The 104233-nt window shown below is 43.1% G+C and overlaps 4 protein-coding genes across 7 annotated transcripts; 2 read left to right on the top strand and 2 right to left on the bottom strand.

The window, feature by feature from the left end:
- The first annotated feature begins 232 nt into the window (after nt 1-232).
- Nucleotides 233-6491, top strand: ppp2r2ca (protein phosphatase 2, regulatory subunit B, gamma a). Of its 2 annotated transcripts, none has more exons than XM_030094076.1 (10): nt 233-275; nt 958-1151; nt 1560-1657; nt 1806-1989; nt 3128-3240; nt 3461-3638; nt 5004-5168; nt 5293-5462; nt 5865-5956; nt 6179-6491. In XM_030094076.1, the coding sequence occupies exons 2-10, from the start codon at nt 1088-1090 to the stop codon at nt 6474-6476; spliced, it is 1362 nt and encodes a 453-aa protein (XP_029949936.1). In that variant the 5' UTR covers nt 233-275; nt 958-1087; the 3' UTR covers nt 6477-6491. The 2 variants fall into 2 exon arrangements, with proteins under 2 accessions (XP_029949936.1, XP_029949937.1); XM_030094077.1 differs by having other exon boundaries at nt 261-279.
- A 3751-nt stretch (nt 6492-10242) lies between these two features.
- Nucleotides 10243-16728, bottom strand: wfs1a (Wolfram syndrome 1a (wolframin)). The gene is made up of 11 exons (XM_030092983.1): nt 16173-16728; nt 14826-14905; nt 13634-13778; nt 13374-13547; nt 13039-13116; nt 12809-12942; nt 12583-12720; nt 12184-12429; nt 11759-12037; nt 11511-11674; nt 10243-11416 (listed from the first exon to the last, which is right to left on the bottom strand). Exons 1-11 carry the CDS (start codon nt 16726-16728, stop codon nt 10243-10245), a joined length of 3168 nt encoding a protein of 1055 aa, XP_029948843.1.
- Nucleotides 16729-18583: 1855 nt separating this feature from the next.
- Nucleotides 18584-46284, top strand: crmp1 (collapsin response mediator protein 1). 3 transcript variants are annotated; one of them, XM_030094074.1, is made up of 16 exons: nt 18584-19108; nt 20811-20899; nt 21124-21308; nt 21441-21605; nt 21987-22048; nt 22167-22247; nt 22914-22982; nt 23066-23186; nt 23268-23424; nt 24818-24959; nt 25049-25219; nt 26234-26413; nt 27052-27217; nt 27306-27401; nt 29599-29608; nt 46269-46284. In XM_030094074.1, the coding sequence occupies exons 1-14, from the start codon at nt 18758-18760 to the stop codon at nt 27395-27397; spliced, it is 2031 nt and encodes a 676-aa protein (XP_029949934.1). In that variant the 5' UTR covers nt 18584-18757; the 3' UTR covers nt 27398-27401; nt 29599-29608; nt 46269-46284. The 3 variants fall into 3 exon arrangements, with proteins under 3 accessions (XP_029949934.1, XP_029949933.1, XP_029949935.1); XM_030094073.1 differs by lacking the exons at nt 29599-29608; nt 46269-46284 and having other exon boundaries at nt 27306-27591; XM_030094075.1 differs by lacking the exons at nt 18584-19108; nt 29599-29608; nt 46269-46284 and adding an exon at nt 19863-19911 and having other exon boundaries at nt 27306-27591.
- Nucleotides 41940-82416, bottom strand: pcdh7a (protocadherin 7a). Its single transcript, XM_030094071.1, is given in 6 exon segments — nt 41940-45322; nt 45324-45472; nt 47318-47519; nt 71863-72645; nt 78115-79285; nt 80794-82416. Coding segments are annotated over 6 exon segments (4119 nt in total). The 5' UTR covers nt 82215-82416; the 3' UTR covers nt 41940-44929.
- Nucleotides 82417-104233: the final 21817 nt, after the last annotated feature.

Raw genomic sequence — 104233 nt, 5'->3', positions numbered from 1 at the left:
CTGCCATGACACAGTGGATGCTGCACAGAAGCAGATCCACAGCATCAGCAGGCAGCAGACCTCCATCCTCCTCGTTACCCCTCTCTCTTTCTCTTTTTTCTCCTCCTTTGCCTCTCCTCCTCCTCTCACCGCTTACCCTCGCTCTCTCTTGTCTGTCCTCTCTCCTCTCCCTCCGACAGAACCACGGGGCCTGCGTGAGAACGGCGCAGCAGAAGACCGAGCAAACACCAGCAGCAGGGACAGCAGCACCAGCGGCAGCATCGGCAGGCGGACTGGTAGGTGAGCTGAGGCCTGCCTCCCTCCCTCCTGCAGCACAGGCAAGACACTGCGTTCTCTGATCTCTGTCAAGGACTATCTGTTTAAGAAGTGTGCCTGTGTGTGCGTGTGCGTGTGTGAGGAAGAGAAATAAAGACAGATAGAGCAAAGATCTGGAAAGTGGGCAGAGAGGACTACCACACCCTGGGATCATTTACTACCACTGCCAGACCTCCACGAGGGGGATGTTGCAGTGAATATTTTCACACACGAAGCATCTTCATGCTGTATTTAATTTTGTATGTGAACACGAGGGGTGTGTGTTCTCTCCCTCTGCTCGTGTTGTTAGCTGTTTTCTTCCACTCTACAGCACTGAGACATGTCTCAACAATGACTGGGCCTTGTGCGTCCGCACACGTGCGTCTCTGCTAATTGAGTGTGTTGAATGTCTCACTAAGGTCACGGCGTTTCAGATGCCATGTGGACGTGTTGGCAGCCCAGTTGGTGACCGAAATCTTGTTTCCTTCCCACAGCTGCCTTCACCACCAGCCTCTCCACTCACATCGCCCTCCTCTGTCGTTCATCTCATTTTCTGTCCGTCCCCTTTCCTCCTTCCTGAAACCCTCCTCTCCTCCCACCACACTCCCGTCTCCAACCCCATCTCCTCGCGTCTACTCTCCTTCCGGCCGGCTGGTTTCCCAGGATGCCTTGTTCCCGGCCGCTCCGCTAGGCCCGAGCAGCATGGGCGGAGCCTGGGTGGGGAGAGACATTACGGATTGGACCCTTCCCCTCAGGACGGGCGCGCTGGCGGGTCACCCTCCCTCAACTTCAGATGGGCGAGGACGCTGAGAGCCCCAAAATCAACCACACCTTCCTGCGAGACTACGTCACCGAAGGTACAGCGGACGGTGGTTCAGGGCTCTGCCAGTGGTGTCGAATAACATGCCTGTACACATGAGTGGATTCATTTCATCTTCAGGCTTGAATTGTTGTTTCTGCAGTGCTGGAGAGAAAGAATGATGGCATTGATCACTCCACGTCCATCTAAATAGTGTTTTAGAGTTTAAAGATATACCGCCTTCAAGAGATAAATATTTACTTTATGCATGGGAGCAGAGACTGTGAGTGGTTTATAGAGATCCAGTTGTTTTTTCTTACATATCAGTTCCAATTCCTGTTTGCATTTGATATGCTTCCCAATTTTCTGCCCTTCATTAACCTGGCTCCACCATCATGTTTTTTTCTTTTGGGTCTCCATCTATCATCCTCTTTAATTGCTTTCGATTTCACGGTTTTTCCCGTAGCTGATGTCATCTCTACCGTGGAGTTCAACCAGACTGGGGACCTGCTCGCCACGGGGGATAAAGGTGGCCGAGTGGTCATCTTTCAGAGAGAAATTGAGGTCAGCTGACCCAATCATCAGCTTTCTTTACCCATATTTTATCTAATTGAGTCACTCTATTTCCCCCCTTATAAATGTTTTTCTGATATATCGTTATGTAAAATGTGTCATTGAAAACTGTGTTTTCTCCCTCGTGTGCCCTGGGCAGTCTAAAGGGGAGTCAGAGGAGGTGGGGGAGACGGGGGACTCTGGCGAGTACAATGTCTACAGCACGTTCCAGAGCCACGAGCCAGACTTCGACTACCTGAAGAGTCTGGAGATTGAAGAAAAAATCAACAAGATCCGATGGCTGCCACAGCAGAACGCTGCACATTTTCTCCTTTCCACCAATGGTGAGGCATCGGTGAACTTTTAACCTTTAAAAATCAAACAGAAATGTACAATTTCTTGCATAGAGCATCTGAACTCAATTCCTCCAAGGTATCAATGACAAACTATTGGGAAAGATCCAACTTCCAAAATATTCTGTTTAGAATTTTTGCAGGATAGCATAACCACTATACCACTGATAGATTATTAGTTTTGGGTAAAAAAAATTACAAAGTTTGATCTGTGCTTTAGTAATGAATAATTGTCAGTGTGAGACATGGTCATGTTTTGTAGACACATAGCCCTACTGATCCATCCATCTTCTGTACTGCTTTATACAACTGAGGTGAATCCAGATTTACATGTGGAAAGGTTGGGTGTACCGAATACAATAATAATAATAATAATAATAATAATAATAATAACAATAATAATACATTTTATTTGTATCGCGCTTTTCAGGACACTCAAAGTCGCTTCACAATACAACAAAATAAATAAAACACAGCAGCATAAAATCAACAGCAGAAAAAAAACATCAAACATCAAAAGCAAAACACATGGGTTTTGAGTTCTGTCTTGAAGGTGGGGAGGTTGGAGCAGTCACGGAGAGGTTGGGTCAGTGAGTTCCAGAGGGTGGGGGCAGCAATGGAGAAGGCTCTGTCTCCCCAGGTTCGGAGCCTGGTCCTACACGGCAGGGACAGCAGGTTGGAGTTGGAGGAGCGGAGGGAGCGAATACAGTTCACCAGTCCATCATGAGGCAAAAACAGAAGCAGATGACCAACACTTAAAACTATGCTCAAAATAGAGAGAAAAAATGCACTAAAACAAGTATCTGCAATTTGGGAGGAAACCATGGCACTCAGAGAAAATATACTGTAGGTACAGAGTGTCTCAGAGAGTATGCAGTTAAAGACCTCCTGAGCCTGTGATTGAAACAACAACCGTCTCCCAGTGAATCGGGAGTGCTAAACACTCCACCACCTACATTTCTCTCAGTTTACTAAAAACAGACTACATTTCGAACGATGCTAAATCGTCTCATGATTATCTCTACACATTGTAGAAATCTTCCCAATCATCCTTTTCCCCAAACTGTAGGCAACTCTGGTCAGATTTACTTCCTCTCTTCTGATGTGAAAATCCTGTTGACTGTCACAGATAAGACCATTAAACTGTGGAAGGTGAGTGAGAGGGACAAGAGACCAGAGGGCTACAACCTGAAAGATGAGGAGGGACGAATCAAGGACATCTCGACCATCACCTCCCTGCAGGTACACTGAAGCGTGCACATGCACATGCACATTGGTATTTGTTTCAATCCAGTATTTATTTAATGCACAAACCAAGTGTCACCTTTTCTGACTTTGATTCTGAGTTCAGATCCCTGACTCTCATGTCTTCTCATCTGTCCTTCAGTATTTCTGTCACTGTTTTTGTTACGTCACTTCTTTTCCTTTGTTTTTTTAAATCTCTCGCCTCTCTTCCCTGCAGGTGCCTGTATTGAAACCGACAGATCTGATGGTAGAAGTTCGCCCCAGGCGAGTGTTTGCTAATGGACATACCTACCATGTCAACTCCATCTCGGTCAACAGCGACGGGGAGACCTACCTGTCTGCCGATGACCTCCGCATCAATATGTGGCACCTGGGCATCACAGACCGAAGTTTCAGTATCCTTCCTTCGTGTTTTTCAACTGCCCTAACGGTCATTATTCTCCTCTTTGGGCGGCCTTACAGCAGCTGCTCTTATTTTTGAGTTTGACTTCATCTCAGACTGGATGCTCAGCTTTCACAGGGTCAAAAATTCACATAACATTAACACAAGGAAGAACACCAGGGACATATTTTTTAAGGTATCAGCCAAATTTGCAACCATATTGACAAGATTGGATTTGTATAAGGAAAGCCAATCCTGCAAAACAACAAAGGAACGTGTGACACCCCAATGCATCTTCATTTTATCCAATGCGACGGTGCAGGTAACAAGAGCCAATCCCAGCTGACTGCAAGGGAAGGCAGAGTCCAAGACAGTCTCCAAGTCCATCACCGGGCAGACACAGAGGGACAGATCATCACTCACTCACAGTCCCTCTCCCTGGCAATGTTACAGTAGCTAACAAACCTTGAGCACATGTTTTTGGACTGTGGAAGGAAACTGGAGTTCCTGGAGAAAACTCACATAGAGGCAGGCAGACTTGAACTGGTGATTAAGCACTTCATGCAGCTGCAGCATTGTCAGTAAACCTTAATGCACTGAATGAAAAATGCCCTTTTTATTTAAACAAACATGTTTAACAGACCAAAAGTGTCAAGACTGACAAAAATTTCTGCTTATTTTTGTTCATAGCTGTAGCATAATGTGCATTTCACACATTCGATCTTCTGGCATCGTCTTCAGCTGATACCAAAACTATACATACAGATTCATGTCTGAAGCATCTTAAACATATTTGCACCTCACATCTCGTCCTTTACATTCCTGTTCATGTGAATCCATCCATTATCAATATTTAATTGAAGCAGGTAGGAGGCTATGTTTGGATCTATGTTGAAAGCAGAGCGCTGTGTACCGCCCCAGTGTGCGTTCCCGGTGCAGACTGTAGTATGTTGCATGTATCGGTGTGAGCTGGGTGCATTTGGTGATCTCCCATTCAAACTGAAGCTGACCTAGAAAATCATAGAGGCATCTATGGAAGACGAGTTTAAATAATTCACTCGGCAGTACACTTTCTACTAAACCACGCAGGACTGCCACAAATAGAACAGCGAGGGGGACAGTCTGCATGCATGATGGGGATTGTTGGGGAGCATTTTTTGGGTTGTGACGATGAATTGACAGCATTTACAACATATTGATAACTAAAACAGAATTAATTCACTTCTAACAAGATTCCGAGAAGAGGTTATTATTGCAAATAAATTATTTGTGCTTTGTGTCTCACCCAGTCCTCTTATATATAAAAGCAGGAATATCCCACTCTCTTGGTTTATGGGTTGCTGTTGTGCCGTTTGCTCCTTGACGGTGCTTTTCACAGATATTGTGGACATCAAACCAGCCAACATGGAGGACCTGACAGAGGTGATAACAGCAGCAGAGTTCCACCCAGAGCACTGCCACTTGTTTGTGTACAGCAGCAGCAAGGGAACACTGCGCCTCTGTGACATGAGAGCCTCTGCACTCTGCGACAAACACACCAAACGTGAGCATCTTGTGGAGAATTTAGGAAATGTAGCCACAAGGATCTGAGCGTTATTCATGCTCAGATCCTTGCCTGACCTTACTGAAAGCTCTCACATGCACCATACTTTTCTGTGTCTAACTAGTTTTTGAGGAACCTGAGGATCCAGGGAGCCGGTCTTTCTTCTCAGAAATAATTTCCTCTGTATCGGATGTTAAGTTCAGCCACAGCGGTCGATACCTGCTGACCAGAGACTACCTCACCGCCAAGGTGTGGGACCTGAACATGGACAAAGGCCCAGTAGAGACGTACCAGGTGGGATAAGAACATTTCGTGATCTGGGTCTGCATTTTAGCCTGACTTTTTGAAAAATAATACAAGCTGTAGCTGTCTTGTTCTTAAGTGATTTCTGTGGAATTTATATCCACAATATTTCTGAAGAGTGAGTGAAGGAGTGTGAAAAAATGAGATTATTGCTTCCGAATCTTACAATTTACACATCACTGTTACTTCCCGAAAGACACAGACTGGAAAAGTAGTCATAGCTCATAGTAGTAGTAGTAATTGAATAATGTGAACGATTCCTTGGCAGACATCGAATCCAGATGTTATCATTATTCTAATAATGATTTTTCTTCTGTTTTCAGTCACTCATTGTGCATCATGCCTCTTTTATTCATCCCAAATATTAAGGTTGACTATTTTCATCCTTTCCAGGTCCATGAATACCTGAGGAGTAAATTGTGCTCGCTCTATGAAAACGACTGCATCTTTGACAAGTTCGAGTGTGTTTGGAACAGCTCTGACAGGTAAGTAGAAATAGGAAACAGACAGGGCAGGGAATTTAAGTGCGTTTGAAAGCAGAGTAAGTGGTTTTATTTTCTGCTGACAGTGATTCTCTGAATGTTCTGCCTCTGGCATCAACTGACAATAAATCAATCCCGGTGACGAGCTTTTCCGATCGCAAATCAGTCCCGTGGTTCTCAGCCATATCTTCACCATGTCTGATGTGTCTCCTCTCCTCTCCTCAGTGTGATCATGACCGGGGCGTACAACAGCTTTTTCCGGATGTTCGACAGAGAGACGGGTCGAGGCGTGACCCTGGAGGCGTGGCGGGAAAGCAGCAAGCCCCGGGCTGTGCTGCGGACCCGGCGCGTGTACACCGGCGGCAAGCGTCGCCGCGGCGACGTGGGCGTCGACAGCCTGGACTTCACCAAGAAAATCCTGCACATGGCTTGGCATCCGTCTGAGAATATAATTGCCATCGCGGCCACCAACAACCTGTACATCTTCCAGGACCGCGTCAACCCCGAGACGCAGGCACAGTGACAGGAAGGGGGGGTAGCAGCGCTTTTATCAAGAAACACAAACAATGACCCAAATATATTTGGAGGATTCGGAGGAGCGCACAGGAAGCGGAACGCATTGATGAAGAGATTAAGACTAAGTCAGCTGTTTCACAAAATACTGAGACGCAACATCTGTACAAGACTGGATTACTGAAATAGTGACAAAACTATCTTTTCTGTTCAGTTCATGTGGTTACCCAAGGAAGTGGTATGTTCTTTTTTTTTTTTCCAACACTGAGATGAATGAATGTCTCTGGTGCCCATCAGGACTTTTTTTTTTTTTTTTTGCTGCACTTTTTGAAGATGTTTGTGTAAAGTGCCCCTCAGTAGGGGGCAGTGAAAGAGGTGCAGGGACACCTCTCTATCCACAGTGACTCAGAGCTGTTGATCACACAATGTTGCACTCCTCTCACTAATGTGCTCTGGTAACTTTTCACACACCATGCAAGACGCTAAGTTGCTCGGTCTCAAAAACAAGAAACATCTAACACAGCAAAACATGCAGTTCTGGTGACGACAGTTTGAAGTTAGCAATGTGAACCATTAGGAATGGTGTTAATGTATAACTCTTCACAGCAACATCTTGAAACCTTTTTTTTTTATCTTTTATCAAGTGACATTAGCAACTGAACCTGTCCCACAGAGCAGCGCTCTTGGAGATTGCACGCATTAACCAACCCATAGTCTTTGTCTCTACTCACTTTGCAATAATCGCACTAACAGAAACAGCAGCTTCAGAGCTCTTCTTCTACAGATTACGTAAACATGTACACTCTTTTTACTGTTAGCTGTAAATATTCAGTGTTCTTTTTTTAAAGGTGGTACCAGTTTGGGTCCCTGAAAGCTAAAAGATGCATTTTGTCAAGTACGCTGTAAATGAACATGGATACACACTCATCAAAGGATTGTGGAATCACAATACTTCAGATATTTTCTTGTAGCAGTACATGCATAGTTATTGCTGACTGTAGAGCGAGGGGTAAAATGTGCAAAAAAAAAAAAAAAAACATTTTTAACATTTCTTGTGTATATAAAGCCTGCTTTTGAGTTTTGCTGGCTGATTCAAAGTCATTCACTTCATCCTTAAAATCAACGCAGTTGAGCGATTCAGTGTATTCTCATCCTCCCACACATGCATAAAATGAGGCTAATTGTTGATGAAATAGTCGACCTAAGACTAATTTCTGTCGACTGTGCTAATAGGAAATGAGCAGCATTCATTTTTAACACGCACAAGCACATTTTGTTGAGGGTTGTTGCAATCAAGTTCGATTCTAAGCACACTGTTCTTCGATGAAACCCCCAATTCAGCCAATCAAAGTTTTGTTGACTAAGCCTGTGAGTGGTGTGTTTGAAAGCCAGAGGGTATCAGCAGTGCAATAGCTCATTGTGTACATTGCTAAACTGTCTTGAAACAACAATGTCATGTAAATGTATTGTATCACAGGTCGTCGTACCGTATACCTCACAGTGCCACACGCTTCTCTGGGGGCGACACTGAAAGTCTGGGATGTACAGCGGTGAGGTGATGTCTGTATTGAACTTGAATTGTGTGACTTGGTCAAGATTTGATTGTTTACAGTGAAGTACTTTTGTTTTCAAGTGACCTTGGCCCTGATGGGATTATTGGATTAAGTGGTCTGGTTGTGTTCTGTAGCAGGTGGAGTCAAATAATCAGTGCAGAGGTGAAAATAATCAAGTTCTTCTGAACTTTTTTCCAAATCCGAAATGTGATTTTTGCATCAATAATTCACTGTGTAAACCATTAACCACAAAGAAAAGAAGAAATTGTTGTATCTGTCCCACACATCTGCTTTATCACTTCTCACACATTTTGGTTGCCAGATTATTATTCAATGATATTTATGTTAACAGCTTGTAGCCAAGGAGGATTTCTTATTGCCATATATGTTTTGGTCTTCACTGTTTGCTGGTGTTACTAGATGCAAACGCAACCTGGCACTAATTGATTTAATTGATCACAGCAAAACAACACAAACAGGTTTAGATCATGTCAGGCCAGCTAAAGTATTATACAAGCTCCTGGACAGAGGAAGTCAGTTGTAATTCTATCACAAACCACAAACAGCCGGTGTGAGGACGTGTGTTCAGGAGCACAGCAGCAGCAGCAGCATGTTGCCATTACTCAGTGCTTCTAGCGTGTATATTTATCATACTTTTAAAAAGACAAACCTAACAGTACAAGAACATAACTCAAATGAGGTGAATGAAAGGAATGTGCATTAATAAATGATATGAAATTGGTCAATTCTCTTCTGGATTTTTTTTTTTAAATACCATTTGTTTGATATTTATTTAGACACCTTATCCAACACCACACAACACAGTCTGAGTTTCACACTGAATGCAGTTTTTCACATGGGATCTCTTGTTTTCTCCAAAAGTGGAGCACTTTTTAACAATATTAGTTAAAGGTGCTGTAGGCAGGATTTTGCTAGTCAATGCTAATTTTTCTGTGTTTTCTTTGGATTAGATGTTAGAGTACCCATTGACAATCCTTTAGTGGTGTAGCATAATTGCACTACCGCGAAGGCGCAGCGTTTCCATCTGTCTCTGTTCTGAGCTGAAAAGGAATCTCGACAGCTCCAGGTATCTTTGACCAATCAGAAGAGCCCTGAGGCTCTAACCGTGATTGGTCGAGAGGTGTTTGTCGCACGTTCTTGTGGGAGGGGCTTAATTTGCGTAAGGGCGTGATGTCAGAGAAAACAGGACAGGATTGGCTGTGCTGAGTTTCAAAACACCATCTTACTTAGGTACCCCTAAGCAAGATGGCGGAGATGCCGAATCCTGCCTACTGCACCTTTAATCCTTAGTGAGTCCACGACTTCATAAAAGGGCACTCACATTCACAGTATAAAGGCTCAACATCAGCAAACAACATTCACAAATATATCAGTTTACAGCTGAAGTGTTCACATGTAAAGACCTGTGAAAATGTTGCTGTCCATAACTTTCAGTTATGGACAGCAAAAAAGGCATAAAATGAAATTGTATTACTTGCAAATAATTTGTCGACACAGGAAACGCTGCGATCTTAGTTCACGTGTTCATTACTGATGGGCAGTGCTACGGAATGGCAACAGTCTCATATGGGAGAGGAAGTACTTCTAATGTCTCTTCATGATCACACTCATTAAAAAGTCATCCTGTAGTTAAGTTAGAATTATAATTTAAGGCCACAAGTCTTAAGAGTATTAGGATGAAACATACATATGCAAATGAGAGCAAGATGATTAGCACCTAGAAATAAATAAATACATTTAAAAATGCAAGAACAAGGAACTGCAAACATCAATCACTGATACAAAGGTAGTAGCAATAATGCTATCCTGTAAACATAAACGTATAAATACTGTTTATCTCCTATTTGTTGTAGAGGTTTAAAAGTGGCCACAACTGACATTAGTTTAAATATATTGGAAACTAAAAAAAAATAACAATAATCCAGAGAAAACCCAATAGAAATCTTAAAAAAAAAAAAATCTTCCTGTGCAACTTAGTAAGACTTGCAACTCATGCAACAGTAAGTATTGTGTAAAATATTTAAAAAAATGATTAAAGATGTTAGCCACGTTAAAGTGTCAGTAACGAAACAGGGTCTGTCACTTTATATCGGAGGAGTTGTAAACAAAACTGCAAGTCACATTAGAAATGTGATCATTTCAAAAGTTCTGAAAGGATTCCAGTGAGTGCATCACTTAGACTTTGCTTCCCTCTTTTACCTGTCAGGGGGCGATTTTTGCTGACAGGAACGGCGAGAAGAAGAAATCAAATGCAAACTTAAGGGCTCTCATGGTCGTGCGTCTCCAGTCTCTCTCTATCTTCACCTGTCTGCCTCCAGTTAGAAGCGAGGAGACGCAGTCCAGACAGTGGATGGCCTTCAGCTCGAAGGCTGGAGTTCTGGCTCCGAGACGGCCTTCCAGCTTGGTGCTGAACTCCACCAGGTGACCGGGGCTCAGATTGAGCAGCACCTGTCTGAACTCATGGCTGGCCATCAGGATTACATCCCTGGCTGCATCCTCCGCACTTCCCTCCTGGATCATTCCCACCGTCACCTCAAATCGGAAGCTGTCAAAGCGCTTGACGTGGCAGGTGTTTTTGGCCAGAGCCTTGATCTGACACAACTCTTCCTCTTCTTGCATTCGAAGCAGCACAGGAAGTGGAACAGAAGTGGAGGTGATGTCTGCCGCTGTGAGGTTTGTGACCGTGGTGTTCCTTGGCTCACATTTGGGGTATTTCTCTCCGTACAAGCAGCGCAGCCAGTCCCCCATGAACACCGGCAGCATGTTGATGACAGACTGAGCCCCGTTCTCGGTCTCGGCCACACGGACGTGCTTGAAGCGCCCGGCCCAGGTGACTCTGTGTCCTTGCAAATGGCTGCAGAAGATCTGAGTCTGGGCCATGCCTTTGGTTTCCCAGGCAGGGGGACCACAGACCTGGCTGTACTGGCTCCACGTCAGGGTGGAGTTGTACACTTTCTGCCCCTCTGAGTGGTACACATAAAATGAAAATAACAGGATGACCATGGAGATACACAGTAATATGAGCTTGACCGGGCCCCGCTGTGTCAGTGAGCGGAAGACATCCAGGATGGACATGCTGAAACGTGTCCAGAGCCGCAGGGTGACGGGAATGGCACACACCACCAGCGTCACGATCACCTTTGTCAGTTCCAGCTCAAGGAACCACTTGAAGATCTGGATGAAGAGCATGGTGGCGAGTCCGAAAGCCAAAACGGGCAGCGCAAACAAGAAGAGAAAGTAGGCGACACAGGTGCGCATGAGACCCACAGCGGAGGAATTCTGCAGGAGAACCACCGAGAACTCACACCACATGAAGCACACAAGGTACGGCACCAGGAAACAGTACGTCCCACGGAAACCACGCATCCTTGCCATGCTACAGGAAGAGTCAGAAAAATAGGAGAGTATATTCAAATCTGGGATTCCTTCAGATTCCATTGGATCACTGCATTACTGGTAAACAGACTCACCTGAAGAAGAGGTAAAAGAGGTAAAGGTACAACAGGCAGGGGAGGCTGAGTTTAAGCACCACTGACTCTCCGAGTGGCAGCGTGGTGAAGGTGCGTCCCAGAAATCGAACGACAGTCATGTTTTCTGGGAGGAACTGGGTCAGGCAGCAGAGAGATGAAGCTACCTGGAATGAAACAGCATAAACATTCAGTCATCTGACAACATGAAAGATCAGAATTTAGAACCTCTAATCTCTCGTGTTTCTGACCTCGATGGCCATTGCCCGGCGAGTATACGTCGAGGCAGTCGGGCTGAGGCTGTGGTAGCTGACAGCCGTAAAGAACACAGCCACAGTGGAAAGCTCCGAACACGGGATCCAATGCTTGTCGGCGACAGGGAAGGAAAAAATGACAAAGAAAACAGAAAGGATGAAGTACAGGTATGGTTCCAGATTGTTCCAGCCGAAGTTTGTTTCGGCTTGCTCCACATCGAGACCCGGCTCAAAACGTATCAAGAGAGACGTGAGGGCCCGGAAGTTCTCCCATGTCTGAAAGAAGAAAACAAAAACAAATAAAAGTTTGTTAAATCAGCAAGTATATCATCCCTGCTGTTAATGTTACTGTTTCGCAATAATTCAATCCTGTGTTTGTCGTGGTTAATAAGTAAGGGCGACTAGAGGTAGGAAGAACCCACCTTGCTGCTCTGAAGAACACGCAGAGTACAGATGATCATGGATATGAAGGACAGGTAAAAAACCAGCAGCGGGATGACAAAAGCAAACAGGTCAACGGTCAGGTTGCTGATGATGAAGAAGAAGATGAGTGCATTGACATGCTGCGTGGGGATGACGGTGCTCAGCCACTGGACGCCGGCTCGAGACGCCCAGTCGACCAGGTGCTCCTTCATCTCAATCGCTGCATGCAGAGGATACTGCAGCATCTGCAATGAAGAGGGACAGAAAAAGATGACCTCAAACTATTGAAAAATGAAACAGAAGACAGAGAATGCACTGACTAAATATTACAACACACTCAGTAAAAGAAAGAGAAGAAAATGTGAACAGTAATCTCAGACATGATCAGAGAAACGTACCATTAGCCGTGATTTCATGTCCATGGCTCTTTGAATGGCGCCAGTCTGCTTGGAGTGGAGCATCAATCTGCTTCGGCCAAAGGTCCAAGAACCTCTGTTGGACTTTTTACATCCTGATGGAACGAGTGCAGTCTTACGCTGTGACACAGAGCTGAGGTTACACATCAGAACCGTCACTTCAACAGCTGTGATATTCTCCTAGTTTTTGTTGGCTCTGTATTTTCACCTCCTTCACAGCGGGTGCAGGGCTCTCTTTTTTGTCCGAAACTTGAGTGTTATTCTGGGCTCCTGAGGGGACGATACCCTGAGCATATTTTTTCGTCATCTCCACAAAATCATCGAGATCCACCATCTGCTGGGCTGAGAGGACACAAATAGTCTATTATGCACAAATACACAACAAATCTCTCTCTTTTTATTTTATTTTTTTTTTCCCCACTCCTTCTGGACACCTACAATCATTCCTGACCATGCTCCTCAGCACTTTATGCGTTTGGCCTGATGAGGGAGCAGGAATCCTGTTAGCAGCACCATCTGTTGGTGAGAAATGAACACAGCAGCAGTGAGGCACAAGCTTCTCCTGAATGCCTGTGTGAAATGTGACACTGGCTGCGGTGACAGCTGACTCCATTGAAATTGCAAAAGGAATTACGTAATATTTTCAAATTACAGCATCCTAAAACATTCAGGGAAGCCTGTGCTCCACCAGACAGGATTTTTATCACTATGCATAAAACTCCTTGTAGTATTTATGGCACGTTTGCTCTAACATTGGTGTGTGTGCCTCCTACCTGCCACTGCATTGACCTGGCTGACATTCTCTAGCATCTCAGACATAGCCACCTTCTTCTTCCTGTCCGGATTGAGTTTCCAGTACATCATCATAGCCGCTTTGCGCACTGCCAACTCAAACTTGCTCTCTGTCGATAACTTGCGTACATCAGCTTCATTCTCTGCCGTGATTCCTGAGGTTGGATGAGAATCTGTTACTGGACTACAAACACAGAAGCAGGGATACTGTCATGCATAAAATAAATTCTGATGCATTAACCTTTTCTCTGGATCCAGCAGCGTTGCAGCGCTCTGGCTGCACTCTTCCTCCCCTGTTTAGCTGCTTTAATGAACCAATCAACAGCCAGGCAGTTATTTACATCACTGTCCTTTTCTTCAGCAAGAATCAAGTAGTGCTGACCCAGCTGAAACACACGCAGCAGAAATGAAAGCGAATACCAAAAATAAGCCTCTGTGACCTGGATCCAACCACATCAAAACTTTTCTCCTGCAAAACATTCCTTTTACAGCACAAAGAGTTAATGTGATGTTACCTGGAATTATGGAGAAGTCCATTGGTCCAAAATGTATTGATTAATCTTAAATAAGTACAGGACGTACTAACAACTTGTAATCTTCACTTTGTTTCAATAATTCTCACCACAGTTCACAGTAGCTGATGCACAGCAGAGGACTACAGTACTCATGATTCCTTGTTTCTCGGGCACTTGGTGTGTCTGCCATTGCTAACTAATGGGAGCAGCAGGGGCCTCAGTAGCATATCAAGTGACTGTTTTCTAATATTAACTGTCTTTCATAACTATGCTCTCATGCTGTTTTATCACGTATCTGTTTCTAGTTGATGAGTTTTAATTTAAACTGAGTCTGCATTATTCATGTCTGTATAGCCATATAAACCTGCTTTTTTGGCAATAACTAAACTATATGAACATATAATAATATAGTTTATTAGAAATAGACAACAAAAATTACAATTGTATTGTTTATATGAAATGTATAGACATGCAAATATGTGACAAGGTGCAGCCTATCCTTCAGGGATCCGACCCATTAAGCTCAATATTCATATTGCATTCAAGGCTTAACTGACGCTCTCACATGTTTGGACCTTTCCTAAAATACACACACGTTCTACATGATGGGTAAATGCAATCTCCAAGGAATTTACCCTTCCAGGGCTTCTGGGCCTGAAATATGCTGTCTTAAGTTCCATCCTTAGTGAAATTTGCATGTGAGGATAATCCTGAATGTTTCTTTCTTATTTGCAAATTCAGCATGTGCTGCAGCATACTGTAACAGTTCTTCTTAATGATTTATAGGCATGGTGAATATTTCTGCATTCCACTAAAAATTCTGGAATCGTCTTCCAAGGAGCCAAAAATAGACACACTCACACCCAGACTAAGAGAGAACCAGCAGGACAGAAAACAATGTCATGTGCTTTCCCTCACCCGGGTCTGAGCCCTGGCATCACCAGCGTTGGCCTTCTCCTCCAACTGCTCCAAAGACAAATCCTCCTCTGGTTCTTCATCTGAAGGAAACGAGGCCACAGGAAATTAATTTAACATGTATATAAATCAGTCTGTAACAGTGGTAATGATTTTATTTCATAGGACCAAAGAGACCAAAGGCTGAAACCTCACACGTACGGTGTTCACAGCCAGCAATGATTAAATCTTATCTGACATACATCTTGTAACTTGAACATAACAAGAAGTCAAAGGTGGTGTAGATGTGATAGTGTGTGCATTTAAAACGTGTCTGCTTCAGTCAGCCTTTCAAGATATCCAGTGACGAGGCCCCGGGGCCCCAGAAACACCATGCCAGGCTGCCATGTTGCGCCCAGACGTGTAGCTTACATGACGTTTCGCAACTGTCAGTGTCTCCCTGGTGTCCTTTAAGCATCGGGGTTCACCCTTTTCACGTGTCACCCCTTGCTTAAATGTCACACTTTCTCAAGCGCAGCATGTCTTACTGGTGAAGCTCTGAAACAAACTGTTGAGGAATTGTCTCAATCTTTAAATGAGTCATTAGACAATTCGATTGATCTACAAAGGTTAAAAAGAAATAAAAGCGAACAGTGAAACAGAACTTGAGTGTGTTCACATTCATCTGGACTATGTGCCTGTACCATGTGTGTCAACGTGTTGACATGCTGAGTGCCTGATACACAGCTGCTAGCATGCATTTCATACATGTCAAAATGTTCAAGTGAAAATGGTTCCACCAATATTTGACCAATTCCTTCTGGACCACCAGCACTGACCACCTGCTACTTAGATATAAACCCATATATCTTTAAAAAAAAAAAAAAAGAAGCTATTGATCTATGACAATAATTCTTGTTTTTATTTCTCATAACAGATTATTTGTTTCAATGTGGACCAAAGAGACTGACTTGCAAAAAAGGTATGCGTTATAGTAAACAAACAGAGGTCAAGTAGGTGAGAAGCTGTTTGATTGCAGGTCGACTTCTCTTCACGTGCCAGTCAGCTTGGATCATAATGTGAATCTGAATCATGTGAACATGAAACAGGATTCAAGCAATTTATTTAGTAAATTCCAGTACTATTAACATTGTTTGGTGACACTGATTGATTTAAGTGTAGCACCAACTAAGTTTATAACACAAGCTTTAAAGTTTACACAAATCTATGTTTACGTACAGGTGGGTTTACACTCGAAAGATGCTCCAAAACCTAGCATAAGAATTATCACCTAAGCACAGGGTGTGTGGTCTGTGACTTTCTGACTTACAATAAGAGATTTAAACAAAATAATGTGAAAGACATCATTACCGTCATCTTCTTTGGCATCCTCTTCCTCTGCTTTTCGAAGCCTCTCCTGCATTATTACACGCTTGGCAATGGAAGCAAAGGTGTGTTTTGTGGGGGAGGCAGATGCAGCAGTGGATGAAGGAGGTGAATCCATTGGAGCACTACAGGCTGAGGTCCTTGATGCAGGCGATGCAGAAATGAGTTTGGAAGGGGAAGAAATTGTGGAAGTTTGTGGAGGAGCTGGGCTTTTGGAATCAGGCAAAGGGGGTTTATTGTGAAGAGTTTTGTATGTAGGTTTCGAGGGCACAGTGGGGGATGAGGGCTTTGATTCGTCTACAGGAGGAGAAGATTGCATCTGTTTGGAGGCGTTAGGCATGGTCGGTGGAGGAGAATTTGATAATATTCTGGTTTCTGAACTGGGTGGAGATTTGTTGTGGGGAGGAGTAGCTGCAGAGAGGTCTTTAGAGACAGGTGATGAAGGAATCTGTGCAGGGAGGGGACATGAGGGTTCATCCAGGACAGGGCATGAACCCTGGCCGTTGACAGCCGTGGGTGTTGATGAGAAATTCTTCTCCATTTTTCCTGAAGAAGGAAAAAAATGTATGAGAGTAATTTATCATGTTGACAGTTTCCTACAGTGAGTCATGGGCTATGTGAGGACAATATTCTGTGAGGTAACCCTGGAGGATCCTCCAGATATTTTCTCTTTTGAAACATGAATTTTTGACATTTTAGAAAACAGTCAGCACAAAGCCATAGCCAATAGTTCAAACAAAAAGACAGAAATTAGATGAATAAGAATGGGATTAGTTACAGAACTAAACTGGGATTTAGACTTAGAGAATACATGGAATACCGTCTGTTTCAACACTGTCACGTTTGATTAAAACAGTTTTATATATATCTTCTCGTGCCCACGCGGACTCGCAACCTGCACGCGTATTCTGAATTTCATGAAGTTTCTCCACAACAGTACAAGTAAACGGCACAAAGAAAGAAAATACAATACTTACTAATGAGACATACACGTTTCTTGAGGACAATATCCTGATCCTAAAAGTTGGATGTGTTTGTCATGACGAAGTTTTCTCTACCACAGATCAACGAAACCAGAGACGCACACTTGCTGCCGTCAAATACAGCTCTATAAACAACACCACAACTTCAAGTCCCGCCCCCTTAGAATGAACTCTCCCTCATAGAGAGGAGAACATGTCCGTCAAAGCATCACCGCACATGATTGGTTAACACTGGGTGTGTGTATCTGTGTGCCTTTCCCCCCCAAAATGTTTTATTTATTAAAACCTCATTATGATCCATGTTTTTTCTGACATTTTGAATCGAGAAAAGTAGAGAAAATAAAATGATTGTTCACTGGTATCAAGTAAAGGCAACCAAAGAATAGCCACTCTAAGTAGATTATGAGGTTCCAGGTCAAACAGCATGCAGGCCTGCGCTTAACGTGGCTCTCTTCCATATGGCACCAGCAGACAGCCAGCCTGACCACTGAGGCTGCTGGGTGTGAATAAGACATCACTCCAGAAGAAAGATGCAAATCAGCACAAGCATATTGTGAGAAGCGGTTTTGGGTGATTTGCACATCTACCATGCGTTGCTCAAATAATGGATCCGTTATTTTCTCAAAGATCTGCCGATACAGATAATCATGCAATGGATGCAATCCGTCGATCCCGTCAGGTTTATAATTGTGTAATTTTCGATTTTGAGCATTTGGCTACTTTCACATAGATTATATAAATGTCAACTTTTCTATACCTAATTATCACATTTTTAGTGACAATTTACCCCTAACCATAACCAAGGGTCCATTATTTGTGCAGCACAATCGAGAGTTAGCGCCAATCACCCAAAAGTGCACTGAACAGCTGCACTGAGTGACGCTGGGAGCTGTCCACCTGCCTGAGTGCTGAAAACAGCAGCTCTTTCTCTTTCTCTTTCATTGTCTCACTGAATCCTCAAAGGACACAGCTAGTGAGACAATTTCTCCAAGCCTGACACAGGATAAATCAGGATCTGTCCTCAGCGCGGGTGAACATAAAATGTCCTTGTTCACTGTTTTCAGCCCAGTGGCAATAAAAGCACTCTGGAGGTCTGGAGCTTCACCTGAGAGCTTATTCAAGCCCAGCTGCTCGTAACAGGAACAGTTTAGCACCAAGGCACCATGGGCGATTTGTATGTCTCCCCAGATGTGGGTTAAAAGATGACACATGCTGCTTTAATCCTCTGCTGATGTGACCTCCTCACGCACAGCCCCCACATCAGGAGACAAGGGATGGAGAGAGACAAAGGGACGCACAAAGAAATCCCTTAATGTCACTGCATTTAGTATATAGAGAAAAAAATTATGCTTCTCTTCAAAAGTAGTTCACAGTGACACACCCACGAACGCCAAATCGCCGCATCTTCTGAATGTTTGAAGGTTGGATATTCTGGCTGCTTCTCACAGCCCAAAGCATCGAGTGAGTGCGCTTGCCTGGAGAGGCGGGACCGTGACCCGGTTACACGTTAAACAGGCAAAGCTGTCTTCATCATTTCCAGACCAGAGGGCTATAGGACTGCTTCGTTTTTTTTCTGTGAGAACCACCATGTCTGACTGCAGGAGACAGTGGAACCGAGAGGATGAGCTGCCGGTCTACCTGGCTGGACCGATCACCACCGGGCCGAACCAGCGCAAAAGCTTCGGCATGTTCAGCTCCGTGGAGGGGGCGTTTGACAGCAAGACCATAGACTTCGACAGCTACGCAGTGGGGAGGAAAGGGAGCCGCACCCCGAGAAGCGGGAGCCGGGAGAGGCTCCTGGACACCGGTGACACTTTCGGTAAGACACCCGGTGAGGCTCGGGAGGGCTCGCGGACCGCCTCCCCCGGAGACAGAGGCGATGCTCGCACCGGAGCCGAAGTCAGATTTTCACCAGGAAACGAAAGCGCAAACGGAGAGGTACGACTGATAATCTCTGAGATTATTATTCACTTTCTTATCAAATACAGCCTGTTTCCAACTGAAAGGCAACACTAAGCCTTGGTTAAATTAGTGCCTCCATAATTTATCATTGATTCGGAAAGATAGTCTTTGCTTTAGAGCGCAGGGTTTGGAAACCCATTCATACCCAGAGCTATTCTAGATATATACAGCCTCAGTCTACATAAATTATGAACTTTAGTGCTGCATTGCAGTTTATATATTCTGGCTGGCATTTGCATAGCTCTATAAAGCATATAACAGGTTTTAGGTGTGTGGTGCTGAAGTGGACAGCGCCACTCAGCGCCGCCTCTCGCTGTATTGTGTTTGTGTTCCTCACGTGAGTGACTTGTATACATGTTGGTGGCGTGAGGGCGCTCTCGTCTCTCGCCACATGCGTAGCTAGTAGCTACACCATTTTTTTTTTTCCGGGAACGCCACTGGGTGGAAGCTCGGCTCGCTTTGGCACCGGGCGCGCACGCAATAGGACCGTCACCTGTCTGTGACTGAGCGCGCTGCACGCAACCCGACGCGGCCGTGCGGCGGCGGATTCATCGCTCCGGCTGGGACTGACACAGAAACAGTAACCGACTTGTATATCGGAGCAGACAAAAGGGGTGCAGAGAGCGGCGGAGGGCGTAAATTAAACTCTTCCAAAGAGAGAGAGAGAGAGAGAGAGAGAGAGAGAGAGAGAGAGAGAGAGAGAGAGAGAGAGAGGGAGAGAGAGAGAGAGCATGTCTGGGACCGGGTACCAGGGGAACAACAGCATCCCCCACCTGACGGTAAGAGACCCGGTCTGGACCGGCGGCGGACAGTCGCCGGAGGAGCTCCGTTGAATGCAAATCCGTGCAGCAAACGCCAAGAGAAAGGGGATTAAATTCTTAGTGATCCACAGAGAGCACAGGGCCCTCTCATGTTGCCTCTGTGTGAAACTGCAACCCCGAGATAGGTGACTTTCCTCGGGTTTGAGTGTCAGATCGAGCATGGGCTCCTCCTCCGGTCTGGATTGTGTAATCTCAACGCATGTCAGAGGGATTAAGTAATCTGAGGTGACTGTGGAATCAGGAGTCGTACTGGAGACATACAAACACTGATGTGTGGGAATGGATCCTTCGCAGTGCTTTTATAGTTTACGCAGTAGCTCTGATTTGAATGAATAAATAAACTCTGGTTAAAAGAACTACAGTTTAATCTAAAGGGTGACAACAGAAGTGATGCTGCATAAAACGGTGTGAACGTTTCCCCTTTTTGTGAGCATCCCCATTGGCTAGAGATGCTGATGGTTCAGCAGGCTGTCAGCTGTTGTCATGTGGTACCATGCATGATCAGTAGTTGCTATGGAGACGTAGCATCTTCCTGATGGTGTTGCCAGGCACCCTGGGTGTTGGAAAGAGGGTGTGGACACATAGTAGTAAGACAAAAAAAATGTGCTTGTTGTTGCACCGTGCTGCTAGATTTTCCATGTTGAACAGATTCTACAAGTGAAATGAGGAGCCGTATTCACTTTTGGTAAACTCCAGCCATACAAAGCGCTTGCGTGACTCCGAATTTTTGTCCGTCCGTCCACTGTGTCAATTTTGTTAAAAGGTCACAGATTATATAACTGATTGTGCAATCCGAGTGTATATCAAAACAGTAACTCATCCTCTCCCTCTCTCTGTCCCTCCCTCCTCCCCTACAGAGTGACAGACTGCTGATCAAAGGAGGGCGAGTGGTCAATGATGACCAGTCTTTCTATGCAGATGTCTACATTGAGGATGGGCTTATCAAGTACGTGTTTCAGGGCATTTAATAAATGTATTGTTGCATGAATTGCAGTCTCATAGTTGCAGTTTTAGTAAGCAATCCACTGTTGTTCATAATTTCACCTTCTATTCTCCACCTTCACAAACGTTTTTCACCCATACCCGTGTTTTTTCCTGTATTTGCCCTTGTGCATGTTTTTTTCTCTTTCGCCCTTCCTTATGTTTCATCATCTGTCTGCTATCTGGCAGGCAAGTGGGGGAGAATCTGGTTGTCCCAGGGGGCGTGAAGGTGATCGAGGCCAATGGTCGTATGATAATCCCGGGGGGAATAGATGTCAACACTTGTCTGATGAAGCCCTTCCTGGGCACGCAGCCCGTTGATGATTTCCTGCAGGGCACCAAGGCTGCACTGGCCGGAGGCACCACCATGATCAGTGAGTGGGAATACCTCGAAAAAAGACTGTCCATTTCTATCCCAGTGCAGAACATAGCATGATCGTGTCAGTGTGTATCAGCGTTGTGAAATAATGTACGTACTGCTAACCTTTCATACTTTCTACCTTCAGTTGACCATGTAACTCCTCAGCCTGACGACAGTCTCCTGGAGGCGTTTGAACGCTGGCAGGAGGCCGCAGATAAAAAGGCATGCTGTGATTACTCTCTGCACGTGGACATCCCCCAGTGGAATGAAACTGTCAAAGATGAGCTGGAGCTGTTGGTGCAGGAGAAAGGTGTGTTTAACTATGTTCCAGACATGTGGTCGTCACTGTAATTCTTTTCTCAATCCCTGCCTTGAACACATTTCACAACAATAGGGGCAGATTTAGACACAATTTAGCGAAGTGCTGAATCCTCTTACATTGAAAGCACAGGGGAGATTCATTGTTCTTGATATGATGCTGTCATGGTGGTAATATGTAATTTTTTTGTAATCTATTTTTAGTTTTAAAAAAACTTATTTTGGGAAAACTACACAAGAACACACCATGTGAACCAAAACAGCAGCTTGGGTGTCGTGTTTTATCACAGATTGCTTGGCTCACATGTTAAAGATACGGTCCATTTGATCTCAGATGATTCTCTATGATCTTCTTTGTTGTTACTGTCATCAGGTATCAACTCTTTTCAAGTGTACATGGCTTATAAAGATGTTTACCAGATGACAGACTCTCAGGTATGCTAGACATTTTCTCCATGTACACTGTTTTAATGCTAATTTATTGATTTTATCACTTCAGTTTTGTAAATTTCCATTTCTAATCTGCCCTTTTTTTTGTTTTTTACTCCTGTAGCTGTATGAAGCTTTTTCCTTCCTGAAGCAGTTGGGTGCCGTGGTATTAGTTCATGCTGAAAATGGGGACCTGATAGCTCAGGTAAGTGCTACAGTCTTTCACTCTTATAGTCCCATATAACTTTCACTGGAACTGAGAGATGTTCTTGTTACATAACTCTTTGGCTCTCAGAGAGATAGAGAGAGAGAGAGAATTAATACTGCTGCCGCTGCCGCTGCCGCTGCAGAGGATGACAGGTTTATCTTAGGCCACCATTACTGTAGACTGTTATTATACTAATGATGGTGATGTAATGGTGATTAAGATGGTCGAGGTGAAGGTGCTGATAATGCCGGTAGCAGGGATGACAACTATTAGTTGTGGTCATGAAGACGATGGTCCCCCATTAATAGCACAATTATGGCAGAAGCTATGAAGTACGTTCAGATAAATCACGGTAATGAATGATAATTGAGGAGCTGATGAATGATAATGATATCCTTGTTAATGTAACTGTAATGGAAATGGGGAACCGGGTGATGAAAAACTACTGCAATCCATGGTAAAAGAAAAGGTTTGTTTCTTGTTATAACATTTCTGTGATGCTCATATTGTTGTGGTGCTCATGAACAGGTATTCTAGGAAAGTAGGTCCTGATTCATTAAACCCTAGTTCCGAAGTTTCTACTACTTTCTGCTACCTAGGAATTTTCCAACAGTTGATTGTGACACAAAACTTCTCATGAAGGTTATTTCAAATGTGTTTCAGGAACAAAGAAAAATTCTGGGAATGGGAATCACCGGTCCTGAAGGTCATCCTTTGAGTCGACCCGAGGAGGTTATTTTCATACATCCTCAGTGTTTCCTTGTTCATCTAACTTTGTACTGATTTGATTATATATTTACTTCATTTCCATGCAGCTGGAGGCTGAGGCGGTTTTCCGAGCCATCACTCTTGGTAACCGTGTAAACTGCCCCGTCTACATCACAAAGGTGATGAGCAAGAGTGCTGCAGACACCATCACTCAGGCCCGGAGGAAAGGTCAGCGCTCTCTCTTTTATGAGTCTTTCTTTTACTTTTATAATCATTTGGGTTAAACTGTTTGGCTGCCGTTACATCCAGGATCTGTGGTGTTCGGTGAGCCCATCACAGCCAGCCTAGCCACAGACGGTTCTCACTACTGGAGTAAAAACTGGGCCAAAGCAGCCGCATATGTGACCTCTCCACCTCTGAGCCCTGATCCCACAACTCCAGACCATCTCCACACCCTGCTGGCCTGGTAAGATGCAGCCATTTCAACTATTTAAGATTGCTTTTGAATCCAAAGTTCCAACTGTTTGAGGACAAAAAGTTGGAATACTTGAAAAAGGATGTAAAGTTGCAGAAAGTTCCACTGGCCCCAACACCCGAACAAACTTTTCTAATTAATGCATGCTAAGAGCCAAGGCAAACCTGGAGCTTCATTTAGCTGTGACCTCTGCACAATGTGAAATGCTAATCAGCTTTTTGACATGAAAGGAGGCATCAACACGGACCTTCATTTCCTGTGCAACAAACAACTGTTCCTGTGATCCGTAATTTCAGTGCATCTTCCGGTAAACTAGCATCCCAGATGGGGAAAGGTAAAGATGTCTGAGAATTAAGGAAGGATGGACTTGATTATAGATAAAAAAAAGGATGGGTAATTGTTTTGAAAGCTTTTCATTTTGATGTAAGTAGAGCAGACGCTCCATGTAAATCATCGAGAGAAATGAACCAAACCCACCTCCCTTCTCAGTTCAAGTACTCAAACACTCATACACATATACAATGCATAGAACCTGCAGATGCACACTTTTGACTGTCCCCGATTCCATAAATAGCACACGAACTAGAATCCTTCATCATCTGTTGCCTTGGCTACCAAGTTCGTCCCTCCTCCTCCTCCTCCTCCTCCTCCTCCTCCTCCTCCTCCTCCTCCTACTCCACCTTTTCCCCACCCTCCCTTCTCTCCTGCCCTTCGACCGCAACTTTAGCTCCTCAAGGCGGATCGGCGCTGTCACGCTTGTGCTGTGACATTGCTGTGGTGTTCGAGCCTCTCCTGAAAAGACAGGGTGTATTTTTAGGCTCTTGTTCAGAGACGTGAACAAATGGAGAGAATGAAAAAAAAAAACCCTCTGCCTTCCAGTCTTCAGCAAGACCTGTTATTACCATAATAAGCACTCTGTTGGCATCGGGGTGATGATCCCAAAGCAGACCATCACAGAGTAATCATTGTAATTAACAAATAAATAAAAGGCCATACATCAGAAATTATGATAATCATAGCATTTCATTAGTCAGTCTGAGCCTCTTGCCAGTGCATGTGCTGTGGGATTGCAGTGTATCTTTCAGGGTGTCTTTCTATCATGTGATTTGAGCTTTGGAGATGGGTTCTGCAGCTCAGTTGCATCATTCTGGCTTGTTCAGCAGGCAGGTTTCTACATTACTCCTGGTTTATCTCATATACTCAAAGAGGACACCTGGTGGCTGCATGCAGGAGTGTCTGTCTTTGTGTAGTGCCTTTTTTGTTTTTATTTTTAAATTGCAGCCTGACCTGGAGAATTTCAGTAGTTTGACAGCACTTCAGCATTTTAAACATTATTTACAGCATCTCTGATGATTTGATCTTTGACCCTGTTGCCCTGATGCAGCGGTGACCTCCAGGTGGTGGGCAGCTCCCACTGCGCTTACAGCACTTCTCAGAAAGCAATCGGTAAAGACGATTTCACCTTGATCCCAGAGGGAACCAATGGCGTGGAGGAGAGAATGGGCTTCGTCTGGGACAAGGCTGTGGTGAGCATCCGGAGCATCTGTGCGCTTTTGTCTTTTGTTTGAACTCACTATTGTTTTCTAAGTATTTTATCCACTTCTTTGTCTCGAAGGCCATGGGGAAGATGGATGAAAACCAGTTTGTTGCAGTCACGTCTACCAATGCCGCTAAAATCTTCAATTTGTACCCACGTAAAGGCCGGATAGCGGTGGGCTCGGATGCAGACATCGTAATCTGGGACCCCGACAGCGTCAAGACTATCACAGCCAAACTCCAGCAGTCGGTAAAATGAAGAATCAAAAGGAGCTCGGAGGGGATTGATGATGAGAGAAAGGGGGAGGATTTGTAAATCATCTGAAGGAGTCGAGCCAATGAAACACACACGGGGGAAAAAGATGCATTAAGATGGATTCGTACGAGACTGCAGCGTGTGAAATAGGATTTAAACTGAGTGAGAGATCACAGGAGGTGACACACAGCCTGAACACTGCTTCCAACTTAGAGTGATATTCTGTTTAGTCTGGATGTCATCTCATATTGTGGCAGTGAATTCTCGAGAGGAAAACGCTGCAGATACGTATCATTCTATTGCCTGTAGAATTGATTAAAAAAAAAACAACAACATGATTTTACAGAATTTACAATGGGATGATAAAAACATGCTTTGTTTTAATACTTTGAGTCTCAGAAAAAGAAAAAAAAAAACTCCATTAACCTCTTTTCATAGACATTTTTCCAACTCAAACGGAGGTTATTTAACCAGCACAATACCCCTTTGGGCAGATCAGGACATACGTTCTAATCAGTCTCCCCTCAGGAGAATCACATCAGAGGTTAGAATTTGCCTTGAGCAGTGTGATTCAAAACTGGAAAACGCTGCAGACGATAAAGACAATGGTTAATGTATTCGGTCTGTTCTGCCACTCTCAAAGGACCTAATCCTGACTGGTGCCAGCTTTGGGTTATAATCCCCCCTTCACCCCTCACCCATCCTGTGCTGCCATCTATACTCCCATCCCCCTGTATGGACTCCAGCGCTCTCTCTGCTTGCCCCGGGCCTCTCGTTTATTCATCCCCCATCTTCTCAAACGCTGCATTTTTGCTGCATCTATTAAGCCCTCAGATAAAACAGAATAACTGAAACAGCACAGTGGGCCTAGTCGATGGAGGGCTTCTGCGCTCCAAAGGAGGTGCTGTAATAGAAAAAAAATGAAAGGACTCTGTTTTGTTATGCTGTGTAATTTTCCTTATCCACCTTACTTTGCCTTACATTTTCCTCTTCTTCTTTTCTCCCCAGGCCTCCGAGTACAACATTTTTGAAGGTTTGGAGTGCCGCGGCGGCCCGGTGCTGGTGCTGAGTCAAGGTCGAGTAGTTTATGAAGACGGCAAGCTGCAGACTCAGCAGGGCACCGGCCGATTTATTCCTCGCAAGCCCTTCCCAGACTACGCTTATCAGCGCGTGAAGTTCAGGAACCAGGTAGTAAAACTCTTTCTGATGTTTCTGGAAGGATTATGATCAAACCTGTGACCCCATTTTCATTATTCTTTGTAAACGGTGTAGTTGATTTTCAGATTTATGAACCTAACTGGTGAAACAAAAAAGCAAAACATTTCCTTGGATGTGAGTGTTTGTGACTCCTATAGTTACACTTTATGACATTTATTCTAGAAAAAAGCAAATAATCGCTGAGATTTTGCAGCTCAGATTGTATCAGGATAATGGAAGCTATAGCTTTATTAAAATCTTAAATCAAGCCATGAATCACATGTCCTCCAGTATTTTATTTAATTTTTTTAATCCGAGACTGTATTGGTTACAGTTCTATGGATCAGTGCAGACGGGGGATCAAAATGCAAAGTGAAGTACAGGACTGCCGTGAACAACTCTGGGTCAATACTCATGTGGTCAGTCAGAGATACAGAGATACGAAGAGATAATCCAAAACTCAGAGCTGATGTTATATAAACAGAGCTGGGAACAGACAACAGAATAGAACAGATCTAATCCCAGAGTGAAACCCTTCGGAGTGTTGTGTTTCTCTAAGAAACTAAGCTAACGAAGCTAAAAGCAACTGAAATGTTTTATTTTTGTATCTCTGTCTTTTCTCTCTCCAGGTAAAAACCAAACAGGGTGTAACTCGCGGGATATACGATGGTCCAGTGTACGATGTTGTTCCCACTCCCAAATACATCACACCGGCTCCGTCAGCCAAAACTTCCCCGACCTCTCACCAGCCTCCACCCGTACGCAATCTCCACCAGTCCAACTTCAGTCTCTCCGGTAAGAGAAGCGCTGCTTTCCTGAGCTGAAACACAATAATAATCCAAATACTGAATGCACTGAACATCACTGTCTTCTCTTCTCGTAGGTGCTCAGATTGATGACAATGTCCCACGCCGCTCTGGCCATCGCATTGTAGCTCCCCCCGGTGGCCGCTCCAACATCACCAGCCTGGGCTGAACGCAGCTGATGTGGGGTTTCACCCATCGAATGTGTGCAGGTGTATATGTCCGACTGAGTTCGAGCACATTGGCATGAATGAATACCTTTGTATTTTTAGGTACAATAACCACGTGGTCTTCGCAGACCATCAGGATTGTATCAATTTAATATGGTCACACATAATAAGCACATCGATCACAATAATTATACATGTGAAAAGAAAAACAAGTGTTATTGCAATATTCTAAATGTAGGTTAAACTTTGATAAAACCATGATCAGTACACATACACACATACACATTTTCAGTGTTGGACCCCTTCCAAGCACATCCAAATGTGACCCTGACTCATATTGTTACTTCCTGTCTCGTGTGAGCATGACCTCCCACCTCCACTCCTGCCTCTTCATGTCTTACTGTGTGGGTCTGCTCAGACATGGTGCTTCTCTCCACCCCTCTGGTGGACAACTGTGGAAATTACCAAAATAAATAAATAAATAAATAAAAATAAAAATAAAAAAGATTTCCCCAACAAGATTTCCACATCTGGTTTCAACATCTTGGCAATATTCAGTTTCAATGTGGGTCAAGTTTTACATATTGCATGGACACATCTTTAAATATTGCACTATTAGTGGTTTATTGTTACAATGGAGGAACACTGAGAAATGTATTTAATACACATTTTCCAACACACGGTATTCTTATACTGATTAATGTATGCTTTAAAAACTCAGTTGCATTCAGTGTAGATAGAAGCAGTTGTTACTAGGTTTAAAACAATCAGTTTTTACTATTAATGTGAATTTCAATAAGCGCAGTTTTTGTCAATCACCATGTACTGTATGCAAATATGTCGGTACTTACCCTAACAGTGTGAAAATATATGCAGAGCTAAAGCAAATAAAAGGAATGATTAACAGCTAAAATGCATTGTAGATTTATGTACCTCAATCATAATTTCACAGTACAGATCTCACAATGTGTGTCAGTCTTCTGTCAAATATTCATATGCCAGAAATAGCTTTCTTTCTGCTGTATTGAAATGATGAACTCGTTGCTGTAAAACAGCTGCAGCTGAACTTTTAACACATCACTGGGAAACTTTTTACCCTGTTTTATTTCTTTTGATTACTTTTGAGTGTTTCCTTTGTAATGGTGCATTTAGTATTTCTGTTCCGCTCTGTTTTGTTGCTGTTGTCTGATGTCTGCAGTGGAACCACTAACGAATAATAAAGACTTGACTGTTGTCAAAAAAAAAAACAAAAAAAAAAACATGGGAAATGTGATGACTTTGACAGATCCATTCAAACTACACAAAGATTCACAGGAACCTTGTTCGAAGAACAATTTTAAGGTGAGATTAGGTCCTCTGGTGTCAGGCGCACATAGTCTGAAGAACTCTTTCATGTGGAAAGTGGTAATATTTCAGAATATTCCTTCTAGGATGATATATACTTGGAACTTTTTGCATTATAAAGTTGCACTTAATACCAGTATCAGTGGAAGATCAGTCAAGTCATTCAGTGATTTAGATATTTTGTCATGCTAACCACAACCCTATGATGAGCCAAGTGTGATCCTCTTATTCCAATGCTTTTGAACAGATTTATTTGTCAAAAGGCTTGTATTTGTCCTGAATTGAAGGAGTTAAAGTCCTGAAATATCCTTGAGCTTTTCACTAAGGTTAAAGTTTACAGATTTTTTTTTTTTTTTTTGAGTAATTTGATGAATGTACCCTAACAGAAATTCTTTTTTAATGTAAAAAACAGTAACCTTTGGATGGAAAATACATTTATTGTACATGCTGTGTAAAGGTCTTTAGCTGTAGTGGAGCCAGAGTGGGGGCAAGGGGGCGGTCGCCCCGTTTCATGTGATGTGTTCACATTTACTCGTAAATAAATTATTATAATAAAATGTTCAGTGTGTGCGAGAAGGTATAGCATGATTGTGGGCTCCAATTTGCCAGTTCTTACATTACGACTGTCCATGAATGCATCAGAGCTGTAAGCCAGCGCTGATTGGCTGTACAGCGTTAACAAGTTTTTTCTTTTGCACTTGATCTGAACTCTTTGGAGGGAAGTTAAACAGTATGCTAAACACTATGCTAGCCGCTAGCGGTACTACCCAAAACCGAACATCGGAGCCACTGGTGAGTCAGTGAAACCCTCAAAAATATTATCTTTATCAGAATGCCGTGGTCTTAAACGCCTGCCTATTTGAATGTGCCTTGTGTTGCTCTCAACTATAAGAGACCACCGAGTCTATTTTTTTTTCTAATATACGTGAATTCCAAAAGATATAGATAGCTGTGTCTATAGCTATCTGAATAGATTGTGTAATTTTAGACCAGCTGTGTTCATTTTATATTTAAGCTGTAACAGATTTAGCCAATGAGTTTTTATCTGACTTTTCAGCACCATGGACAGCGGACGCTCTGAGCTTGATGCCTTTCAGGATGCATTTGTGTGTGTGTGTGTGTGTGTATGCATGCGTACGTGTATTTGTTCTTCAGAACAAGTTTGTGAACTGGTTTGTGACTTTATTCTGCTTTCTGAGGCATATAGTTTTGCTTGGTTCAATAAAAGTGAGCATTAGTGTGTTGTTTGATGGTAGGATGAGGTATTGTGTGAATGGTAAAATTACTATGATAAGGGCGCGTGGAGAATGCTCTGCCCCCTCTGTACTGAGCCCCACGCTCTGCCTGTGGTCTTTAGGCTTTGTCAAAACATCAAAAGATTCCTTTGGTATAAGGTAAGTGAAAAACAAATTTCTTAACAAGTTAGTGATATAATCTGATGAAGGAAAAAGAAATTCAGAAAGAGAATTTGTGAAACTGTGAAGACATATAATACATGAAGACTTTCTGATTTATTTGCAAACAGCACTTGCAAGCAGTGATTTCAGAATAAGTAATAAAGAGAGAAGAAATCAGTCATTTTATCATTTAAATAGAGATGGAATTAGACAATAACGTTTACCTAAAAAATTAAATAGCTCAGAAAGTAATGAGGAAGGAACTTCCAAAGGCAAATATCACACTGCGTAATAGATTCAGTTTTTTTTTTTTTCAAGGATCGAAACTCAGTTTTTGCTTTGGATGATTTAAAATGAATTCTGTGTCTGTGTCGAGTTTCATTTCAGAAATTCCCAGAAGACAGTTTGACAGATGGAAAATAGGTTTCTATACGATGCCGGGATTGTAAATGCAGAGAAAAAGGTCAAGAATGATTAAATTCACACTGAGGAATATTCCTAACATATTTATTTTCTTTTCTGGCAGTCAGGAGGAATCTGTTTAACAGAAACCCCATTTTACATCTGCCCTAGAAAATAAATCACAATGTTTCACTCATAGCTGCACTTTCTGTGTGGAGCATTGAATTATCAAATTCATTTAGGAAATGCATGTTTCTCCTGAGATCAAATGAAATCTCATCACTTTGCTCACCTGCATTGATCTCATCTCACATTTTCATGCACATTCTGAAATCTCTGCAGCCTGACGACGCCAGTCTGTTGAACACTTTGCTTCTGTAAAAACTCTCGACAAACCAAATTCTCATTTTTTCCCCCCAGGGAATGAGGATTTGTATCAACTGCAGACCTTTTTTTGTCCATTAAAACTGCTCCACCGTGACCCGTAAAGAGGTGTTTTAGACCAGTTATGCTTTTGTGCTGAAGCTTTTATGTTAAAATTTACAGATAATATCTGACGTTCATCATTACACTCATTGTGCCACCAAGGAGGGATCTGTGGCGTTAGTGTGTGGTGTTTAAAAGGTCAGAGCGGGCCGCTGAGCTTTATTATGTCAGTGCACATCGCTCTTGTGACAGTTCAGCCCATCCAGATGGTGATTGCAGACACTCTGTGGGACTCCACGTCTGAGGACAGAAAGAGAGAGAGAGAGAGAGAGAGAGAGAGAGAGAGAGAGAGAGAGAGAGAGAGAGAGAGAGAGAGAGAGAGAGAGAGAGAGAGAGAGAGAGAGAGAGAGAGGAAGAAGCTTTTAATATGTGTGACGGCAGAGTGTGCTGGAGAGCTGTGCCACCTCAGGGTAACTGGAGTAATAATGCTTTAAGAAGCTCCCGTTAAGATATTTCAACACCCGCTATAAATTAAGAATTGATCATCTATCTTACATTTAATAATGATTGAGGCATTACATCATTGTTCTGGCACAGCAGATACCGCCTGTGAGAGGAATTAATCGTGGGCTACAGGTATTAATTCAACTGCTCGATGATGCATTGCAGCTGGTTAAATTGCGATTCTGCTTTGGATTTCACCTACTTGAAATTCATTCTTGAGTATACTACCTTATTATCATATCCCTTTGCATGTTTTTTTTTTATTTTAAGCCACTCCATTGTTGAATTTTTCCCTACTTGGTGTCATGCACAGAAATAGCTTCTATCCTTCCATATTCTTTATTGGTGCGTTACACTCAGAGTCATGAGTGGGCCAGAACCCAGCTGACGATTAGCAAACGCAGAGTACAAGGAGTACACATCACCAGTCCATCGCTGGATTGAAATGAAAAAATAAATATCTTATTCAAGGCAGGTGTGCCTGTGAAGGCAAGACGCAGACATGCTATCTATCATGCTGTACTAGATATCAAGGTTGTTGTTGTTGTTTTTTTGCAGCCCTATAAAGGATTGGCAACCCATCAAGGGTAGCCCCTGTCTTATAGCCAATGCATGCTGGGATACATGCAGCTCCAACCCCTGACTTTTACAGATGAAAGGATGGCTGGATGAATAACAGACTTAATAGCATCACCTGAAACTGCTTTATCTGTACTAACCGATGCTTTAAACTGGTGTGAATGGACAATAAGTGTTTGTGTTGTATCATTTAAATTCTTCTAGTGAACCTTATTTGGAGCCAAATTTAGCCATAAACTCTCAAAGGACACAGCTATTTTTTTTTTCCTCATTAATGAAACCTCCACCCTTGTAGTTGTGGTTGTTGTTAGCTCATCAGCCTTAAAATGGTTCAACTTCCAGTGTTTCGCAACACAGTATGTAATTATTTATCACTACAGCTCCAGTGTATCAGCGCCCATCAGCGATCCCAGAGGAATCCTTCCCTTTATTGAAGTCCTTGACAATAACAGCTAATTTACTTCACTTAATTTCCACGTCTCATCCGGCAGAGATTGGCATTGCTCGTTCTCAAGTGCTTTCTCAAAGGAAAACTCTTCTGTAGATGAGTTTGCTGGAAACGGCTGCTTTCTTTAATTCACAGGCCTGACGCAACAGTTTAATATGTTACGACCATGGCCGTTTATTAAACTCTCATGCATTGGAATGTTTTCATTATAGCCACCAGAATTCATTATATCCTTCAGTATTTTACTGCAGCTGGGTTGTAAAATAAAGAGAAGAGGTGAATGTTTAGAAATCTGTCGTTTTGATCTCACTAATCATCATATTTAATGTATTTTTTTTCCAGGTCTGATGTTATCATAAGAAGTGATGTGGGATTCTGCACAGCATCATATTTTTTGATGCTAATAAGAAGCATCAAGGTGAAAATGATCTTATCTGTACTTAGAGAAAAAACACATCTTTAAGAATTTCATGAGCAGCAAATGAGGGTGTTCTGCAGATATGCTGCAAACTCTAATGCACAAAAGCCTTTAATACAGCAGATTAGTTATCGCTCTGCTCTGTGATCTTTCCAGGGGAAATCTCTTCTGGCTTCACGTACTTTCATTCACACTGTATATGGGAAAGAAACATTTTTTCTGGCATCCAGAACAGATGAACTGAATCCAGACAACATCACCTTCACAGAGACCAACAGAGACCTGCATGCTGCCGCTGCCATCTGCTGCGGGAGCAAACCAAAGAGATGTAATATTGAGCTTCTGAGGCTGAAATTATGCATTTTTCCCCCCCCCCCCACATCATCTGGTGCACATCACACAATCACACGAATGGAGAACAGTAGAAATGTGTGTGTGTGTGTGTGTGTGTGTGTGTGTGTGTGTGTGTGTGTGCAGAAGTCTGAACAGGTGCAACAACAATACAGTCACTTCCACGTCCCTTGAAAGAGCGCAGGCCGCTTTTTGGGGAATAACAGAAGATCGACGGCATCCAGGCAAATTACTGAGCCAGCTGTGCTGTTCTTCCACCGCTGATGGTCCCGCATGCCCCTGCTGCGAATATCAGAGCTGCATCCAGCCACTGTGCAATAAACAAGAAAATACTGTCGTTCTTGTCTGAAAGCAACCACACAAGCGCTGAGACCCAATCAGAGGAGAGTATGAGGAAGTAATGAAGAAGTGCACTCTGTCTGTTCGCCTAGATTCTTCATCTCTTTGATAATATACACAGGGATATATCATTTGAAGCGTTGCCCTTTCACTGCTATCAGAAAGATGATTAATTTGAAAGATTTAAAGCAAAGTTTGCCCAATATAAATGTATCTAAAATTCCTAGATGAAGCTGAATAGCATTGGGATAAGACTAATAATGCTTTTCATTCAAATCAAATCACTTCTCCTCTGAAGTCAGCATACAAATTCAACCTTTCAAGTCAAATAAGTCAAACACTTTTTTTTTGTTTGCATTGTAATACTCACTTTGGCCAGTTGGAGTCCATGTTGAGCTGCACTGAAAGGTCAAGTCTCTGCTTGAGACTTTTTTTTTTTTAACAGATCATGCTGATACACTCAGGATTGGTCTCTTTGCTGCAGCACGGGGAAATTGCACATGATGAGAGAAAGTGGGAGTTATTATTTTTTTTCAGAGGGTAGCATCAGTGTGAATTATACATCCTTCCATTTACTCAACTCAGAGTCGTGGGAGGCTTGAGTGGATTTTAGCTGACTTTGAGTGAAGGCTGGTTCCATCCTGGACAGGCTGCAGGGCCATCGCAGGACACACACACACACACACACACACACACACACACACACACACACACACACACACACACACACACACACACACACACACACACACACACACACGCACACAGGCCGGCAGTGCGGGCAGTTTTAGTGCCACATATTAACCTCAAACGCATGTTTTTGCACAGCAGGAAGAAAACTGGAGGAAACACACTGGAAATCATGAGCTAAACACAGATACTGACCCTGAAGACCTAACTTGAAACATGGACGGGTTTTCTCTGAAACCAGCTTTCTAAATAATTTACAGAGCAGATACTGAGTGGCGGACCAGCTGCAGTTTGGGCGGCACTCTTGTGTCAAATTAAAAATGTCTCTAGTTTGAGCCTTTCTTTGTGGGGTTTGCATGTTCTCCCTCTATATGTGTGTCTGGGCTCAGCGCTCTCATCTCATATGGAGAGACTCCAAAGTTCAAGCCTGTGTTTAACTGTTCTGCCTGTGTTTTCTCCTCTCAGCTTCATCAGTTATGGCATGTGAGTCTCTGCCTGTCTCTCCGTTATTGACCTGGTGAGCTGTCCACAGTGTGTCCTGCCATCACACACAGTCAGCTAGGATCTGTTTGAGTTAGATAAATCAATCTATGAGATGAATGCACAGAATTTTTTTTCTTCAGAGGTAAGCGGTTGATGAAATTTTAAAAGTTTGAGGCAATTAATGCAATCGACCACAGCACTGCCGTCACAGCTGCACTCAGAAGGAGTTAAAAATCTGTCTCATAATTAATGCCCAGCAGCCAAGCAGCTGTGTGGTTAATAACGAAAACGAAAAGGAATTTTGTTTTTTTTTGGTCATGTGAAAGGTGAAATAAGGTGAACTCAATTTAAACGTGCCTCTGCAATGAAGAAAGGTCACATGTTGCTACTTGTAACTCACCTGGAAGACACAAAGACAAGACACACCCAGAGAGGCTTTTCCAGGTGTGTGTGTGACGATAGCAACACAGTTCATCATGGATATTAACAAGATCAACAAATGTGTGAAGACAAACAAAAAGAGACACAAGTTGATCATTTTAATTAACAAAGTCAAATGTGTGAAGGCAAAAAACAGCTAAAGTTATTTCTCTTTTACATTTGAGTCTCATACCTCAGACTGAACTAAACTGTGTGACTCTTCAAGATGAATGTTTTTTGCTTTGTTAGATGGCTAATTAGCATCACATTTTAAAGCCAGTTAATCCCAATACATGAATAGTGAACCAGCAGCTTTGTCACTGAGGAAAGATTTTAAGTAAATTTCAACACAACACAGTGAAGAAATCCTCATTTCAACTGCGAAAATATTTTAAGTGTAAAGCTTAATTTAATCTGTGGAAATTATTTTACATTTTCTTCAGAACTTAATGTAAAATCAATGGTCTGGTTCTTCTAATCTCACATAATTCCACCTCCTGATCTAAAACATGCTCATGTCAGTTTAAAACATACATCCCATCCTGTCATTTCCCTTTTCACTTGAAGCTTTGCATTTTTAAGCAGCGTGGCTTCACAGAACGGAGTCCAGGTGCTGAACTGACAGGCCCACGGTCCAGACCGTCCATTCACAGACAGCATTTGGCTCAGCGTGAAACAAAAACATGAAGCAACGGAGGCTGCGGCTTGTGGTGGAGCTGATAAATCCTGAACAGGACAGGAAGTGTTTTTTGCACTGCATCACGCAGTGAAAAACACACCTCCAAATTTGCCAAAATAATTGTTTACACACACTTCAAACCCTCACTGCAGCTGCTGCTCACAGAGATGCTTGTGCTAAATGACACTGGAACATAGCGGCAACTCCAAACTGGAGATTAGATTCTGGGGGAAATTAACAAAACCATGAATGACCGCAAACATCTAGATTTGTGTTACTAAGAACTATGTTGTGCCACAGATCTGTCCTTCCATTGATCTCCTGTTCTGTGATGTCTGTGTCAGGGGGTATGGATCGCTGCAGTGATCCCAGCTGACGATGGATGGAGGAAGAACAAAGAGATGCCTCATAGATTGTTTCTATTCTTCCTTCTTTTACGTCTCTTCATCAAAGCAACAAGCTAATCCCAGCTGACGATCAACGAAGGTTCATCCCGGAGAGGTCATCCAGACAAGAGCACTGGTAGTCACACACACAGGCAATTAACTTCAAACATATCGCTCTGGACAGGAAGAACATGCAAATTCAAGTTACTCTGTCTCTGTAAAGACTTCACACCTAATTCAGCTGCACACAGAAAGCAGAATTAAAAGGGGAGCACGTGTGGAAGCTTAAATAGAAAGTTCCTGTTTTTGTCACTTTAAAAGTCGACCCCCGCCTTTCTGAAATGTATGCTGTGAAAACACGCTGTCTATGTGTGTTTTTCAACAACTGTTCTACCAAGAATGCCTGTGGCACAGCTTTGATGACTTCTGGGCGTTGTGACCATGAAAAGATGAAAACGCATAAATGACAGCCAATGGAGGAGCGCAGGGAGGATCACATCTCAAATCATTTGTCTGGTGTATCAGTGAGAAGGAATGTTTACAGCTCTGCTGCGAGGCTTTCCTCAGCAGAGGAACACAGTACTGACAGAATTTATCACATCTGCGCTGCTTTATGCTCAGTGGTATTGATGCTGAGTGCTTCTTTGGTCTTGGATTATTGCGGCACTTTATTATAGATGTTAAGCCCACTGGACATCAGTGAAGATCTTCTTCTGATTGGACGGTGAAATGAGCGCCACGCTGAAATCCACCGTACTGCAGGAACGTCTCCGTTACTCTGAAGCCCCGGGTCCAAGGTTCTTTGTGCATGTAAAGGCTTTTCCGAAGCAATCCTCTGCAGTTCACTGTCACTCAGAAAATGAGTCGGCTTAAGCCTCTGAAAGCATCTGACAACTCCAAAGACCATTTGATATACTGGACACTGTGTGAGAAGGTTAACATTTGACGATTTATTTCACAAGAGGCCTCCCTTGCAACATTTTCTATCTTTATAAAATCAATAAAATGCACATCCACCGGGTCTACCCCTTGAATTTAATTAAGAGATCAAAGAACCTGACATCCTTCTTCTTCTTCTTTTGGCTGTGCTGTCACTTCCTCATCCATTTACCTGGTGAAACAATGTGATTTATTTACAGAACATTCTACAGTGACTGCTTATGTAGGATGACTTACAAGTACACACTGATTGATACGATTCTCCCTCTGACACTTTGAAGGAGGCTGCCGGCTCCTTTCACAGCGTGGCTTATGACTTTTCTTTTATGTGTGCTTTTATGACTTTATTGCAGGCCGCTGAACAATCAGTCCTGCGGGACGCTGATGTCTGGACCGCTCTTTGCCGAAGACTTATATCCGTGGACAGTAATTCATTTGTTTTTCCTGGCTGAAAACAGACTTTTAGTGGATGTGACACATGCTGGCGTTTTAATAAAAGTAATTACGCTAATTGAAGATAATGAGGCCACACAATTATGTGGCTCTCCAAATCCATGAGTTGACATTTTAACTAAACCCCCAATCAAATGCGAGATTGTTATAAGCCACCAGGCTGAAAAGAAAAAAAAAAAAAAAAAAAAAGAAAAAAGAAAAAAGCCCCACACAATTTAACTGGAAATCCGTTTTAGTCCTTTTCTCAAACAGCCCAATTAATTCAACATGTGATGTGAATATTCAGTTATAATTGTTTCAAAAATCAATTAGAAAGCTGCATTAAGTGATGGACTTGTGACCTGCGGGAGGTCCAGGCTTTAAAAAATGAAAGTCAGAGAAAACACAGTGCACTCTTTGCTTTTTAGTCATTAAGACACAAAAGATAAGACACCAAATGTTAGAAAACGGTTTGCTTTGTTAGATTTATCTGCTGCACAGGAAGATAATCGTTATCTTATCTGCAAATTGTTGTTTTGTGTGCCAGCTGCTTCACAGAGTTACACCTCCCTCCGCCTTTCTCGAGTCTTTTCTTCCAGCTCACAACTACAATCAGATGTGTTAAAGAGCTATTGTTCGCATATCAAATGTATATGACATCAAATGTGTTCGATTTGTGAAAATTAGCTCTCAGGTTGGGTTAGACAGAACATTTTTTTGTTCTATTGCAACAGTAATAAAAGGTAAAGCCACATTCTGTGTGATATGCAAAGCAGAGAAGGTGATTTGGGCTCAAAAATTAAAAGTGTTATTGATATAAATATATAAATAAAGAAGATGGGAATGTTATTGGAACTTATGGAAAGCTTTTCTTCCTTAATTGTTCTTCTTCGTCTTGTGCAGGTTCATAATTAATCGTGTGAAATTGCAGTTGTATCCATTCATGACCACATGATGTCAGTGTTGCATACTGGTCAAAAAACAACAACGGGTTGAGTTTTTTTTTTTTTTAGTCCTTCACACTAATCTTTGCAGGTTAACACGTATGACGCTTTTTTTCAGATAAGTTCTCCATCTTTGAAAAAAATATCCTGTTCAGAACATTTATCATTCACACAGAAATTGATTGAAGTTTTAGTGAAAGTGTGAGGTGAAATCCAGATTCTAAGCCAACTGCAAATTGACTTTACATAAAGGAATATGGCCTTGCAAGAAAGTAGCGGTCCATTGATCCTTTCATAGATACTTCTTGTTTGTTTGTGTCTCTCAAAACCTTTTGTGCAGAGCATCATGTCAGAGAAAAAAGTTTTAATGTGATCCATCCATCTTCTTTTCCAACTTCAGTTCTCGGGGCTCGGGTTACTGCACCACCGTTCAACCCGGAGGAAGTCAAGCCTGACATCATTTTTCAGCTTTTTTCAAAAATTAAAAACTGTATGTCTTCCGCACTCATTACATGTAATCAAAATGTAGCATTTCCTGTAATTAGTTTTGGTAATTAGCGCCGACTGCTTTCAAGTGTATCTGAAAGTCACGGTTGCATAAATTACTTATTTGTGAAGGATGAAAACTGTGAATCTCTCAAGTCAACTTCGGCACAAACCGATGCGGTCGCAAAGAAGATTGCTTTGCCGGAGTGTGATCCAGAGGACGCTCAATGACACCCCTCAGTGAGGAGTGAAAGGTCTGGATGTTCATGGAGGGCAGAGTCAAAGCAGATTCATGGGAAGTCGACGAGGGGGACAAACTGTGGCAAAAAGTGAGTAAGCATCAGGGGCGACAGCAGTCTTGAGGTGATCGTCGAAAGAACACGAGGGGGCATCAAAAGCAGTGAACTGGGCTTGAATCAAGAGCATCGAGAGCCATTACACACAGATATGTCTCAGAAACGTGCTTCATATTTACAGTATCGGCTCCTGAGCCTGAGGCAGGAAGTTTTTTTTCAGTCCAAAGTTGTCTTTTCACATAAATGTCAACTCTATAGTTCATTTGGAAAGTGAACTTCCAGAGTCTGGGGGAAAAGTGAAGAGGATCCAAATCCGAGACGCTTCCAGTCCAGTGTGAAGTGTCCACAGTCGGAGATGATTTAATGTGTCGTGTCATCCGCTGGGCTCTGTTTGGCCCGCCGTGTCAATGAGTGTCTACAAGGAGATTTGAGAGCACTTCATGTTTCTGCGTACTGACAGGTTTTTATAGAGATGTTGATTTTCCTTTTGCAGCAGGATGTTCCACTTGTTCACCGTGCCAAAACTCCTCAAACTGATTTGCCGGCCATGGCGCTACTGAGCCTGATCGGTGGGCCGACCGGCCTGAGCTGAACCCTATAGAAAATCTGCGACGGACTGTCAAGAGGAGGATGAGGGATGCTGGAGCCACGGAGCGGATGAGCTCAAGGCTGGACCGTCACGATGCAGTAACTCATGCATGAAGAGGCCCAACCAAGAATCGAGTCAAGCGATTGGCGTTTACTTTCTGTATTTTAAGTCATTTGTTGAATTGTTGGACATGCCGAACGATAAGTGAAAGCAAATCCTGCTTCTGTTTCTATGTCAGGGCAAAGACACAGGAATGGGAAATTAAGACTCATTTTTAAATGATCGTCAAAGATTCTGCTGGAGGAAACCCTGAGAAAACCTACGCATGCACAATGAGAACAAGCAAACTCCACATGAAAAAGGCCCTCAAGCCCAACCTGAACTCCAACCGGGGGCCCTGTCTGTGCAGCCCGCATCCTGTTTGTGAATTATAGATTGTCGATCCATGAAAATTTCACTGTTTCAAATAAATTATGGGTGTAAAGCTTTTCTTTGATACTGTCTTTTTTGTCTTGTACAAATAAACCCAGAGGTAAATACACAGTATGTACAAATACATGCTTGAATTTTCTGAATTTCTCAGCTAAAAGCTTCTTGTACTTTTGACGAACTGAAGAGTTTAACGAGAAATAAAAGGTAAAAGACACGATATGCCATCGGAGCAGTTTAAATCCGCCAAGGTTACTGATTTGACAACTCTCAAAAATTTGTTTCTGTTTGTTTTTGTTTTTTTTAAGATGAGGAAGGCCACAGTACAACACATCCACCAAGGATACGGCATGTGAATCGCATCATTTTTTTAATACTTTTCAATCCATTAAGCGACACCTTGTGCACTGCGATTCGGGGCATTGTTGTTCTGAAAGAGATCAATCCCATTTGGATGATAAAGGCATTTAAATTGATTTTTGGTAACTGTTAAAAGAGATGGATGGATCCAGCTGATGTCAGAAGAATGACCCCAACACGAACACTGAGCTCCCAAATCAAGCTGCTGAGGCAAACATTCAAGTCTTTTTCTACGTTTTGTCACAAGTCTGGAGATTAAAAAAGGAATTTCCAAAAAATTGAAAACATTACAAGTGTTATTGTTGGGAAAGATTCTTATTTCAGTGTTTCTGTGCATTCTCACTTAATTCAATCACCTCACTGTATTTACGGCCGCCCGTAATGATCAGTGAAACCGGAGAACGGCAATGTTTGAAGTTTTTAATGTCAAAGTCAAACTTTTACATGATTCATCTTCATACCAAACCATTCGTCGACCGCTCCGCCGGTTTCTCCTCATAGCAAATGCAATTAGTTCATTAGGTAATTACAACAAGGGAACGGCAAAAAACGAAACGCAAAGACCCTCCCAAAACAGAACAAAAACAGAAAAAAAAAAACTGAGCCAGTCCCGTTTAAAAAAAAAGAAAGAAAAAAGAAAACAGACGAGAAAAAACAAAAAAGCTGTTTTTCTTCTCATTTTTCTTTTTCTCAAGTGCAGATTTGAACCTTAAGCATGCCATCATCTTGTTATGGTTTTCAGTTGTCTGTTCTACAGTGTAGTTTTATCTGTACATGAATAAGGGGAGCAGCAGGAGGGGGCGACAGGTGCATGATTTCCACCGCAGTGTCTGTTTTCAAAAAAGTCTTGATTAGTGGGAAGCGGATGTTAGATGTGATGCTCCTCTCTGTCTCCCCTCTGCATTACGCAGTAGACTGAAATATACTCATTTTTAAACGTGCAGTATAAAAAAAAAAAAAAAAAGACACACCCACACAGATTCATGTACATCAAGTTCCCTTAAATCCAGATTTGAGGGTTCGAAAGGTGCGATCACCCCGGAACTGCCTTAAAACAGCAGCTTGAAGAAAAATCTGCCACTTTCAGGAAGCAGAGCTGTATCGGGAGTCTGTTTCCAGTTCTCTCAGACTGGGGTCTCCTCGGGTTCATTGTGACCGACACGTGTTTCTCCACCAGTTTGCTGTAGCACAAGAACAAGTCTTTTGTTGTTGTTGTTGTTGTTGTAATCTCTCAGCAAATGCATTTGCATGATGCAAGATAATGTGATTGTTTTCGGTCGGTCACCTTTTCAGAGTCGTCTTCAAGAACAGGCTTGAATTCCTTTACATCCTCAGCAGTCTTTCAGAAACGGAGCTTGGCAAACAGCCACGTCTTGGGGGGGGGATTTGGGGGTAATGACAGCTTATGGGAGTAAATACATCAGTGGGTTTGATTAACAGAGTTGTAAAGTTGAAAGTATATACAGGTATATAAACTGCGGAGCGTGTCCCATCTCGACTGTAAAAGGTAAGAAGGTGTCATGAGAGTTGCTGCTTTTTCTTTTTCTTTTTTTTACCGTTCAGTCAAGCAGCAGCAGTGTGACTGGGTTAAACACTGTGGCACACCTGAGTTTTTTTTTCTTTTTAACTTTCCCTTAAGAGGGTCGTCGCCTCTGCCTCATCTGAACCACATCTTCCCCCCCAAAAAAATTTTTTAAGAGACACGTTTACTGGCAAATTCCAGCAGTGTTACATTCGCCTATCCAGACATTAATGAGATCAGTGCAGATCAAGGGAGAAGAAGAGAGGAGAAAGGAAACTCATTAAGACCACAGGGACGACCTAACCCTATTATCCCTATCACACTACTGAGCCACACGCTGATGATGGGAATTAAGATGCGTTGGCCTCGATCCACACCCACTCTTTAGCCCAATGCAGCAGCGCATGTCGGAAGTCGTGCAGTAGCTGTTGGGAAGGACGAACGTGAAGGAGTCTGTTATCTGTGCAGTTCAGCACAGCAGTATGGGCGTGTTCAGGTCAGCACTGCGTGGTGAAACAGGTCGCAGCTCAACTCTGCACTCCTGCAACATTGTCTGTTTTTTTTTTTTCTTTTTCTCAAATAGCCAGTGGCATCCTTCACGCCAGCTCTGGGAAGTCGAAAGTGAAAAAAAAAGGCCCAAGGTTACTCCAAACTCACTCCTCAACAAAGAAATAACATATATATATATATATTCATCCACTGAAGCAAACTCCCTCGCTGCCATCATTATCTCCACTTCCCCGTAAGCACACACTTCGTACGCATGTATCCAAATAGGCGTGGTATCTAAAAAAGCGTGGCTTAAAAAAGAGAGAAAAAAAGTTTGCATTATCTTCCCTTCATGCAGAGTCTCTTTTTCCTTTCCTTTTTTTTTCTAAGAGAAATTACAGAAATTTGTTTTTTTTTTTTTTCTATGAGTCCTACTTACAGTGTGTATGCAGAATATCTCCTATTTCCACATCGTCTATCAGTAGTTACAGTTGATGGCGTTGAAATTCCCTTTAATGTAGCCTCACACATCAGTCAGAAAGATGAGTAATTATTTAAATACATTTCATGTTTAAATACTGGCTGGAGGGGAGCAGGCAAAATGCTACAGCTAATTCAATGAGGCAATATGTAAAATAAAAAAATATGAATAAAAAGACATAGTGCATATGAACTGCGCATTGTGTATATCTTAATATGTATCCATATGCATTTTCGTGTTTGTGTGTGTGTGTGTGTGTGTGTGTGTGTGTGTGTGTGTGTGTGTGCATGAGTTGTGTGTGCTCAGTTATCATGTATTAGAGTTAATGCAGTTTATTATATACTTTATGTTACACAGCCACTGAATCATGTCATAAACTGTGGCCCAAAGCATGTTCACATTCTGTAAATGCACCGTACGTGTTTACATGCTCAGGTCTGTGTGTATGTATGTGTGTGTGTGCGTGTGTGTATATGTTTGTAAGTGCCGCATGCGTGTGTGTGTGTGTGTGTGTGTGTGTGTGTGTGTGTGTGTGTGTGTGTGTGTGGGTGTGCATTTGTGTGTGCTTGTGTGCAAGAACACTTATCATACATGAACATCGCTAAGATATTGTAGATGTATAATGAACTCAGCACCTCAGTCTCCTCTGGATCTGCGGACAGCAGCAAAGACATTAACGCTGCCGTTCCGTCAAATACACACATACAGTATATACATACAGACTGGGTCCCAAAGAAAATTAATAAACAGGTATTTTCACACACGCTGGAGTACTGTGGCACTACTGACACTCTATGAGAATCTTGTATTCTGAACAGTTACATTTGATCATTGTAAAAAAAAAAAAAAAAAAAAGTCTTTGTTTTCACATTGTTGCTGTTTGTTCTGAATCACGTACGTCTTTAAAAGAACAAAACCTGATGTTTCATATCAGGATTTTTTTTTTCTAGTTCGTAACTGTACAGTGGCCACACTCGGTTGTACTTATTCTGTTTGAGATCCTCGTGGGATTAGCAGTTTGATTGGTTAACACCCCTCCCTCTCGTGTTATGATACAGTTGATTAAGCATTAGAAAGTTTGATTGGCTTGAATTAGATCCAAATAACTCAATCAAAGACCCGTTACTTCTCCTTATCTATTTTCAGTGGATGAAACCTCAGTGGTGTTTCTCAGCAGATGGTTCAGTAGAGTTCAGATCCGGCCTGCCGCAGCCTCAGCTTTAAATGCACCAAAGCATTTATAGCATCAGGATTCATAAAGTCTCGATCTCCTGCTTCTTTCTCCTTCACACAAATTCCTCTGTTGCAAAGGTTCAGGCATGCATTGGATCCAGGTAAAAAGAAGAGAAGACTGTCCTCCTCCACATGGACATTGTAGGATTTTTGCCTGTAGGTAACTTTTACGAGTAGATAAAAAAAGGGTTTTTTTCCTTTAAAAAAAAGAATAAGTACTCCAGATTAGAGCTCTGAAAAGAGTTGATCCATTCGGCTCCAGTTTAAGTGCCTATAAATATTACTCGGAATCCAAAAGTTCCAGTTTGAGATTAACTTTTGGCGAGCCTCTTTTCTGAAATGTTCACACCTTCACAGATGGAAAGTCAGTCAGTGCTGATGTCTTGTCAGTAAAGTTTGAGCGATTCCCTCTTCGGTGGTTTAAAAAAGGGGGGACAGTCCAGGTTGAACTGCTCCGCTGCAAGGCCATCACAGGTAGACCTCACGGCGGGACAGCGTGAGGCAGGACGTGGTCTTGTAGTCCCCGCCTGTCCGCGTCAGCGGTATGACTTCGGGGGGGTTCTGGCCTTCTCCTCCGTCTTCCTCCGGCTGGCGCCTCCCGAAGCCGGCGCTGCTGAACGTGTCGTAGGACGCCGAGGTCATCTTGCGGTTCAGAAGGTTGCGGTTGTGATCGCCCATGTTTCTGTTGCGGTCTCCCCTGCCCAGGGTGCCCAGCGGATCCCCGTTGACCAAAGGTAATCGCTGACCTTCGCCGCCGCTGCCGACCACCCCTGGCTCGGAGCTCCCAGCGCTGCCGGCGCTTTCGCTGTCGCTCTCGTGGTCGTTGCCGCGCAGGTTGTTGTTGTCGTCTCCCGGGGCGAAAGGTAGAGAGTCGCGGCGGGTCGCTGCCGTGGCGTTGGCGCTGCCGCGGCGAGGCGCGGACCGGCATCCAGCACGTGTCCGAGTGGCCGAACTCATCACACTCCCTGGTGCACTTTCCCGTTAGAGCCACATCTGGAAGCTGCCTGGCATCTGGACGGACAAGAACGGTGAAAAGAAGAAGAAAGGAATGAGATCTTTATGCTGACGTTGGTGCCTCCATTCATTGTTTCTGAGCAGGAGAATCAGCCTTTCGAACTGGAATTGAACCGAAACAGCTGCGGTTTCAATGTGAACGCGAAGCCATGAGAAGACAGTGAAACAAAAAGTACAGCAGAAGAGATGAGGAAGACAAGGGGAAGAAAAATAGGTCAAAAAGAAAAAAAGAAGGGGGATGAGGCTAAGGTTACAAAGGAGGGGGTAGAATATGGAGGGAACAAGAAAGGAAGAAAAATGCTGTTGGAGCAAAATGAAAATCGCTGACTTCTAAAGAATGTTTTTTTTTAAAACAAGAAAAAAAACACTTTGTTCAGCATTACATGAAAGGTGAAAAGACGAGGTCACGCCCAAAGCTTATCGATGCCAATTAACAGACATTTCAATGACAAGTGTGACTTTCTTTACATCCAAGAAAGTAATTAATATTTGTTATTTCCCAGGAGTGCGGGTTCAACGGGCCGAGACTAAATGTAAATGCAATGCAGGGTCGAAGGTCACAGTGGTCATATATGGAAACCGGCCATTTGTGAATCAATACTGGGGAAAGGTTAGAGCACAATTAAAATGATGGAAGTGATAGTAAACATGTCTTTCCAGTCATTTGTAAGGTGGCTGTACCGTATTACAGAGATTCAGAGGGAGAAGCCGTTGCACATCTTGTGCTCACAATAAAATCAACACGAGCATTTTACAGTTTCATTTTGTAAATCCAGTTTTTCTTGAATTTCACACAGTGTTGCTGGTGTATTCCGAATCCCTTTTTTTTTTTTTTTTTGTGCAGCAGTAGCAGAGGCAGTAAATTTGTGTAAAACCAAACAAGCTCATAATTATGCAGTATAATTATAACCGACACAATGAATTCTCTGTTCGGTCCCTCTCTCCATCTGACCGTGACGAAAACGTATTAAAGTCCACAAAATCCTCAAGATTTCACACGTTGGTGAAAAAGAAGCATTTAACCAGAAGAGAGCACACTGAGAGCTCCAGAAGTAGTCAGTCACCAAGGTTACGATGACCTTGGTGTGTTGCCACTGTTGCTGCAGCTTTGGCATGACCGTACACAGCGGCAAGAGGAAAAGAATGAAATAAATAAAATAAATAAATAAATAAAAAAAAAACATTCTTTTTTCCGCCTCTCGTCACCCTTGACAAAGACTCTGTGGAAAAAAGGGTAAAAACACAATTTTGTTGGTGAAAGCGAGGCTCAGGACAAGGCCACACATGAGCCTTTGGCACAACAGACTGCTACACATCAGCTTCTCTAAAAGAGAGGGAAAAAAAATTCACATAATACACTGAAGCTTCCACACAAACATACTGTATGTGTAGAGCATGTGTGTGTGTGTGCGCACACACATGTGGGACCCCTGTTTTATTGTATAAAACACATTCCCATTACGTGTGGAAAGAAAAGACTCCTGAGACCTTGACTGCAAGTCAGGGCTCCAGCAAAAGTATTTGTGTGAAGCATGTGCATCAGTATGTGCTTGTGTGTGTGTGTGTGTGTGTGTGTGTGTGTGTGTGTGTGTGTGGTCTTGTATTTCTCACTAGTAAAGTCACCTGTGCTGCAAGGCTTACAGAGGATAAATCTGAGAGTTAAAATATGGTTTTGGAGCGAATGTTTGAGTTAGATGATGATTAATAATAGAGAACGCATCAATAAATAGAAATGGAAGGTTGTGTGTATCCTTTCAATACACACAAAGCACAACAAAAACACAGAAATCAGTGTATTTGTGAGGCTTTCTGTCCAGCGTTAGGGTTAGTTCATCTGTGTACCATTCTCCACGTGCTCCTCCTCCCCGACGCTGCCCTCCGGGGTGGTCCGCTCGTAGCCCTCCTCGGGAAGCGGCAGGGATCCCAACCGCGGCCCGGTCGAACTCTTGCTGCTCGGCGTCTCCGAGTCCTCCAGGCCGCTGTCATAGCAACCGCCGTCCTGGGGCTGGCTCACCACCGAGAAGGTCACCCGGCGGAGGGTCCCCTGCAGGGAACACACACACACACGCACACACACACAATATGGGATTAATCATCCAGGATTCCTAATCTGAGTTTCTAAATCTGAGGATTAGGCTGTTGGGCAGGGGTCTGCAAAGACATACTGGGATTATCTGATCATGTTCGCCTTGATTATGGGCTTAGCTGCGACAATGCGGGGTAATAGTCATCAACCAATCACGGCAGTCTTTCAAAGTTTTCACTTGGTCTTTAATCCCAGTTTAGATTAGTGCTGCCGGACATGGCTGGTGTTTACAACCCTCCTGGCCCGTCCAGAGCCACTTTTCATCTGGAGGAGCAGCAGGGTAACAGCGTCTCAGCGCTCCACAGGAAAACGGTGAATGATATGAATTCATATGCTGATTTATGTCCCACAGATTTATAAAGACAATCAATGCAAGTAATATAAAGCCAGAGGAAATAAAGTTTGATCTTCCTTCATTGACTGTTGACAGATTAGCATCACTTTGGTTCTCCCCCAGTTTGGTTTTGGATTTCTTCAACACAAGAAATACAAATAAGCTAATCCGCCCACTCGATTAAATATCCTTCATCTGAAGTCCATCCATTCATCCTCCACGCCCACATTTCCCAGGTTATTGTGGCTGAGAGCTGTATATAATCCCAGCTGATGACAGGAATGGCAGGAGCACATAAAGAGACGTTCATCCTCCGGTCTCGGTAGGACCGTTCCTTTGCCCCGTGTTGATCTGGGGACCTGTCCAGGGCCTTCCTCGCCTTTGCCTAAAGCCAGCTCGGCTGCACTTGAGCCCCAATGAACCGAAGTTGGATAAAGTGGTAAAGAAGGTGGAGGAACGGAAGCTTTCAGGGAGGTAAACTGAGGTTGTGGCAATATTTCCCCTCCTTTTGTTCATTTCAGCCGCAGGCTCCAGCTGTCTCTTGTTCCCTTAATTGATGTTTCGAGTTTTGACTACTTTGACCTAATTCAAAATGTAGCTTGCTTGAATCCACTCTTTTTCTGGGATCCTGCTTTTAAAATTTATGCTTTCCAACGCTTTCAGGGCTTTACTTTAGCTCTTCCGGTGGCTGCAACACAAAGAGGGTAACAGAATGCCATCTTAAAGTTAATTGGACGGTTATCAAAGTAAATATAAAAAGATGACAGGCTTCTATTTGTGCAGCCTGAACCGCAGCCAGGTTCATGTTAAAAGCGGTCCTCACCCGTCACTGTGAACACAGACCAGCAACAAGCGTCACAATCCTGCAGTGGAAGTCGTTTCGGCTGCGAGTTACGTCATTCAGACAAACTGAGCATCGCACCTGCTGTGACTTTGACTCACAAATCACCCCGGTCGAGTTAACGGAGTGGTTTTCACTTTGCTTTGGGAAAAAAAAAAAAAAAAAAAAAAAAAAAAAGACTAATAAGTCCACGCTGAGAGAATATCTCAGAGAGCTAAATGACTCCGTCTGGCCCGAAGGGATCATACTGCAGCAGGAAGCGCTTTTCTATACAACACCCCACCAATCTCCTCTCATATTCATTTATCTGCTCACAAAATTACAACCCTTTCAGTCTGGATCAACTTTGAAACGCGCGGCGCGAGGAGGGGAACGTGAGAAAACAGAAGGAAGGCGCAGATTAGGGAGGAAAAACTTCAGCTTTGAGGAACACCTCCGGATAATCTGGAGGGAACTGATGGACAGCTGAAATAAAAGGCGAGGCGCCACCATTTCGTCTCTTCCCTCTAAATACGAAGGGAGAAGAAACATTCGAACAGCTCACCTAATGAACACGCACTGGAAAGAGAAAAGATGAACACAGCGAAATTAATTAGGCAGAAAGGGGGGGGAGGAATTAACGGAGCACTTGTTTCTTCTGCCTCTTTTTAACAACGTTCAGATGAAAGGGGGGGGATGAGAGAAAGTGACTCAGACAGCAGGGATGGCAACTACAAGCACGGCGGAGAAAGAAGAAGATATTAAGAGTCTAGTGGAAAGCCAGCAGTTCTTGGAATCTCAGTGGCTTCATTTTAACTCTCCACAGAGAGAGAGTGATGTATTTTTAGAGCATTAGCTTAGATGAAGTCCAACCTCTTTTTCCACTCTTTCAGACAAGGGGGCAAAGGCTGAAAGAAACGGGGGAACTGGGTGAAATGGTATCAGACAGAATCAGAATAAGGATCATTTCTGTTGTCATGTCAGGGTAAAAAAAAAAAAAGAGAAAAATGTGTGATATCACAGTAATAAGTTTGTTTTCTGAGATCAGAGATGTCAGCATCACAAATATTTCTTTTTATTTTTCGAGACTTAGCCGGCTGTCAAAACAGCTTTCTTTAGATCATAGACAAATAAAAAACCTCCACATTGTGGCACCGTGTGTTTTCATGATCACAAAATCATCACTTCATGATGGTACTGATGCAAAATTATAATTATTTCTGATCACAAAATGAGATAAATGGTGTCTTGAAACGCTCCTCTTCTCTCGGCTTGTGTTCAATGGATATGAAGTGGGAAAAAAAAAAGGAAAGAAATTAAATTACTAAGAAGTGGGGATTATTGTCAGAGCCATTTTGTGCTTTTCTTGTATTACTGAGACATTACTGTCACAGGGCTAAGCGCACAATTGTTCCAAAATATGCTCCGCTATGTTTGAAGAAATCTAGAAGGTCATTTAACAACACTTTGAGCAGTTCTCAAGGTATTTCAAGACGATTTCAAGCAACCAAAAAAAAAAAAAAAAACCCTTAATCTTTAGTACGTTGTGAAAAGAGATTTTAAGCCATGTAATCAATGATAAATAGGGGGAAAAAGTGTTTCTTATTGTGTTGCTAAAAGCAAAAGAACACTTCTTATACTCAAAGAATTAAAAAAAAAACAACAAAAAACTGTTAATTTGTTATTCCTGCAACAAAATATAATTGATTTACTCAAGGAAGTCAGACGATTGTGAAAAAGACATAAGGTAACGATGAAAGCAATAAACGGCTTTAAGGAGAGGTGGCTTGAGTCAAAAGCTGCTCATAAAGGCAGATGTTTCGCATGTTATTATGCAGAAACAGTCAGTTCAGCGCTGAGCAGCTGACACTGACGGCAACGCCGGCATTTAGTCATGAACTGAAGTGCCAGGCAAATTCAAATGCTGGGGATGGATGGCACTTGACGAAACATCAGCGGGACATATGCGGACCAGATTTACAGCGATCCATCCAGTTGAGTTGTTAAAATTGCAAGCTTCCACGAGGAAGTCAGTGAATCATCAAAGTCGTTCATGATTATCCGAAGATTATTCTAAAACCTCACAAACGATGGATGGGCTTTTGGATGAAACCACTAGAGAGCTTTTCATTTCAGACCTATACGGTTTTTAAGACTGAAAGATGTGACAAGAAAAATAAATAAATGTGCCGAAAAAAAGCAAATGCAGCTTCTTCCTTGAGAAAAAAAAAAAAAAGAAATTCATTATAATTTACATCAAAAAGCTTGAGACTATTGGGGGAAACAGAATCATGAATAGGCACAACAAAAAGAAGCAGAGGCAAAACAGCTGAGATGGTAGACGACTTGAATGAGGGAACACGATCGTTGTTATTTATGGCTTCTAATGTATTCTAATGTATTACCCTTATTGTGGCCGCACACTATTCTTAAGGTTACTCACAGGGGTCATCTTTCAAATGGCTGCGAGGCGGACGGAGCTGCTTCAGAACTGATGCAGCAAGTAGGAAAAAAAAAAAACCTAAACCCACCGCTACGAAACGTGAACTCAAAATGTTTGAACATTTTGCTGATGATGATATTATTAAGAAAAATGTAGGTAAGTGTGTATAGTGCTGTGAGATGGCTGAGTAGTAGTTTGCCCTATGGAGAAAATGGAATTGTACTGAACTAAAATTGGATATAATCATAGCTGTATTTACTATTTATACTGTGCATTTCTAATCAATAAAACTAAATGGCTGAATGGAATATATTACCAGTTAATTACATTTACTCTCTGCACACGCAAGCACATTTATTATTTTAATTCCTTTAATTGATTTTATTTATTTTCTGCCAGACTTTCTATTCTATTCGAATTAGTACAATTCAAAGTGAAAAAGTATTCTTTAAACTGATGGCATTTTCAGATAATGATCGCAGATGTGTCCATGAAAGCAATAAATAAACAAGACAAAGACGTGTAAAATTACTGATTAACTTTAATCAGACACTGCAATCTTATCACATAATAATTAAAATGTTTGCTAAACTTGGCTGCAAAACTATCAATCTGGAGATGGATTTAAACAGGTTAATTACACAATGAGATCAGTAAATGTGCGAGCCGGGAAGGTGCGGAGTGAGTCCAAGTTGTTAATGTACTCCTGAGAAAATTTGATTAACACGTTAACTTCATTAACCTGATTGGTTCTCTTATTATTCAATTTGGTGTGAGCTGGAAAAAAAAAATGGTGCACTGCAACCTCTAAACAAGGACCAAATGAGGTAAAACTGTGAAGGAGGTAGGGTTTTGGATATGTCTTCAGTCACCCATGGCGCTACTACAGTTGTCCCATAAAACAATCACATCTATCCATCCAGTGGATGTCGGCGTTTTACAGCTTGAGCGCTGAGCTGTGCAGCTAAAATGATTGAAAACTTTAAAGGCTTTTCAAAGATCTGGACGTACTTATGCTTCTAAAATTGGACATCTCTCTCTGAGGAGTGACTGTAATACACAATGGAAGCAACCTCGGCATCACTGTGTAAATGATTGCAGAAATCCAGCACCAATCCTGAGGGCAGGATCTGATTGACGAAGTATGGGTTTACTGGTATTCGGTCGCTTTGTCTGCGAGTCCTCTTACAGAATTCATCTGTTCAGCCGTGATTTCATCTAATTCAATTTCCCTCTGACTCCGTTTCTGGTCAGAGCAGCCCCGTGTTCGTTCCTTCATCCTGATAATTTTATTTTCTATTCCCCCCACTCTCTTTTTCCTCGGCCGATCCTGCAGTCAACTCTGCTTTTCACAGCTCTCCCTCCCTCCCTCCCTCCTCCCCCTACATCCTTTCTTCTCTTTGCCAGTCAGCTTTATGATGTGGCGATCGATGATGTGTCCTTGACCTCGTTATGAGTCCCTCTCCACTTCCCCACAGCAGGCTTTATTGACCCATAACTCCTTTACACTCTCTAACCCCCTTTCCCCTGCTTCTCTCATCCTTTTCTATCTCAAAGTCTTTAACTCATTGACGGAACCGCTCTTCTTTTATTTGGTCAAATCTGGTGTTTTGTCATCTTTTAGTCGTTGCACTACCTGGTTTCCTGTCTCTTCTGATCATTGTTATCTCACTTTGAGAGTCTTTCATGCACACACTCAGAAACCATTTGAAAATTTTCAGTCAATGTGGATCTTTTTTTTTTTTTTCATAAAAAGCTTTTCACATCAGTATCTTCTTCTCTTATATGATATATTCATCTCTTATTACCTCCATTCTGCTTTAGCAGCTCCAATCTATGTATAAAGGAAAAAAAAAAAACACTCCCTGTAAGCACTCCTTGATGTTTTTCAGAGCGACTTGAAAAGCTTGTTTGTGTGCGAATCGGTACTTTCTACAATTTGCCTGAACAGCTGTACCAAAGGCTGACGACTACATCGCTCAAGATATCTGCTGAATGTCGTCGACACACACTTCTGAGTGTGACCAGAGGCACTCGTGCACGCACTCGCACGGCCTGATGAACTGGCACAGGTCCAGTACGGGCTATGAATCCATGCCTGATGGAATACTAATTGAGTTTGACGAAGGACATTAAAAAAAAAAAACCTTTCCCTTAATCTGACATGGGCCATTACAGTTCAATACTGACACGGGAGCGTCAGTCAGTCATCCGCACGGCGCAGCGAGTGTGTACGCGTGGGAGTGTGTATGTATCGTTAAGTTTCTTAGGGATGTGATGCAGCTATATTGCACATGTATTGTGATACAGTACAGGAGCGATCATGAAGTCATTCCTGTCAGATCAATGTGTATCAAACACGAGCACGATGGGTCTGAACTAAGAATAAACTTAACCATCTGAATGGCGCAGCTCTGAGGCAAAAAAAAAAAAAAAGTAGACTTCTTAATATAGCTTTTATTTCAGGGCATGAGCGTGCTGCAGTGCACGTGTGTGTGCGCATATGCTCATGCGTATGAGTGAGACTTCACACCTTTATGTTTGTGTTTTATGCCCGTGTGCGAGTGTGAGACTCTCAGAGCCTGCAAGATGTGTTATGTCAGCCTGTGAGAATGCACGTGTGTGAGAGAGTGTGTGTGTGTGTGTGTGTGTGTGTGTGTGTGTGTGTTTACATTGTGACGATAGGCGTGTGTGCGCGCACAGGTTGGCTCAGTCATCAAGGTAATTAGTGTGTAAACCTCCTTGCTGTCGGTTCAAAGAGAATTAACGAGCTCTAGTTAATTAACAGTCTCCCTCTCTTCTCCTTACATGTGTCTGCATATTCAACACATGTGTGTGTGTGCGCGTGTGCGTGTGTACCTGCACATCTGAGTGTCGATGTGTGAGCGTGGGCACACGGAGACGTGAGTGTCTGCTCGCGTTTGTCTTTTGCCCTGCTGCACTCCGGTCTGCATAATGAATGGACAGGATGCGACTTATGCATAAACCAGGACTACAAATATGGTTGTAGGAGTAGAGCAGCGTTTTCCTCTGGCTCCGTGCACACTCTCATCTATGTTTGACACCATCTAGGTGGGGGCAGTGTGTAAAGGCTGGTTTTAGTATTTCCAACTTTGCTTCTCTTTTGTGCATAGCAAGTACGGTGGCTGCATTCACTGCAAGAACGTGCAAGATGAGTCAGGATATTATGCAAAATCCTTTACTGACCACGAGCCTGACCGCAATGTCACTTTTCAGATATCCGACAATGTATGCTGGTTCAGCATGCTAAATCATTTTCTGCACCAATTTAACTTATGCGGAGTTAGATAGAGTTCAATTAACATGGTTTAATTTGGGTTGATAACAAAGCTTTTAAAAGTCACACTTCACTTACAGTATAATGCTTTTCTGAATTCATACTAGATAAGAATTGATAGGCTGACACAAATTCATAGTGGAAATTATATTGGGACCAAATTGCATTAGCTACATCAAGGTGTGTTATTCTTGCTGTTTGTCCTTTGCTTTTTTTGCAGAAAGATAACTTCATATATCTAATTGCTGAGAATGAGAAAGAATTCTGTGCTTTTGCTTCATTAATATTCAGGAGTTATAATGCTTTTAGCTGACCAGCATCACAAGTGTGTAATAGATGATGTTTTTCTTTCTCTCATAACAAATCTGCTGTTTCACGTTTGCATTTGTTAAGATGTTCTGGAAAAACGGGCGACTGGGGATAAAACATATAATTTTTTTTTTTCCTCAATGATGGCTCTGTTTGTGTGCAACAGGCAGGAGTCAGACAATTTTATGAACCAAATGTCAATCACACAGACGCCTGACATTGTGTTTGTAATCGCACCTTCCAGACACCTAAAATTTCCCTGATGTTGACTGAAGGGTGTTGCTTTGTAATTTCTCTGACCATCCTTCCTCAATTGCTTTTTAGGCCTGAAAATTCACCATATTTCTTGCCAAATCCATATATGTGAAGCTTGGATAGAATTTTTAAGACCAGAAATTGGATCGTGTGACCCTCAAGGGACACAGAAAGTCTCAATTAAAAGCCTGATTTATGGTCTTAAGAGGCTTAGCAGCTCTAGTGGGCAGAATGACCCACTGATTGGTTAGAGGAACCAGGGCATTTACACAGAATACGCGCACAAAGTGAATAATTAATCAATTTGCAATAAACAGAATTATATTAGAGGTGACAGAATATTTTGACACAACTGTCAATGAGGCAAGTCTGGGCAGGCAGATATCAGACGTTCAATGAAGCGGTCCCCATTTTTCATCATGAAGTTTGTCATCTTGTGATGGCACGCTTACTAATTTACATGAAAAAATACGGAAATAACTGTGCAGAATGAGTAAGGTGATACCGCACAACGCCACTACTGCACACAGTGAAAACCAATATGCCTGTGTTGACACCATACGGGCAGAGTGGAGACTTCATAAATGGAATGCTGATCAGTCAAAATGACCTTTGCTTCTGCTCTGTTGTTTTGCCTCCGTTTAGATATCATGTTGTGCTTATGCAGCCAGCAAATGTGAGTGTGCTCGTACATTTGAGAGCAAAATGACTGCAGGCGTGAACGCCCAGCAGCAGAAAAGTATTGAAATTCAGCTAATATGGAAACATAATGAGCCTGATATTGGTGTTTTTGGGGGTGTTTCGGAGGAGGGATTTTGGGACGTTCATGTAAAGATGCTTTTTGTGAATATTTCACTGTTAATACGCACTGTGATTCAACTGAGGTAAGACATATTGTTTGAATTTCATGTACAGTGTAGTTTCCTTTCTTTACACTTAAATTGTGACATTTGATGAATCAATACAACCAGCAACAGAAGTATCAGCTTGAATGGCTTTGCTTTCACTTTATTCTGTGATTAATGATATGCAATTGAATAAAGTAGGTATAACTCAACTAAACCGTAACTGCTTCATTCAGTAGAGTGGCTAAATTTCTGTACTGCCACAATACATCCATCTCCCGTGCTGCTTTATGCAATCTGGGATTGAGGGGACGTCCATTAAAGCTGACTATGGATTAAAAAAAAAAAAAAAAATGGAGCAACCTGGACAGGTTGACAGTCCATCAGTGGGAAAACACGGAGAGAATGAAAATTTGAGAGCGCAAATCAACCTGAAGCAAATGTTTCTGGACTGTGGAACAGAGAAAACCTACACATGCTCAGAAAAAAAAAACATTCAAATCCTCATCCACATAAAACGGCCCTCACCTGCACAACTCACGGCAGAAATGGGGAAAATTTCATTCTGAGGGGAGATTACTCACTACGACACCCTTCTACAGTCTGTTCACATTATATTTACTAAAAAAATCAGCAAAAGATACTTCAACATTCTTTTTAATGCTTTATGCAACCAATCGTTGAAGTTACACTTCAAAGGCAGTGAGGAGGAGAAACTCTGAAACATGCGGGGGAAAATGTATCTTCGGGTTTCTGTGTGAACAGGTCAGACGTATTTACATCGGCTATTCAAATACAGGAACGGTCTAAAAGTGTTTTCAGGCCGACGGAGCTGCCGTGGAGTGACGTGTTCAGTGTCGACACGCAGCCGTCGACCTCCTGCTCACACAGTGTTGCTGTTCGGCCGAGCAGACAGGTGAAGACACATGTGGGCCAAGCGGGAGGGATGCTGCTGGTGAATAAAATGCCTCATCAATGAGTAACTGATAAGAAAAAATACATATGTATATACATCAAAGGAAGGGATCAACTGTCTACTGAAGAGAATCTGTGCTACGGTGAGACATTTCCTGAACAAAAACCCTGCGTGATCACAGACTGTCTGAAGTCAAAATGAAGAGATTCAGTGGACTGTTGTGGTATTTGCAGAATGCAGAAAATGTTTTGGAGCAGGTTGAAACTCGGCTCAGGGAGGGATTGAAGCAATGTGAGCCACGTTTCCTCAGCTGTCTGACTCGCAGATGTTGACGAGCCAAGGCGTCTTATTTTCACAACACACACGCCGCTGCCATGCAGATACCGTAAACGCGCGCATTAGGCACACCTGCTGGCGGACGCTCACTCTTGCAGGTGTGCACGTCCACAGATACGCGCTGACACATGTAGAACTATGCAGCATGTGTGTTGCAATGGGACCACCTCTGCAGTAAGAGCAGTCCTCCCCTCTCCAGGCTTCTGCTTCCCCCTGTTTTTTTTTTTTTTTCCCAGCCACATTTCTCTGCTCCCTCTCACCCTCCCTTCACTCCCTCCCCTCGTTTACTCTTTCTCTGCATTCCTCTTTCTTCTTTCCTTCCTCTTCTTCTGCAGTTCACCAGTCTCCTACCCTTTCCCCTCCCCTCTTCCTTTCTCTCTCTCTCTCTCTCTCTCTCTCTCCTCTGTCTCCGGCTCTCGCTCTCCAGTGCTCCCTCTAGAAGCAGGTGATGTAGAAGGGTGCTCAGCAGTATCTGACTATCAGGCCTGACTCTGTGAGAGGAATGATAATCACTGTGCTGCACTGCAGAGAGAGAAAGAAGAGAGGGAGCGAGGGAGAAACGGGGAGAGAGAAGAGGGAGGGAAAGGGGGCATGAGGTAGAGAAAAAAGAGAGGGGGGGCAAGTGCGGCAGTAGAAATGAGGGGGCAAAATAAAGTGTGTGTGTGTGTGTGTGTGTGTGTGGTGGGGGGGTGTGAGTCGTGGAAGACAAGGCAGTGGGACAAAGAGAAAAGAGGAAGAAGAAGACAAAGCAGGATGTAGGAATGGGAGTAACAGAAAAGAAAGACGGGATTACAGAAATTGAGCAGTGCTGTAGTAACGAACACCTTGTCGGAGTCGCGCTCCCTCATTCCTCTCACAGGTACACCTTCTCTCTTAATCTGTCCTCTTCCGCAGACACACACAGTCACTCACTCACTCACTCACTCACTCACACACACACACCTCTAACAACGCCACCCCTACTACTAACAGCACAATAGCTTGTAGTACAGCAGCCCCGCGGTATGAGGGAGAGCCTGAGCCTTGTGTCTGAGCGCCAGAGAACATTAACTGCAGCAGCGAGGTCATCTGATCGGCACTATGCGGACCCTCTCTCGCTCTCTCTCTCTCTCTCTCTCTCTCCCGCACACACACACACACACACTCCCTCTCTCTCTCCCTCTTCAGACTGCTGCAGTCTGTTGTAAGCCCCCCTGTGGCCATTGCTGGAACTACCAGTCCTGCTGCCTGCTGGCACACCTGTCCCAATCACGAGTTCCTGCATTGTGCGAAGCATGGAGGCAATTTGTCGAAGCTTCTTTGGCACAAATGACTTTTTTTTTTTTGTTTTTGAAAAGCATCTCAAGCCAAAACGTTTGGCCCGTCCCGCTAGTCGCGGTCCAATGCGCTGCTGCAAGAATGTGGACGTGTGTATTTTTTTTCCCATTGTGAGCATGCTGTGCACGTGGGTTTGTGCAGGAACACACTGGCGCGCGGAGCCCGTTTCGCTGCATGTGGATCTGGTGCATCGTTATCCACCGCAGCTTTGCCACCATCAAGCTGTCCACTCTGGCATTGTGCTTTCTCCCTTCTCCCTGTCTCCATCTGGGCTATACACCCTGCAGATACACATTGAAAATCACTGACTCTATTCACAGCATCAGGCCTTTGAAATGTTTATCCTTTTGTGCAGCCGTGGCCATCTATAGGACGGAAAACAAAACAGAAACAAAGGCTCATGGAGTGAATTTAAAGCGAGGCTTACCGGACAAATGCCCCATGATTCAGATTAGTGCTTTTGTTCACGTGTTTGTGAGTGTGCGATGGTAATGTTCATCACTTTTCCGCTGCTCGCCCATAAAACAGTCATCTCTTATAATATCCATGACAGCGGTCATTGTTAAGAAAGATGTCAACAGGATGGTGGTTTACAACTGGCCTTCTGTGTGCGCGTGTGACCAAGAGAGACCATGCATATGTATGCCGGCTATTGAGATGGCATTTAGTGTGTGAGTGTGTCTGTGTGTGTTTGGACCATTACATTAATAGCATGCGTGCTAGGAACAGGCTTTTCCCACCCACAGCTATTGTCCATTAAGGTTGACCAGATGAAGAGTGAACAATGGCCGCTCTGTGGGGGCCAGTGTATGAAAGAGTAAAAGTGAGGATGAGGCTGAAGATACATAGTCTTACACACAAGGCTGGTAAACAGGAGCACGCACACGAGCGCAGACAAACACAACCTCCCTGTTGAGAGTGATTAGGAGTGCTGCTGTGAACAATAGACAGAGTCAATAAAGGACCGCAGAGACATCCGGATACAAGCGCAAGGTCTCCATCCCTTCACTCCTTCCTCCACCTCTACCTTCACCTCTGTTCACACTCATTTTAACATCTTTCTATTTAGGATCTTTCTAAAAGCTTCCTCCTCTTTCTTTGTCTCACTCCGATTCCGTCCCTCCGTCACTTTCCAAACTGTGTTATTCTCATATCTGTTGCAGCTCTCGCCACATCCCTCTCATGTTGTTCTCGTTCCTTGTCCCCTTCCTCCCTCACACACACTCCGTCTCCTTTGTGGCGCCCCTGTCTTTTGTAAAATGGGCGGACGGGCTGAGCTGACAGAGGCTGACACGGCGGAGCGCCATGGCAAACTGAAATCCATCCTGTCAGTTTAGAATCAGTGTCACTCATTTTACAAGGTTAAAGATAGCTTTGCTTAATGTGCTGTCAGATACAAACAAACACGTACGCCACATACGCTCTGCCACACACACACACGCACACAAACACAGGCGCGAAAACTGCGCCAGAGCCCCGCACACAACCATGTGCCGCACTCCAGGAAAGTGTCGCATTAACTCACCTACTTACATGTAAATACAACCGACAGGGCTAACACACTATATTTGGTTTCAGTGTGTGAACGAACGGGTTTCTGCTGTTGTTCAGCGCACCGACACTCACACAGTCACGACATGAGGACAAAAACACACAACTTTAAACGAATCCCTCGGTTTTGGGTGAGAAAAGTGTGAGTCAAGATCAGCCTTAGTCTCCCGGAAATGAATGTGAGTCAATATGAAATCCTTTGAAGTGATGAAAACATGAGGATGCGAGCGTGTGTGAACCCCATCGCAGCCCTATCACCCCTGTGACAGACACAGTGCCACAGAAATGTCTCGGGGCACCTCGCCCAATGTCTTGACAATAGTCTCAGTGTGTGTGAGTGACAGAGAGTGGCTCGGGGACACAGAGGGGGCGTTATGCTGGGTAGACGACATGCACGTAGATACGCGTGCACATGCAGGGGCAGACTCACACACACACACACACACACACACACACACACACACACACACACATTAAAGAGGGGAGACAGTGCACTCTTTCTGTCTGCGCTATTTCTCATTCCCTCTCTCCCTGACGCAGAGAGACTCAATCATTCTCACACTCTGTCTCTTTTGACGCAGAGGAAAAATATAAAATAACTGCTCTCTCTCTCTCTCTCTCTCTCTCTCCCTCTCTCTCTCTCCCTTGTTTGTGTGCGTATGTGCATGCGCAAACGGACTGTATAATTAATACGGCTTTCATTTTCTTTGAGCTATGAAGTATGCTTTTGGTATGCAAACAGACTTCTAGCACAAGAGTGTGTGTATGTGTGTGCGCACGATTGACTGTGTGAGTGTGTTTGAGCGTGCGAGTACGTGTGTGTGTGTGTGTATGTGTGTGCGTCCGATACACCAGAGACTGAGTGCAGAGTTGGGCCATTGAGTGGAAGGAGAAAGAAGAAGGAGAGTTAATGAGAAAGCAGGGGAGAGTCCGAGCCATTCCCATCGATAACCTCACATCACACTTCAAGCGTGCGCATGTACATTGGCTCCATTTTGCTATCCCCTTTGAAAATTGCGGTTTGGAATTAGGGTTAAGGAACGACTTCAGTGAAGTCTTATTCTGCAGGGTTTCACCGAGCCGAGCCCCTGCACAGGAGCTCGCCTCATTATTATGCCAGTCCTGGCATTAGAAAAATGTTTAAAAATGCAAATTATTCTACAGCTTCCTGGATAAAATAGTCAAGCTGCCATTGAAAACATGTTTGCTGTGCAATAAAATCCAAAGTATGTATCATAATTACCTGCAATAGCGTTATATACAGTCTCTGCTGATCGCAGAACCTTCAAGGCAATCATCTGGGAGTATAGAGACTGACAGACAGTGTAATATGAAAAAAATATATACATATATAAATATTAATATATCAAGGCTCACACTTGTCTTTGAGCAAGTTCAGTTGTTTGCATTTTACCATTTGCTGAAGAACTAATGCTTGTCATTTCTGATCCATCTGCAGATTAATTTTACAATTGACTGGTCAATAATTTTCTCTGAATAGCTCAAAGTGACAAAACATAATCGTTGCCTCTTTCCAAAAACTAAAATAGCATATTGAGCTAATAACACACAAGGCATTAAAACATGCAGCTATCCGATATCTGCCACTTGCAACTTGTAATTGTTTGGCTTCCAGCTCAAAATAGAACTTTAATTATTAATCCAATATCAATACTTGTGCAGACTGCTGCTCTTGCTTTATGTTGTTCAGCTGTAAAAACTTTTTATTTCATGAACGAAGACAAACAGCCATGCCTTAGGCTTAAAGACAACAACCAAGTTACTTTTTCAAAGATTATTATTATTTCAGAAAACTCAATTCTTCACTTTGTTCAAAAAAGTTAAAAATGATAAATATATGCAGTTTCCATTAAATAAATAAAGAAAAAAAAAAACACCGGCTCTCAAGTCAACACTGTTTGCCTGATCTGACTTTGTACGTTGAGAGGAAAAAACCGGAGAAGAGAAATGTGCACTTGCTCATGTCTACATAAGATAAGACGGGATGTATCTAAACGGGTAGTCAAATCCCGCAGTCACAATCGACACAAATCCCCACAAGAGAGCTGGAAATGAATTATTAAACCATTTATAATGATCATGAGAGCAGCGGCACTTTGTAAAAGTCACGCACAGCCGTCTTCCTGCAGCGACTCCATACCCATACCAAAGGAACGCCAGTTTATTTGATATTCAATTAGTTTTGTCAACAGTTAGAAATTTAATGTTTGATCACCCTGAAACGGCTCGGCTGCCGCTTTCTGGTTGAGATCTACGTAAAAGGTTGAGCGTGCCTGACTTCCCTGTTCAAAAGTTCAGGGGGGGAAAAAAAAGAGAGAGAGACGGGTGGGGAGGAGAAGGAAAACCCACAGAGGTGAAATGGTTGATTCAACATATTTTTGACGGAAGGCTCCCTGCAACCGCTCCGCTGGATGTAAAAGGGCCGCCGTCAGCAAAGGCCGGCATTAAGAAACACTCTCACACATCAAATTCTAATCAAAGCCTGCTCTTTTTAAGAGCCGTGAAAGCTTTCATGTTAACACGACACCGCGACCGAAGCTTTATTCACGCTTTTAAAAGGGACTGACCGGCCGGCGAGCATGTGTGTGCCCGCGCGCGACAATACACCATATCTGTGTCAACACACTTTATCCCCGCTTCTCATCTTACTGCTGATACTGTGTATGACTCCCCTCACCATGCATAAATTGTCTGTGATCCCCGCTTACACTGTGTGCACCTGTGCGTTTGTGTATGCGCATGCATGCATGCGTGCACATGTGGATTTGTGTATTTTCCGAACCGTCTCAGGTTGTCGGCTCAGATGCAAGTGTTCTTTTATCCCACCAATTAGAGGTTACCATTTCATCCCCTTGGAAACCTGTTTGGGGCCCTAATTGGCAGATGGATTTGCATGACTTTGATGGCAGTTTTTTGTCATTTTTTTTGGTGTTCTTGTGTTGAAGTTTATGTGTTCCTCTGCAGATCTGAGTCATGTTCAATGAAAACAAGTTGTTTCAAGTTCTCTGTTTCCTTAAGTGCCGTTAGTTTCCGTCGTCATAATATTGCTGTATTTCAGAAAGTAGAGACGAAAGCCCCTTCAATAATGTATGTGTGATTTGTACCTGTGCAGTGTTGCTCCATTAAGTAGTAGCTTGACGGTAATGCTGTGCAATTACTGAGCCGTAACAGGAGCAAAGCAATGATTTAATGTGTAGTTTGATTCATCAAAGTTGACTTTGTTTTGGTTTGAGAGTTTTTCTCTGAGTTGAAAAAAGAAACAGGTTAGCTTTCATGGTGATAGTTATTCATCGGTAATGGTCACGAGCGCGAGTGAAAATTGATTTGTTGTGGATATGGTCTGTGTGAGTATATGTGTGTCAAGCAGGTCAAACTATTCTAATGCCTCTGTTTGAAGGCAGCGAACAGCTCCGAGTTCAGGTATGTCTGTCGGTCTGTGTGTGAGTGTGCATGTTTAAGTGGGTGTCTCTTCTCTGGTCTATTTCTGACATGAACAGACAAGTGGGACTGGACAAGGAACACACACACACACACACACACACACACACACACACACACACACGTAGAGGCCTGGGTCAGTGGTATAATATGGAGCACCGCTGCAGGCAGAGGCCTGCCCACTCGCATTTATGTAACTTTTTCAACAGGGCAGGTAGAGATACGTCTTTTTTTTTCCCTTCTTCTCCTTCGTTCCCTCATTCTCTCTGTCTCTCACACACACACTCACAAAAATAGCCTGAAGAATCTGAGCTTGCTTTGCTCTCACAGTGAAGCTCCTTCCCCCTCCTCTCATCTCCTGTCTTCTTCTAACCCCAGACCCAAATACCTCCTTTCTTTCCATTTCGTTCTCCCTCCTCCTCCTCCTCCTCCTCCTCCTCCTCCTCCTCCTCCTCTATACTCCCCCCAGTTTTCCACCCCTAGGCAATACCTGAGAACGCATTCTCATTTTGTAGCTTCACATCTCTTCCGAGCACTCACTGAAGCATCGCCTGTTCTCCCAGTCACCTTAGTTCTCTTCATCTACCTACCCAAATCTCCCGGCGCCAGTCCCTCCTCCACCAACCGTTGCCACTCTGTGCTCCTATCTTCGCCAGGGGTACCGACCAGGAATTTCTTTTCTTCTCTTCCACTCCATTTTCCGTCTCTTCCCCTGTTCTTTTGTCATCCTCTATCTCCATTTCAATCTTCCAATTTATCTATCCTCCACCAACAATTCGAAAACAGATGGCTACACTTAGCCTGGAGCAAAAACATTGGCTTTGGACTACAGCACTACCAGGGCCAGTCTTTTGCACTCGCGCAAGATCTAAAAAGCTGATATCCGGTGAGAAATGTGCTCTGATTTGCCAGTAGCCAAAATGCATAAACCATATTGCACAGTGCAGATATTCACACCTTAGGCTTAGTCCTTGGTAGCATGCTTAATTTTATCCAATCAGAAAAAAATGAAAAGCAAAGATTAAAGCTGACTTTGACTACAATCTAAAAAACCGAGGAAAATCAGGAGAGGAAAAAAGAAGAGGGCTGTTGAGAGCCATTTGTGAAATTTAAAGAAACTATTAAGTGTTGTGGAAAAAAAAGTTTGGAACTATTAAAAACACGTTTTGAAAAGAGGGATCCAGATGGAGAATGATGAAAAGAGATGAAACCACTTAGGAAGAACAGAGAGATCAATCAGGATGAAGACAGACGGAGGGCGATGCGAGTATCTGTGTTTAATAGGGGGTGGGCAGTCTGGCATCATGGATGGTGAATTGGAAAGAGATGCACTTAAAAAAATGCATCTCATTACTACATTTTTGCCATCATAAGAATCCAGTGATGTCAAATAATGTTTTTTGATGTTTTTGTTTTTTTTTTTGGTTTAATTTTTGTTCATGTCAAGATCATTTAATAGCTTTATGTGCACTGAGGTTTGACTTTCTTTCTTTCTTTCTTTCTTTATTCATTTATTCATTCATTCATTTGTTTAAACATATGACAGCATCCTTAAACAGTAAGTTCAGGACAATGTACACAACCAAAAAGTAAAACACAAATTTAGAAAGGGGCATGTCGACTACAAAGTTAACTGTAAGCATTTATTTCTACCTTTTTTATGCAGCAAATCAGTTTACTGGATTTAATAAAGTCAGTCACTCACACACTGTCCGCCGAGCCGTCACCTGCAATGTCCAAGAGCAAAGCAAACAAATTTAGATCACATCAGCTCACTTCAGTTTGATTCCGTTAGGGTTTACTCAATCTGACTGGACTCCTCGCAATCTGAATTACTCAATTTAGCGTTTAGCGTAGAGTTGGTTTCTGTCCAATTCAGCTCAATCCAGAATCCATTCAAGTCATTTTCATTCAGTCCATCTCAATACCACTTAATGCACTGAAGATTCTTTTGTGTAGGTGGATAAAACCAGTCATAGGGCTACTAAGCTGTCTAGAATCCCTGTCTAGTGTGAGAAAGAACGCCTTTGTTTAGCAATATTGGGTAAAATTGCTCAACCCACAGACAACCATTAAGGTAATGCTGGAAGGCAGATGAGCTGAATGCGGAGCTGTACAATGCAGAGCGGAGTCTTCAAGAAGCAAATAAAAGGAAGCATCTCTGTGAGGGGCTTGCTATGTAGGTCTTTGTGTGTGCTTGAGTGTGTGTGTGTGTATGTGTTGGTGTGTGTGTGTGTGTGTGTGTGTGGTGTCAGAGAGTTAGGAGAGAGTGTGTTTGTGAGCTTCTACGGAAATGTGTGATTCTCGGAGACAGAGTGTGCCCGGGCTTGTGCATGTGATTTGATCCAGAGGGAATAGAGGAAGAAACTGATGTAAGAGATGGAAAACTTTCCCATCCGTTTGTGTGTCATCATATTCTTATCAGACTTCATTTGCCTGCAATGAAAAGCGTATATGCATAAGGATCTGGGAGGGAGTGTAATTTTGTGTTATTATGTACACACAGGAGTGTGTTTCACTGGGCGCATCTTTGTGTGTGGTAATTACGAGTCAGACAGTGTCTGCTGCATACGTTCTTGCCTTGACTTGCCTCTATTCCCACATTCCAGCCATTTTCTGGAGAAGTTGAAACAAAAGCTGAAAGGAGGAGGAGTTGTTAACATGGTAACATTATCAGCTGAGCAGCCTGTCGGCATTATCTCGTGTGGTGAACAGCCAAGAAAGACAGGGGACTTCCAATCAAATTCCAGCACTGGTGACCTTGATGTTTAGGGAAACAGACAATTTCTCTTCTTTTGGCTACCGCGGTCTCCCTCCCCCGGTTCTCGCCTTGCTTTGTCTTCGTCTCTCTGTCTTGTTCAACACTTCCACAGCAGGAAACACACTTTCACCTCTGAATTGACACAGCTGTGAGGACGGAGCCAAAACTCACATCTAAAAAAGCCAAACATTCAACACCACTTGCTTTCCTTTTCCATCTACCTTCACCTGCTTATCATTCAAATCTTCACTCAAAACTCTGCAATTTTGAGGAGAGCAAAGGACCAAAACGTCACCTGTGAGGTCTCATCCCACCGAGGACAGTTGAAATTACCTGGGCCGCATTGTGAATGAAGCAGCAGCTGTGGCTCTTCGACGACAGCAATGCTCTGCAGTCTGAAAACTTTCCACCGCAGTTACAGCCAAACACAGAAGTCAGAAGGGGAAGATTGCCACTCATCAAAGCGGTCACAAACTGTATGAACCTTCTGTCTGGGTTATTGAATACTAATGCATACTATGTCCTTTGGAACAGATCAATAGAACTGAATATGAACAACTAGGTGGACCTCTGACGTCAAGCGTTTGGAGGCTACATGGCAGGATATGTGCCGCTGTGTGAGTGGAAGAACGCTTTTCACACCTCTTCTTGGATCTGAATTTAAATATCTGTAATGCTGGAGTGTGGGTGTGAGTCTCTCCATGCCGAGGCGGTGGAGAGACAACTGCACCCGACCCGGCTGGGCAGAGCTGGGACTTTGTTTTTCATCTGATTTGGTGCATCATCATTGTCTTGATTGTTTTAATTTGACTTGATTCCCTGTAATAAATAATCTGAATCAAAAACTTGATCTCCAACTGTTTAATGAGTTTGTTTTGTCTCTGGCGCAGGACAAACGCTAGAAACAGGAAGATGTAAAAATGTGGCGCTTGAATGACCCGAAAAAACAGCTCAACCTGACATTTAAATAACACAGTTGACATTAGAAGTGGTTTATTCTTTATCAAATCCATTATGAACATACTGTAATAAGCTACATTCATTCACCCTCAATACAACTTTTTGAAACTTTGAGTCAGGTCGCACTGGAACTGAATCCACATGACTCTCTGGAGGCAGAAAACATCCTGGATGCATCATAAGTCCATCACAGAGCTAACAGAGTAACAGACATGGAGGTATACACACAGGCAAATTAGCCTCCAAAGCCAATTTGGACTCACCAATTGCAGTAATCCAGAAAGAATGGAGTTCTTTGAGAAAACTCATCCATGCATGCAAACTCTGCACATCAAGCTGGCACTTCAGCGTATGGTGGGAGCATGATGAATTTACAACAATATGCAAATGCAACACTAATGGATGTGAATTCTCGCATATTCTCAGTTTTTAAAAATGAAAAAGGTAAACAATCTGCTTTTTCTTGTTTTACTTGCAGGTTCACAAAGTCGTGCTGAAGGACACTTCAGAGGATTTCCAACACACACTCACTCACAGCTTCATTCATTTGTAGTAGGTTGAACAACAAACTGAACGAAAGTGGATTAAAGTTTAATGCCTTCCTTTTGGTCTGAAACAATAGAGCCACATTACAGATTTCAATGTGCCTTTAAAGGCTGTGCATTTGTATCCATATGATCCCGGTCAAGTGGAAAATCAATGTTTACAGGATGAGCATATGTTCCACCTCCACAACCAAGCATGAAGCAGAAACACACATCTGTCTCCATCCCTCCATCTCCTCCTATCATTCATACTCTCTCTCACTTTATTCTCTCTGGCTCATGTTGCTGCTCTAATGTCCGCTGACTCTCACCTCGTCCCTGTCCCCTCCCTCGCTCTTTGTCACCGGGTCAGTAGATCAGTTTTCAGTCTGGCTCATCGGGTGATCCCCACTTGGGTTACCAGGTCCTTCTCACCTCTCACTTACCTCCACCTCCTCACTTGTCCGCCCACTCGGCCAGCGAGCATATGGTGGGCTGCAAAGCCTGAACTCTTCATGGCTTTAATAAATACATCAGTGTACCCGTATCATCATGACAGGGTTCATGGTTCGGTTACAGTGAGTGTGTGTAGCAGAAAGAGAGAGGGTGGGAGGGGGAGCGTGTGTGTGTGGATGTGTGTGTATGTAATTGGCAGTGCCTTCACCTCTGTGATCCCAGTGCACGCCGCATGCTATCACAGGAGGTGGAGATGTGTGCATGTGTCCCTGTGGCATCCCGGAGCACACACAGAGGTGAGTGTGAGTCTATGACAGACGCTCATCATATTTAATCCTGGAGGGATTTTGTTAAAATGAAAAGCAGCTTTTCAATTTTATAATCCAGTAGACCTAATCTCTCCGCCTGCAATCGCCCATACAGTCCAATTAGAAGAGCGGGACTGGCCGGCGGAGTCCTATTTGCCACAAAGTCATCTCCATAGATTGTCCTTGTTCTGTCAAAACAGAGTTGCCCTGTGTTGTGGGAGCCCAGCAACGACCTTCACAAAGTGTTGCAGAACTGTGCAATGCGCAAAAAACAGCGCCGTCAACCCACCTGTTTCCACTGCAGTCTTGGCCTTGTTAGCAGGGCATTGATTGGACTTGGGCTGGATGTGTGTATGCGCTGTAGTGGGTGTGTGTCTGGTTCGATTCAGCCTTTGTGGCACCGCACTCTCACCCGCCCCCACACAACCGCTGGGCCCAGAAGAGAGAAAGTGCACACTACAGTAAAAGAAGTCGCACTAGTGAAAACGCTGAGTCGATCCATTCTCAGAGGTCAGAGTGGCGCATAGAGGATGCAAAGGTAGCGGTGGCCGGGGTGTTTAGATTTATGGCCAGGTACATGGCAAGAAAGCGGGAGGCTTCAAAAGAGGAATAAAAAATGGTCTGAGTCGAAACAAGAAATAAAACGCAAGTTGCAAAGAGTTCAGCGGGATTAAATTACACCTTGCAAAAAAGCACAGTCGAAAAGTCAAAAAAGCTGGAAAGATGACCGCTGAGTTCCGTGACCTCTGGTGTGGCTGATGGAGGACGGCAGACAGGAAAAAACAGCTTTATGGTGGAGTGTTTTTCAATGCGTGTGCATGTGTGGTCGCAGTTAAAGGGTAGAACGAGGCCACTTTGCCCATATTGACTGCAGCACCATGTGACTGTTGTGATCATTAATGTGTCCTGATGCCAACGGGTATCCTGATGACCCACATCTCAGCAGTCCACTCTCACTCGCTGGCTACCACCCAAACCAAACCTCTCTCCCCCCCTCCCTCACCCGTCTCCCCTGCTCGAAAGCACACTAAACTTTCTCCATTAGACCTTCGTATCGAACCCCTATACTTGTCTGCTACTGACCAAAATGTGTCTGTGCCTCTGAGCTATTGTAAAGTTCTTCAAGCTGTTGGATTTTGGTTTATTTTTTTCATCTGGGGTTTAATAAATATTCACTACCTTTTATTTATGTTTGTTTTTAGGGGAAAAAATATTCACTCTTTTCTGCCTCTATTCCTGTTCATTTTTATATTCATCAATTCCCACTGATATAGACGTCCTGGCTCCTGTTTTTTTGCAGGAAAAAAGAAAAAAAAAAAAAGATCCAGCACCACTGACTGCGACTCCTGTCATCTTGTTGCCTCTCTAATGGAATCTTGCACTTCATCTACGACGCCCAGCTTTTTATTACTTCTGATTTTTCATTCATTTCCCCCCCCCCCCATTTGGAGCACTCCAGTTGGTCTGATGATGTGCTGACTTCAGACACTTTTTAATGTTTTCACTGACCCAGTAAAGTAGCTTTGAAATTCACTTCTTCCCACCCATCTCGTTTACTCCATCTTTCTCCCCTTCTAACCTCCTATAATTCTCTCCCACTCCTGATCCAGTGCTTTTCCAATTTTCCTCGTCGTCCCACTTCCTGCGCTTGGCACATGCACGACACCTATTACACCCTGGGTCTATCTCTCACTTGCACTCACGTAAAAAACGCATATGCCTTCATGAAATAAGCAGTCCCTCAAGCCCAGTGACAGGCACCCACCAACACAAACCTGCTCATGGTGCCAAAGTGTTTGAGTTAACAAATTCTGACATGTACGCAAAGGCAGTCACGCATGAGTACCCTCAGTCTTAGACATGAGCACGGGCACACACACACACACACACACGCATGCATGCACACATGCATGCACAAGCACACGCCGGGCTCTGCGGGACAGCACAAGCTGTGGAATATTTTGAGGGTGGGCTCGGGTATTGGGGGTGAACACCCTACTGCAGCAGAGGAGTTAATTACCCCATACGATCAATAATTCATTACACTGTCAGTTTGTGTGTCTGCATGACTCCCGATGTGCGCTGGCATGTTTTGAGTGCACGTAAGCATGAACGGCAAACTCTCCCAGTAAGCATTTTCTTTCCCTGGGAATGGCAGATTAAGAGGATTGACTCCGTAATGGATTAACCTCTGGAGTTTGTGTGCGTGTTCCTGCGTGTTCCTTGCGTGTGTGTGTTGAGCAGGATCAGAGAGCCCATGTATGAATTGATTAGCCTAAGAAGCTTCTCTTCTTTCCTTTTAATGACCACATCAGCACTTTTTCACCACGGGCAGGATAAATGCAGCGCTGTCTGTCAGAGAAATGAGACACCGCCCCTTTAAGAAGGGTTAGCTGTCACTCAAATATCAGTCTTAGGAGCACTCCCCATGGACCACGGAGACCCTGCTGTGTCAGTGTGTCTAGAATGATAGATGCTGTTTGTGTCTTCCTGTTAGTTTGTGTGTGTGTGTGTGTGTGTGTGGGTGGGTGTATGGAGGGGGTGACTGACCGTCTCTATGCAGTATTTATTTGTCAGCAGGACTTTAGCTTTTAACTGCTGCTTCCTGAGTGAACATCAAAGCCAGTGGATCCATTATCTATGCAACAGATATTGTTTACGGAATAAACATATATGCTCAATGGGGGGAAAAAAAAACGACAGCGGCTTGGCAAGAAACACAGAGACACAAAATGACCAACTACCCTGTCGGAAGCAACTATTCACCCACGCCTTCTTCTGTCTTTACTCCATCTGAACTCCTCAGGGGTTCATGAAGATAATCACTCTCTCACTATCTGTCTTTCTTTCTCTGTCTCTCTCTCCCACGCACATACAAACATGCACGTACGCAGCCCTGCATGCGGCCACGCATGTACACACAAATGCAAGTTTGCATATTATTGTAAAGTATGGGCTTGACTCATACACCCTGCAGTAGATCTTGCTAAACAGAGGACTGATGTTTGACACAGAGCACACGCACGCTCTGACAGCAGGGCATCGTCACACTGCTCAGAGGCTTAGGATGTTGACATAGTCACACATGTGCATATCCGCTCGCTCTCGCTCTCTCTCTCTCTCTCTCTCGCTCTCTCACACATACGCACAGACGCACACACACTGGCAAGTATTTTATGGAGATAAAACAATGTTTAGACATTAGTGACAACATTAGTGACAGGGTGAGCAATACTGTATGTCAGCAGAGGTGTGAATAAGAAAACATGGAGCCAAGAGGAAGAGGATGAAAAAGAGAAGACAGAGATCACGATCTATTGGGCGGAGAAAAAGACAGACAGTCAAAATAAGACTTTTAGGACAGATTTACAAAGACAGGTAGTCAAACAAGAACATTCAGTCCCCCTACCTGTTTGCTGTACTTGTTTCCAGTCTGGCAGCCGTACTCTGAGCACTGGTCAGATCCCAGAGACATGGCGTCTGCATTGCCGCTGCCCCCACTACTGCTGCTGCTGGAGCCAGCGCTCCCCACGCATCCACCGCTCCCCACAAAGGTGTTGGAGGGCGGCAGCTCCTGGACCGCCTGGTGCTTCTTCCCCTCGGCCGGAGGTGAGTGAGGCTGCAGGTTCACCGCAGGTAGAGGCGAGCTGGATTTATAGTGCCTGGCCAGATCTGGGCTTGACTGGTGCCTCCTGCCCCCGCCCATCCTGGGGCTGCCGGGGTCACCGTCCACGGCGCAGTAACGGGCAGCCAGGCGCTCGCTGGCGCTGCTCAGATCCTCCTCGTCTTCATCGTTGGCGTGGCGACGCAATCCGTTGACGGTGACAATGCCGCTGTAGAGCGATCGGTCTGACTTCCCTCCTCCCGCAGCAGCGCTGCCACCGCTTCCGTTGCGTTTGTCACGCCGTGGTTTGCGTCCACGGTCCGATCCTCCGCCGCGGCTAACCTGTGGCTGAGCTCCCGAGGGGCTGAAGAAGTCCTCTTCCGGCTCCTTCTTACCGGCCTCGTAGCCGTTCTTACCCTGAGCGCCGCACTGCCGGGCCGTGACCACAAGAAGAATAACCAGGATGACCGCCGCGGCTCCCGCCAGGACACCGATGGCGACGCTGAGGCGCTGTTTCCCCAGAGCACGCTCACTGTCTGGGTCTCCTGCAATGTCCAGCGACAGTGGAGCCATTAGGCTTCGGGCCACCTGGGGAGCAACGAGAGAGGAGATCTTATGTGAGAGAGTGAGAGAAAAGGAGTGTTAAAGGAGGCACAGCAACAAAAAGACACAAACCATCAATATAAAGGAGTCCGCTAAAGTGACTGTAAAAGATGACACAGTGGGTGTGAGCCACAGCGAAACATCAAACAGCATCTTCATCTTAATTAAACGCATCACTGTGTTTTAGTGTGGGAGCCTCTACATTATTCCCAGGCACACAGAGTGTCACTAAATATATAATTGCTCTTGCTTCCCAGTTGCAGCATTTTAAGTTGTGCCTGTAATTCTTTACTTGTGATCTCGCAGCGTTGCAGTGGAACAGGAAATGCCCGGGATTATGCCGTTTAAAGCTGATTAAAAGAATAAAATGAAACTTCAGACATTGAGGTCAGGGATGGTAGAGGAGGAAAAGTATGAACGATAGTCAGAAAATGTGACAATAAAAGAAAAAGACATGGTATGACCACATTCTAAAAACACAAGCGCATCTACTGTCTCATCAATGAACAAAGTCCCTATTGTAAATGATAGCGTAGGAGTGGATTTGTTCGGGATTTGCTATCACAATTTTTGCACAGAATTGGATGGATAGACAAATACCAGCCAACTCTAAATGTGTCTGCTCTATGGAATCATTTCTTCAGCTGTTTTCTTTTTAATGTGAGTTTGTTTTGGTAGGTATGATAGTTTTTTTTTTTTTGCTGTAAAACAAATCTGTGTTAATCCACTTCAATATAAAACACCGCAAAATGTTTCATACTTTGGTTTAAGATCGAAGTAACAACGGTCTGCCAATATAGACATTTATAAATCAGCAAGGACACATACACACACACACACACACTCCCACACACACATGCTCTAAGCTTGTACACTAATAAAAGGATCATTATGAGAAAGTGGGTTATGCTGCAACACAAACACAGCCATTACTGGTTATAGAGTCCTGCGCGACAGGAGACAATGAGGCTATGGAGTCCTGCTCTGCGGAGTCCTGCTGGTAATATGCAGAAGGGTCATGAATCTGTACATAGCTAATCAATACGTGGAAACTATGCTGGGAGATGCAACACAAAAGCAGACGCAGACAAATATACATGTAGCTGCACACATGTAAGACGCCTGCTAGCCAGACTAGTCACTCTGCAGCCGTGACAGCTTGTCGCTGAATCCATACGACAATGTCTTTGGCCTGCCACGGCTGGCAATTACAAGTTCATGTAAACCCTGCTGCCTTAGGAGTTGCAGGTAATAAGGTTTGCAGGAATAAATGGTAGAAAGACAGAGATTTATCTGCAGTTTTAAATCGCCGAATAAGAAAACTTCAGTATATGTATTTGTAATACTGCAGAGAATTTTACTCTGACTGCACTTTGTAACTCCTTATTACATTATCCAAGGCATATTAGGCTTTCTCATGAAGAGGCACATTATTCACTCTCTCTTCTTGTTACCCCCAAGCAAAGAATGAGGCTGTGTTATATTTCATTGTTTCATCACCATCTATCTCCGGGTTAAGTTTCATTGTGTTTCCAGTGACTTGTGTTGGTTCTTTTCCATTATTCTATTTCCACTGCAGAAGACTTCTCTGCCAGGCTCCGCTCTCCCATCACACTTCTTCCTTTGCCCTGCAGTCTTCCTTTCCATTCTCATTCCACTGGGCATCCCTGGCATTGCTCACCCTTGCACTGTTGGCAGTATTGTGAGAGAGAAAATGCAGAAGCAGTGTCATGTATGCACTATGTGACAGTGCAACAAGCCAATTTCTACTGCGAGTGTGAATGCAGGCCAAGGTGACAGAGAACAAGGTATATGGTTGTGGGTAAACTAACAGAGATGACATAAAGAGACATGCTCCATAATGCAACCTGTATAGTCGTTCTCAGTGTGGCGGTGAATGTTGGCGAATTGGGATTCAGAGATGAAAGAAAACAAAGCTGCAACTTGGTGTGATTGTGTGTGTGAGTGCATGCGTGTGCACGCGACTGTGTGAAAGGACGCAGAGGGCACCCTCACCAACATATTCTGCTACTTTCAGTGCTGTATTTGAGCGCATTCGCCCAGAAATCCCAGAAGAAATCTTCCAATCTGTGGTAGGAGCTTTGTTCTGACTGGACTTAACACTGCGATCTATCTGTTCCACTCTCCCAGGATTCATTTATCAGCATGTCACTGCAGATGCGGCTGATGTGGGCAAGACAAGTTCTCCCCTGACCACAACACTGACCGAAGCTTGGTAAATACCTCAGCTGCTGCTTATTTACAACTCAACAGAGACCAGCAGCTTGAAGACTATTTGCAGTTATATTAAGAGAACCATTGCTTTTTTTTTAAGTTACTAAAGCTTTGTCTGATAGGACATAGAAAAGCGTAAAGTGACAGCATTGCTTCTGTTTTACAAAGTTCCTTAAAGGTCTCCGAATGACGACTGTGCTGAAAGTGTTACAAGTAGATTTCTTCTTTCTGGAGCTCAAACTTTACACCATGATATTACAGCTAATTATCCAACATGTGGTTCGCCCAATACCGTTGGACAGAAACGACTGGAGTCATTTTCTGCCGCGGTGCTGCAGCAGTAGCAGTCGTTTTCGTTCCCTAATTGCATCTGGCACCCATCCACCACTCAGTTTGACTTCATTATGAGATGGAGGTATTCTCTCTTCAATGACTTCTACTCAATTACTCCTCTAAGTTCCTCCCTACAATCAAACCAAACTGTGCATATTGTAATCAAAAACATCTTTTATACCAGCTTGGACATATTACATCCCATTGTTTGATTAAATGGCGGCGGTCATTCGAGCTTATTGCAGTTAATTCTACCCGTCAACACGATTGTTTGACCACTTACTAATTGTTCTGTTCTAATGCTCAGCTGCTTGATTGCTCCATTTGTAGCTTTTAGGTTTACATTCACAGAGTTTTTCTACCATTTCACTGACGGACACCTTCCATAAGTCTGTACTCAGTCGTTTGTCTTTGTTCAAATAAAGCACACACACACACAGACACAGACACACACACACACACACACACACACACAAAAGTTGGTGCCAAGTTGTCTTCACATGAGTCAAAACTCACAGACTGTGATTATACAGACTGTTTTTTTTTTTTTTTCAAATCACAACATTTAGCTTGAAAGTGTCTTTGAGGTTGAGGATAGACATTACTCAGTGCTCATATTGCACACATCTAATGTAGTTGCCATGCGACCGTCTAAAATAGCTGAAAATTAAAAACTTGCTAACGTTTTTCCTCACTTATAGCTGTGTGTTTTATCTTTTCCCACCAAAAATCAAACAACACAAAGTGATAATATTCAGTTTGCATCAGCATTGGCTGCATTGTTGTTGTTTTTTTCTCTTTTGTTTTGACAAACAGACCCATCTCGGTGAGATGTCTTTGCTTTGGCACTTTTTTCATATCTCAAAGCTGTAACAAGGTTCGACTTCCTACACGTTCCTGCAAGTATAGACTTGACATTTAAAGACCTTTGCCTTGAAGAAAATATAGGAATTTATTCCAAGTAGTGGGTGAAACCACAAGCCGATAGTCTTAAAACAAACAATGTAACCACAAGGCCACAGCCAAGTTAATTATTAGTCAATACAAATTACTTTAACACCAGAGATTATGTTCTACTCATTATTACCTGCCAGAATACGTAGCTTAATTAAACATTTTTAAAACATAATGGGAACTTCATTTGATTAACGCAAGGACAGAAAAGAAAGATTTCCACCAGCAACGCATAAGCTAAATTTGAACTCATACTGATGTAAGTTATTTCTGGTATCTCAGTAATGTCTTTGAGTCTAGTCAATTACCTCTGCACCACAGTGCGGCTCTTTCAGACCAGCTCCAGCCAAGCTGTGAAGTCCTCTTTTACAGTAAATTGCCCAATTTTACAGAATATAAACAGGTACAGTGCTAAACATGCATATTTCTTCTTGTTCTTTCTCTTCATTTCATCGTAAATATAATTAATTCAGAGGGTTTCTAAGTAACCTTCCCTGAAGTTTAACCACTTCTGTTCTCTTCAGAGCTTTGTACAACACAATGAAACAATGCTTGGACTTCATCAATATTCAGGTTTAAAGCTAGGGTTGGCGATTTGAATGAGATACATTTTTTTTAAATACTGGTTAAAATGATCTTTATGACCCGATGGGAAGCAATTCATAGCGTGTGTTTAAAGTAGTTTGGAAAATATCCGCTATCTACAGCAGGAGTAAAACGGGAAAAACAGCAACCAATAGTCTTGCCGGGACACCTTTTTTTAAACCAATCAAATCTCTTCGCCGTTCGACCTGCCCCCTGTGCGTACATGTAGGAGTGCACTGACCCTGGTTCAGTGCGCGCGTAGAAGGACGAAGCGTCGTTGCAGAATGGCGGAGACGAATGTTTGGGGGTTTACTTACCGTTGAGTGCGCCATAACTTGGCGTAGTGCAAATAAAGAAAAACGAAGAAACGAAGCGCTGAGGACAGGTTACGCCAGGAACGCACTGGACGCGGAAGTGCCGCGCGCACTGTGCGCGCCGCGAACGTCTCCGCGTCTCCGCTCCCAACGGGAGCTCCTCCAATGGGGTGGGAGCTGGGCGGAGCTAGCTGGGCGGAGCCTTGGGGAGATGCTACATGCTAATGCTAGTTTTCCAAGATCGCCAACCCTAGCTTTAAAGACACTTGTGAAGTCCAACTTCTACTCACATGTTCAAACATACTTCAGCCTACTCTGTATTAGATGTCCAAAACTGGGATAAGCCCATCGCTCCCTGGCTCTCAAACACACTTACCCCTAATGCTCTCTCTCTCTCTCTCTCTCCGTTGCACGCACGCACGCTGGCACACATGCATACATGCACGTGCACACACCTAATGCTCTCCGCTCTGAGTTCAGTGTGCCATAAACGAAGAACCACTTGAATAATAACAGTTATTTTAACCACATGGTCATTATCACAATGCGTGCTGGACAAAGAACACACTCCAGCAGGAACCAAACTACAAAGAAGCTGGCGTTGCCAATAGCCTTCAAATGAAAGACGGGGTTCTTTATCTGGAACAAATATAGACGCAATTACCCCCCCCCCCCCCCCCCCCCGGAAAAAAAAAAAAAAAATGGCCAGAAAATTGCAACACCATGCAGGCTGTAGAAATGCTGTAATCAACTCATTCTGCCAAGAAAAATGATCTTTTCACCATTTTAATTTAAACAGTCACAATCGGTCATTACCGCCCTCTTCTTCATGGGACGGGATTATCAGTGTCATTATTGGCTATCATTACCAACTGTGTGAAACAATGGACGTCCATGCACTCTAAAACATGAGAATTGGTTTCAAAACTGCTCCTATTTCAGAGGTATTTCAGGTGTGTTCATTTTATTTTAGTTCATTATGTATTTTTAAATAATTTGTATAAAATACAACAAAGAAAAAAAGATAAATTACCTGTCCGTCCACCAGTGTGGCATTAGCCAGGCTCTCGTTAATGAAGACATGAACCAGTGCGGTGGCACAGAGAGAAGGGATGCCACTGTCGTTGACTCGGACCACCAGGCGATGTAGACCTCGGTGGCGCCGCTCCAAGGGCTCTGCCAGGGTGATCACTCCATTAGTGTGGCCAATCTCAAACAGTCTAAAGGGATTTCCCCCCACTAGAGTGTAGTGAAGGTCGGCATTCGGGCCTGTGTCTGAGTCTATGGCTGTTACAGTCCTGACAATGGTGCGGGCACTGCTGGCGGGTGGGAGGAGGGTGTAGGACTCGTTGGCCGGGGAGGTGATTGAGGGGGCGTTGTCATTTTCGTCTGTCACAAAAAGTGAGACTGTGGCGGTGGCGGTTTTTCTTGGCTCGCCTCCGTCCACAGCCCGGACACGAAAGGTGTAGGTGGAAAGCTTTTCACGGTCAAACGAGGCAGAAGAGAAGATAGTTCCTGTGTTGTTCTCGATTGAGAACACCTCCTCTTGCTCTTTCTCACCATCCCCTCCGTCCGTCTTCTCTCCTGTCTTCTCATCGGCGCCATCCATTTCCACAAACAGACTAAGCTCTGCGTTTTCGCCCTCGTCTGCGTCGGTCACGGTGACCATGCCAACTGGGCTGTTGGCGAGCAGGTTCTCCTTGACGTAGAAAGTGAAAATTTCCTGAACAAACTTTGGCGCGTTGTCATTGCGGTCGGTCACCTGGACAACGACGGTGGCAGAGCCTTGCAGAGAGGGGGTGCCCTTGTCCTTCGCAATCACCCGTAGTTCATACCTCTCTCGCTGTTCCCGGTCCAGAACCCCAGTGGCTCGGATGTCGCCATTGTCGGCGTCAATATAAAACGGCCCGCCGGCTGGATCCAGAGAGTATGCGATCTCTGCATTCTTGCCGCTGTCTGCGTCCGTAGCTACAACGGTGACGACTCTTTCCCCGGGGGAATTGTTCTCGGCGAAGTGGACTTCAACAACACTCTGGGCGAAGGTCGGAGCATGGTCATTGATATCGACCACTCGTACCATCAGTGAGCTGTTACTGGACAGACTGGGGCTGCCTGAATCTACTGCCACAATTGTTACGCTGTATTCTTTTGTGGCCTCATAGTCCAGCAAGGCAGAAGTATGCAAGAAGTACTTTTTCTTGTTCCTGTGGGGGGGGGGGGGGAATCAAAAGACAAAATCATGAATGTGATGAAATTGCTATAGGTATGGTCTTTGTCCCAATTTAACATGATAAAAAAGAAGATTTATATGACTTATCCAAACCTGTTGATGACTGATTAAGAATTGTTCAATGCTCAGTTTGAAACTAATCAGAAAAATGTTAGTTCATATTGAATTCTTCAGTCCTTGAATGTCTTGCCAGCCAAACAGACCAAAAATAACCAAGGTAAATGACTAAATCACACCAAAGAAACAAACAAGGAAAAATGAAATAAATATGAATCTGTGCTTTGCTTGAGAATTGATTGAAACTATAACCATCTCTTAAAAACTGCTGTCTTTTTTTCAATCAAAAAAATTGGATTGATCAAATGATATTCTCAGCTTTAATGTTTTATACTTCAATGCAGGTTAGTTTCCAATTAACTTCCCCGCATACCTTCAGTGATGTCCACTGATACCATAACACTGGCGAGAATCAATTTATCAGATTGCTGAAGACCTCTTCTTATTATAGCTTCAACGGATTCCTTCATCCAAGGACAACTATATGTTCAAAAGAATAACCACCCTCACTGAACAGGAGAAACATGCAGCCATATATATCCTAAAAAGACCTCATCTTTTCCCCTGACACCCTTCATTCAGTAGCTCCAGGAAACGTTCTCTAGATTGACTGAATAACAGCGGTATTTGCATTCTGCACTGCTGGAATATTATTATTAAAAAGTGTAAAACCCTTGACTTTAATGAATATTTATGCACAAAGTTTACAGACTGTAAGATGGTCTAACCACTCTGGTGCCTCAGTGAATGAGTGACACTACTTGAACCAAGCTTAAATGAAATCTGCTTTCACTCACATTTAAGACACTAGAAAAGCAGAAGTTGCAAAATTCCCCAAACAGCTTGCTTTGTGCTTAGCTATGGAGATAAAATTAGACATAGGTGTGATTTAAATATGCACTGTATGGTAAGTCGAATCACACAACCTTGTCTGTATAAATTATACACATGAATGATCAAAACATGGCAAAATGTGAAGTGAAAGACAGTCATAAATACAGAAAGAAGAATAAAAAAAAAATCACTTTAAAACAATGAATAGTCTGGTAGCAGTTCCTGAATAGTAATTAATAAAATACTGCATGCCCTAGCAGAAAAACACAAGTTACTTGAGAAAAGATTGTTCAGTGACATGTTAATGAACCAGCGTCTTATAATTATGATAATTATCTGAATGATTATCAGGGTTATTTGTTTAAAACTTTGAATGAGGAGCCTAATGGTACATATCAACATGATATTTACTGGCTGTCATATTATATGTTCACAATCATATAGTATGAAATTGTGTGAAATTGGATCCATAAAAGAGCTTTGTCTGAGAGTGATTCTGGTAAGACATATCAATTAGACAGTGGGATTCAGACTCTCGCTTCAAACTGATGTGTAACTCAGTCTGAATGGTAACCTTTGTTGTAGCCTTACCTGTCGAAGGCTTCATCAGCAGGCAGGGGTGGGAGAGCTGTTTCACCGGCCGGCTTCAACGTGAATGGGACGTCTCCCACAACTGTACACGTCACAGCCCCGTTCTCTCCCTGGTCTCGATCTGAAACCTGAACCAGAGCCACTGGTGTGTCCACCAGAACATTTTCTGGCACTAGTGCCGCCCCATCCCGAACGGGGATGCGCCCAATCTTTCGGATCTCCACAGACGGGACGTTGTCGTTTTCGTCCCGAACAGCCAGCACTACGGTGGTTCGGTCGGTGCGTGGAGGCTGGCCCCTGTCTCTGGCTGTCACTGTGAACCTGAGCTGTGCCACTTCTTCTCTGTCGATCCTGTGGAGAACGCTGAGCCACCCAGTGGCCTCGTCCAGCCGCAGGAGTCTTCTAACGGATTCAGTGGCAGCTCCAAAAACATACTCCACCTGCCCATTTACTCCTATGTCTCGATCTGAAGCTCTGACCTGCAGGACAGGTGTGCCAGGAGGAGCGTTTTCTGCCATCTCCGCCTCATAAGTAGACCTTTCGAACTGCGGGCTGTTGTCATTCACATCAGTGATGGAAACACGCAGCAGGGCCTGGGAGGACCGTGCTGGGTTTCCTCCATCTCTAACCCTGAGGACAAGTTCGTATGAGTCTTTCTGCTCTCGGTCCAGCGTGCCTTTCACAATGAGCTGTGGCTGCTTCTCACCATCTGGGATATCTGCGACTTGCAGTTCAAACACGGTGCTCCTGGCTCCTCCATTATCTCCACTTCTGCCCCTACGGTCAGCAAGTCCATCCACTCTGGCGATGGGGTTTCCTCCAGCTGTGCGCCTGGTCGAACTTGACCCAGCTCCTCCATCTTGGATAAGTTCATAGCGGTCAATCCCATTTCGCCCAAAATCCCTGTCTGTTGCAGTGGGGAGCAGGTAAAGGGTTCCTATCGGACGGTTCTCCTCCACTGAGAGCTGGAGGACAGGTGAGGGGAAGGAAGGTGTGTTGTCGTTGATGTCTGTTATGACAACTCTTCCCTCAAATAGGTCAACCCAGCTCTGCAGCGGCCCGATCACCGACACCTCAAAGTCCAAGAAACACTCGTTCTCATCGAAGATCATCTGGCACTGTGGCAGCTTCTCCCTGTCGATGCGCCTCGGTCCCGTCGTCAGCTCACCTGTCACGTTGTCAATCTTGAAGTACTCTGAGCCGCTCTCCAGGGCGAAGGTGACATCCCCGCTGCCCGTCCCCGCCGTGAGGCCCAGGTCGGCCGCGACATTGCCGATCTTGACGTCAGGCGGGCCCTCCTCCGCCACCCGGTACCGGAGAGCTGAGTCGGCACCGGGCAGCTGAGTCAGCAGCTGCAGCAGGAGGACCACGAGGCTGAGAGCCTGCGCCGCGGAGGAGTGCACTGCGCCAAGCCTCTGCATGGCTCCCGCTTCCTCTCGCCTCTTCCCTTCCAGCTCCGTTCGCCTCCCGGCCGCCGCTTTGCCTCTTCTTTTACTGCTGTTTCGTGAGTCTCACAGCGTGGGTGTCTGATTGATCCTCTCTTACCTTCTTCCTATCGCTCTCTGCGGACTCTCCGCCTGAGGTCCGGGGAAAAGCTGCTGCGCTCCCTGTAGTTCACTTCAGCGGTGGCTTTTCTTTTCTTTTCTTCTAAAAAAAATGCTCCTCCTGCACTCTGCAGTGGCTTTTCAACTTCTATGATAGCGAATGCGCTCCCTCGACGGGCTGTTCAAGCCTCAAAGATATAAAAAAATCCATCCTGCCGCGAAAAATAATAAAACTAATTCATCAGCCTTTGATTAATCCACTGCACTCTTCCTCACTCCTTTCTTCTCCATAAACCCGAGAGCTATCCCGTTGCGGCACGAGGACGTTTATCAGTTCACAAAGCCATTTGTAAGTTCTCTTTATTCCAGTCACATTTGGGACAGCAGCGTTTTCTCGCGTTTTTCACAGTTAGAAACTGCAATGCAGCACTGCCGCACAAAAGAAAGGGGGCAAAAAACACACCGCTCAGCTCTCCGGACGCCCAGGAAAATTAACTCGCATCCCCAGAAGAAGGATAAAAAAAATCAGTTTTTGAGAAAAAAGTCTCTGGGATGCTGTGACTGGATCTCTTCTTACCTTCACATCCAGCTGCGTCCCCGTCTCTCTCTTTTTTTTCCCGCAGTGGAGCAACGTGCCAAGCAGTCGGATTCCTTTACGCAAGTTATGAGGAGACAAGAGTGCTCTTCACGGCGAGTTTCTCCTCGTATATGTGTGTATTTTAAACACATAAAACAGAGGACTGGAGCCTTTTTTCTTGCCGGACTGAGCGGGGAATCCCGACATCAGCGTCAATTAAGCGTAATCCTGCGCAGCTCGTGTCCGGGATGGATGCCTCGGTGATGGACCGAGAGTAGATGCGTCTTTTTCCAAGAGTCCCGCATTCTCTCTCTCTCTCTCTCTCTCTCTCTCTCTCTCTCTCTCTCTCTCTCTCTCTCTCACTCTCTCTCTCGCTCACTCCTCCACATGCGCCTCCTCCTCTGGCTTTTTTTTTCGCTCTCACCTGCACTGCTCGGGACTGCTGCTGCTGCCTCCGGTCTCCGGCGATGCTGCAGTCTCTCTCTCTCTCTCTCTCTCTCTCTCTCTCTCTCTCTCTCTCTCTCTCTCTCTCTCTCTCTCTCTCCACTACTGCAACATTTTCCCCGGCCGCGTAACTCGATCGCTGAGCTGTAACGGGAGAGGCAGCAGAGGCGGTGTAGGGTCTCTCAGTGTGTGTGTCTGTCGGTTACCGGGGACAGACCCCCTCCACCACCCCCCCCTCCTGTCATATAGCAAGATTAAATGGCTTGGTGTCCCGGCTGCTGACAGCTCCTGGTGGGAAAATATCTTTATTCACATATTCATACAAAGGACAAAGAGAGAGTGGAAGAAAGGAGAGTGATCTGGCTTTAATGCGAGTCAGCCGCGCGCTCTGTCATATTTCTGCTGGTGCAGCTCTTTTGCTGGGGCAAGTGAGGGAAGCTTCATTCATTCTTTTTCTGAAAGAGGCAGCGATTGTGACACACTCCGCCGCGTTATGACCCACAGTAATTTATAGTGTGCGCTACTGGTGCGCATGAACTACCGCAAAGTGTAGTAGACACTCAAAACTAAAGGTTCTACTATTAAAATATAAGAATAAACATGGGAATAAAAAGTAACCCTGATTATACCACAACTTTTTTTTACATATATAATTTGGTCTTGATTGTGTTTTGAGCGAGCCGATCGGACACGTGTCTGCTGTTTCTTTGTGTGTAGTATCCACCTCGTGCAGCCGTGTGGATGTTGTCTCTCGGCGGACCGAGGAGCGCAATGCAGCACCGGTCTGCTGCTATTGAACACTGCCGGGGTTTTCCATGCTGCCGCTCTGCTGAGCTTTCCTCTGCATTTCTAATTTCCAGGCCAGTCAGGCCGCTGCAGGACCAAGCCAGCCCGTCTGCAGGGAGTTCCCCTAACATAATGTTATTGACGGAGAGCGCACTGTGCACCAGCCATTAGTGAATTGTTTATGGCTGGCAGAGAGTAAACAAAGGCTGACAAACTGCGTGGAGGGGTCACATATTTCTGGTTCTCCCTGCCTCCCCTCCTCCTGTTGACTTTTCCCTCCCTCTCTGCCTCTCCATCCCTGCGCCTCAGCTGCAGCAGAAGGAGCGTGGCTCCAACTGTTTATGGGCCCATGTGTTTAACATTTCAGAGGCATCGGCACGCGCTGGCTGCAAGCGCACGCACGCCCTCTGTCGTCAGACCCACGCGCACTTGTCATTTTCCCTCGAAGTCAATCCCGTTTCTCGCTTGTGGTTCGAGCAAAGACGGGATTTCAGAGAGAAATTAGAGGAAAAAAAGTTAGTTTCGGAAATGAGAGTGAAAGAGAATCCAATGCACGTGGGCTTATGAGTATAGATCTGCGTGCGCGTCAGAGTAATCTTTACTTGAATTGATTGAGGGAATTTAAGTCAGATTTGACCCAATAAAAAAAACATGTAATAAAAATCTGTTGGCCTGAGCATGTCGTTATATTCAAGCCATTAAGATATAATTGAGCATGAATCCTCTATCAGCAAATGAGCTGCAGTTTCAATTTGCATATTGAATTAAAAGTGAACTGTGGCATGCTGGATGTGTGCATGGCTGTAGCGGTGCCAGAGTGGGGGCAAGGGGGCGGTCGCCCCAAGGCCCACAAGGTCATAGGGCCCTGTTTCATGTGATGTGTTCACATTTACTCGAAAATAAATTATTATAATAAAATGTGCGGCGTGTGCCAGAAGGTATATGCATATGATTGTGGGCTCCAATTTGCCAATTCTTACATTACGACTGTCCATGAATGCATCAGAGCTGTAAGCCAGCGCTGATTGGCTGTGCGGCATTAACGAGTTTTTTCTTTTGCACTTGATCTGAACTCTTTGGAGGGAAGTTAAACAGTATGCTAAACACTATGCTAGCCGCTAGCGGTACTACCCAAAACCGAACATCGGAGCCACTGGTGAGTCAGTGAAACCTTCAAAAATATTATCTTTATCAGAATGCTGTGGTCTTAAACGGCTGCCTATTTGAATGTGCGTTGTGCTGCTCTCAACTGACCGCCGAGTCTGTTTTTTTTCCTAATATACATGAATTCCAAAAGATATAGATAACTGTGTCTATATCTATCTGAATAGATTGTGTAATTTTAGACCAGCTGTAGGGCTGCACGATTTTGCCTAAAAATAAAATCCCGATTATTTTCTCTGAAACCTGATTTTTTTATTATGATTATGACTTTTTGTGAAAATAACAACAACAACAATAATAATAAAGTACTTTGAATGTCTTTTATTGAAACTTACTTTCTCTGTTTGGATTCAACAAACCCCAAGTCCAAAAGTTACAGTCACGTTACTGATTGAATAGTGCAAACTGTCAATTATAAAATCCAAAGTGGGCTATCAATCTCAAATATGCATCCTTATTGCCAGTGAACTTAATTCTGTTGCAAATAAACACAAGAATCCTTTGGGATTAAGAGCATCTTATCTTAACACTCCAGGTCTCTGTTCTTACTTAAAACAAAACATAAAATGAATAAAGTCACTTTTTGTAAAAGAAAAAGGCGGGAGCGACAGTGTGAACACTTTTTTCACGTTGGGTCGAGCTGGGGCCGCTTCGAGGAGGAGGTCCGAGGTCGATCTAAATGCCCAAGTAGGTATGAACACAGCGTAAAACTTTACTTCCCTGAGCAAATTTAACTTCTCCGGCAGTAGCCATGATTTGTTGTCGTTAGTTACCAGACGCTGAGTGAAGGCAGGCACTTCCGTCATGACGTCATGAGACGGGCCGGAGAAACTACTGTGGCTTAGAGGCACCAAAAAGGACGCGTTCATGTGAAAAGCCGAAATCGTTCATGTACGATTTCAGCATTTTTAACATCGTCTTAACCCAAAAAGTCAGTTACGATTCAAAATCAATTAATCGTGCAGCCTTAACCATCTGTGTTCATTTTATATTTAAGCTGTATTAAAGATGGTACAGATTTAGCCAGTGAGTTTTTATCTGAGTTTTCAGCACCATGGACAGCGGACGCTCTGAGATTGAAACCTGTTCTGCTGCATTTGTGTGTGTGTGTGTGTGTGTGTGTGTGTGTGTGTGTGTGTGTGTGTGTGTGCGTGCGTATTTGTTCTTCAGAACAAGTTTGTGAACTGGTTTGTGACTTTATTCTGCTTTTTGAGGCATATAGGTTTGCTTGGTTCAATAAAAGTGAGCACTAGTGTGTTGTTCGATGGTAGCATGAAGTATTGTTTGAATTATAAAATTACTATCATAAGGGCCCATCGAGAATGCTCCGCCCCCTCTGTACTGAGACCCACGCTCCGCCTCCGGTCGCTTGTGTGTGCACTGGGTTAAATACAGGATGTTCTTTGAAGAACCACAGCCTGAGTCGACCTAAAAGCCCAACCTGCTGCTTGCCCCACCACAATAACACACTCTGGCTTTACAAGTTCTATATTCTACATGGGCAATAAAGGCAAAGAAGGAGAAGAGAATCCAGACAAACAGTCCTGACAGCATTTGGCAACAGCAACTGAGGCATCATGGAGTCTGTTTGCTAAATATCCTGTAGACAAACAGATAAACAGGCTGGTGTGGAGCTGTGAAAGTCTACAGTTTTCTAATCCTTTTCATTAAGATTCGACTGAGAATTGCTTTATTATTGACTTCCATCCAGGCTTCAACACAGAGACGGAGCTTAAGACAAACTCCACTGTCCCTCACCCAGTTAATTAGCCCATCTATTGTCATACCATCACACAATTAGTGCTGGCTTTGGACCAATCAGCATGTTGGGTTGTCCTCCAAACCGAAGGCTGGTGGTTCCACTGCCCTGTCCATGAGTAGAAGTGTCTTTGGGCAAGGCACTGACACCACTTGCTGTCAGTGACATGCAGGTAGCTGTCACCATCAGAGTTATTGGGAGTGAACAGCTGGATGTGACTGATCAAGCCAAGTGTGCTGAACTATCAGTGAGTGCCATTTTCCATTATCCACAACTTGTTTCACTTCTTTTTTAATCATTTCCTTAAAAAGAGCTGTCATTATTTATTAGTATTTTTTTGGGGGGGGCAAAGTTGAAAACATTTTGTTTGTTTAATTTTGGGGGATTTCTGTTAATATTTTCTCTTCCATTTGTGACAGTTGGAATTCAACTAAAGTTGTTTTATCCCTGAAACATTCTGCACTGGGTCTGCTTGACTGCCAGCCAGTCACAATGACCTCCGTGGTCATAAAGCTCTTTAAGAATCTTGTGTTGACTCATCGGAATCATATCGCAGACCACCTACTTGACACTCTGCAGTCCGCCTCCTACACAGTCCAGTTGCTACATGCCCGGTGATGTGTGGATTGATTTTGCCTGGTGGTGGACTTTAGCTCAATGTTCACTGATATGATACGATATGATACAGAGAGAGCTTCACACTTCGCTCTCCAAAATCAGTATGCGTGCCTCCATCTGTTACATGATCAGCTGCTTTCTGATTATTGGAGAGATTAACTACTGTGGAACCTGTGGCTTCTTTCACTGCTCTTTTCTGTGTACTCATATAAGAGCAAGTACCAACAAAAACGATTATATCCCCCTTAAGCTCCATGAAATCTGAAGTCCTTTCACTGTTTGCTTTTAATTAAAAAATACTTTCAGTTTATATCTCTTTATCATTTGAAATTGTTTTTTATCTACTTGTCACCATCAGTTGTACCATGCATTTTTCATGTTTGTTACTCACCTTTTCTTTTAATTTTAGTCCTATGTAGGTTTCTAGCAGTGGTTTTATCTATGTTGCCAATTCCTTGTTTTTTAAAAGCCTTTTAAACATTTTTCTAAGACTTTATTTAGAAAATGCCTTTTTTGTATGCTTTGTCAAAAACATGTTTGCCCACTGGATATGCATTCACCTGCAGGAAAGTTGCTTTATCAATCAAGTCTGATTGACAGTAACCTCATAAGGGATGTTGTGATGCTCACTGGTGAGTTGAACAGTTATGGCAAGACGCACAGATGTCGTGCTTCACGACCTTGTGGTTACAATGAATTCAGAGGGCAAAATGTTTTCTGTTTCACTAAGTTTGTCCTAACGTTTCCAAAGTCTCCAAAATACAGACTTTTCAGTTAAAAAGGGGAAGCTGGAAAGACTGTGTCTCAAAGGTGTCAGAATGCATTGAAATATAAATGTTTGTAGATGAAAAATGTGGCGTGGAGATCACGAGGTCAGGCAGTGATGGGACTCAGAGCCAGGTCGGTGTGTTCAGTTTAAGACTTCAGGCTATGCCTCTTTCAAATACGAAAATTAAAAGGGTGAAATGGTTAAGAATGGGAGTAAGAAAGCTGGAACAAAGACGGTGGTTGCGTATACACAGAATTATAATGAGGGAAACAAACATGGAGGTATAGGAGATACTTTGAACTATGACTTCATGTTTTGGATGAGAGTACAAATGCAATAAAGCCTGCAAATATGTTTGATATGAATACAATAAATTCAAAACGGTTCCACTATTGTGAAACTCCAGCAAAGATAAAGGCTACTGTCAACTTCTGGTAATATTTCCACACAGAACATGACATTTAATTGTACACTTGGCTGCATCACTCTATAATTCTTTGTATTATATAAATACAGCTGGAGTACAGAGCAAGCAGGAGGTTCATGTCCTTCACACTGCTCAATGCATTAGAAGAGGACATTCAGGATCTGGTGCACTTCTCTTTATGACGAGCTGGAGCGGCAGCGTCAAGATTGGTGAAGCTAAATGGCTGAGAAAGTCAGTAAAAGCAGCAAGCTCTGCGAGAGCATTAAACTAGAACCCAACATCGGATGATTAGAGAGACTGAATCAATTCTGTACAACTCTCATCTCTTTTATCATTGGATCAGTTGCTCCAGGATCTAATGGCTTTTTTTTTTTTTTTTAGTAATTGTTGCATTAAAAAAAAAAAATCCTTGCTCTTAGATTTGTATTTGCTCTGAAAAAGTGAAGTGATTTTCATCCTTTTTATGTCATTTTTCATTTGGGAAATTGCAGGGCTTGAATCAGGAGAAAAGTTATAATTGTTTAAGTCTCCTGCCATCTAAAAATGAGTTACATAGTCACTTGCAATTACAATAAGCACATGCATATTACAAAAATAGCTACAAATTGTTTCAGTTCTCTTCTTTATAATTAGCTTCAAAGACAAAGACACATCTTCTTGAGTTGAAAAGTCTAGTACGCGCACACACACACTTATTTTCATGAACAAGGTTTATTTCTCTTTCTCTCAATACTGTTTTGACAAAGCTTCACTGGTGGCAGTTTGCTTTGTCTCCATGTGTTTGCATTGAGAAAGCTGTCAAGTGTTTTGCTTGATGTATGGCTATGCAGAAGGGACTTGTACATGTGCTGAACCAAAGCGGTGCATGGAGCCCGAAGCAGCTCCCCACCACCCCCCCCCACCTCCATGTATTTCTACACCCAGCTGGGGGTTAATCTAATCTGGCAGATGTTAAGATGCCTATCAGTCAAACATGTCTCTGTTGTGCCACCCCTTGTCTACAATGGCATGCCAGTTCAGTTTACATTGAAAACACAGCAACATCTGATCAGTCAAAATTAATTTTTGCAGATTGAATCTTGCTATTTTCTGGCAGGATTGCGGTGATCAATAAACTCCGAGTGCTGCATTTATCCCCAGGTTCAACCGGGGGCAATGACCCCTTCGTGACTTTGCTTTTCTGTTAAACATCCAGTTAAACATCCAGTTTTTACACTTCATGTTCTTTTTGTAGTATAACAGACGGGAACAAAAACAGGAAGCACTTAGAATAATTATAACTTGCAGTGAAGAGTGCTGAAGTGTTGTCATGGCTGCAAATCTCTTGACACACATGCAAACTGGAAGTTGTCTATATAAATTGCAATAAGTTGATCATACCTGCAAACACTGCCACGGAGAAGGGCTGCGTTTGACGGAATGCTAATTAGTGGCCTTTGTCGGCTGGATGAGGCCCGGTACTCAACAGTTTGACATCCTCACAAAGCAGCAGGAGACAAGTACTGCAGGAGAACTCTGAAGAGACTGAATCATTTTCACAGTAACTGCAAGAGCATCAGTCAAAAAGCCATTTAAATATCGAATATGTCCATGGAAGAGAGTCTCCGAAAATGTGACGGCATAAGCCAACACAGACAAACTGCAGTGACGAAGAGGAGCATCAGTCACGAGCCAAAGATGTCTAACAGGGAAATGACAAATTCTGATCATTTTCCTCCAGCACAGTAATATCTACCACTTTGGTCACATTTTATCATGCCGTCGAAATTGATTTCCTGACAATTTCCATATGATTTTGTCAGTTACATCAATGGCTTGTATATATTAGCAATGATAATAACACACTTCAGTTATGAATGGAGTCGGTTTATAGGCATGCATATGCAAGTGATGATGGAATAAATATGTGGAGGACTTCCATTTTCTTGAAAGATAATTTTGAGTGAGATTATTTCCCCAGTCTCCAGTTTTTAACTGCATTTCTCAATATATGTATGAACAACTTGCAAAACTTTTGAGTTTTACCTCAAGGCTGTTTTACCTTGAGCTAAATTGAACCAACATACCAACATTAACATTACAACCAAAAGCTTCGCCTCAAAAAAACCAAATAACAACACTGACCCAAAATGTGATGGCTTCCTGCTATCAGATTTTGACGTTGTAAGGCTTGCACACCAATCTTAGGTGTTTAGGAATTGATACCCATGACTGAACTCTGGTGCCACAATGTATAGGAGCTGGGATTGTGGTTTATGTTAGCGATGAAATGGTATTATTGTGACTAATGCCTGTCTTTTGTTGTGTCTTTATGGTTTTGTTAGACTATTTAGTTTAATTAAGTTTAACATCGGTGTTTGACATCTCCCTAGCTGCCACTCTTCTTCTTCTGTGTCAAAATAAAAGCCACTGCCAATAAAGTCTTCTATAAATATAAAATAATTCTTACTCCTGCTTTGTTCATTTCTGCAGCTTGTCACATTGTAAACTCAGAAAAAACACATTGTTCTGTGATGGATGGCTCTACATTAACCTTACACTGTTGATATCCATTGCTGGCAGTGTTCATGTCAGTAAAACATTTGATGCATTTTACTTAATTAGTATAAATAGAATGTCAGTAAACCTTCTCATTACTTTCAACAGTTGTCACATTAAGTAGTTAAATACATTTTACTCTATTATGACAGGTGGTCCTTGTAATTTAAAAATAAAATTCTTTAAACATTTTTAGTACAAATTGTTGCAAAACTTTTTTATTTTTAAAGTACATCTTACTAGTCATTTTTTTTTCAATGCATACTGGCCTGCGATGGGTTAAGGGAGAAATTCTGAGCTTCCCCAAACAAAACAAAATCACGAACAAAAAAGTTAAAGCATGTCTTTTTCTTCTTTTTCTTCTTCTTCTTCTTCTTTTTATAGTTTTCATTGAGCAGGAGGCAGTTTTATTTTCCTTGATGTAATCTTACCTTGACTCTTCTTCACTCCAACAATCATGATGGCACCATAAAGTGGGCTAAGAGTGAAAAGAGTGAAGTTTCACCAAAATATAGATTTGAAAGAATTTACTTTTAAAGGTGAAACTATGAGCTTGGATTGTGGAAGACTGATTTTTTTTTTCCAAGACTGATGTTTAATTCATCATTATCAGACTAAGTATGGACACCAATACAGGCATCTGACTCATGAAGAATTGTAACAGCCCATCCATCCATCCATCCATCCATCTCCTCCACAGCAGTCGTAGTTTTTACACGGTATTTTACACACACCCGATCGAGGCTTTGTCTTTTAGAGTCATGAATGCTACAGTGATTAAACTTCATAGATGTGAATTTGTTGGTGTTTCGCCTTTCGAAAATCACTTTCTTGGACTAATGTGTAGAGTTTAGAGATAAATTCAGCACTTTGAAGTCGTTGTCACGTTAAAAATAGTTCAGTCTGCATCATATAGCTGAAGTCGACTCTGCAATAAGGGAACGCTGCTTCCATGAAGGTTATTTGCAAAAGGATTTGTCATGTGTCTCTGTAACATCTGTGTGAATGTCAGGAACCCAAGATTCCCAAGCAGAACATTAACTACAACATCAAAGGGTCTCTGTTGGCTTCTCTGAACACAGTGCGCACCAAAGCTATAGATTCATCAAACCAAGGCCTCTTAACTAGAGAGAGTGAGAGGTAATCACTGATCATTAGGTTCAGGTGTTCCCTCTTACCTCTCCTGCGACTTCCCTGAGGTCTGCTTCACAATCTCTCCTCCACAACTTCTTGTGTTTTTGTTTGTTGTGCGTAGATTTCAAAAAGCTACTGTTCACTTGTTTTTTAATACGTTTCACTTCGACACACTTCAGCTTGCTGCAGAATGATCAATGCAAATAACTCAGAAATCAGAGGTCAACATGTAATTGTAATCCATGCTTTATTATGTTTTTGCAATTCTTGCAGTTGTTTGTGAAAATTATATACGTTAAATAATTTTTTTTTAAAACTCTTATTTTTTCAAATGAATGCCCTTCCGCACAATGTCTTGTTCTTGCATGTCTTCTTGAATATTGTCCAGCTCAATCTGTGCCCTTACAAGCAGCTTCAAATGAATACATCGACAAACTACTGCTATTGTTGTGACTGTTGTCACAAGCATGGGCTTACTTGGCTCTAAAGGTAATAATTTTCATGAACCATTTTCATCACCTCTTCTGTATTTTCTGCATTTTCTGTTTAGTCGTCCCAAATGTAATGCTGTGACATTGAATACCTCTTACTGATTACAACAATGGCGAACCAATTCACTCGTGACAATGCAGCTTGTTCTTTGTTATGCGGCGCCGCCGTGGAATTAAATTTGATTTTATTGGTCAGAGCAGGGCCAACGTCACATTTGTGGTTATTGATGGGCTGTGGTGGGAGAGAAACGGAGCGTGTGAAAGGGACTGACTGCTGCAGCTATTTTGAATATGAAAGGTTGTGTTTTGGGTTGTTTGTCCCATTCAGGTTGCAGATGCTCACATCAGAGTTTGGACTAGTTCGACTGTGTAACCTCGTCTGACACGGAGAGGACTTTCTCTCTAGGTGTGCCGTATTGTACTCTGGCGTGTTTTCAACCCAAAAACTGGCATGAATGATGAAACTGAATGCTGAAACGGCAATATTCCTAACTCACCTAATTGAAGGAGGCTAACATGGGAGTGTGCACTAGCTGGAGTAGACGGAGAAAGTGTGCCACTTTTGAGGATATAACATTAACATTTCCTGAATCTAGCTCTATTTATTAATTTTTCAAACACAAAAAAATAGTTTTTTTTCCCCCCTGCTTTGCGTAACTCCTCAGAAATCTGCATAAGACGGCAGATCTTCGTACTCAGATCTGCTCCGTCGCATGACAGATGAAGTTTGACGACAGGCAAGTGTGCGTCGAGTGTCCTCTTTTAAGACCCGCTCAAAGCAGAAAGCAGCAGCAACACTCAGACTCTCCTCCTTCATTCTACAGTAAGCCTTCCAAACAGCAGTGTTTTCGGTGCGCGTCTTTATCGAGCGTTGGCTGCAATGATGTGGTGTGGATGGTCAACAGCAGGGGAGGCAGGAGCACGGACAGTTGCACCCGGGCGAGGTACAGATTAATCAAACCTGAGTTAGCGCCTTTCGTGACAGCGCCTAAGCGCACAATCAATGTCTTGCCAAGTTGAGAGGGAGTTGGACTTTGTCAGCTGAAAAGAACGGTGACAAATTGGACCGCTGTTGGGTGAGTAACCCGGTTTCGTCAGCTGGTGGCAAAGAGCGTTCATCATCCTCCCGGTTCACCCACTCAAGGCACGACCGGGACCGAAAGAGAACCTACTCGCTTTTAATAGTCCACTTTTTAGTTTTGTTTACATAAGTGAAAGCCAATAAGAATGAGAAAGTACCTTAAATTGCTTTGAATAAGTAAATGAGCATATATTTATATATACTTAATAATGCATGCTTCCGTAATATTTCATTAATTTGAAATATTTGTGGAGCTGATTTGTGTTTTCATTTCAGGTCCGTGCGGATAAATACTCAGTGATGACGGACTAAAGAACCAAATGAAAATCCAGCCCCATGGGCTGCTCACATCTGCTGCCGTTGCTGTGCAGCGCTTCTGAATGACATCCAGGCTCGCCATTACCGGCGTCTGACTGGATCTGACAGGGAAAATTACAGTGTGTAAATGAACAGACTGGTCACACCGCTGAGTGACTCTGTTCTGACACCCTGGTTGGCAAACTACGATAAGCTGCTTAGAGTTATTTCCCCCCTCGCTCTTTCACTGTCTTTCTGATTAGAAAAGATCACTGTACAAAACACTGAGGAAGCTTCTCATTTCGCCCGGCGCTGATTGTCATGTTCAAAATGACAAACGCCACCGGTGGCGGGCTAACCTTAATTCCTCTTGATGACATGCCAAAGTAAAGGCGTCTGCTCTTGTGCTTGTGTGCTTCCTGCAGCCTGTGCTCTGACTGAGGCCGTTTATGAGAGAAGGAAAAAAAAAAAGCATCACGCTGCGTTATAAGTATGGTTTCTTTATTTCTAAAAGACTCAACAGGACATAATTCTTAATCAAAAATTTAAGATGAACAGTCTTCTATCAGGGCCTCAAGTATTTTTTTTTTTTTTAAATCAAGTACTTATATTTAAAGTTTAAAAGGGCTGAAATTGTTAATCCACTAAAAGGAAAGATCAAAATGTTGGTAAATGTAAGCATTATATTCCACTTATTTTTAGAGATGATCAATATTTTGGGGCTTATATTAAGTTCATGCCCACTGGGCCTCGTCTAACTGAAGCAGTTGCTGTTGCTTTTTCTTTTTTTTTTTGACTATTTGTTGAGCTAATATTTGAGTCAGTTGAAGGTGATAAGTGAAAACATTGTTTTCCCACAACTCATTGTCAATAATATATCGGTATAGTAAGCAGGGTTTTGAATAATACGCCACGGAGAATTTGTGGCTAATGCCGCTCTTATTCAAATATAACGGAATTACTACTCCAGTGACGATTTCATTATGCGTTGTGTAAAGACAATAAAATGATTCTGATTTTGACATTCATGCCACTTCATTCGTTTATTCTCATCGTATCTGGAAACAAAAGGAGAGCGCCAGAGCTACCGTCTCTTTCTCACAGGGACTTTGCTGAAGTGTTTGTCACCAGTGAAAAGCATCCTTCACGATTTTCAATAAACTCCTGGGTATTACAGAGGGAACATATCTCAGAACATATCTAAGCAACTGAAGTAACAATGAATCATTCACTGTACCTGATTCAATTCCATTTTTATTACCGGTCTGCTCTGGATTTTCTGCTGCTTTTTCTCTCTGATGACAAGAAAATTATAAGACATCTTCCTCCTACTGAGTGATATAATATCATCCGAGATGAATGATTGAACTCGTCCTCGAACTGACCCGCACAGCGCTAACAGTGGAACAATTTGATGATATATGAACATTAATTAGACTGGCCTAATGACGACTGACAGCTATTTGCATCAGCTTGAAAAATAACTCTACTACTTTGCAAAGGAATATCTAATAAGTACAAACTACACAACACAACTAGTTAGTTGTATAGATAGCGAGATAGCCAGTTAATATACTGACGTGGAAGAATGCGGATCATAACCATTTCTTACTTGCTTCTATTTGACTGTGTCTCCGTTCTGTTCCTCACCCGGCAGTCTGACGTCTGATGCCGCTCTTTGAAAGATTAGACATCTGTGTTTGTACTTCAAATGAAGGTGAAGGTGTAATTGGACTTTGATGCACTGTTAAGCAAAGCACCTTGAGAAAGCTGCCTTTAAAAAAAAAAAAAAAAATCTCTAACCAAGATTGTTTCTTGAGAATAAAAGCAGCACTTTGTGAATGGCTGCAAAAAGGAAGTCTTAACTTCTGCAGAGTTTTTCCTTGAGTTATGTCTATAAATAGACCATTACAGATGACAATTTTGCATAATGATCTATTTTATTAAGGGTGTCGACTGATCAGGACAGAATGTGCACAGATAATTTTTTAAAAAAAAGGGTAAATATTACCAGGAAAATATCACTGTCGAGTTGCTTTTAATGAGAGTAATATGCGAAACGTTCCTATATCTCCGAAGCTTGGAGTAACACATTTTTCATTAACACTTTGAGCAAAGTTTGTCAAAAATTGATTAGACATGTAATTAATTTTTGTCACTTCTGATTAACATTTACGTCAGCCCATCTGTCTGTCAATGCAAAAGCAATAAAACCTGAATTATCACCACAAACAATACATCTGATAATTTTGTGCTTATTTTTATAACGCTTGAGATAGTGTTAGGAATGACTTCAGTAGAATTATTATGCAGAATCCCACATTTGAGATGATCAGAAAAAGGGAAGCAACTCAAAACTTCAGTCCTTCTTCAGTCACATTATCTATTTGGAGTTGCATCCATGGCCACCTGGTCAGTGTAAGTTGGGTATTCATTCTCATTTTAGTCTGACTCTTTAGCTGGTAAGAAACTAGACTGTGCTCACCACCTGGTCCCCGACAGACTGCGTGGCGTTTGGCGCTGTGTAGGTAATGTACAGTGGCTTTTCAGAGGTTTTATCTTGGAAGGGACTGTCTGCTGCGGCTAAAACAAAGAAATGAGAATAAAAAGTGTGAAGAGAAACTGAAGAAGTAAAGAAGTTCAAGTATTTTTATTTATTTTTTTTTAAGTTGCAGAGAAGCTTCACAGAGTCGAGGGCAGCAGCAGATTTAGGTGTAGGTTGTCACGTTATCGAGTCATTTCACCGACATGCAGCTCGGAGAGGTGATAGCTACATAGCGAGGGAGATGGTAAAGATGGAGCTGCCAGGCAGGAAGAGATAAGGCCCAGTGGGGAGGATCATGGGCGCAGTGTGGGAAGACATGCAGGCGACTGGGGCGAGGATGGAGGGTACAACACACCCGAGGTGCTGGGAGATGACGATCTGGCAACCCTTAATGGAAAAAAAATTCCAAATGGAGAAAAAAAAAAAAACATCATGTGTTTATGGAAGCAAACAGACCAAAAGACCAGTTAATGCCTCTGAAATCACATTTTAAAAACAACAAGACCTTTTAAGTTGTTTTCCCCTTTACTAATCACAGTGAAACACAGCTGACAGGCTCTCTGGAGTTGCCTCAGAGTTGATTGATTGACAGGTTGAATGCAGAGATTACGCTCTATTTATTTCAGCCAGGCAGGATTTGCATATTTTACCCCTACACAGCGGCGCTACCGGTAATTAAGTGAGTGAGACATACACACGCTGTACATGTTCTTTACCTCTAGCACTGCCAGACAGCAAGGTCACAGCCGATCTCGATGGGGGTGTGGATCTGACTACTACCGGCCTCAAAGTCACTGGACCCCCGGGGGACACCAGTGTCTCTCAACATGTGAGATTGAAGACGAGACCAACCTGTGGCTGCTCAGACATCAATGCTGAATTCTCTGGAGGTACGGTGTATCTAGTTACTGTTTCTATGTGTCCCAACTTTAATCTGAAAATAACCATTGCATGTTTCAAGTTGTTGCCCAGTGTTACTGTTTGATATTTGTTTAACTTCACAGTTTTGAGATGTTGATCAAAAGGCGTGGGGCTTATAATGCTTTTTGTGTTTAATGACCCGTGACTCCAGTTCAGCTGTGTTCTTACTGAACATGAACCAAAACACCTGGGTTGGGTTTCAAAAAAGAGCCTTAATGCTTCTCAGTGATAATTATTTTGTAACAATTTATGCATTACTTTTGTTTTGAATTAAAACAGAAAGTCTTATATAATCCCAATTGGATTGATAACATTTCGAATTATTAGAAAGAGTTTCATAATAGGAAATGAAAATAATGGTGTTCATTCACCATTCCGCTTCTGTATTACAAAACGTTATCATACTTATTTGTTTCCAAAGGAATGAATAATTTGTTGCTTTGTGCTTACTGAGACATGATGTTTGAGCTAGTTTATTCTTTTTTTTTCATTCCTTAATTGTCCCTAAAAATCTTTGAAGACAATCTCGCTAATAACATCCCTTCTCACTCGCTTATCTACAGTACGGATGTGTCAAAACACGCCAGGAGAAGTTTCATCAGACGTATTCATTAACTGTTGGGAACTTATTTTTAAATTGTGATTCACTGCACCAAAGGTGTGGCGGGGCTCTGATGCTGCTAAATGTCATGCTGCAGACGGTCAGGTCAGCTTAAACTGAGAGAGAGAGAGAGAGAGAGAGGCGGCTGCACTTCCTCCTCGCTTGCTCTCTGAGCCATTCTCACCTCATGCACGTGTCCTCCCACACACACACACAGATACACACACACACACATTAAATTCTGATGCACGACGTGGAAACTCTAGTCATCTCACACGCACACAAAACAAACTTATCTGAAATATGGATTCACGACACGCATAATAGCACTCTTACCGTCCCTGTTTCCTTTTACTTTATCGCTTTTTGTCAGTCTCCATACTCTAGTTGAAGCGGACATCCACATGCACCACAAACTTTTTACTTTCCGGATGTCGGGTCTGGGAGGAACGAAGAACTGCAAATAAAACCTGACAGAGTGCACGTGCATTAACACACATGCACGCACGCATGCATGCACACGCACAGAGTAGCTGCTTTGTTTTCCTGCATCTCTGAATCCCTCTCCAAGGCTTCATTCCAAACCGCCTCTCTCTGTAAAGATACCTTGGCTTTTTTTCTTTTCCCAGACAACACACTGAAAAAGGTTTCACATATCTCTTTGACTCTTTTCACTTTCGCCCTCATATAGCATATAGAACTGCACTTGAGAGAGCAAAAAGTAAACAAAAGAAATCCCTCTTGATCTACTGCTGTGGCCATTTGCTTTGTTAATGCATTTCCATTCAGCCAGCTTTGCTGCAGTGTGAGGCACAGCGCAGAATACAGAATGCTAAGAAAGAAAACTGCCTGTATTATTTTGAGAATCCAGCTTTATTAAATTACAGTCATCTAATTTTTTTCCCCATACAAATAATAACAGAATGAGAGAATTTGACATATATTAAGGCTTATTTTTTTAAAATGGTTCAAACAAAAATGGACTTGGGAAGGCTGCTCTGTTTGTTTCCATCTTTAATTTTCAAGAACAACCTGTTTGACTTTGTAATTTTTTTTTGTCAAGGTTTATGGTAACAGTGTGAACAAATGTTGAGTTCCAAAGGCAACAAAAAGTTCTCGCACAAAAATTGGAAACTTTATACGTTTTTCATATAATAATATATATATACTGTTGTTACACTGAGGCTTTTAGGCTTTTGTTAGGCATCAACCTTGCTGTGAAGTCGCCCCCCCCCCCCCCCCCCCCCCCCCCCACACACACACACACACCTTAAGAGCCACTGCTATCCTCTAATCTAAATGCCTCAACCTTTGACTGACCCTGGGAAATGTCTCATTCAACATTTAATGTTTCTTCTTAGAGAAACTTAATTTTTATTCACATCAGGATAAGAAGTCCCTATAATAAACACGCACACACACACGCACACACACACACACACACCCGCCACTAATAGTCTAATTCAAGCAGTGACAGTCTTAGTCTTAAACTCTCAATTCCTGAGTTGAATAGCTCTCCCAGCAGTGCCCCCGGAACGTCATCAGCTTTGGAAATGCTGACAGACTGAAAAAGCAGCTGAGTCATTCTTAATGAAGATCAGGAAGCTTTTCCTCCTTTCCCTCCATCGTCAGAATAACAAGCATGCTGGCACAGACAGCACAGGCTTACCCCACTGGAAATTTACTGCAACAGCATAGCTGTCAAAAAGTTACAGATTGTTGGCAAATAACAGGCAGGACCAGGACACACTTTTTTTCTTTTCACATTTCAGCTTTATTTGTAATAACTGGTTTTTCCCCTCTGTGGATGTCTGTAGGTGATTCAATATGTGATAATAACGAAAAGGTTTTTGAGTCAAGACATGTTAAGGTGGCTGCAGAATGACCATTAGCAGATCAGGTTTAACAAGATCAAAGAGTCAGCAGGACTTACCTTGTTTGTATTGGACATCCTTTGTGGTAGAAATCAAACAGCAGCACAGAGAAAGCAGAGAAGAGCGGGATTTGTATGCGCCTCACTTCAAATGCGACACACTGACATCTGCTCGGATGTGATCCCGGTCATGAAACCGCAACCTCTGAATTTCTGACCCATCTGTATGTCACAGATGTAGCCATGCAAGAGTGTGAATGTTGACTGTATACATCAATCGTGAACGTCATTTTTTTTTTTTCTTTTTAAATAAAGAAACCCATGTAGGAGCAGAGCTCTCTCAGAATGCAAATCATGATGGGAATTTGTTTTCTCTTCTGTGCCAGCAGCTTACACTCTTGGCTTTGGGTTTCTTCAAAATGTTTTCCATTTGATCGTATTTTGAGAAAAGTGCAGTCGAAAAAGAAAAAAATTAAATCTCTAAACTTCTTAACCAGGAAAACAGCATTCAAGAAGGCGGCTGAGTAAGTAAGATATGGTGTCATATTTTACTAGCCAGCTGGAGGGACTTGGTTTTGCACTTTGTTCTGAACATCAGTTATGCTTCCGAAGCCAAAAACATCTGCATAATGTGACTCTGCAGTCGACGGCGCCATTACAACCATAAGGTTTACAGTGTATGAAATTAACAATGCGAGGTGCAGAGGACACTCACATGCAAGCTCATGTTGTCTGATACGGAGGAAAACAGAAGTGTCAGTGGAAGAGGGAAACAGATTAAGTACTGTAATGAATGTGCTATAATCTTGGCAGCGTTGATCTCATTATTTGTTTATTTCTCCTCACACCTGCCTTGACGCACCATTCCACAATGTTTCCCCTCTTCATTAGTGAGGAACGACCGCTGCGCACTAATGCATGTACTCGGCTGACGTTCATGTCCTCGGCGTCGCGTCTGCTTGCGTGTGTAGCCTGTTGCGTGTGTGTGCGAGTGCATGCTGGCATATTTTTTCTTTCTGATTAAACTCCTGCGGCGAAGTGAGACCTCCTGTGTCTCTGGAAGCTCCTCCTGTTTTTGACCTTTCCTTCGAACCTGTGTCGCACACTCACACATCACATGCGCACATGTTCACACACACACCGGTGATGGATGGCGTTATTACCTGAGGCTTTTAAGGGGCAGGAAGGTGCTTAAGAGAACAAACACATCTGACTGTTTGTGCTTTATCTTCACAAATTAAGACTCAAATACACACACACACACACACACACACACACACACACACACACACACACACACACACACACACACACACACACACACACACACACACACTAACAGGTAGGGTTAGGGTTACACAGTAACTCACAAATATTGAAGATTTACAGGGTTTTTGGGAGATATTAGCGTTTACTCAGGGAAGACGGAGTGTTCTTACAAAAAATTGTTTTCAGCTTTTCTCCATACACGTTCTCTCACCTGTGAAAATTATTCATTAATGATTTACTGAGACTCACACAAGTCCAGCATGCTTGAGTAGCTGAATTAAGCTTTGCATTTCTAGCACTGCATTAAGTACAGATAAACACGCACGCACATATCAGGGAACATACATTCATATACATCCATATGAATTCTGTACATGCTTATCATGCGTTCGGGCATTTTAGTTCTCAGGATGACCTTGGTTTGTTATTCCGTGGAATAAATACAACACCACTAGTTCCAGGGGGGGGGGTTGATCATGCTCCTGGTAAAAGTGATGATTCAAAATGCATATCATCTTGCTGATACCCCAAATGTCACGTCAGGACCAGCAATAAAGACATATTGCTTTCATCCTCTGTCTGTCTTTCTTCCCTCCTTTCTGCCCCCCCCTTCCTTCTATCTGCCCCATCTCCATTTTTGCCGATTGCTCTGCACCATTAATATTTCATGTGTAATGTGGCTCTTTTGGATACTGTGAGCATGAGGATATGCCACTGTGAGCCTGTGTTTGCGCGTGTGCACGTGTGACTGTGTCTGCACACGTGTGTGCGTGCGCGTTTGTGTGTTTGTGCCGCAGTATCAAATTCTGCTCCCACAGCTGTCGGCTAGCCTCAGCCTGGTTGTGATCTGTCTGTCTACCTCTCAACCTTCAACCTCTCCTTCTGTTTCACTCTCTCGCTTCCTTTCTTCTTAGTTTTTCATCTCTATCCCTCTGTTCTGTGGCCCTCTGTTGCTTCTCTATCATTTTTTTCCCTCCCTTTTATTGTTTCTCCTGCAGCATCCTGCTATCTCTCCCATAACACACTCTGTGTCCCTCCCTCTAAGTTATTAAACACCCCTCCAATATTCTGTCTTGTATTACTTTCAGTGGGGCAGCGTGTTGATCTCGTGCACTTATACAACTGCCACTGAGCAGGAAGAAAGACCCGGACATTCTATGAGGAGTTTGCATGTTCTTGTGGCTGTTTGAACAACTGCGTCCCGTTTTCTGAGAAAATCACACGACATGCTTGTTAGCTTCATTGGTGACGACAAACCAGGAGTATCAAACATACTGCAGTACAGGCACACATAGAGTAAAGCAGAGTGGACTGATCCCATAAAACGAACACATGATAATCTATAAATAATCTGTGGTGTGGATTGTTTTTCCTTTGTTCAAGTGGCTAGAAATATAAAAACACACACAAAAAAGTCTTAGTATCTTTTTTAAAGAACCTAAAATGTTGATATTAACCAAGATGGGAAAAAAAAAAGATTTGAAAGTTCAGATAGCTCAATAAAGTAAAATGTCAAAATACCATGTCTCTCTCAGATTTGTTGGAATTAAAAACAACAGATTACTTGATTCTGACCACATTTTAGCCATAAAGTAAAGTTTTGTATCATTCGACAGGCTGGTTTTGGCCCAGCATTAAGGTAACCATGAGCCCTGAGGCTCGCCTTTTTTCTTCAAATTTAACAAAAAAATTAACACATGGGCAGCATCAAATCAAAGGATAATAGTGGTATCAATGCAATAAAAGCCCAAAAGCACTTTACCTTTACAATGCTCATCCTTGTTCTCTTGGTCCTTGATAGTGATCTTGTCAGAAAATTGGACTTCACCAGCCTCATCAGTGCCATCTGAGAGGGGATTCAGTCTGTTTTGGCCCATTGTGGATCCCAGTGTATTTTTTTTATAAGTCCAAGTTTTGAGTCAGAGTGCTCCTCACTGGACTGGCTACAGTAAAGTCAAGTGGAGTCTCAGTGCGATGACAAAATCTGGAAACACCTACTGTATTCTTCTTCCTCACAAGATTCACCAGCTGCATGGGAATCAGTGCCCTAGATCAATGTTTTTCAACCTTTTCTGAGCCAGAGAGTATGTTTTTTTTTCACTGAAAAAAAAACCATATAGCAACTGAAAATGTTTTAAAATCATTAAACTCTGTTGCCTATATTAGCAATATAAAGTGTTTCTTGAATGTCAATCAAATAAACACAATGAAAAAAGTAATTTATGGTCTTTCATATTTCTCTTCACTCAGTGTGAGTCTCATTAACCTTTGTGGTTTTTCTCATAAAAGTTTTCTGTTTCTTCGTGATTTCACACAGGAGAAAAAAAAAATAAAACTTTAAAAATAGTCTTCATTTCACATTTGAGGCTGTTATATATTTTCTTCCCTTCTCTTAAGCTTTACCTCTTCAGCATATTCTCCTGTCAGAGTATAAATCCCCATGGTGTCAGGTAAAAGGACAAAAAAGTCCATTCCAGCTGACATTGCAGTCTGAGTTACAGCCAATGTCCAACAAGTTGTTGTCGCTCTGTTGCTCCCTTCCGTGCTTCACTCTTATGAGTATTTTAGTTGGTGTACCTGCTGATGTGCTGCCGTTCTTGCA

The sequence above is a fragment of the Salarias fasciatus genome, chromosome 6 (genome assembly GCF_902148845.1).
Source record: "Salarias fasciatus chromosome 6, fSalaFa1.1, whole genome shotgun sequence".
Classification (NCBI taxonomy): domain Eukaryota; kingdom Metazoa; phylum Chordata; class Actinopteri; order Blenniiformes; family Blenniidae; genus Salarias; species Salarias fasciatus.
The sequence above is the reverse complement of the archived record's forward strand: the minus strand, read 5'-3'. Positions and strand labels throughout refer to the sequence as shown.

What these genes read in the sequence shown, in the direction of transcription:
- wfs1a (XM_030092983.1), bottom strand. Translation starts at nt 16,728, where the DNA reads ATGGAGAAGAATTTCTCATCAACACCCACGGCTGTCAACGGCCAGGGT. An exon ending in CCAGGTCAATGCAGTGGCAG is followed by an intron (nt 13,117 to 13,373) that starts GTAGGAGGCACA and finishes TCTCACCAACAG; the next exon opens with ATGGTGCTGCTAACAGGATT. An exon ending in GAGCATGGTCAGGAATGATT is followed by an intron (nt 12,943 to 13,038) that starts GTAGGTGTCCAG and finishes GTGTCCTCTCAG; the next exon opens with CCCAGCAGATGGTGGATCTC.
- crmp1 (XM_030094074.1), top strand. Translation starts at nt 18,758, where the DNA reads ATGTCTGACTGCAGGAGACAGTGGAACCGAGAGGATGAGCTGCCGGTC. An exon ending in GCTGTTGGTGCAGGAGAAAG is followed by an intron (nt 21,606 to 21,986) that starts GTGTGTTTAACT and finishes TACTGTCATCAG; the next exon opens with GTATCAACTCTTTTCAAGTG. An exon ending in CTTTGAGTCGACCCGAGGAG is followed by an intron (nt 22,983 to 23,065) that starts GTTATTTTCATA and finishes ATTTCCATGCAG; the next exon opens with CTGGAGGCTGAGGCGGTTTT.
- ppp2r2ca (XM_030094076.1), top strand. Translation starts at nt 1,088, where the DNA reads ATGGGCGAGGACGCTGAGAGCCCCAAAATCAACCACACCTTCCTGCGA. An exon ending in GCGAGACTACGTCACCGAAG is followed by an intron (nt 1,152 to 1,559) that starts GTACAGCGGACG and finishes TTTTTCCCGTAG; the next exon opens with CTGATGTCATCTCTACCGTG. An exon ending in CATCACAGACCGAAGTTTCA is followed by an intron (nt 3,639 to 5,003) that starts GTATCCTTCCTT and finishes TGCTTTTCACAG; the next exon opens with ATATTGTGGACATCAAACCA.